Source organism: Lissotriton helveticus, chromosome 5_1, assembly GCF_964261635.1.
Source record: "Lissotriton helveticus chromosome 5_1, aLisHel1.1, whole genome shotgun sequence".
NCBI lineage: Eukaryota > Metazoa > Chordata > Amphibia > Caudata > Salamandridae > Lissotriton > Lissotriton helveticus.
Genome location: NC_136065.1, coordinates 1,830,185,994 through 1,830,330,172, shown reverse-complemented (window position 1 = coordinate 1,830,330,172; position 144,179 = coordinate 1,830,185,994). Strand labels below are relative to the sequence as shown.

Below are 144,179 nucleotides of genomic sequence, written 5' to 3'. Positions count from 1 at the left end.
CGGACAGGGACAGAGAAACACCAGTCATTTACCTATTGCGGGCAGACCCCTCCGGCGTCAGCTACCAGCCCCCTTAGGGCCTCACATAGGGTCCGTGCCTCAAGTGCCCACCGCGACATCCGTTACTAGGGCCACAGAGGCGACCGCAGCCCCTCTTTCCTGCAAGCTCGCTGACAGGTCGGGCCTCACAACTGAAGCAGGCTTGCCAACTCTCTGCCATTCCGCGGAACACCGTCATCGCCTGCGAGGAGAACCGCCGTCGCAGACGAGGAGGTGGGCCTCTCGTCTGCCTCTCCAACCCCAGGATGTCCATGGCCGCTTCCAAGGATCGGGTTTGAATCAGTTTATTCTTCCACTTGAAGACAAGCCTGAATGGGTGTCCCCAGGAATAGGGTACACCTTGCTCCTGCAGGTAGTTGGTGACGGGTTTAAATTCCCTCAGTTTCACCAGGGTAGAGGCTGCAAGGTCCTGAAAGAGCAAAGGGCGATAGTCACAGAACGGAAGGGGATTGAAGTCGCGTGCCTTCTGCAAGATCCTTTCTTTAAGCTGAAAGTCATGCACACAAACTAATATATCAGGAGTATATCAGGAGGAGGGGCCCTAGGGCCCCGCGGCAGCCCAACTTGATGCCCTCAATCCATTTGTATGTCCTGCAGGTCTTCCTCATTCAGGATATGTTTGAAGAGAGCTGCCACATAGTCCCGTAGGCCCGACCCCTCCCCCTTCCACGGCACTGCCTGAATCCTAATGTTGTTGCAGCGGGACCTATTCTACAAATACTCGGTATGGGCCCGCAGGTCTAGTTTCTGCTCTGTCAGGTGAATCACGTCTTGCTGGAGCCGATGTATGTCCGATGTATGTCCTCCGCTGTACCCAGGTCATGCTCCTCCAGTGTCTCAACTCGCTCTCCCACTCCATCCACGTCCCGTCGCACCTCGCAGAGATCTGACGCCAGCTGAGAGCTCAATTCCGCAATGTCCTCTTTGAAAGCAGTGAACAGCTCTATCATGAAGGCCTTGGTGGCGGGCTCCGCGTTCTCGTCCCGCCACGGGAACTTATCTGGCACTGGCGAGGAAGGCTGCGCCGCTATTTTCGGTGTTCCATCTTTCGCAGGTTTGTCTTTCTTTAGCCTGGCCGACGCCATTGCGTCCTCTGCGTAGGCCTGCCGGCGAGCTACAAGGACGAGGAAGGGAGCGCCCGCAAGGGTACAGCTCCCCCTCACACGCCCCGCGTCACCGAAGGCTCACCTCCGCCGCAACCACCAGGGATCACAATCTCCTCCTCTCAGCTACCACCAAACGACCCCGCAGTCTCAAAGCAGTCTCAGCCCCTCAGGCCCCGCTCACTATGCTCTCCCGCGCACGCTTTCAAGGCTGAAGAGGACACTCGTTGGGGAGAAAGCGGCAGAAATCCTCAAGCACCTCTGCCTCGGGCCAAGTCGCTTGTGGCCGTGCCGCCAAGGGCGTGGTAGAAGGGCGCAACTGCCCGCACTAGGTCTCTCTCAAGCTGCCCGCCAATACCGGGCCCCCTAGCAGTAGCACTGTCGGGGCATCCACAGGCACATGGCGCCGTCGCTGCTACTCCGGGCGCCTCAGCCCTCCTGTTCCGGGCTCAGCTCCGATGCGGGCCAACGTCACCGCCCCGAGGGATCCAGGCCGCCCCCCGGACTCCGCTCGCCTCTGGGCCTCGCACCCTGGTACCTCCACTCCTCTGGGCGGGCTGCCGGGCAAAGCTAGTAGAACGGGGGTGCTCCCAGAGGCACGGGACACAGTCGATCAGGCCGCCGGGTGCGCTCACTGCACCATGGCCCCGCCTTCGCTCGTCCCGGTAGAGGAACCCAGGCCGCTCCCCAGGCTCCGCATGGGCCTAGGCCGCATCACTTGTTTCCGCCTTTCTTTGGGTCTGACCCGTGAAATGGGGCCCGGACCCCTGCAGGGCAACACCGGGGCACCGGGCACTGAGATTCCGTGCTCGGGTGGGCACCTAAGAGGGCGCTAAACAACGCGTTGAAACTTGCAGCGCCGGAGGGACTGGAAAGCACGTCTTACTCCGCCGCCATCTTGGCCACGCCCTAAAGTTACTTCTTTTTAGAACAATAAACATTACTGCAATTATGAATAGATCTGCCTTAACAATATCTTTATATAGCCAACTCTATGTACTGCAATAGAAAACTAGTAACTCCTGAAAACAAAACTCGTATAAACATAAGCATCTCAAAAATACATTATGGAAAGGGGCAAGGCTTTAAGTGGGCCGAGTCCTGCCAGTGCTCAGCACCGGCATTTCTTAAAAGCAGGTGCCAATACGGGTCCTTATCGGGCTTTCCATATTCGTCCTCACTCTCAGAATGGAAAAGAAATCATAACTCTTCAGCATTTCACTGTTTTTGATGTAACTTTTATTTTTTGGCAGTTCTATTTTGCAAAACTCCAAGTGCTTTGCATGAGCACCAACAAGGACATATTAATTTATTTTTTAGTAGGCATGGGCTATTAAGTGATTTGCAGAAAAACACAGGATGTTGAGCCAACAGTGAGACTCGAACCTGCTTCCTCAGCTCCAAAGTTGGCAGCTCTAGCTATTATGCCACAACCTTTCTCTCGCGAAAGAACTAAAGCTTCTTCAATATTATATACAACGAAGCCATAGTAGCATGTATGTATGTAGTATATTTATCTTATCCAACTAACAACCTTTGACAAAGCCAATAGTCATGGATCTTTGTAGGTGTAATGTTACTTGTTGTACTATATATGTGTAGACAATAACAGAGCAAAACCAAAGGGGATGATGGATGAAGTGTTGAACATAGCAAGCACTCACTCCCAGTCAACTGATCTGGGTTTAATTCATCATCATTCTTTAGCTCACTCGCCACCCCAGTTCAGACATGGCCATATGCAAATCAGTCTGACCCAGTGCAACATGGGAACAGTCCAGCCCAAACTGCCAAGCCATTTCTCCCCTGGACCGGAAACAAGCATCCTGGGACCGGTTTTGGGTTCATAACCCTCACCAGCCAGGCTATCTTGAATGCAGTGGCAAAGTGAGCAAGGGATCCACGTCTGGGCATACCTGCCAAATTAGGACGTACTTAGCAAAACCAAAGGGGATGATGGACAGAGTGTTGAACATAGCAAGCACTCACCCCCAGTCAACTGATCTGGGTTTAATCCATCATCATTCTTTAGCTCACTCCGCCACCCAAGTTCAGACATGGCCATATGCAAATCAGTCCGACCCTGTGCCACATGGGAACAGTCCAGCTCGAACTGCCAAGCCATGTCTTCCCTGGACTGGAAACAAGCATCCTGTGACTGGTTTCGGGTTCATAACCCTCATCAGTCAGGCTAACTTGAATCCAGTGGCAAAGTGAACTAGGGACCCACGTCTGGGCATACCCTGCCAACTTAGGGTGAACTTAGCAAAACCAAAGGGGATGATGGACTAAGTGTTGAACATAGCAAGCACTCACCCCCAGTCAACTGATCTGGGTTTAATCCATCATCATTCTTTAGCCCACTCTGCCACCCCAGTTCAAACATGGCCATATGCAAATCAGGCTGACCATGTGCCACATGGGAACAGTCCAGCCCAAACTGCCAAGCCATGTCTTCCCTGGACCGGAAACAAGCATCCTGGCACCGGTTTTGTGTTCATAACCCTCATCAGACAATAACCGAAGCAGCAAAATACCAGTTGGCGGCAAAATATGCTGAGCCCATATTTTTGCATAAATATTTTAAGACACAACCTTAATTATATCGGTGAAGCATTCCTAGTAAATAAAATCAAGGACTCAGGAAGGCTGGTTCAATGAAGTTTATTTCAGGAGAAAGATGCCATCCATCTGCAAGCCAGCATCAGTCTAAACTTTACATTCTCCACCTCAGAACCCCATGACATACATACAATTCTGAACATCATAACAAAGACATGTCATGAAGGATGGAATACCACAATCGGCCATTCCCCTTTCAGAGGCCCCCGCCCCAGTTTTTTCATCCCATTTAAAGCCCTGGAAAGGGGAAAAGGAGACAGTGAAGCAGAAAGGTCACTGACTGGAAGAGGAAAAGCAAAGGGATAAGAGGAACCCCCAGATGCCTGGAACCATGGCAAGCAGCTGGAAGATTTGCCTTAAGTAACTGTGTGCACAACATGTACTCTTGGGGAGGGGTGAAGTGTGCAGGTTTGCTGCAGTGGTTTGTGATTTGTTATTATCTGTCAACTTAAAAGTCAAATAAAATATTTCACAAAAAATTAATTATGACTAACAACCTTAAGTTTCGTCTCTCTACACTAGTTTTTGGAAGATGAGATTAGTTTAAACTTAACTTCTTAACTTCTGTAGAACTGCAAAGTACGTTGTATCACTAACACCCTGCTGTTCTCTGCTTTTAACAATATCTATCTATCTATAAGTATATATATATATACTTATATACTTATATTTTTGTGCATATAGATATATATATATATATATATATTCAATGAAAAAACCATAGGTTATAGACCATATATAGTTAGGAATTAGCATTTACAAAACCTTGAAAATTCACTGAAAAAACCATAGGTTATAGACCATATATAGTTAGGAATTAGCATTTAAAAAACCTTATTTTACTCACACAAAACCATTGAAATTCCATATATAGTTAGTTGCACTAACTATATATCGCGCACCCGCAATCCACTGCTGATCATGTCACATATTACATCATTCATGACATGGTCAGTGACATCACTGATGACATCACTGATGACATCTCAAATGACATCACTGATGACATCACTGATGACAACATCCAGTGACTGTATGTTTCTGTAAAGTTAAAATATGTCTTACATATTGAAGAATGAGTGGATGTATAAGTGTCTGGATGAAGGATTTAGTAGGTGCGTGACTGACTGTATGAGTGAGTGATTAAATGTGTCTCACTGAATGCATGGGTTAGTGACTAAACTGTCTTAATTTGTGCATCATTATGTCTGTTGTTCTGTAAACTGCTGCATGTGTTGATCATTAGCTATACGAGAGGCTATATGTGTTATTAATTGGTTGCCCACGTATTTCTATGGGAGATTGAGTTTGTGTGGGGGTGGCTGGAAGGTGTGTGACTCTATGCATAGATGTGTGAGCAGTTTATTCACTAGGTGTATGAGTTCAAGAGTGCATGTGGAAACAGCTACATGGGCAGTTGACTGTGTGCATGAGTGTATTGATGAGTGAATGGATATCTCAATGCTACATGTCATAGTAAGTACATATGTAAAACACAGTACATGTGAGAGTTGGCATATATAAATAACTGTGCATGAGAGCCACTGAATGAGTGAGTGGTTGTATCGATCATTGTGAACTTGTATCAGGGATTGTATAAGAGAGTAAATATGTGTTAGTATATGTTTCAATAAGTAAGGTGTGTTTAACTGTATAGTTGAAGAAATGGAGGTGAGATTGTTTCTTTGCATGACTGACTGGGTGTGTGAGTAACTCCATGGATGAGTGGCAGTGTGTGAGTGTCTGTATACACTGAGTGTATCTAAGGTTATATTAGAGTCTGAAGAGGTTTATCGTATTAGCACAAGAATGATGTCAAATGAGATGTCATCAGTGATGTCATCAGTGATGTCATTTGAGATGTCATCAGTGATGTCATCAGTGATGTCACTGACCATGTCATGAATGATGTAATATGTGACATGATCAGCAGTGGATTGCGGGTGCGCGATATATAGTTAGTGCAACTAACTATATATGGAATTTCAATGGTTTTGTGTGAGTAAAATAAGGTTTTTTAAATGCTAATTCCTAACTATATATGGTCTATAACCTATGGTTTTTTCAGTGAATTTTCAAGGTTTTGTAAATGCTAATTCCTAACTATATATGGTCTATAACCTATGGTTTTTTCAGTGAATTTCAATGGTTTTTTAATAGCAAATATCATAAGCTGTCGAATGTCAAGTACGTGGTAAGTGAAAACATTTTCGTGTTTATGCACACTGATCTGCTTTGAATGGTGCCCCCCCCCTCATTTCTATTAGGAGTACTCTCTCTTTGCAGATAGTGAAAGGTAGTTAACGCAGGCCTTTGCCCCCGTTGTAATCCGTCGTGCCTGCTTCTCTCTCCATTTGATTGATTGTTATCCAAGTATTTACTGTTTTAGAATTAGTTCTCTTTGGTTCATTCTCTATTTACAAACAAACACAGAGTCGCAATACTCTGTTTAGTCTTTGCAGATAACGAAAAATCGTGTAAAAAAAAAGAAAAGGAATCGAGCAAAATCAGTAGGCCACTAATGGGATCTCTTTTTGACCTCGCTAAAATAGAAACATTAGGAACAACCCCTCATGACAAATACAAAACTAGTGAGATGAACTGAACTCCACACAATGATGGCTGCAAAACAGCTCGGCTCCGCCACCCACCCCGCCCAAAATAACGATAAAGAACGGCTGCCATGATTGGTTGCGGAATGACCACGACGGAGCTACGAAATGGTGCTGCTCTCATGCTAACCCCAGCTTCAGTCTGAAACATCCAGAAACACTGTAGACTACCAATTCGATCAGTTCCGGTAGCGCCCCAATGTAACCCGGTAGAGAAGAACTAGCCCTCCCCTCTTTGACTGATGGTTCTTGTTGCCTGTCCCTTCTGTTGTCATTTAACAGAACTATTTAGCCTGCTGAAAGGGGTTGTGTTCCGACCGCTGGTTGGTGGAGACATTTTGACTATATTCTGTACCTGCGTTGTCGCGTAATGCGTCATATGACGCGCCGCGTTAGCGCATCCGGAAGTCATCCGGGGCGCGCAGCGCGTAACGTAAGCATAACAAGTCATGTGACTTGTTAATAAAACTTTTCATTGGTTCATTTTACTTTTCTTATTGTAATGATGAAAGGCTTGGTCATATGACCTAAAAATTACGCTTTTCATTACTTCCGAACATTATTTTTTCTTAAATATATGTCATAATGTTCCAGGCTAATGTACTTTCCCGGAAATTTTACAACTGTCCTGCAAGTAAAATATATTCTTTTTTCGAGAAAAAGAGCGTTTCTTCGTCCCATGACGGAGCCGTTGAGCAAAAGAGGGTCGACCTGCTGTCTTAGTCGCCGATACGCCTGAATATGAGATTCTTATCGATCACTTTATGTTGCAGGAATAGAAAACACAACAGCCCTTGACCATTTATCTTTACTGCGTTCCTTCGTATTATACCTTTTACCCTTCATGTAATTGGTCTGCTTTATTTCACTTGCCTTTTAATGATTCTAAAACAGTCACTATTATAAAAACTTTACCAATGTATATACTACTACCATGTTTTCTTTTAAAAACCTTTATTGTGAAAATTTCATTATACAAATACGAGCCTATAACCACGTGGGCCTGCCACAGAGCAAACTGTAATCGTATATGATGAATAGACATTTACACTGTAGAGGAACGTAACGGGCGGGCCATTAGGTTGCAAGAACTAAGGTGTCTAACAGTTAGGGAATCGGTGGACGTACATTTTATAATTAAAATACGACAGGGCCAGTTACAATAAAATTATCTAGATATACATTTGCGGGCAAGTACCATGGGTGACGTTAATTCGAACTTTCAACAGTACAGTAATCAATAACACATCAGAACTTAATATCAATAGGGATGTCGAAATAGTCAATCAATTCTCGTCCCCGCCCGCCATGTGCTTCAAAACTGCATACGTATCTCGTGATTTCAAGGTTCTGCAACCAGTACACAACAAGGAGTTACGAGTCCCATTTATTCCGGCGCCATTTTGGGCGAGGACGGGCAGGTCCAGGATATAGTCAAAATGTCTCTACCAACCATCGACTATGATGATGTTCATATGCTGTATTTATTAGAGTAACACTCATCTGTCCACATGAAATTAATTTGCCACAATCTAAACATGTCATTTTAATCTTTCCAAAGTTCTTCTAAATATTTGGGACCGTTTCCCTTGCCTCTGAAGCTCTCAGTGCCACTTCTTTGATGAATGTACTAGCAGGTCAGGGGTTCTCCTCCAAATCTCTCTTTTATGCAGCACTATAATTAATTGGTGCCACCTCTCCATATGACGATGCATGGTATAGTTACCACAACTATATTTTTTTTCGGTTCCTCTGGAGAGTTCATCGTGGCAGATGAAGCGTGTAACGTACCGGGCATTTACCTTTTTTTGCATGTACAGGAAAGGAAAAAAAAATCGAGCGTCCGAGTTCTAAGGTGTCCCAGGGCCATTTTAGTGGACCAGGCCCAAATCCAAAGAACAGGCCGCCATTTTGAGAGTCCTCTTGCAGCCGCCTGTCGCTGTAGCATCAAGAGCAGCCGAAACTCAGCTGAATGGCAACTGAAACGGTAAAGGGGCGCCCCACTACAGCAGACGAGCCTCCACCTAGGAAGGCCCATTCACGCCGGCTCCCCCCCCCTTCGGGCACCCCACGCCGTTATTCGGAGCAGTATTGTAGGATGGCCACACCAGTGCGGCAACTTGCTAGACATCACCTCGGTGGTAACCGAATCTCAACGCCTTGTGGTGTCTTCTATTCAAAAAACATTGTTATGCTGCCTTCGACCTATTCGCCGCAAGTGCGCACACAACTCAACTGCATAGCTTGCTAGACACCACCTCGGTGCCATCCGGATCTTGGAATCTCAGCGCCTTTTGGTGTCTTCTCTTCAGAAAATATTGTTGCGCTGCCTTTGGCCCCATTCGCACATCAGTCCGCTACTGACGCCATCTCACAGGCTAATGGGGCGCCCCACGCCGACTTTCAGCATTGTAGAATGACCACACCAGTACAGCAACTTGCTAGACATCACCTCGGTGCCATCCGGATCTCGGCGCCCCACTGCAGATGAAGTGCCTCTCAACTATGAAACCACCACGGTGACATCCGGATCTTGGCGCGTTGTGCTGCCTTCGGCCTATTCGCACATCGGTCCGCTACTGACGCCATCTCACAGGCTAATGGGGCGACCCACGCCGAGTTTCAGCATTGTAGGATGACCACACCAGTACAGCAACTTGCTAGACATCACCTCGGTGCCATCCGAATCTTGGCATCTCAACGCCTAGTGGTATCTTCCATACAAAAAATATTGTTACGCTGCCTTTGGCCCCATTCGCACATCAGTCCGCAACTTAGACATCACCTCGGTGCCATCCGGATCTTGGCATCTCAGCGCCTTGTGGTGTCAGTCGGAAAATATTGTTGCGCTGCCTTTGGCCCCATTCGCACATCGGTCCGCTACTGACGCCATCTCACAGGCCAACGGGGCGCCCCACGCCGACTTTCAACATTGTAGGATGGCCACAGAAGTGCGACAACTTACTAGACACCACCTCGGTGCCATCCGGATCTTGGCGCGTTGTGCTGCCTTCGGCCTATTCGCACATCGGTCCGCTACTGACGCCATCTCACAGGCCAACGGGGCGCCCCACGCCGACTTTCAGCATTGTTGGATGGCCACACCAGTGCGGCAACTTACTAGACACCACCTCGGTGCCATCCGGATCTTGGCGCGGTGTGCTGCCTTCGGCCTATTCGCACATCGGTCCGCTACTGACGCAAACTCACAGGCCAACGGGGCGCCCCACGCCGACTTTCAGCATTGTAGGATGGCCACACCAGTGCTGCAACTTGCTGGACACCACCTCGGTGCCATCCGGATCTTGGCGCGTTGTATTGCCTTCGGCCTATTCGCACATCGGTCCGCTACTGACGCCGCCTCACGTGCCAACGTATTTTCTCCGCATTTTATACCCTATGCCGCATAACAGGTCATGTGACTTGTTTATAAAACTTTTCATTGGTTCATTTTACTTTTGGTTTCCTAATGATGGAAGGCTTGATCATATGACCTAAAAACAACACTTTTTTTTTTTTCCCAAACGATGAAAGCCCCACCTTGTTTCTGGATGTTTCAGACTAAACTGGCGTCAGCATGAGAGCACCACCATCGCGTAGCTCCGTCGTGGTCATTCCGCGAGCAATCATGGCAGCCGCTCCCCACCAGAAGCCTGCAGGAGTCGGGGCCCCCAAAACTTTTGATGAATTCTCAAGGCGGAGGGGACGCTTTCGAGAATGGGGTCCAAGACCTAGCAGACAAGCGTCCGATTTCCAAGGTGTCCCAGGGCCATTTCAGTGGACCAGGCCCAAAAAGGAAAGAGCCTGCCGCCATTTTGAGAGTCCTGTGACAGCCGCCTATCGCTGCACCGCAAGAGTGGGCGCAACTCAGCTGAATTGCGGCTTTTGACACAGTGGACCAAAAACGGACAGAATGGCAACTGAAACGGTAAAGGGGCGCCCCACTACAACAGATGACACTCCACCTGGAGAGGCCCGTTCATGCCGCCTCCCCCGGGGCGCCCCACGCCGTTATTCGGAGCAGCATTGTACGATACCAAAACCAGTGCGGCAACTTACTGGACATCACCTTGGTGCCATCGTTCTGCTGCCTTGGAACTATTAGCACAACAGTTTGCTACTGATGACCCACCCCCCGCGACGCCCCACGCCGTTATTTGCTGGGTGGCAACTTACTAGACATCACTTTCGTGTCATCTAGATTTCGGCGCGTTCTGCTGCCTTGGAACTATTCGCACAACAGTTTGCTACTGATGACCCACCCCCCGCGACGCCCCACGCCGGAAATCTGGACGTTGTGCTGCGTTGGGACTATTCGCACAGCCGACCGCTACTTCGTTGTTTTTCCCTAAAAATGTTTATATGTTATTACTATTTTTGTTTTCTTGTATATATTTATAAATTATTAAAGTTTTATAATCTTACTACTTTGTCGGAGTGCTATATATTTTTAATGTGACACATAATTGTAAAAACTTTGATGTACAAAGAGTCATCCCTGGAATCTTCCGCTTCACGCTCGGTCCCCTCCCCAATCACAATACAGGATGGTTTTCAGATAATAGCAACGCTTCTGCTGTGACGGATCTCATCGAGTGTGGGCCTTGATCTACTATAACTCCTTTGAAGAGGGGTGATTCTTTACAGCTGTGGCCATAAACTACATCTGCAGGGCTAGCTGATAGCCTAGGACCGGCCTGGACAATCGGACACAGAGGAAAAGGAGTGTCAGAGGGTGCGGTAGTGAATAGGGCGAAAGGGAGGTGTCGGGCGGGCACAGGGTGTGATTCTCAGGGAAGAGCAGCGCAGATGGGGGGAGGTTTATTACCCATGCATAAGACAGAGAGCGGGGGTGACCACTGCCTGGGTGAGATGCTTGCGAGGGTGGGGAGCCATGCTAAGGATCGACAGCGTGCACAGAGTGGGTCTGGTCAAGGCATCTAAAATGGCTGCCGTGCACGACAAAAGTGTGGCATTTGAAAAAAGACAAGATGGCGCAGACAATGTTTTTCAACACTTCCTGATTTCCTTCGAATCGAACGTTAACAGACGTTGGGGCATATTACCAAAGTTAAGCGATATTTATCCCTAACGATGCATTGCAAAGATTTTTTTACCGTCAGAAATTATCGCAGATAAACCTTGCTATTATCAAGGTTTATCGCAAATACGATAAAAAACTACCGCAATGCATTAATATCGCTGAAAACTCAGCGATATTCATGCATTACCGAGCTAATGCTCTTAGCCATGTTATCCACCTCCCATTGGATAACATGGCTAAGAACTGCTCAGGGCAGCTGTTACTTTTTGGAGATATTCGCGCTTATCTCGAATATTTCCAAAAGTTGATAATAGGAGATAGCGATGTTAGCGACTGTTTCCAGTCGCTAACATCTTGGCATGCCCACTTTGCATGTCATTAGTGATAAATATCACTCACATGCAAAGTGGGGCCCAAGATGGTCGCTATCTCCTACTAGCCGTCGCTAACTGGTGTTAGCAACAGCTAGGTAATAGAGATATAATTTTATCTCCGCGAAGCGGAGCGCTGTTACAGATATATATCTTGTTTTTGAACGTTAATTTCTCAAAATGCACTGAAGCACATATATTGAGACCTAGCAAAGGCACATCGGGCTACCAGTCCCTAATATTTTACCAAGTTTCGTGCAAATCCATTCAGCCGTTCGATTATTATTATTATTTTTTTTTTTTTGCCCCGCGGGGCCCTTTTAAAACCTCCACATCAAACCTAGGGGGTCAGCGAGGATCTACTATGCCCCCTTATGGTCATTTGCCCCTTCGCTTTGGCCTCCTCTTGTCTCTCGATCCTACCGAGAGACAAGATGGCAGCCGCTACGTACTGTTTGGAATGTTTACAGACACCGGAGAGCCAATCAGCTTCGCTTCGCAAAGCTCCGTAACGCGAAAAGTACGCGAAGCGGTGCGCTGTTACAGATATATATCTTTTTTTGAACGTTAATTTCTCAAAATCCACTGAAGCACATATATTGAGACCTAGCAAAGGCACATCGGGCTACCAGTCCCTACAATTTTGCCAAGTTTCGTGCAAATCCATTCAGCCGTTCGATTATTATTATTATTTTTTTTTTTTGCCCCGCGGGGCCCTTTTAAAACCTCCACATCAAACCTAGGGGGTCAGCGAGGATCTACTATTCCCCCTTATGGTCATTTGCCCCTTCGCTTTGGCCTCCTCTTGTCTCTCGATCCTACCGAGAGACAAGATGGCGGCCGCTACGGACTGTTTGGAATGTTGACAGACGCCGGAGAACCAATCAGCTTCGCTTCACAAAGCTCCGTTGCGCGAAAAGTACGCGTCCTGGAGCGCTGCCCGGTCGGCTGTTACAGATATATATCTTTTTTTAAATGTTAATTTCTCAAAATCCACTGTAGCACATATATTGAGACCTACAAAAGGCACATCGGGCTACCAGTCCCTACAATTTTGCCAAGTTTCGTGCAAATCCATTCAGCCGTTTGGGCTAAAAGTGAGGCCAACCGCCCTATGGAAAACTCAATGTTAAAAACACGTTTTGGGACCCCCCTTTTTTCTCGACCCCCCCTGGACGAACCCCCCCCCAATTTTCAGGGGCTGCTCAGAAACAAAATGTGCCATTTTCCTGAAAATTTCAGCCAATTCCGTCCACAAACGCCAAGGTTATTAGACATAGAATTTTCAAAAAACCCATAGAGAAAAAATCCTAACTATATATACCTACTGGCGACCGCCAGTAGGTAATATATATATATATATATATATATATATATATATATATTACACAAATCGCCTCCAGGCGTTTCCCTGCAAACGGAGCTCATGGCCCTTCAGGGCGGCCTTATGAGAGGGCACAGGGAAGCCCCCAATACCGTCTTGGCAAGCAAACAAAGTGAGGCCCTGTGCAGTGGTAACAGGCTTTATTTCCAGGGTAGAGAAAAGAGCGCCTGCTTCAGAAAAGTCCCTAGAGTCAACGTTTCGGCGTCATGCCTTGTTCACGACTGGACTAGCAAGCGCCCAGGTGATTTTCGAGCTGAATTTGAATGGGTGCACAAAAATATATATGACCTACTGGCGGTCGCCAGTAGGTAGTTATAGGGAAGACCTAGTTTCCATAGGAAAAGCGTTTTTTGTTTTGCTAATATGTTATGTTAGTTTATATTTGTAGAGCTCCAAATCACCAGAATGTCTCTAGGCACTAGCAGCATAGACCTAGAACCCGGGGATCCCTTAATCCCGCTGACACACAGCACACAAAATGGATTATCCGAAAGCCTCAGTAAACAGGATGGTCTTAAGTTTCCTCCTGAACGGGAGTAAGGTGGCTTCCCTGCGCATACTGTCTGGAAGCGTGTTCCAGATCTGGGGAATCACCACTGAGAAAGCCCGCACCCCCCCACCAGTGTAGCTCTATGAAAGTGCGGGCAGGCCAACAGGCTAGCCTCGGATGACCGGAGGCACCATCCGGGCACGGAGGGCTGCAAACAATCTTTGATGTAATAAGGTGCCGCTCCATACAGTGCTTTATGGCCAATGCACAGGCCCTTGAACCTGACCCTCTGCTTGATAGGGAGCCAGTGTAACTGTTGTAGCAGGGAGCTAGCGTGCTTTTCTCTTGGCAGTTTAAAAATCAGCCTTGCCGCATCATTTAAGAACATCCAAAGTTTCCCAGGAGTTTGTCAGGGAGCCCTGTTTAAACCGCGCTGCCGTAGTCCAAGCGTGACAAGATAAGTGCCGTCATGACGGTGCGCATGGTGGAAAATGTCAACAGAGTCCAGAGCATTCAGAATTGCCGCATCAGGCCCGTACAGCTCCCCACTACTGCAGACACCCGACTATTTAGAGTTAACTGAGTGTCCACCTTGATACCCAGGCTCTTTAAGGCTGGCACTGGAGTGGTGGTGTCCAGCTCCTGGGGCCAGAAGAGGCTGGACAAAGTTGAGGCATCTGTAGTGAGAGCAAGCACCTCAGTCTTATCTGGGTTTACCTTGAGTGAGTTAGCAGTCATCCAGTTCATAGTGAGCCAGAGGATATTCCGAACATTGAGCTGTACCTGAGGAGAATTATCAATTTGTACAATTAACTGGGTGTCATTGGCGTAATTAAACACTTGACAATCCAATTTTGCCAGTGCTTCCATCACTGGAGGTAGATATTAAATAGCAGGGGGGACAATACAGAACCCTGCAGAACCCCCAACGTAAGACACCCCGCCTGGAGCTACATTCTCCTAGTTGGGCCTTTTGAGACCGATCCTCCAGGAAGGAGGTAATCTATTGGAGGGCCATCCCGGTGATTCACAGTCGCTGGACACAGCCAAACAGCTGCCCGTGGTTCACCGTGGTTCACCGTGTCAAATGCGGCTGAGAGATCTCTTAATATCTAATATCTAATAATATCAGTGCTATTTGAAGAATCTTCACAAAATGTATAAAACTAGTTTGCCAATCTCTTTAGCTGCTGTCTGTAAAGGAATGGGGTGATCTGTCAATTGGAGGCTGAGATAAAAGGGGGCGGGGGACCAAAATGTGCTTTTGCATTGCAATTTCCCATAGTGATTTTCAACACGACTACAGCCGAACCAATGATTGGATTTACACCAAATTTAGCAGAAAGCTAGATCTTAGTCCAGAAAGTGGGCTTTTTGTAATTTGGTGTAAATCTGTCGAGTAGTTTTGGAAATATTGAAGAAAAATAAAAGAAAAAAAGATGCATAGATATCGAGGGATGCTTAGCTTCCGCAGATATGACAGATCTCATGGGGAGATCTGATTGACTGCCATCACTTCAACCAGGAAGGGGTGGCAGCCATCTTGGGACTAAAGCCTCAGCTTGAGTCCCCCAAAAACTTAACAACAAAAAAGAAGGGGGCAGGGTAGGAATACTCTGTACGTGGTGGTGGAGTCCTACAGGGACCCCGTGGGTGAGCAACATATCTCTTTTTTTTACATATTTCATGTAAATTCACGCAGGAAAAAAAACAAACTAGTGTGGTATCCCACGCTTGTTGTCACTAGCCCTGCGGGTGGGCCAGGTCCTGTGGGGAATTGATTATAATTTGAAATATGCCCAGGGAGGGGGCTGGCGCAGCACTCCTCACAATTATTCATTACATCGACGCTAGGTGGGGGGTCCCTGGGGCCAATATTGGCCTGTGAAGGGGAACTGCGTGCCCCCCCTTTTAATATGCAGTGGGTGCCTTGGGTAGGATCCAGAACACCCACCATATACTGGGTGGGCCTCAGGATGGGGTAAACGGGGCCAATATTGTCCCGGGAAGAGGTGTTGCGTGTCCCCCTCACCCTTCATAATTGGGCTGGGTCCTGCAAGACTGGCCAGTCCCCATGGATGGGGTTCCTGAGGCCAATATGGCCCAGGGAGGGGGACTATGAGCCCCTCTCCCACTTCATAATGTGGCCCGGCCTCAGAATATGAGGTCCCTGGGGCCAGAATTGGCCCAGAGAGGGTGATGCGTGCTCCCCCTCTCCATTCACAATATGTCTGGACCCAGGGCGATGGGGCCCCGGACGAAATTGACCTGAGGAGGGGGCTTCATGCTCCCCTCCTGGGCTGTCTGTCTTTGGAGGATTCAGAAAGGGGGTGGTGATGGACAGAGCATTTGAGTTAAACAGAACACTCATACCCAGTCAAAAGATCAGGGCTTGATCCATCACCGTTTTTTAGCTCACTGCACCATCCCAGTTCAGAACCTGGCTATATGCAAATTAGTCTGACCCTGGCCCAGTGCATCATGGGAACAGGGCAGACCAAACTACCAAGCCAATTCTTTACTGGAAGGGAAACAAGCTTCCGGGGACCGGTTTCTGGCATTACAGCCGTCTTCGGCCCGGCTTGCTTGAATCCTGATGGTGCAGTGAGCAAGGGACTCACATCTGAGCATACCCTGCCACTCCTATAGTGGCCAAAACGATTCAGAAAGGGGGTGGTGATGGACAGAGCATCTGAGTTAAACAGAACACTCATACCCAGTCAAAAGATCAGGGCTTGATCCATCACCGTTTTTTAGCTCACTGCACCATCCCAGTTCAGAACCTGGCTATATGCAAATTAGTCTGACCCTGGCCCAGTGCATCATGGGAACAGGGCAGACCAAACTACCAAGCCAATTCTTTACTGGAAGGGAAACAAGCTTCCGGGGACCGGTTTCTGGCATTACAGCCGTCTTCGGCCCGGCTTGCTTGAATCCTGATGGTGCAGTGAGCAAGGGACTCACATCTGAGCATACCCTGCCACTCCTATAGTGGCCAAAACGATTCAGAAAGGGGGTGGTGATGGACAGAGCATCTGAGTTAAACAGAACACTCATACCCAGTCAAAAGATCAGGGCTTGATCCATCACCGTTTTTTAGCTCACTGCACCATCCCAGTTCAGAACCTGGCTATATGCAAATTAGTCTGACCCTGGCCCAGTGCATCATGGGAACAGGGCAGACCAAACTACCAAGCCAATTCTTTACTGGAAGGGAAACAAGCTTCCGGGGACCGGTTTCTGGCATTACAGCCGTCTTCGGCCCTGCTTGCTTGAATCCTGATGGTGCAGTGAGCAAGGGACTCACATCTGAGCATACCCTGCCACTCCTATAGTGGCCAAAACGATTCAGAAAGGGGGTGGTGATGGACAGAGCATCTGAGTTAAACAGAACACTCATACCCAGTCAAAAGATCAGGGCTTGATCCATCACCGTTTTTTAGCTCACTGCACCATCCCAGTTCAGAACCTGGCTATATGCAAATTAGTCTGACCCTGGCCCAGTGCATCATGGGAACAGGGCAGACCAAACTACCAAGCCAATTCTTTACTGGAAGGGAAACAAGCTTCCGGGGACCGGTTTCTGGCATTACAGCCGTCTTCGGCCCGGCTTGCTTGAATCCTGATGGTGCAGTGAGCAAGGGACTCACATCTGAGCATACCCTGCCACTCCTATAGTGGCCAAAATGATTCAGAAAGGGGGTGGTGATGGACAGAGCATCTGAGTTAAACAGAACACTCATACCCAGTCAAAAGATCAGGGCTTGATCCATCACCGTTTTTTAGCTCACTGCACCATCCCAGTTCAGAACCTGGCTATATGCAAATTAGTCTGACCCTGGCCCAGTGCATCATGGGAACAGGGCAGACCAAACTACCAAGCCAATTCTTTACTGGAAGGGAAACAAGCTTCCGGGGACCGGTTTCTGGCATTACAGCCGTCTTCGGCCCGGCTTGCTTGAATCCTGATGGTGCAGTGAGCAAGGGACTCACATCTGAGCATACCCTGCCACTCCTATAGTGGCCAAAACGATTCAGAAAGGGGGTGGTGATGGACAGAGCATCTGAGTTAAACAGAACACTCATACCCAGTCAAAAGATCAGGGCTTGATCCATCACCGTTTTTTAGCTCACTGCACCATCCCAGTTCAGAACCTGGCTATATGCAAATTAGTCTGACCCTGGCCCAGTGCATCATGGGAACAGGGCAGACCAAACTACCAAGCCAATTCTTTACTGGAAGGGAAACAAGCTTCCGGGGACCGGTTTCTGGCATTACAGCCGTCTTCGGCCCGGCTTGCTTGAATCCTGATGGTGCAGTGAGCAAGGGACTCACATCTGAGCATACCCTGCCACTCCTATAGTGGCCAAAACGATTCAGAAAGGGGGTGGTGATGGACAGAGCATCTGAGTTAAACAGAACACTCATACCCAGTCAAAAGATCAGGGCTTGATCCATCACCGTTTTTTAGCTCACTGCACCATCCCAGTTCAGAACCTGGCTATATGCAAATTAGTCTGACCCTGGCCCAGTGCATCATGGGAACAGGGCAGACCAAACTACCAAGCCAATTCTTTACTGGAAGGGAAACAAGCTTCCGGGGACCGGTTTCTGGCATTACAGCCGTCTTCGGCCCGGCTTGCTTGAATCCTGATGGTGCAGTGAGCAAGGGACTCACATCTGAGCATACCCTGCCACTCCTATAGTGGCCAAAACGATTCAGAAAGGGGGTGGTGATGGACAGAGCATCTGAGTTAAACAGAACACTCATACCCAGTCAAAAGATCAGGGCTTGATCCATCACCGTTTTTTAGCTCACTGCACCATCCCAGTTCAGAACCTGGCTATATGCAAATTAGTCTGACCCTGGCCCAGTGCATCATGGGAACAGGGCAGACCAAACTACCAAGCCAATTCTTTACTGGAAGGGAAACAAGCTTCCGGGGACCGGTTTCTGGCATTACAGCCGTCTTCGGCCCGGCTTGCTTGAATCCTGATGGTGCAGTGAGCAAGGGACTCACATCTGAGCATACCCTGCCACTCCTATAGTGGCCAAAACGATTCAGAAAGGGGGTGGTGATGGACAGAGCATCTGAGTTAAACAGAACACTCATACCCAGTCAAAAGATCAGGGCTTGATCCATCACCGTTTTTTAGCTCACTGCACCATCCCAGTTCAGAACCTGGCTATATGCAAATTAGTCTGACCCTGGCCCAGTGCATCATGGGAACAGGGCAGACCAAACTACCAAGCCAATTCTTTACTGGAAGGGAAACAAGCTTCCGGGGACCGGTTTCTGGCATTACAGCCGTCTTCGGCCCGGCTTGCTTGAATCCTGATGGTGCAGTGAGCAAGGGACTCACATCTGAGCATACCCTGCCACTCCTATAGTGGCCAAAACGATTCAGAAAGGGGGTGGTGATGGACAGAGCATCTGAGTTAAACAGAACACTCATACCCAGTCAAAAGATCAGGGCTTGATCCATCACCGCTAAAAAACGGTGATGGATCAAGCCCTGATCTTTGGACTGGGTAAGAGTGGTCTGCTTAATTCAGACACTCTGTTCATCACCACCCCCTTTTCTGAATCGTTTTTGGCCACTATAGGTGTGGCAGGGTATACTCAGACATGAGTCCCTTTCTCACTGCTCCATCAGGATTCAAGCAAGCCGGGCCGAAGAGGCTGAAATGCCAGAAACCGGTCCCCGGTAGCTTGTCTCCTTTCTGGTGAAGAATTGGCTTGGTAGTTTGGTCTGCCCTGTTCCCATGATGCACTGGGCCAGGGACAGACTAATTTGCATATAGCCAGGTTCTGAGCTGGGATGGGTCAGTGAGATAAATAACGGTGATGGATCAAGCCCTGATCTTTGGACTGGGTAAGAGTGGTCTGCTTAATTCAGACACTCTGTTCATCACCACCCCCTTTTCTGAATCGTTGTCTTTGGAGGATTAGCCTTAGATCCTGGTTCCAGGCCAGGCCTTGTGGCTAACCACTCCGCTGCGCATGGCTGAATTAACATATAGTAATTAAATATTATTTTACGCTAAAAAACACAGAAATTCACTAAAAAAACACAAAGGTTACAGAGACGTTATAATTAGGAAATAGTATTAAAAAATTCTTAGAAATTCATTGAAAAAAACAAAGGTTACAAAGACAGTATAGTTAGGTTCACATTTGACACACACAAAACAATAGAAATTCAGCAGTTATCATTATACTTATCTCAAGAAACTATTACTCGTGCCGTAAAGTAACTCTAGGCCACAATTAGAGTTTCTTAATATAAGTATAATTATAAATTCTGAATTTCTATGGTTTTGTGTGTATAAAACGTTAACCTAACTATAATATCTCTGTAACCTTTGGTTTTTGTCAGTGAATGTGTGTGTGTGTGTGTGTGTGTGTGTGTGTGTGTGTGTGTGTGTGTGTGTGTGTGTGTGTGTGTGCGCGTTGTGTGTGTTCCGTAGACTGGAAATATATTAAATTGTACACAACATTCATAATCGTATATACATGGGCAAGCTGACCTAAGAATCCTTCCTGTTGTTTCTCAGGCAAGTGAAGTGGAACACAGAACCCCAGCCTTAAAAGTTCATATAACCCAGTTATTGGGGTTAATATAAATGTTCAAGAAATACTTTAAATGTTTGTTTACGTCATTACATGACCACAGGATAATTATCTGTAATCCAAAATGTCCATAGAACAATCCTTTAGTAAGCAATAGGTGTTGGCACTCCCAATCTGAGATCCAATTAGCGAGATCTTGGATGCAGCAACGTTGCATCACTTTTGCCTAACAAACAATATCATGATCCACTTGGAAATATATATATATATATATATATATATATATATATATATATATATATATATATATATATATATATATATATATATATATATATATATATATATATTTGTATAAAGATCCAAGATGGCTGCCATCTTTCTTGACACAAGAGGATTTATGGTCTGCCTGGAATTGTAGTTCACTGCCAGATCACTGCCTCACAGCAGGTGAAAGGACGCACACAGCCTGAATCCAGACAGTACCAGCACTCCTTGACTGCCCGCGTAATCTTTTTTGAAAGGTACTCAGTGGGAGCAGCTTCAGATACTACTTCCCCAATACACAGAAGTACCTCAGGCCCTTCTTCCTGACAGTCCTACACATCTGTAATATAATAGTACACTGACGTCATATTACTTTCAGACACTCATTAAAACGACCCACTCCTGGTAATGGGGCCAAACATGGAGGAATTAGCTTGTTGAGTATGTAACAGGCAGTCCCTCTCTTGTCTCCTCAAAGCCATTGTACCATGCAGTTATAATGGAAGATGAGTCCATGGCAGAGGTGTCCTTAGTATGGGAGGACTTTGCCAAAGTTCGTCGACCTGCCTGGAACTGAGCATGTATCACAACCTATGACACCATCTAGCATGGGTTTGGAAGGGTACCACACCCCTACACACAACAGCCCAGCAGTGAGCCCACATACAACACTTACACAATATTTTGACATTGAAAAGCAGATGTGCATACACCTCTGTGCTTTAAATAGTCTACGGTTAGATTCTGGTAGTCATACCGCTATCTTGAAGGCGCCGTGACATCAAAGTCTAGCTGCAGGGCAGGGATCTGATAAGACCTCCAACCACCCACATTCTACCATTCAAAGAAAAGGGATTTGCATTATTTGGTCAGTGCTGCCACTGTACTCAGCTGTGTGCCTGTGAGGACCTTCTTAGAAATGCTGACCTCACAAGGGGGTTGTTGTAACAAGTGGCCACAGCCACAGAGCACAGCACTAACACCAGTGTCGACCGAAATCCTTGAAGTGATAGTGTGGTCGCCTCAAGTCATCCTAACACCTGCAGTCAGAGCAGAGGAGGTGGAACCTCCCATAACTCCAGTGTAAGGGCTACTAAACGCCACCTCAGGAGGCATTGCTGACTTTGAACACTCATTCATATGCAGGTGTTTGCTATCTTTATTTTGTTTCATATGCTTTGAGTTCACATTTTTGTGATTCTATTGACTAATTCTGGCGCACATGTCCAATTGAACTTAATTTCATTTGTTTTGTCTCTGCACCTGTTGATTTAAATGCATACAGGTATAACCTGTATAGCTAACATACATTACCTGTGATCTGCATCATTGCACTGTGAGCTGATAGTTTTGTGTCACTTCATTCCTCCTGGCACATCTTTCTGTCATGCACATATGGAGCCTATGGGTATTCATCTTCTTAACCATCCTCCTCTGTCTCCCACTGAACGCCCCTACACCTTTCTACATTGTGTGACATGGTACATATTAGAAGCAATTTGAAGCATGTCACTGGGTCATATCCCAATAACAAAACCTGTTATTTACCCCACGTAGAAATGGCAGACGTGGGGTATGAAGTGCTATAAAAGAAAACACATTCTCATTATCACTTAGATAAGTAACATAAGATTTCAAGTGGTAAAGATTAAAGGGCTTCTTGTGAAAGTCAAGAAGACCCTCCTTTCCAGTACTTCAGTTTGGTTGTCTTCATGTTACCTAAGTTGTGATTTCAGGTGGTTGATGCAAAGAGATAGAGGAATTGTTTTGTCCTTATCTGAACTTCATACAGTCTTCTTCACTTGAAATATTACTCATACAATATTTCTGAAAAAAATGTAGTGAACATCACCCTTGCTGTTGGTAGCCATGTTTTCCATACTGGTTTCACCCCTCCATCTCTGTTCCAGTTTGGTGTTAGATGGTGGGACTGGCTCTTGGCTTTAAACAAACTATTGCCCAGGCATTATGAGGCAAGTGTGGCTGGGTGGTGGTTAGAGGGTGAAGTTCAGACAAGGAATCATGCTTGGGGATCTGCCTGACAGAAGCACTTCCGCCAGGCAGAACGCCATCTGATGCTGGTGACACTGGGGGCCGTATTTACAAGGCGGTGTTAAGCCACTCAAAGTGGATTTGTAAATTTGGAGCAGGGGATAGTTCTACAAGAGCGTCTGTAAAAGTGACGATCCTGTGGCGATATGCCCTTGTAAATATGCCCCCTGGGTGTGTGACAACTGAAACTAGCATCTCACTAATATTAGCAGAAATCTGCTTTTTTCTAGTACTGAGTTGGGAGTGTTCATGCACTCTAGAGCAACAGAGCCTTTAAAGATATAAAACAGGCAGAAACCGGTCTACCCTACAAGGGGAGACCGTTTTAAAAGCTCTCAAGAAATAGACTTGAAGATAATGAAAAGGAATTGTCAATTTGTTTGTACTTTTATCAGTATCTCCACTCTCCGTTGCAATACGCACAGTAATATATACTTTTGTGGTGTGCTGATAATTAACAGAATCTACAAGGTCGCTACAACATATTTATTTTTAATATTGTCTTTTCAACAGTACATTTTGACAGAATTTTACCTTCTATGACAAAATAAATAGACTAATGTCTTTAAGCGCTGCCTTCTAAAACTTTCTTCTTATGTTGACCAGGTCCTTTAATAATGGTGAATTAATTATCAGCATTTTTTCTGAATTAAGGGTAAGAGAAGTAGCTACACCTTGTGCTAGATATATATATATATACGATTACCACTCCGGTGCTTGAACCCACAAAAAGGAGAGAAACGGACTCTTGGATGCCTTCATACACTGTTGGCAACAGTGACTTTATTTAATCCATGAAAACGCAATGCATGCGGACAAGATGACGCGTTTCGGCCAACGGCGTGGCCTTGCTCACATAATCGCGTTGCTTGAAAAGTGAAGTGAAGTTTAAATATACAGGTGACACAATCACATGATTAAACAGACTACCGTCATGATGAACATGGAAGAAATACTTTTTTCAGGTACAAATTACATCTTTGCAACTCATGTTACTATACAATTTGTTTCTATGTTTTTTAGTGTTAAATGCAATGGTATATATTACATATTACAGCGAAATGCAGTAAAACGGACATGGCTTAGTTACGCTGAAATGACAAACATGGTGATGAAGTTTCGCTCTAAATCAACCAGTCTCATCTGTGTCACATAGCGTAAGGAAAAATTAGCAGTGGAACACGGGACCGTGTTTACAGAATAAACGCTCATTGCATTAACAACAAATATTGCCTGATTAGACAGTAATTAAGATATTGTTGTTGGGTATACTGGGAGCACCCACAGGTATAAAGTTATAAAAGGTCGACTACTGCATATCTAGTTTCAATAAATTGAAAAATATAAAATAACGGCACAAATTCAAACCTCATACAAAAGAAAAGAAAAGGGAAACCTGTGGACATATAATAGGCATGTAATTACCTGTTTTAATATGACCATCCAGATGTTATTCTAGCTTATATGCCTGCATTATGATTTCATAAAAAGATTTCTATAATGACCGATTTTGTTACGGCAATGTTGTTACTTGCACAAGACTTTTGACATTATTATCTGTCAGCTTGAGACATTCATTGTTCCCTATGTCAAGTGTACAAAGTCATGTTGGCAACAAAAAAACAAATAGAACTTAATTCTCAATTAAACGTGAGTACATCACAAACCTGTTCAGCATGACGTGAAAGTGAAAAAGTGCTAAAAAAGTTACTTGTGTTCTAGTTAAAATATGTACAACTGTATGCTGTACTGAATACATTTACGGGAAAAGGACAAGATGACAAACTGAACCCGAATAATACGATTAGCTCGAAACACTCCCCTTAGATGATAATACGGTGGAGGGGGGACCTGGTTTGGAGAGTAATGACCAAATATCTGAGTCCCTAATGGCAACCGGATTAAGGAATATGTAACTAATGTTGGCAAGAGATGGCAAAGTGTACTGAAGTAGTAAATATCCATAGACATAAAAGTAATTGCCCCAATGTTGCAGGTGAAACTGGTTTAAAGGTAATGATGTAAATCTTCGCAAATATTTCATCCTTTCGGGACCTTGGTGTCAAACTCTATAATGTACTTTGTCTCTAGCTGTCTTAGCTGTTTTTCTCTGTTGCCCCCTCTTTTGCTCAGGGGAACACTATCGATGACGAAGTACTTGAGCACATTAAGGTTATTTGCATGCTCCAATTTTACGTGCCGGGCTACTGGATATGTGGGATCTGAATTAATGGTTGCACGTAGATGTTGTAAGATCCGCTGGTAAGCTGGCAGCTATATATATATATATTCACTGAAAAACCATAGGTTTCAGGCCTGATATAGTTAGGAATTAGCATTTAAAAAACATTAGAAATTCACTGAAAAAAACCATAGGTTTTAGGGGTGTCATGAATGATGTAATATGTGACATTATCAGCAGTGGATTGCGGGCGCGCGAGATATAGTGAGTACAACTAACTATATCGGAGGAATTCAAGGGGACTTAATCCCCCAATTTAAAACGCGCCACGGGGCGCGTTTGCACAATGGTGAAGGAAGGGGGTAGGGCCTGAGGTGACATGTGTGCAGACACGCCCTGTGGCGTGTTTTAAGATGCGTGATTAAGTGACCTTGAATCCTGAGGTCCCCTGGGGGCCAACTAGCCCACCAGGTACCTCCAGTATGCGCCAGGAGGCTGCGTTGCAGAGAGGTGTTCAGAGGCCACGTCCCTCTTTACAACACTCTGCAACGCAGCACCGTGGCACTTACTGGAGGTAGCTGGTGGGCTAGATGGCCCCCAGGGACCCTCAGTATGGACAAGGGATTAATTCCCCAACTTAAACTGCGCCACAGGGCGTGTTTGCAAACATGTGAACTCAGGGCTCTCCCTCTCCCTTCACCACTGTGCAAACGCGCCTGTGGCCCGTTTTAAGTTGGGGGATTAACTCCCCTTGAATACTGAGGGTACCTGGAGTGCAACTAGCCCACCAGCCCTGGTGGGCTGGTTGGCCCCTAGGGGACCTCTGGATTGAAGAGGAATTAATTCCCCACCTTAAAATGCCCCACAGGGCGTGTTTGCACACATATCACCTTAGGCCTGCCCCCTACCTTCACCACTGTGCAAACGCGCCCCGTGGCGTGTTTTAAGTTGGGGGATTAAGTCCCGTTGAATCCTGCAGTCCCCTGACAGCCAACTAGCGCACCAGGTCCCTCCACTAAGCGCCAGGGAGCTGCGTTGCAGAGAGGTGTAAAAAGGGGCATGGCCTCAGAACACCTCTCTCCAATGCAGGCCCCTGGCACATACTGGAGGTTCCTGGTGGGCTAGTTGGCCCCCAGGAACCCCCAGTATTCAAGGGGAATTCGTTGTCCCTCTGTAAACGCAACCAGGGGGGCGCGTTTGCAGAGTGATGCTGGTAGGGTGCGTGGCATCTGGCCGATCCTGTTAAAAAAATATATATAAAAAATTAAGAAGGTGTAGCCCCCTTCTTTTTCTAATTTATTGGCCCTGCGGACCCCATCCCCCAGGGCCTGCCCCCAGTTTTTAATTAAAAAAAAAAATCGGGAAGGGGGCCACGTGGCCCCCCCCTGCCGAAGCCATATTTTGCCCCGGGGACCCCATCCCCCGGGGCATGGCCCTTTTTTAGAAAAAAAAATATTTTTGAGGGGGGCTGCCTTGCCCCCCTCATATGGCCAGTTCTGGCCCGGGGACCCCATCCCCTGGGCCACTACGAGCCCCGGGGACCCATCCCCCGGGGCTGGCCCTCTTCGTTGGGGACTGTGGGGGGGGGGTCCCTAATTCCCCCAAGGTCCCGCCAGCTCCCCCCTCCAGCGGGAGCCGGCATTGCTTTTCCACATGGGGAGCAGCTAACATGCTGCTCCCCATATGGAAAAGCAATTTGCTTTGCTTCATTGAAGCGAGAGCAGGTTTCCCTGCTCTCGCTTCCAGATAAGCGAAAGGTACAAGTCCGAACTGAGGACTACCTCTCTGCCAAATTTGGTGTAATTCCATTTAGCCGTTCGGACTGTAGCCGTGGCTAAAGGTCCTATGGGAAATTGCATGGGGAAAACACGTTTTGGGACCCCCCTTTTTTCTCGGCCCCTGCTTGACCAATCACCCCATTTTCAGGGAAGGAGCGGAACAGAGCTAGCCAAAAGTTTGGAAAATTTCACGCAGATTCATCAATTGGTGCCAAAGTTATTGTCAATAGAATGTTGCGGATTTCCTATGGATAATAGGTCCTAACTATTATGTCAATGGTTACTGCCCAGTATCTGTGATGTCACCTGTATGCCAACAAAACTCAGATCCTATTAGGGCAGCGTGAGAATTCGATAGGTAGACATAGTACTTCTATATGTTTAATTGATATAAACACTCAATATCTGCGAATTACCTCTGTCTTAATATGTAGATACTCTGCTTCAAACGGGCCCCTGCCTGTATGACACTGGAGTTTGATTGGCCAGATCGTCCAGGTCCTCCTCATAAACCAGAAACTGTTTGCAGAGTTAGGAGCTCATTTGTGATGCAGATCGTTCATTTCCAGCAGAGTTTCAGTTACAAAAGCAGTTATTTTGTAAATGTATAACTTATTTAAGATCAGACTTTTGCTGAATATGAAACACAGAAATGTTTTCGTTAAGGCAGCTTTATTCTCAAGGTTTAATTATTAGCTACTCTACACATAACAAAATATGGTCTGCTTTGGAGTCAGTTTTAATCACGCCACTTACATTCTTTTTGTTTGCGCCACAGAACTTTTTTCACTCTGCTGGCCTCACCACCTGATTGACTCCATCTGCATCATAAAGCATGTAGAAGTGGTGGCTGGGAAAAACGGTGCACACACCACAGTAATCACAATTATTCACAGTTTGTTCGTTTGTAAATGTCCATAAATGTCTAGTGCTCTAAGAGGAGGAAGAGCCTCAAAGTCTTCCTCTGCTGGAAAGGGTCCAAAGGTCAAAAAAAGTGTTTTCCGAGCACTCAAAAAGTCGGAGTTGAGGTCGTGATTTCAGTATATGTTCTTTATTAGACATCCATTAATCCATTTTGCCCTCACCAACATGTGTTTCGACTATTGTTGACAATGTTGCAGCAGACTTCATCAGGGCTAGTCTTCTGGTGATGTATAAAAATAAAAAATGAGGTAGGATTGTCCTTGAGTATCGTGTCTCATGTGGCCCCACTGTTGTGTGTAGAGTCTGGGGCACTGTGAGATTGTTATTCCAATCTGTGTGGGGTACGGTGCTCCCGTGTAAGCACTTGCGTGCTGTGGCATTCAGCTGTACATCAAGGACAATCCTACTTCTTCCACGACCTCAACTCTGACTTCTTGAGTGCTTGGACAACCACTTTTTTGTCCCTAGACAATGTCACAACATATTAAAACTTCCGAAGAGTGCCTTCCGATTAGAGCGGAAGTTGTTGCCCGCACCGTGACTTGCTGTTACAGTGTGAGGAGAATCCCTATGATGAGGCATGCCACCTGTGGTGGGTGAGGGATTTCATCCTATGAAAAGAAACCTTCACTGACAGTTTAGGTTTCAAATTATTGCTCCTCGTAGATTTAGGTATTTTTGTTGTGTGTATGGTGTTTATGATTTGGGAGTGAAGACTGCTGGGGCCTCATTTATGAAGCCTTGCGTCAGTTTTGCGCTTCCGATGCGTCACTTTTTGTGACGCATCGGCGGCGTAAAACATGCCTCCTGATGCGCACTATTTACAAAGTGACGCATCTAAGCAGATGCGTCACTTTGTAAACCCCTGCGCTACATTATACCTGCGTCAGGTATAATGTATGCAGAGGGGGCGTTCACCCGCAAAAAGCCTCGTAATAGTGACGCAGTGAAATCTATGAGATTTCACTGCGTCACTTTTAGGACGCTATTGCGTCAAAATCTTGCGCCTGCCTCACAGCAGGCGTAAGACTGACGCAAGCCCTTTCACATTGGGCTTTCCCCATGTGAAAGGTAGCATTGCTGGAGTTGCGTCACTTTTGTGACACACTCCAGCAATGCGTCACTTTTGCGCCTACAGATACGTCAGAAATACTGACGTATCTGTAACTCCTTGCGACATGATGCGTCATATTATAAATATGACGCATCAATCATGTCGCAGGGAGAGCGCAGTGAAAAGTGACGCATCGCTGTTTTCACGCAGCGATGCGTCACTTTTCATAAATGAGGCCCCTAGTCTTAATATCGCTCTATGCTCGCCTTTTTTGTGTTTCTTTAGTTATTATCTAGCCATTCACTTCAATTCCTCACAGTCTCATAAAAGACAGTGCAAGCAGTTCAAAATAGGACTATTGGGTTAACTTTGCAGCACATCAATAATGAAACCGGGGGCCTGATTCAGAAGGCTAAGTTGCACTTTTGAGTACGTTTACACTTTTGAGTAAATGTACTACTTTTTGGTATTCACAAACTGCACTTTTGTATTCGCTTACACTTTTGTAGTAATCTACACGTTTCCAGTAAGTTCAACAGTACACATGGCCATCCACTGGTACTGTAACACCCTCCCACAGAAACTAATGGAGGAAGGGACATATTACGAAAGTATTACTTACTACAAAAGTGCTGAATGTTAATACCAAAAAGTAGTAAATGACTTCAAATGTAAGTTACTACAAAAGTGCAGTTTGTGAATCAGGCCCGAAGTCCTTAAATAACTAAGCTATCTTACCAGTCACATTACACAGCACTGCTATTTCACTACTGGCTCTGCACTACGTCCACATGCTCCCCTGTGTTGTATGACATCCAGGGCTATACTGGTGTCATTAGACAGATGGCTCTATACATTCTGCATGGTGGTCCCCAGCACACCATCCATGGCTCTATTCCAAGCTGGGAACTGTAATTTATTTAAGGATTAGCAAACAAGAGTCCAAGAGTAACCAGGCTTCTAGGAACCTCACAAATGTGTAGATACTTATTTACAGCACTACATATCCGCAATGTCTAAAACAATGAACACCCGTAGTAATACATGCGTAACAATAATAGAAAAACAAGAGTCCAGGTTTATCTCATTATGAGCTCTCGTTAAAATGCTTTAGTTCAAGTTTAGTCTTATAAAAGTCCAAGAGGGCTAAAAGAGATGTGGGAACTAACTTTTGAAAGCTGAACCCATCTAGATATATACTTTGGTAATAAGCCAGTTAAGGTTTTCAAACAATTCACAATGGGTTTAATCTTAAAGGCTATAGTAAGCCTATCTAAACCTTTTTGTTGTTTTGATACATGATCAAATGTAGTAAATTCAAAAATAACCATAACAGCCCTATTTGAACTGTTTGGCCTTGCAGCCAATCCCCACTCTGTGCATGGCCTAAGGTAGTGAGCAGTGGGAAGGTTGGGTGCCCATGAATGGTTCCTGACTATCCCACGCTTCTCAGTCGAATGCTGTTGCCAGTAGGGGAGTTAGATGAATATGATGTAAAAAAACAATTGAAACTCAGTGAAAAAAAACAAAGATTAAGGTGAAATTATAGTTAGGTATGGTAATAAAATCTAAACTTAGATTTTTTTTTAAACTGAAAATTACTGAAAAAACAAAGGTTAAATTGATGTTATAGTTAGGTGTAGGAAATACAATCTTATCTTACATTTTAAAACCCTCAGAAATTCACTGAACAATATCAAGGTTAGAGTTACGTTATAGTTATGTGTTCAAATAACACAAAATCTAATGTTTGAAAACCAAAACAACCACTGAAATTCCCCAGTTAAAATGTACTAAGCTAGCTATAAGTTGCACACAGCTATCCACTGCTTATGTTATGATCTCACATATTACATCACTCATGACATCTCAAATAACATCATGACATTACTGATACTATCTTCAAATGATTGTGACAGTTTGCTATACAGTTCTCATACTAGAAGGTATTCCGTAAGTTACATCTTAGACCCAATTTTTATTACCTCTGTAGTGCTAATGGTCATAACCTTTCACAACATACAGGACATGAAACATTTATGTGAAATCACCCACATTTAGTAGATGTTATACTTTCATTGTTGCTATTGAGGTGCCTAAGAAACGTAATGTGTCTATGATATAATTGTGATGAGCAGTTTACTAAACTATGAATAACGCTCAAAAGAGTGTTTGGTTGTTATTTATCTTAATGATATGTGCGTGTTAAATGTGTCATCTGGCATAGAATTTAGAGTTTAAAGTTTGATATATAAGCATTAGTCACTGATTATGCATCTTCAACCAGGCCCTATAGACAATCCTTTAAAGTTTGGAAAAATACACTACATATATATACCTGAAATTAGCAGATTGACCCACTGCATTAGAATGAGGGTTTCAATCAAACTACAACTTAAACCAACTGTAAGTGTGTCATACAATTTTCAACAATATATAATGTATTAAAATGTTCACTGAACTTGTAAGCATAAATCTGTACACTGTAGAAATCTCTAGTTTTTATTAAAATTGTTGTTAGCACTACATGACAACTAATCTCGAGGAAGCAAAAGACACACAATTGTTGGATGGAATGCAGAACAAAGCAAAACATTCACAACCAGTCAAGAGATCTGGGTTAATTCCATCATTCTTTTGCTCACCAGGCCACCCCAGTTTAGACCTGGCCATATGCAAATCAGGCTTGACCCAGTCCCTTATGGGAACAGTCCAGGCCGAACTGCCAAGCCAGGTCCTCCCTGGACCAGAAACAAGCATCCTCATCAGCCAGGATTGCTTGCCTCCAGTGGCTTGGAAAGCACGGGACACACGTCTGGGCATACCCGTCCCACTCGGGGTGACTAATGCAAAAAGAACAATTGATGGATAGAATGCCGAACAATGTCATACATTCACCCCAGTACAGAAATCTGAGCCTAAGTCCATTGTTTTTTTGCTCACCATGCCATTCCAGTTTGGACCCAGCCATATGCAAATCAGTCTTAACCCAACTTCTTGGCAGGGTGGACCCTGTGAAAATAGTGGGTGGACCACGTCCACATGCGTGTACCCCTTACCCGTACCTAAAATCAGTCTGACGTGGAAAGGTAGAAAGCGGCCCAAAGGACTGGACCGGGTGGCGTAGAAAGGGTGCCGTGCCCCCCCCCCCTTCCTGTATCAAAGAACTGCAATTCTCAAGAATGTAAAGGGCTCCTTAGACCTCTGGGGCCCGGTGCAGCAGCACCATTGACAGCTACGTCCCTAAATGAACTAAAAATGTCAGCGGGGGTTAATTCTTCCAGGAATAGGTAGAGTGGAGATGAAGTGGGTGAAAAAACAACAAAGCCTCGTTAACATGTAAATGGTCTTTTAAAGACCTGTGAAGTACTCTGGTGCGGCTGCGATAAGCTCACAGACTGTCTGTGTGTGCCCGGGAAGCTGTCTCAGCCCGGGCTGAAGCCCTTTCAGCCCAATGGTCGTTGCGCGCCTGCCCCGGGGTGCTTCAAGCGGGCTGCAGGACAGGATGGGGAGAGGTTAGAATAGAGGGAAGGGCTGGGTGTTGAGGGTGCTAAATAGGCGTCAGGAGAGGCGGATCCGGCCTCTTTTTGACACCAACCACCACGGACTAGGGAGACAGTTTTCTGGGTAATAGCAGTTAGCTCATTCAGTGAGCCTGGTAGGCCTACTTGGTTTTCTGGTAAGGTGGTCGGCGAGCAGGCATGGCGTCTCCGGAAAACAAGGAATTCGTGTAGCGTAGTTGATGTTGGGGGTGGCAAGTAGGGCCAACTTGCTCAGGCCTGGCATACTCGACCTGACCTGGGTCCGCATGCCACGGCTGGCACTTTCTGCGTTGGCGGTGTTGCTGTGGCAGGTAGCGGTTTGCCTGTCTGAGCCGCTACCTTGCCATGAAGCCCGGAGCGGGATGCGGCAAGAGCACGTGTGCCCTCTGGCAGTGAGCAAGCACAGGGACAGGTGGAAGAGCCTCCTGGCTCACCTTTCCTCCGCAGAGGAGGGAGAAGCTTTGATCGATAGTGGGGGGAGGGGGGAGCAGGGTCAGTTGATTTAGAGGCAGTGTAGATGCGCTCTTCTCCAGTAAATACAGGCACTATGAATTTGAGCAGAGGGGGGACTGGGCCTTCAGACCTCTTGGCCAGAACACTGCCCTTGGAATTCAGAGATGCAGGGGGCTGGGCCTTCTGGCCCAGCCCTTAAAAAAGGCAAGCTGGTTGGGATTGGGGGGGCTGTTGGAGGGGGTCTCTACTATCATGCCTGGGTATTCAGGGGCCTCTCTAGGACGTGAAGGGCCCTTGGGCCCCAGGGACCTGCAGCCCAGTAGGTGGCAAGGAGTTGATTCGGAGGCACGCATTCGGGTGCTAGAATGTGAGAGGCCATGGAGAGAGCAGTGGCCAAGAAATCATTGATAGTAGATGCGCAGGTTGGGGTCTACAGTCTTATGGGCTCTAGACAAAAAGGGTAGCAGGTTTTGGTGTCTGAGGATAATAAACAGCTGACAGGTAAGGTGGGAGCATATGCAGCTTCTGAGCCTGGTGGTGCATGGGACCCCCCAGGGTTGGAGCAGCCTGGTGGAGGAAGGGGGTGCAAGCCTGGTGTTTGAGGCCGGGAGACAGTTGGAGATGCCAGCGGGATGCAATACAGACCCTGGACATTGGCCCGAAGCAGCAGGGGGTCTGCAGCAGCCTGCCCTCCATTGAGGGTTCATGCACAAGGAGTTGGGCTTGAGCCCCGTGTGTCTCAGCATAGTGTGTTAGTGCAGCGTTAGAAAAGAGTGGTGCAGGACCCTGAATGTGACGCAACAGTTGGAGATGATGAATTGGTCCTTGACTATGGTGATGACAGTGATGAATGGAAGGAGGGAGAGTTGTGTGACGAGGAGGATATGCCTGTGGGGAGGTCCCCAGGAGGAAAGAGAAGACAACGGGTAAATTTGGTGTTTTGCAGGTGTCAAGTAAGGACAAAGGGAGTGCCAAGCCTAAAGGGCCCCAGAGCAGCGGCGCACGGATAAGGCCACGGGCGGAGCCGTATCGACAGGTAAAGGAGAGTGGTGGGCAGCATGGGACATTGAGGACTCTAGAGTTGGGGGTAGGTTTTGCAGATCTGTTGGTGTGGGGGATGGAGTGGTGAATGATTCACAAGCCACGCTGATGGACTCAGCTGTGACCATGGGGGCTTTATCTCAAGTGGGTGGCGGAAAACAGGTAGTGGGTACCGGGGTGCAAACGGGCGGTATGGTTGAGCATGGGGGCAATGAAAGCAAGGAAGGAACCAAGTAGGGCAAACATAAGAAGAGATTACCTTACATGGGGTTGGCAATGCCTTTGGTGTCCAATTTGTGGAGAAAAACTAAGAATAGAATTTGGAAGCATGAATGTGTTGATGTCTTAAAGCTCCTTCACAAGGAAATTCAGGCAAAGGAAGGGTCCAAAGAGGAGGATTGGAGTTCCCATAAATATGCGGAACTGGACCTCAGCCTTTTTGATTTATACTAGTATATACTGTGAGTGACATTTAGATAGGGCAATTGTGCTGCTGAAATACAGGGACATTATTTGCAAGATGCAGGTGTATTTTGGGGGATAAGGGCAAGGGTCAGCCTCAACCCAGGTAAGCCATGGGGAAAGGTGGATTCTGAACTGTGGATGTATTGGATGTCGTCTACTGAATCCTCTGCTTCAACACATATGGCCAACGTTTTAGCTCGTCTGACTCCACAGGGAGCGAGAAATGCACTGAAGCCAACAGGCCATACCACTTGGGCATGTTGGAACTTCAACAAAGGTTTCTGCTCCCAGCATACCTGTAAGTTTAAGCATGAATGTTACAAGTGTGGGGGATGCTACCCCATCACGCAGTGGTTTACATTTGTCAGCCCTGCGGAATAATGGAAGGCCTCTGAAGGTTAAAGGCAGTCTCGACCTAAGGACCCCTACCCCACTTATGGTGGAGGCCTTGGTACCATGGCTCGCCGTGTATCCTGACAGGCAGGCGGCTCTGCGATTGGAATGGGGATTCACTGAAGGTTTTCGGGTGGTGTATCAAGGTCCCAGGTGACGCCAGTGGGTGGACAATATGAAGTCAGCTAAGGACCTCCCTCAGGTGGTAGCTGCAAAACTAGACAAAAAGGAGGCTGAGGGCAGAGTAGCAGGTCCAGACTTGATTATTTCACAGCTGCAGGCAGTGTCCAGGAGACGCCAGTGGGTGGACAATATGAAGTCAGCTAAGGACCTCCCTCAGGTGGTAGCTGCAAAACTAGACAAAAAGGAGGCTGAGGGCAGAGTAGCAGGTCCAGACTTGATTATTTCACAGCTGCAGGCAGTGTCCAGGAAATGGATGGGGGAATATAAGATGATTCACCATTTATCTTGGCCTGAGGGCGGGTCTGTCAATGCCAAATGTCATTGCCGAAGAAGATTCCCGAGTGCTGTACGCTTCTGTGGACAATGCTATTCCCTTGGTGCTGAAGTGTGGGCAGGGACTGAAATGGCAAAGTGTGATGTTAAAGCCACCTTTCGCTGCTGCCCATTCATACTACTGATTTCTCTTTACTTGGCATGCAATTTGGGGGCGCCATCTATGTGGATAAAGTGCTGCCAATGGGCTGATCCATTTTTCGTGAACTTTTCAACATGTTTTTGCAGTGGGTTTTCAGCAAGAGAAGTGGCCACCGGGAAGTGTCTCACTACCTAGATGATTTTCTGTTTGTTAGAACACAGGCTTCTGGGAACTGTGTCCGGGCGTTGCAGCATTTTGAGTCTTTAGCACAGGATTTTGTGGTGCTGCTGTCTCCTGAGGAGACGGAAGGCCTGGCGTGGGTTGACGATCCTGCGTATGGAGCTGTACAATGGGTGGCTTATTTGCCAAAGGAGGAAGTGGTGGATGTACAAGGTTTTATGACACGTTATTGAGGAGAGGAAGATTGAATTGAGGGCGGTGCAGAAGCTGCTCAGTATTCTGAACGTTGCATGCCGGGTGATGAAAGTGGGGAGGACTTTTTGCAGACTTCACAGCATGGCCATGTCAGGGGCAGTTCTGCCGCACCACAGGATGCGGATTTCATCAGCAGTACTTGCTGACCTGTGTGTTTGACCGACATTCCTGGTTGACTTCAATGATGTGTCCTTGAGTGTTTTGGAGGAGAGTAGATTGTGGCAGGTCCAAATATACTCGGATGTGGCTGGGGCCCTGGGTTTTGGTCTTTTTTGGGATGGGAGATTGTGTGAGGAAGAGTGGCTGGAGCATTGCTTTTTTTGAGTTTTTCCCATTGTTAGTGGCATTGGCAGTCTGGCACAGTGAATTGAGGAACAGGACGGTCCTTTTTCATGTGGACAACGTGACTGTGGTGGGGCTGGTGAACTTAATGTGGTGTTCAGGGTGAAGCATGTGCAAGGGCCAGCAATGATCTAGTTGATTCCTTGTCTTGTTCGCAGTGGCAACATTTCTGCTAGCATGGCGCCAGGAGCATGGGAGTTGAAGACACAATTGCCAGCAGGCCTCTGGACCTGGGGTGAGTAAGAGTTGTGGGACTGGTTAAGAGGTCGTTGAGCAAGTCAATCAGGAGCAGTTACAGACTCGCATGGCATGAATTTGAGGAGTTTTCAGGCTTTGTTTGGGAGAGGTTGCGACAGGACACTGAGCAGTGTTTTGTTCTATTTTGTATTGACAAAGGTTTGTCACCCACGACTATTGCGGGCAAGTGGGCTGGAATCTCTTTCTATGGCAAGCTGTATTTGGATTTTTGAGCCTGCTAAGGATGAGTTTCCGGGCTGGGTTCTGAAAGGGTGGGAAAGGAAGATGGGTGTGAGGAGGGTGGCATTGCGGGAAGCTATTACGTTTGAGCTGTTGCAGGATTTGTTGGCAGTTTTGCATCTTTGTTGCTACAACCAGTTTGAGGTGGCGATTTTTTAGCTATGTATGATCTGGATGTTTTTTGGGGAGTTCTGAGATTTGGAACTGTTGGTTACCGCTAGCCAGGGGGGAGTGTTCTACGAGGAGGTTCGGTTGGAGCAGGGGAGGTTGGGTATTTGACTGAGACATTCTAAGACAGATCAGACTGGCAGGGAAAATGGGTGTGGCTGTGTGAAGCTGGCAGCAGTCAGGTGTGCCCTGTCCGGGAATTACGTGGTTTCCAGTTATTGCCTAACAGGTGTTTCTCAGGAATTTATTGTAACGCTAATGGAAACAGGGTCACTGCCTTTCAGTTGTTGGCAGTGTTGTGCATGGCTTTCTGTAGGCTTGGTAAAGAGAGACCTGATCAGGTTTGGTAGGCATTCCTTCCGAATTGAGGCGGTGATGGCTGCAGCACGCTTGCGATTGTCCTGGGGAGGGATTTGTCAGATTGGCAGGTGGAGGTCGAGGTGCTGTGAGCGTTATGTATGAAAGTAGTGGGCATTTTTTCCCAGTGGGAGGGGGAGGCCGAAAGAGTTTTTAAAAAACTAATAGGGTGCACGAGTGGTCCTGGGACCAAGACGGTTGCCTGGATTGTTGGACGTTCCTTTGTGCACTGGGCAGCCAAGTATGTGGACTAACAAGTTTATGGACGGAACCTGGGCTTGCCGAACAGCTTCCATGAGGTGCTTTGGTGGGGTAAAGGGGGAATGCATTGGTGTGCCTTGTTACCATGGCTGACAAAATTGGTTCTGCAGAGGGGCTGCCCCGACATGCTCCTCATTCATCTAGGGGAAAATGACTTGGTTTGACTGTCAGGACTGTCCTTGCTCTAACATATGAAGAGGTATTTGGAAATGATCAAAATACATTTTTCAGGAACATGTGTGGTCTGGCCTGAGCTTGTGCTGCGCAGGATTTGGCGGGGGCCTTGAAACATGCTGCAAATGATAAGGCCCAGAGGAAGCTGAACAGGGCGATGAGGGTTTTCTGCCTGGCTCATGATATCAAGGTCATTGCACATAATGGGTTCAGGGTAAAGGAGCTGGGTCTGTTGAGAGATGATGGGGTGCACCATTCACAATTGGGAAATACTTTTTACATGATGGAAGTGAGGGATGTGGAGAGCACTTTATGGAATGAGTCGATTTAGTGCCATACATCATAATGCTGAGACGCGAAAGGTGCACGTGATTTACGGTGGGGCAGGAAAAAGCCCGACTGATTTTTTCTGGTTGGCAGTATTTTGGGTAGTGATGATTCACATGCGGGCATATCCACCACTCGGGGGGGGTGGGAAGGGAGCATAGGATCTTCAAGGGAGGATGTTTGTAGGGCAAGTAAAGGAGTGCCTTGGTATATGGAATGAAGTCAGTGAGTGAAAGCGGGCAGAATGAAGCAATGGATTTGGACTATCTGGGGATTTGAAAGTGGGTGAGTGTGAATGGTGTGGGGAGAATGGAACTGTCCAGTTCTATATCAAGATTCATAATGTTGAGATATTGATAATGTTAAGAAAGTTTAAGAGAATATTAGCAACCCTGTCCGAATAAATGGCCTTTTACGCTAATACAACAACTTGGCGTGTGGGGTTTCGACCCTGAAGGGAAGTGAAGGTTGCAAACTAGTCTTTCGCTGGGGTACTTTGCGCAGGCTGCAGGACAGGTGGGGATAGGTTAGAGTTGGGGGTTGGGGCAGGTGTTGAGGGTGCTAAATAGGTGTAAGGAGAAGCATATCTGGCCTCTTTCTGATGCCAAGCACCACCGGGATAGGGCAGCAGTTTTCTGGGTCCTCCCATTCACCCTGCAAGTTGTAGAAGGCTACTGGTGGTGATTGAGTGACAGTGTTTTGCCAGTTTGGGACAGGTTGAAGTGTGTAGCCTGGATGTTGGGGGTTGGTGAGTCACATACAGGCATACCCACCCCTCTGGGACGGGAAGGAAGCACATATGACTGATGGTGCGCGGTATGCGATGAGCAAGAGAAGGATCTTCAAGGGAGGATGTTTGTGGGGCAAGCGAAGGAGTGACTGGGTATATTGAATGAAGTCAGTGAGTGATGGGGGGAAGAATGAAGTAAAGGATATGGGTTATCTGGGGAATTGAAAGCGGGTGAATGTGAACGGTGCAGGAAGAATGGAACTGTCCGGTTCTATGTCAAGATTCATAATGTTGAGATATGGTTAATGTTAATAAAGTTTAATAGAATGTTAACAGCCCTGTCCTAAATAATGGCCTTTTACGCTAATTCAACAATGTGGAGTGTGCTTATTGCACGAATTCGCACCATATTTTTGGCCCCATTCAGCCAATATTTTTGTTTCTTTAAAACAAACTCCTAAAGCAAAAGTTTGTTTTTGAAAAATAAAAATACAATCGCCTCAATGCCCTCGAAGGATCTGTAGTTTTGTTGATCTCTTTTCGATTGGCCTCACTGTGTTGGTTGTACATGAAGAAGTCTGGATGGGAGGAGGATTGGTTCAGTCCAGGCTTGTGGATGAATTGCTTGGGGATGGGTGGTGATTTCAGCAAGACAAGTTTAAGGCTGATGCCTCTGAAATGGTTCAGTTGGATGACCTGTTGAGCATGTTGAAGAGACGAAGGTGGGTGTTTTTTGTTTACTTTGTGCTGGAGTCATCTAGAATGTTGAAATCATCTTGTATGATGGTGTGGATGTATTCGGTAGGTGAGGTGTTAAGGAGATCCAAGAATTTATCTATAAATTATTTGCTCTGTCCAGAATGCTTGTAGATAAGAAAGAATTTAAATGACTGGGTTTCTGAAATTGGGGAATAACAAGTGAGAATTTCTATGGAGTTCAGTGTTTGTCAAGGCTGCAGGACCAGGAGGAATAATGGATGACATCAAGGCCTCCCCTTTCTTGTGCACATGGTCTGTATGTTGAATGCTCCAGCCTGTGGTAACAAGGATGCTAGCTGTAGAGGATGCATGGGTGATCTATATTTCTGCGTAGAAGAGTGATTCAAAGTTATAATATATCTGCAATGTATGTACTGTAGAGTTTGCATTAATGCCCAACAGTTGGTGTGTGTGTTTTGCAGTGTGTGGCTGCTTGGTGGTTACTGAGATCTGAATGAAGCTGAATCTATGTATTGAATGGCTGCTGTGTGAGTATGTGTCCGGTCTGGATGTGATTGTGAGGAAGTGTAGCATAGGGTGGTGGATAAGACATGATGCCAGATTACCTTGCAGGTGGTATGACTGTTTAACTCTTCCTAGGCCAAACAGGATCCAAATAGTTGATACCCTTACCTTCAGCTCTCCTTTGCAAAGACACCTCATCCTGACCATGGGTTGCTCACTGGTGAGGATTTTAAAGTAGTTCTCAGTGGCTGGAAGTGAGAAAATTGTAGCTGACTGGAGAGCACATATGGAAGGTCACATGACCGTACTGTGTTGCAGGAGGGGTAATTTTCCTAGTTTAGTGGCTGGAATTGGCGATTTTTAAGTGTTCCATCATATCATAAAGAGAGAAACCCGCAGCTGATTTAAAGTCATGTGGGGGATGTCACATGACCTTTCTATGCTGCGGGCCTGGCCTTGTTTGAGAAGGTCCCACCACCCGTAAGCTCCCGTTCCTTGTTCCAGCGTACTGCCCTTGCTCTTAGACTCATCCGTTGGATCCAGCCTTAAAAAGTCACTTTAATACCTACTTTTTCTTCTCTGTGACCCTGAACCAATCAAGCACTGTTTTTGTCCCACAAACTACCCATTCGTGTATAGGGGTCAGGCGTAAAAGAGAAAACAAAAAACACAAGTAGTTCAAGTTTCTCTCCTTCCCGACTTTATTCCCAGGGTTTTCTCACATGATACACATACATTTCTTGTTATCATTTCACACAAAGAAGACAGTTTGTGGGACCTTCCCAGAGCCGGGCACGTGGGAGAATTAGTGGCGAATCACAGGGGAGAATCTCCAACTTCCGCTCTGTTGCTTCCTGAAATTTGAGCCGGGACGGAGAGTTCAACTTCCTGTGGCAGAAAGATGACAAGCAGGTTAGCAGAGGGATATGTGGTCAACCGCATGTTACATGGCTGCGATTATTTAATCCAAGTCATATGATAAATTTATTGACATTTTGTAATGCATGGCCTATATGTCCCATAGAGCTGTGCGCATGCTTTTAAAAATACATTCATAGTCCTATATGGAAAATACACTACTTCTGGGAAGAATGCTGTCGGAGAAAATAGACCGCAACATTCCAGTTTCTGAAAATGCAATACGTTTGTTAGTGCTTTTCACAACCTTTTGTGTCCCCTTTTACAGTGCCGATAATCCAAACACTTCCAAAAAGGTCATTTAGAAAGGTCAGTGATAAAATGGGGATGAGTAGAATTCCCACTTGCCCCCATTATCACTGAGTGCTAATTGCATTAAATTACATTAAACTTGGGTAGGGTTTAGGGCAACTGTTCGGTGTTTGGGTTCAGGGATGGATAATTTTTACATGATGAGGAGTTTTTAGGGGTCAGGAATAATTGGAGTTTGGGCATAGAAGGGTTTTTTAGAGGTCAGAGATGGGTGGAATGTATGGGTGGTAAGGCTTTTTTAGGGTTCATGCATAAGTGGTGTTTAGGTGTGTGAGGTGTTTTAGATTTCCAGGATGGGTGGAGTGTAAGGGTGTTGAGGGCTTTCAGGGTTCATGGATAGCGGACTTTAGGGCTGGGGAGGATTTTTAAGGTTCAATTATGGGTAGTGGCATGGGTGGTGAAGAGTTTTAATGATTCAGGATGGGGTGGAATTTTGTGTGGTGAGGGGTTTTAAGGATTCAGCAATGGGTGGAGTTTAGATGTAGATAGGGGCTTCTAGGGTTCAAAGATGAGTAGTTTAGGGTGATGAGGAGTTTTTATGGGTCATCGAAGGCTGGTTTTTGAGGATGATGAGGGTTTATAGGGTTCAGGGATGGGTGTACTTTGGATGTGCTGAGGTGTTTTAAGGTGTATTGGATGTGTGGGGTTTGGCATATAAAGAGGTTGAGTTAGGGGTAGAGAGTGATTTTGGGGTTCAGGAATGGTGGATTTTTGGTGTAGAAAGGGCTTTTAGTCTTTAGGGATTAGTGTAGTTTAGTGCACTGAGTATTAGGGGGCATGGACTGATGGTGTTTAAGGGTTGTAAGGGGTAGTGAGGATGAAGGGTAGTGAGGGGTCAGCAAATTAAATGGATCCAAAGTAATTGTTTGACAACGTAAAAGATGTCAATAGGAAATAATGTCCCCTGAATAAAGCACATAAATGAATATCTGTTTCTGATAGTAAGACCTGCAACTGTTGCATATGCACTTACAAAATAAGCATTCAAAAGCCAATTTCTACCAAAAAGGTATTCTAAGAATTGCTTTCTACAAAAATATAAATGCCATTCATTCTGAAAATGTCCATTACACAGTTTAGATTAAATGGTTTCTTACTAATGGTATTCGGTTTCTTACTAATGGTATTCCATGAAATTGTTTTTCTATGAAATCACATACAGTCCTGATGGGTCATAGTCACATGTACATAAACCGTATTTATAGAAACAGATCACATCTCAGTGAAAGACACCAAAGAGTCACAATCGTTGACCCAGAGAGCTGGGTGATAGAAGCAGAAGAGTCAAGGTCATGAACACTGAGGTCTCAATGATAATCGCTGAAGAGTCCGAGTCATAGACACATCGATCTCTGCAAAATACAGAGATGAGTTACAGTGAGAGACACAGAGCTCTCAGTGATAGGCACAGTAGAGTCCCAATAGTAGACATAGAGATCTGGGCGATAGAAGTAGTAAAGTAAACTCATGAACATCGAATACTCAATGATAGACGCAGAAGAGTCAGTGTCATAGACACATAGATCTCTGTGATACACACAGATGAGTCACAGTCATATACACAAAGATATATTTGATAGTCACAAAGGATTCTATATACTCACTTTGTGTGCAGCTAAATTTGCACCTTTGGCGCTATATAGTTAATACGATTAGCCACTTTCGTTGATTTGCATTGTTTCATGCCAATGCAAACATTAGTAAATCTGGGTCAAAGAGTCCCTGTCATTCACAGAGTGATCTCTTTGACAGACGTGTGCAAGTCACAGCCATAGATATTTCAGTGATGGAAAACGAAGACATACCCTCATGGGTGATACGCCGGGCTCTACAAATCCACTAACATAACAGACACACATATCTCAGTGATAGACATAGAAGAGTGTCAATGTTAGCCAAAGTGACTGGCACAGAAATCCGAAGATAGGCCTGTAGGAGATGTCAATTGAACAGTATTTTACAGGCACTGATGGCATCTTAAATTTCAATAAAAATTAAAATAATGAATATTTATTTTGTATTTTTTTGGATCAATTTCTATGGTGCCAAGTGATACTGGGCGGTATGGAACAGGAGGTTTTCTGACTAGCTGATGGCCCTAAATATTGGGAGGCTGGGGCACAGTGAGTTGCATCTCATGAAAGCATCACTTGTAAATGACTCTGATGCATCCATAGCAACATTATCTGTCACTTTCCCAACATCATTGTAAACCAGGGCATCTGTTCTCCTGTACCGTAAAATGACTGGAATGCAAGAGTAAGGCAGTAATACTCCAAGACTAAGACACAACAAAGTATTTGTGACTCAGACTCTTTATGTTTGTCATTTTATGCACATATATATGTTATTGCATATCGCAAATGTTCAGATTCTTTCTATCATTTTTAATATTTGTTTCTAACCATTTTTGTGTATTCAGAAATTTCTGAATGCCTGAAGAAAAAAAGGAATTTGACAAGTAACACACTATTTGGTCAAAGGGAAACCTAAATCTAGTGTCTCGAAAGGAGACAAATTAATAACTATGTGGAGGGTGGATTTAGGCAGCTGACCTTATGTGATGGATACCAAAGCAGCTTCTCAGTCACTGAGCCCCTAGATGCAGCTTAATTAGTGTATTTTGTGAGTACACAGGCATGTAGAAATATAGACAGGTTTAACCATCATTGAGGAGAATCATTGTTTCCAGAGCACTCAACTCTTCCACACTCACCCTGATACTTCTCAGTAGGCAATCTCCCCAGCTTGGATCCATGGTTCCTTGTCTGATCTTTTCCCATATCTAAAAAAAGAAGACAGTGACATTATTCCTCGAATACTGGCCCTCCTGCATTTTAAGAAGCTCTTTCACACACCACCAACTACTTTCTCAAAGACCCTGGATGCTGATTCATCCGGATGCTAGGGATAGCAGATGTGACGTTAAACCTCCATTGATCGTCCAATGGAATTTCTTCTTCTTCAACCATTAGCCCCTCAGCAGCCTCTTATTTGTTGCTGAAGGACTGTGAGAGGTCAAGGAGTGAAAACTACAGAAAATGCACAAGGCCATCTTTATTTTCTTTTCCTGCCCTGATACCAGGGACCGCACGGACTGTACCAAAGGGCAAACCAGGGGTATCAACTGATACTGATAGCCAACCTCATTGACATCTAGACACAACACTCCATTAGATTTGTTTTTCCGGTTATCTGCACTCTAATCCTTGTAAACTCCATGTTCATTTTAAGATTGAGATCTCTTGGACATATATTGCATATACCTCAACAGGGGTTACATTAGTGCAAGCCATTGACTGCTGCAGTTCACCATATGTGAAAACTGAAGCAACCATTAAAGAAAATGGTGACTTGAACTTTACATTTTCTGCTTAGGTTTCTCTGGTTGCATTTCATGTATTAATAAATTTGAGGGCACATTTTTCATTTATAAACGTACTTCATTAGTACTGACGACACATGCAAAACATATTATGTTTGCTATATTATAGATTGGTACTGCATCAATTATTCATCTGTATGTATTAATCCGCTCTGGCGGTTACAGAGCACCTGTGCTTGTCAGTTGAAGGGGCAGATCTTGTGATCTGATTATGCTTGATTTAAGCGCAGCGTTTGATTCTGTTTCCCATGAGATCCTCTCCAACGTCTTCAAGAAATCGGAATTGGTGGTGAGGCTCTTACCTGGCTCACCTCCTTTCTATCTGACAGATCCTTCCAAGTCATCTCACCTCCCTACCAATACCAGGCTCAAACTTTACGTTATGGGGTCTCTCAGGTCTCCGCACTGAGCCCTACTTTGTTGAACATTTACATTCTCCCATTAGCTCTGATGGCGAAATCACGCAACATTACTTTGATATCCTATGCTGATGATACGCAACTTTAGTATTTCCATCTCCAATAATTCTACACAGAACATAGCCAAATTTAAAGATGACTTGGTGGTCATTGCCTCCAGTTAAACTTGAATAAATCCGTAATCCTTTTATTAGGAAGAGATACCCATTTATGGGGCAACCACAAGGGGACCTCCCTTCATTAGGATCACCCCTGCAGCTCAAAACAACAGTTAAGAATCTGGGAGTTTGGGTCAACAATGCTCTGTCCTTTGAAGCCCAGGCGAAATCGGTAGTGGGGGTAGGTTTTGGACTCCGATGAGGTCTAAAACCCATTCTGGGATTCTTTGACTCCCACACGCCTCAGATGATTATTCAGTCCACCATACTCTCTAGGCTGGATTACTACAACGCTCTGTTTTTGGTTCCAATAAGACATTGATCAAAAGGCTTCAGTTTGCCCAAAATGCTACAGCGTGGCTCATTTTCAACCTTTCAAAGTTCTGTTCAGTGTCTGGTTCTATCCACAGGCTGCACCGGCTCCCAGTGGATCAGAGAATTCTTTTTAAGGCCCTATGTATCTCACAAAATTCTCACCTGTCAAGGTCCCCCCATGCTTGCTAATTGGCTCTGCCCCTATGCCCCTTCTTGTGCTCTGCACTTGGCTAAGCTCCATTTAGCCTATGTTCCTCAGGCGAGAAGAGCAAGAGCTGGAGGGCGTTCCTTCTCTGCGACAGCTCCCACCCTTTGGAACACTTTGCCTTTATCTATTAGATGCATCTAGAATCACTGGGCTTTCAGAAGGGCCGTGAAGACTTGGCTATTTTTTGTCTAAACCTCTGTTTCATCTGTTGATCCTGGCTTCTCCAAAACGAGTGCTGGGACACCCCATTGCTGGGACTGCCATGCTCTTTACAAATTCTCTAACATAACATATTGGTAATGTGATTTATAATGTGTGACAGAATTTAGTGAATGTGTAGGAGAAGTTATACGCTAATATTTGCAATTTACATCATTCCTCTCAAGGTATTTTCATAACAATCACAAAAGTACATTGAAGCCTGGTATAGGCATATATTATTCAGAGCAGCGTCTTCAGCGTTTCCTGGGCACTCCATGTAAACTTTGCTGCAAACATCCCTGGTGAAGGCCATCGGCTCCAAGGAGCCTGGCACTTATCAACTTGGGAACACCATAACTGAGTCAGAGTGACCTTGCTCATGGCACAGAAGCTAATTTACAACCATTCTATTGTTCAGCTAAGGTATGCTGGCTAAAGGCCATCCAATCACCTAAGCTCTCAAGAGTCTCCAATCCATCATGAGTCGCTCAACCAGTTTGTGCTGTTCATCCAGCTACGGACTAGAAGTAGCAGGCTTTTGCAGGAACGAAATTGAACTGGATGAGCTAATGAATAAATGAATGAATGAAATAAATTTCTAAAGCGAGCGGCTATGGAGTGTCATGAGTGAACCTGTGAAACATGAGCGATCAGTCTACCTATTACCTCAACCCTCCAGCGTGATCTTTCAAATGCTTCAGCGTTCTGTAGTGGCAGGAAGGCATCATCACAGCACTTTATAAAACTCCAAAATAAAGTATAAAACCCCAAAATAAAGAAAGAAATAACTCTAGGTACAGCTTTGCTTTGGTTACGTGCTCCAAGTTTCGCTTCAGCATTCTACTACCAAACCTTATGGTAGTCACTCAAAACCCACAGCACTCAAACATCAACTTTTTCTCATTCCTTAGGGCAAGGGGGCATCAGTTACAGCTGCACTGTGCAGCAGTCACCATCTTTCCACTGTGCTTGGGCAGTTGTAGGGCACATGCTTGGGCCACTGTGTTACATGGTGTCAGGAAAACCCTATGACGCCCCGCACACATAAATGCAAGTGTTCAACTTAAACAACTTGAGAGAAAATAATTAGACTCAGAAAACTGGTGCCGCTTTGTTTACTTTTTTTCCACCAGTAAATGCTACTTGGCACTTTGGTAGGGGCGGCAATTGATTAGATTTCATTCCATTTTAATTGGTAAGTTTAAAAAACGTAATCTGCACATTACTAGTCCGGCCATGGTAATACCCTCCACAGTGGACTAGACAAGAATAAGGAGAAAGGACGCCCCCCACCTCGATCACACTCAGGTCTACATGGAAAGGCCTGGCCATCTACTATCATGACCTCAATCTCGTAAAGCCGCTACCTAGGACAAGTGCTTGACTTGTAAAAAAAAAAAACATAAGTGCCGGCCTCTCGTTAGAAGATCACTGCAGCGTGCATTACCCTTTGCCGCTGCCAACGTTGCCAATGACAATACCAAAACAACTACTAACCATCACCACTCCTACAAGCGTGACAATTCAGACTATTCCAGGCTCCTAGAGGCAAAAGAATGGCTTTGACGACAGGTATTAGTCATTTCTAATGCAGGCAGAATTAATTTACAGCTGTTGTTGTACTCAACACTAAATTAGAAAAATATCGCCACCATGTGACAGACTGTTATAACTGCTGGTGTTGACAATTAAGTGTCGGTGCCCAGCACCGGAAACCACCGGCTCATATTAAGCTTTTCTACGACACGGTTCCACCTCTAGCAGTGCACATTTGCGAGTCTGCGACAGGAAGTCTGCAAAATATTTTTAAACTTTACAAGTTGCAGAGCTTGTAATTTTACCAAAGAAGCGGAGCAGTTTCAGCATCCTTTGCAGCCAGCCATAACCGCTGTACAAAGGGCCTTGCTGGGTCACTGATTCATTGCTGCCCCTCGTTAGCACTCTTCCGTACCTGCTCAAGACCCTACCCTCAGGCAATCCCACAGTCCCATCCCAGTACTGCTCATTGCCTGTTCCCGGGTGCTTATGTATATACCATGCCCATATCATTCGCAGCCCGGAATTCCAGCTGCCATCTTTTTTTATGTGGATGAGTGGAGTGTGGCCATTGTGTGCCAAACTCTCCTTGATTTTACAAACCATTCCATCGTTTGGTGCCTACTTCTCTGGGAACATTGTCACAGTCTGAGGCAGTCCAGCTCAAAAGGTGCCACTGTATGTCACTTGGTTTTGGCACTATTCACACAGCCACCTGATGAACAGCTGTAGTAAACACACAGTGAGCTGACCTCTACATAGTACAGGTTTTCAGCTCAAGCGAGTGAGGATCTCATTTGGAAATCCATTTCCATGTTTTTCAACACTTTTAGGTAGGCCTAACTCATTTCTCTACGCAGAGGCGGAAAATGCAGACATGGTGTTAGACAGCAAGATAAAGTGCTACAGATTGAGGGCCTCATTTATGAAAAGTCTGCGTGAGAACAGCGATGCGTCACTTTTCATTGCTCCCTCTTGCGACATGATGGATGCGTCATATTTACTGTATGACGCATCATGTCGCAAGGAATGGCAGATCTGTCAGCGCAAAAATGAGCCATTGCTGGAGTTGTGTCGTAAACGTGACGCAACTCCAGCAATACAGTGGGGATGGCTATGGATATAACACTGCGTCACCCTTATGCCTGACATGAGGCAGGCTTAAGGTTATGACGCATTTGCATGCTAGAAGTGGCGCAGTGAAACCGTATAGATTTCACTGCGTCACTTCTACAAGGCTTACTTGTGTGGGAATGCCCCCCCTTCATACATTATACCTGATGCAGGTATAATGTAGCGCAGTAGTTTCAAACTTGACGCATCTGATTTGATGCGTCACTTTGGTAATAGGTCGCAACAGGGGGAATGTTTTACGCCGGCGATGCATCACAAAAAGTGATGCAACGGAAGTGCACAACTGTCTCAAGGCCTCATAAATAAGGCCCTATGGTTTGAAGAGCATCTACATCACGGGAGCTGAAAGTCTCCATTTTCCTGAAGTGCTGAAATGGTATTAGTTGACGGAATATTAGCATCTCCTCCTGCCCTGTGTGCTTTTGCTACTAGTGGCGTAGGAAGGGGTGCGGACCGCCCCGGGTGTCATCACTGAGGGGAGTGACAAAATGGCGAAAATATGTGTTTTTAACACATATTTTTGTCATTTTGTCAAGCTGGGATTGACAAGACATTTTCCCCACCGGGTACCACCTGACCTTGCTACGCCACTGGTTGCTACCACTGAAGCCCGGACGACACTCTAGGGTGGTGCAAAGTTGTTTGTACGTTGCTTGCTGGGGTTTTGCACCAGCACTTCTTTCTTAAGGCCCTGACATTTTTATGACAATCTGCCAGTTGGTGGCACTGTCTATCCAGTTTTAAACTGCGAACTATAATAGCAAGTTTAAAAATCTAATATATATTCGCAGGCGTGGACACTGTTTTTGTCTGTTTGCTCGGTCCAAGAGAGGCTGATTTGGAGCTCGTGTGTATCGAGGGTCAGAGACCTTGAAGGAAACCAGCAGCAACAGGACTGCGAGGTTAGGCGGGCCTCACGCACCATCATCGGCCACAGCTGGGGCCTCTTCCCGTTCCCGCCCCCGCCCAGTATTTAACGCCTCACGGCCCCCGCTTCGCGGGAGCCGCTCACAGGTGTGGACACTGTTTTTGTCTGTTTGCTCGGTCCAAGAGAGGCTGATTTGGAGATCGTGTGTATCGAGGGGCAGAGACCATGAAGGAAACCAGCAGCAACGGGACTGGGAGGTCCAGCGGGCCTCACGCACCATCATCGGCCACAGCTGGGGCCTCTTCCCGTTCCCGCCCCCGCCCCCGCCCAGTATTTAACGCCTCGCGGCCCCCACTTCGTGGGAGCCGCTCGCAGACGTGGACACTGTTTTTGTCTGTTTGCTCGGTCCAAGAGAGGCTGATTTGGAGCTCGTGTGTATCGAGGGGCAGAGACCTTGAAGGAAACCAGCGGCAACGGGACTGCGAGGTCCAGTGGGCCTCACGCGCCATCATCGGCCACAGCTGGGGTCTCTTCCCGCTCCCTCCCCCTTACTATTTAACCACACCTACCCCCGCGTATGCGGGAAGCGCGTGGGACCAGCCGGGCTAAGCCCGAGCAAAGGGCGGGCCGTCTGAGGCCGTCCGAGGACGTTTGAGGTCAGGCTGGGCCCTTCCTCTTTCTGGGTACGTTTTGTGGTTTTGTAGATATTAGCCCTTTTTAATTATACCCAGAACATTATGGCTCTCCGCTCGGGGAAGGGGAGAAATATAACTCTCTCCACTACTGGTGGAGTAGTTACTGGAAGTATGGATCAGTTTCTCAAACGGGCTACGGTAATTTTAGAGAAAGAAATAGCCCTAACCGAAAAAAGATTGTCCATAGATTTATTGACAGGAAAGCGCTCATCCTTGGGCCCTATTGGGGCAATTTCCTCCCCCGTAACCCGACTGCACGATCCAATAGTTGTACAGAGCCCCACATTGAGTCCAATGTTGGTAGGGCCAAGCACAGTAGAGGTTTGCGCCATTTTAAATTCCACCATTCTTAGTACGGCTTCTAGCGAATCCCTTAAGTCTTCCTCTACAAACAGACCTCCTGTAAAAACATCACGTGGGGGGCAATTGAAAAGTAATAAACCCGCTGCTACACAAAAAAACAGTAAAAGGAAAAGAGAGGGAGCTATTCAGAAGGGGAGCTCAGCTAAGATAGCAAAGATTAACTGTCAAACTCAGAGTTCCCAGTCTCTGAGTCCACCCCCGGGGCTCTTGGCCCTTACTAACCCTGCTCCTGACTGTAGTGTAAATAACGAGTTCATGGGGAAAATTGAAATACTTATAAAATCCTTGATGTTACCCCTACCGGAGAGAACACGAATGATCAATGAAAAATTAGATCAGTTAGAAATGTTAGTGGTAGGCAATATGAGCACACTGGATAAGCTATCTAAAGCAAGGGAGAATACCATGGCCCCAGTGACCGCTATTCCGAACCAAGGTACTGGTAGTGAACTAGGGGTTGCGCAAACCATTCCTACTAATAAACCTTTAAGCAAATCCCCAGCCGCTATTAGTGCTGTCCCCCAGTACTGTCCTGGTTCATCTGATCATTCTTCCGCGACAGTCCTAGTATCTCAGCCAGTTTTATCATCTAAACATATGGCACCTGCAGCCAGTGGTATGGAGAAAAGACTATTACTACCGACCTACCTCCTGAAGCTAACCCCCTAGTGGTTGTTTTAGCCGGTGTCCCGGTTCTAGAAGAGCCGGCCAAGGAATCCTTTGCCTCACTTAAAAATAAGGTTGTTAACTGGCTAAATTTATATAGACCGTTACCCCCCCCAAATTTCAAGTGAGATTATCATGGTAAGAAGGACTCCATGGTTAGGCAGAACGGTGAAAACGATTGAAGGTGACTGTGTAATGGTGACCTTTAGAGACCCTAGATCTGTCTCTCATATATGCGCCTGGATTAACCAAGCGTCGAATACCACTATCCAGTCACTCCCGTTATCCTATTTTTATCCACCTTATTGCTTGGGGGAACAAAAGGGGAGGTCTGATGAATGGACTAGAATAGAAAGTAGGAGAAGGAATAGGGGGAACTGGGGCAGGCTAGGTCCTATCCACTTCCCGGATACATTTTACAGCTATAATCGCTATAGCTGTCTTGAGGCAGTAGACTGACTGCACTTTACAATTCTAGAACCAGGGAACTGTTTAGATCTAGTTGAGGGCATAGGAGCATTTTTAGAACCTCGAGAGATGCTAATTCAAGATCACTATAAAACCCCGGAGACTCCCTGCCTTGTGGAGAATAAAGGTGTGGGGCCACAAAATATTATGGACAATGATGGAACAAATTGCTGGTGCGACCCTATTATAACAGGGAATGGTAAATTAACCTTCAACACAATGCCTAAAGAATCAGTAGAGGTTATACCCCGGATAACTAATGTAGCCTCTGAATCTGGACTAGAAACTTGCAGTAGCTGGTACAATTTAGCCAGCTGGAATATCGCCAGGTGGAACAGCAAAGTTGACTCTCTTGGGTGGGGAAACTTTGTAAATAAATATGACATATTATGTCTACAAGAGACATGGAGTGTGGAAGACATTAATTATGAGGGTTTTGCTTCCTTCAACCTACCAGCACAGGGATCAACTAAGGGTAGAGCCAAAGGCGGACTTCTTATTCTGCTTTCTGTTAATTTTCCTGTGCAAGTTATTAAACATGTAACGGTTGGCTGTCACTCCCAAGTGATATGGTTAAGACATAAAAATGGCCGTAATGTCCTGTTGATTAACCATTACAACAACCTGTTTGACTCCCTTCGCTCATCTGCAGTAGTCAATGAACTAGAGCTGGTCCTCGATAAGATTTGTCTTGAAGCACGGGTGAACTTTGCATTTATTTGGGGGGGGGGGGGTTAATATTTCAATGTGCCCTTTATCGCTAACTAAGGCTTGTGGGGTCAATGAAGACAGAGGTGAGGGTTGTATTCACTTTATCCATAGTATTTATGGGGATTCACTGAATTCGGTTTTGGCTAAATATGATCTTGCTGTATTGCAGACTGCTAAAGACAGGGAAGGAAATCCTGTCCCTACATTTACTGGCAGAAATGCCGCCACTGTTATCGACCATCTGTTGATCTCAGAGGATATTAGTCTATACTGTGACACCCCGGTCATACTGGACCTCGCGCTCAGCGACCATAATTGTATTACGTTGGCATTATCTATCTGGGGTAATAAGGTACTGGCACCCAAATCTACTGTCAATGATATTGTCCCGTGTAGACCAAATGGCCCTAGGATTAAATGGAGTGGAGTTAACTCGGAAAAACTATTGGTTAAAATTGTGGTGGCTTGTTTGCCCGAATTATCCAATTGCTTGGATGAGAATATAGATCCCGCGGGCATTCTAACGAGCTTTAATAAGATTAACATCTTAATTGATAACATTCTGACCATTTCAAACCGCAATAAAAAGAAAGCTATGATAGGATGGTTTGACTCCGCATGTACGGAATCTCTGCGGAAGCTGAAGAAGGCTTTATCTTGTAGACCAAGGGACAGGTCGCCAATCATAAATCTCAGGGTCGAATACCGAGTGCAGTTAAAGCGCAGGAAGCACAAACTGCAGGAGGAAGCTTGAAGTAACTTGACAATGGCTGTAGAACTTTCAAACAGTAAACTCTTCTGGGACACGGTTAACTGTCCCTTCCTCAAGAGCGACGATACCCCAGTTCTAACTGCCCAAGTTAGTGAGGAATGTTGGGTCTCCCATTTTACTAGTATTTTTAACCCGAAGGGAGTGGTCTATCCACCCATCAGGGATGATGACCAAAGGCCAGTTATTCCCCTAAACTTCACAATACCAGAGGTAGAGAATGCCATTAGGAACAGCAAGGGAGGGAAAGCCCCTGGCCCAGACGGGGTTCCAATCGACCTGTTCAAAGCCGATATGGTTTTATGGGCCCCTGTCTTGACCAGAGTCTTCAATGCGGCAGTAATGGAAACCAACCCGTGCACTTGGGGGGAATCCATAATTATTCCGATCTTTAAAAAGGGAGATAGGTCCGATGCAAAAAACTATCGACCTATCTCCCTTTTAGACTCCTCCCTTAAGACCATGAGTAGGGTGTTGTTGTCCAGACTAGAGGAGTGGGCAGATGATAATGGAATTCTTGCGCTCTCTCAATATGGGTTCCGAAAGGGTCTTGGGACCATCGAGCAGTGCATAAACCTAGATCTCCTAATAGGGAAGTATACACGTGCTAAACAGGGTTTGCTTTTTCTTTGTTTTGCGGACCTAAGTAGCACGTTTGATCTGGTCGATCACGCCCTATTATGGTCAACGCTACTAAATCTAGGTGCCCCTGCCGGGATTATTCATTTCCTGGCAAGATTATACTCCAAATTATCTGCTCGCATAAGATACGGCCAGGCGGGAGAATGTACCGATAGTATTAGTGTTAAACTAGGTATAAGACAGGGCTGTGTCCCTGTGCCCCTCCTCTTTTCCCTTTTTATTAACGCAATTGATGCAGAGCTTAAGCAGGTTAACTCTGATGCCCCACAAGTAGATGGCCAGCCTATCCCGGTTCTGCTTTATGCAGATGATTCTGTGCTTTTATCGAGAACTCCTGGTGGCCTGCAGAGATTAATGGACAGGTTTACATGTTTTATCAAGGGAAGGAAATTAAAGATTAACAATACGAAAACATTTATTATGTTATGTGGCAAAAAAATGAGGAAGTCAAGTGCCTTTCATATTGAGGGCCCAAAAATTCAAATTGTAATTTTTTTTTGTTATTTGGGACTAACTTTTATAGCAATGGTATGTGGTCACAGGAGATTACAAACGTCAAAGCCAAGATGTCCAAGAGTACCTTTGGTATATTTAAATTTGCTAAAAAACTGGGGGATCGCCGCATATACAATATGTTGCATATATATCGTCATAGATGTGTTTCAATTGCACTGTATGGATCTGGTGTCTGGGGGTACTGCCGTGATGGGGTTTTACAAGCTGAGGAAAATTGCTTTTTTTTAAAACTGCTTTGCCTACCCTTGTCAGCCTCCAATGAGATAATACACCAGGAAGTGGGGCTGGAATATTTGTCGGACTTAATAAGCCTAAGACCCTTAAAGGTTTGGAGAGCAATCTGGCAGAAGAAGGAAACTAGTTTTACAAGAAGCATCATTAAAGACTGTCTCCGTTTAGATAAAAGCCACTTGATACCTTGGATTAACTATGTTATAACAACTGTTAGGGATTTACTCAATGTGAATATCATGGATAACCCAGATAGTCTAAATGATATCCCTAAGAAAGAGCTTAAGAGTATGTATATGAGGAAGAAAGCCCAAGCACATAGGAACGCTAATATGTTGTTAACAACCCCTCAGTACTATTACTCTAACATGGTTACTACAGGTTTTCAAAATTATCTAACGGCAGTTACCTGGCCATCCCATCGGTTTGTCCTCACCAGATTAAGACTTGGAATAGTACACAATTTGGTGTCGTTCCCCCATATAAAAAATTATCCGTCAATACCATGCCCCTGTGACGGGATAACGAAACAGAGTACTATGAACTATTTATTTGTGATTTATATTTGCACCTTCGTATTGTTTACCTTAAACCCTTGTTTAAAAAATATGCAATAACAACTGTAAAATCTGCCATGAGGTTGCTTTTTTCCTTAATAGAGCCAGATATTTGTTTCTTCACAGCTATGTATATCCTGAAATCAATGGCTGCTAGGAAAAGCATGTTCTTCTAATAATCCTGTTATCCAGTGAATAAAAGGAATTGCCCTGTCTGAACTTTTATCAATGTTTTTAGGCAACTATTGCATTAGAGTTTAATTTCAATGGACTGTATTCTGTATATCATTTTATGTGCTTTTATGATTATTTTTTAATGATCGAATAAAGTTTTGAACTGAACTATTGGAAAAATAATACCGATTATATTTTAGAATAATAATGCCAGTTCGCCCAGGCCCTTTTTATAGTTTTGGGTGACCTGACATATACCACAGTGTCACATTAGTCAGAGGGTGATGGACAGCCGGAGCTGTCGGTATTGGCCTTTGGGAGCGCTGGCAGGGTCAGCGGATGGTGCCAGCTGCAGTGCCATACTGAGGTATGCATTGGGCCCGGGTGATTTTTTGAATTCCTGGCTCGCGCCCGGTTCGCTCTATCACACTATGCCAGAACTTGTAGCAACACGCGCACTTAGCTCAATTAAGACGAACTCAGCACAGAGAAAAAACAGTCACAAACTCAGAAAATGTTTATAACCTGTTGTAAATGGACATGTGTTTCCTAGCACTTCAAACATGTCACTACCGTACTTGTAGTTCAGGAGCGTAGCTGTGAGCTGTGCAGCAGGTGCAGTGGCTCCGATGCTGCTGCAGAGTTTGACGGACCCACTCCGGCCCAAGTGATGGCTTTTGTTCTACTACCAACGAACAGGATGGGTGGCTGGCTCATTTTCCTCTCTTGCGTTAAGGCTACCCACTGGTACAGTTCATTTTCTCTGTAGCGGGCTGTAGTCCTAGCCGTTCTTGCTTAACATCCTGTGTGAACCACTAGGTGACACTGTTGTACAAGTTTTCGTTACCAATAATTTCGGCCGTTATGGTGCATTGTTTATTAATTGGCCAGCCTCCTGCATCGAACCTTTCTCAATCTTGGCCGCGGCCGGTGTTTAGCGATGTTGGCTCTGGGTACTACAATCATTTTGACTCCCTCCCTCCCGCGGGATCTCCTCCTCGGACTCGCCATAGCCGCTCTCTCGCATACATTTCAATTGTTTTAAAGAGCTGATAAAGGCTGGATTTACTAATAAGAATGTACATCTACCCAAACAAATAGATCATGGAAGGCTGGACAGAAAACAGACCGTCCTAACCCATTTTGGTCCTACGCTGCCCGTGAAGAGACCGCACGTGGAATACTTCCCCTCATTACCCGGTGAGTCTCGTCCCCTGCCCACTGCCCAACCGCTCCCAAATCAGCTGGGCCCTGCGTCCACCAGTGGGGCCCCTGGGTGAGGCTACTGTGAAACTGTGTGATTAAAGCGTGAGCCCAATCCTCCGGTCACATGTGTACCTTAGCGGAAACTGTTGCACGCAGCTCCTTTTCTAGACTTGATGCTTAACCAATTGGATGGCCGTCCTTAACAACACCAGAGACTCTGCCGGCTGGGCGCTTAAGCATGGGCCCAACCCTCTGGTTCCTTATGTGCCTTGGCTGAAACTGTGCCACGCTGCTCCCGCTATGCTTGTTGCTCAGCCTGCTCGATGACTGTTCGTGACAGCACCAGAGACATCTGAGGCACCTTAGCTGTAACTGTGACACGCAGCTACGTTGCTAGTCTTGCTACTTAGCCATCCTGATGACCGCCTCAACAACACCAGAGACATCTTAGACACTTTCCCCGCGCGGACACCTGATTTTGGGTGCTTCTCTGGAGCTTTTCCACCTCACCCCCTGCCACTTACTGACCCTTCCTCGACCAGATACGGCCCCACCCTTGCCAGCATGGCAGGATCTGACCTGACTGCCACTGGAAACAACTATTATTCCCAGGTGTATCCTCCCAACCTCACCAAAACTGCTGCGAAATCTCTCAAGCACTCCATCCTGAAATCTCATCCTGAAACCTTGATCTCAGATCAACGATTCCACTCTGACAAGGGCACAATCATAAATGACCTAATTTTCTATTCCAGAAGAACAGCCTCTTGGCGCAAAACCATTGCGCATCTCCTCAATGTGCATGGTACCAGGTCCATACCGTACTGGACCAGGCTTACAATAATGCCCTCTACAATCCTGCGAGCTGACCTCACTATCACTGTCTATAAAAATGGCATCATCCTGATCCAAGCTTCCAACAGAAACCTCAATAAATTTGCCGACCTTTTCTCCCTCCTCAAAAACCACATGCACGACACTTGCAGGCTAACATACACTCGTCCCGATGGCCCCCGACTAGCATGCCCAGCCACCCACAAACCACCCCTCTAAGGGCTCGTAATTCAACCTAACCCCTCTATCACCCCACTTGGGTCTAGAACAGGAGTCTTCAAACTGTGGGGCGCGACCCCCAGGGGGGCCGTGGAGTGATGTGAAGGGGTTTGCGCCTTCACAGACACACTTCTGCCCTGGCCTCCAGGGCTTCAGCCCCCCTCCTCCCCCATCCTGTGTCTCAGTCCGGGCTGCTGCAGTGCAGCTCGTGCTCCTGTCTGGAGTCTTATCTCCGGCCCGAGTTTTCACAGGTCTTTAAAGACCATTAGCATATTTACATGCCTTTGTTAACTGGTTACCAAAGCTTAGTTTTTTTATGGTTCCAGTACCCCATGGGGCCCCACTCTGCCTATTTCTTACGTTTGTATTTTTACACTTACTGCTGTAGTGTGAGAATGCATTTAATGAAAAGAAATTTAAAGTTGGGTTGCCAAAAGAAACATGCCTGCTGTGTGTTTAAAGATCCTGCAGAGACCTGCTCTTGACACTAAATAGTGTTATAAATAAAAAAGTATGTATTAATTAGTTATGTGAATTTTCTGTCTTTATTCTCTTTAATTATTAATCATGGATCATTGAGGCATCCCTAGAACACAATTAAAAGTGATTTCTATTTATATTTGCTGTTCTAAGTATTCACAGATAAGTGCAAAAAATACAGCTAGGTGGCTGCTTATTTCTGGGCCATCAAAATAATGAGCTGGTAACCCTAATCATTAGACTGGAAATTTGTTGCAGGATCAGCACATTATTTATTTCCTCCACCCTCGATCCCTGATTAATGCCATTATAGCAATGGTTTAACTTATATCTGAAACCCTACACTTGAAGTTTCTGGGAATGCACCCTGCTTTCAGACTACTCACTTCTCATTCTTGCCTTCACTTTCACGTTCACCCTGCACTCCCAGCGATCACAATGCACTCACACGGAACACCATGCACTCATAGCGATCACAATGCCCTCACACTGATCGCCATGCACTCACAGTGATCGCCATGCACTCACAGTGATCACAATGCACTCACAGCAATCACAATGCACTCACAGCGATCACAATGCACTCACACTGATCACAATGCACTCACACTGATCACAAAGCACTCACACTGATCACAATGCACTCATACTGATCACAATCCACTCACACTGATCACAATGCACTCACACTGATCACAATGCACTCACTCTGATCACCATGCACTCACAGCAATCACAATGCACTCACACTGATCACCATGCACTCACACCAATCACCATGCACTCACACCAATCACCATGCACTCACACCAATCACCATGCACTCACACCATTCACCCGCTCACCCTGCACTCACAGTGATCACAATGCACTCACACTGATCACAATGCACTCACACTGATCACCATGCACTCACAACATTCACCCGCTCACCCTGCTCTCAGTGATCACACTGGTACTGATGCGGTGAAATCTTTCCTCAGTGTTACTGTGTTAAAACCAATTCTAAATAATAAAGCAATGCTACCCCAAAATACGCAGCATCACAGAACATTATTTAAATTTTCTACTCACACAATTTAGTCAAGGAATTGACAGCCTGCTCCTTCCTGAGGCGGAAGCCGGGAAAGCTAGTGGCTGCATTTTTAATCTTTTGATCTTAAAACTTGTGTTTTTAAAACTGTAATACTTTGTTGTGACTCCTGCACGAGCCTACTTACCTCAACACTGCATTTGGCCCCTCGCAGCCGATTAGGCTCTGCCGCGGGGTACATCGAGTGTTAGCCGCCATCTTGGGGGTAGTTTCCGGGTTGCGGTCCAGTAGCTTGGCCCCTCTCGCCCTCATCTGCACATAAGCTGCGACAGGACCCTTACGCACTGAATTAACAGCCTGCTCTTTCCTGAGGCGGAAGCCGGGAAAGCTAGTGGCCGCATTTTTAATCTTTTGATCTTAAAACTTGTGTTTTTAAAACTGTAATACTTTGTTGTGACTCCTGTACGAGCCTACTTACCTCAACACTGCATTTGGCCCCTCGAAGCCGATTAGGCGCTGCCACGGGGTACATCGAGTGTTAGCCGCCATCTTGTGGGTAGTTTCTGGTTTGCGGTCCAGTAGCTTGGCCCCTCCCGCCCTCATCTGCATGAAATGGCCATCGCCACCGGCCGCGCAGCGGACGCGCTGGCGGCGCGCCAAAGGCAAGCCTGTCTGCGCCCGTCCGCTCCCGTCCGGGCCCAGGGGCCACGTCCCCTGGTCAAAATTCAGTGATGTGTCTCACCTACTCCTCATCTCAACTTCATGCTTTGAGACCCCAGGAGAATCATGACTGCAGCTTTCTACATATGGATCTTAAGGGCCCCAGTCTTTGTACTAACTGCACTCTTTCTCTGGACACTCCCCAGTCATGTTGTCGCTATGCTCTTAGTAGTAAGTCTTCTCCCTTTTTCAAGTTTCTCAGTTTAAACTGTCGGTCATTACTGAAGCACAAAAGGGATATTTATGACCTCCTAAATGATGAACTACCCGACGCATTGTTTATTACTGAGACGTGGCTCCATGATAGCTCGGGTCCGGACATTGCCGAAGCCCTGCCTTCCAATTATGCCATTGTCAGGGTTGACAGACCTAACAAAATTGGGGGGGGCATCGCTATAATTTTCAAATGTAATTTGCAGTGCATGCTTGAACCCATAACTTTGAAAAACTGTGAGGCTGCCCTTTTTAAACTAGCTCTTCACCCGAACTTCACCCTCACTGGTCTTTTAGTCTACCGACCTCCCGGTCCTGCTAACGCATGGGCAACCCAATTCTCGGACATTATAGCCTCGTTACTTGTGAATTCCAGTAACTTTCTGATTCTGGGTGACCTCAATATACATTTCGACGATTCTCATAACACTGCAGGCAAAAACCCTATTGCCGATCTCGCGGCTATGAACATCATACTACACAACAGTGGTCCCACGCATAGAGGCGGCCACCTTCTGGACCCCATATTTTCTAACCTTTCCTACATTCACTGCTTTCCTGCACTGCCCCTTCTTTGGTCAGATCATTTGCTATCCAAATTGAACCTTATCTACCCTGTTGCCCTGATCCCTGCAAGCCTGACATCAAATATTTGCAAAAGAGAATGGAAAAAACTAGACGTTGACTCCCTTAACCCTTTAGGTGCTGCCGTCGGCCAACGGTCGTCACGGGCACTACCTCCCCAGTGCTGCGTGCGACCGCTGGACGTCCAGTTCAGCACTGGATAATGGACAGCGCAGCACTGGGGAGGTTTGTTTACGAGCTCCTAAGGTGTTAAGCATGTCCTAGATACCCATCTTCCCTCAGATTTTATTGACATAGACGATGTGGAAGTTGCATCCACTAAGATTAATACTTGGCTCACTGAGGCCATTGATACTTGTCTTCCCCTGTCCTACAAAAAATTGAATGCGCACAAATCTGCAGCACTCTGGTTCAACGAATCGCTAAAATCAGAGAAATCCAAATGCAAAAGGTTGGAACGCACCTGGAGAAAGAATTATTCCCCCGAAGCTTGTGCTGCTTACAGGAAAGAATTAAAGCTCTACCACAAGTCTTGCACCCTGACGAGGGCCAGCTATGTTGCAAGTACTATTGCTGAAGCAACCAACAAATCCAAAAGACTCTTTGGCCTAGTGAAAGACTTAGCAGGCTCTCAGACCATAGCCAAACCTCTCCCCCTGAATAACAACCAATGTGAAGAACTAGCGCAGTTCTTCACAAGGAAAATAGAAAATATCTACCAGGACATAGCGAAACAGAATTGCAATAATCCCCTGCTGCCGCAAGCTATTAGCCCGGAAAGCATACATCACTGTACTGCCAACCATTTACTTCTTACTTACGATCCTTTAATTTCCTGGCTAGACATCAACCCAGAAGTACTTGCGGAGATTCTAGGTAAAGTGAAATCGGGCTCACCAGCAGACCCACTTCCCATCTCAATACTCAAATTCCTGGACACTCCGCAGCTTTCTACAATCTGTAAAGCCCTTAATCTCTCAATAAGAAGTGCTTCTGTCCCGGCAAGCTGGAAACATGCCATGGTGACTCCCCTTTTGAAAAAGGCCACTGCTGATCCTAAAGTTCTTTCAAATTTCCGTCCCATTTCTCTGCTGCCGGCCTTCTCCAAATGTTTGGAGAGGCATATTCATTTCCATCTTGCCCAATTCGTCGCGGCCAATGATTTACTTCACTTTTCTCAATCTGGTTTCCGCCCGGGGTTTTCCACTGAAACAACTCTGCTGGGTGTTACAGAAAACCTCCGGCATCTTTTGGATAGAGGAGATACAGCTGCGCTGATTCTACTCGATCTCAGCGCAGCTTTTTACTCTATTTCTCACACCATACTCATAAAATCCCTTGCTGCTGTGGGCATCGGAGGCCTGGCCCTGGGTTGGCTGACATCTTTTCTTGCTCACCGGACCTTCCAAATGTTTTCCAATACTGCCACTTCTAATATCCATGCGTCCCCTTATGATGTTCCCCAGGGCTCGATTCTTAGTCCCCTTCTATTGAATCTATATGTCACGCCCCTAGCCCACATGACTCTCAGATTGTCTTTTCCCTATCTCATTCGGATCAAGCCTCCACCTCCCTCCTCCAGTCAGGCCTAAAGAAAATATCTAACTGGATGAATCAAAACCTGCTTAAATTGAATGGAGAAAAAACTGAAGTCCTAGTTCTCGGTCTAAAACATGACCTTTGGAGTTCTAAGCATTGGCCTTTAGAGATGGGTGTCCTCCCTCTTCCATCTGAACACGTGCGTAACCTGGGGGTCACCATCGACAATGGCCTAACTATGCAGTATCAAGTAAATAATGTGGCAGCCACCTGTTTTACCATTTTGCACTGGTTAAAAAAAATAATCTGGATGCTGCTGCCTGACATCCAAAAGTCCCTCGTCAATGCCCTGATAACCTCTCGGTTGGATTACGGCAATGTCCTTTACCTAGGGGCTACTAAGGCAGTCACTAGACGCCTCCAACTTGTTCAAAATGCCGCTGCGAGACTGTTATGCAAAAGCCGCAGAAATGACCACATCACGGGGCACCTCCGTGATCTACACAGGCTGAGAGTGGAGAGCCGGGTTAAATTCAAAACTTTGAGTTACATGCATAAAATAAAGTGGGGGACTGCTCCCCGGTACCTTCAATCCCTGGTCCACACCTATACTCCTGCACGCTGCCTCCGATCTTCATCTCAAGGCTTTTCTAACGTGCCCAAGTATAGACTTGCCAGAATGGGAGGTAGGTCTTTTTCTGTTTTAGGTCCAAAACTTTGGAATTCTCTCCTCTGCAACATCCGTACAGAGAGCAGTTATTCCCGTTTTCGCAGAGCTATCAAGACCTGGCTGTTTTATCAATAATCTCTAGTACGTAGGAACTTCTCGAGTCATTTGCTCACTGTCTTTTCAGCACCGGGAAACCCACTGGGTAGCTGTCGTGCTCTATAAGCGTAATAAATAAATAAATAAATAAATAAGCCTGTCGCATAATTTGGCCTTCACCTTCCTCATAATTCCAGCAGCCCTGCCTAGAGGTTTAGAAATTTTTGTCAGGAGGGGGTCCTTACGCTTGAAAATGTTGACATGGGGGTCTCGGCATCCAAAAGTTTGAAGACCTCTGGTCTAGAACCAGAACTGCTCCCCGACTTTTAGCCTCCTCCCCGCCAGACCCCCCTTCTGGCCTTGAGCCTGAAACCCTTAGTTTAGCCTGCAACACATATCGACATGGGCCTACCAGCAGAAGTGTCCCCAGACCCTCGTTCCCCTCCCTGTCACCTTCTCTCTCTATCTCTGAGTCTGAAACTCACCCTTTGGCCTACTTCAACTCAACTCAACCTAACCCTTCTACAGCCCTTCCTGGGCTCATTACTAGTACTGTTCCCAGACCCTCGGTCTCCTCCCTGCAAGCTCCTTCCCTTGCTTTTGAGTCTGATACTCACCCTCTGTCCTACGGCAACTCGAATCAACTTAACCCTTTTATCACCCCATCTAGGCCCACAATTAAAACCGCTCCCAGACCTTTAGTCTCCCCCTCGACAGCCCCTCACTCCCAAACTGAAACTCTTCCTTTGGCCCACAACACAAGTCTACCTAGACCGACCTACAGTATCGCTCCCAGTCCCTTGGTCTCCTCCCCACTAGCTCCTCCCCCGTCACTGAGACTGAAACTCCACGATTGGCCTACGGCACATGTCCACCCAGCCCCTCTACCCTGCCCCCAAAGCTTGTCAATAGAACCGCTACTAAACCGCTGCTACCCGGCCCTCAAGCACCTCCCACCTATCTGGATATTGAAGCCCTTCACCTCAGAGCAGCCAAAGTAACGCAGAGCATTCATAACTCCATTCTAGATCTAATGAACCTCCTTCACTGCACTGAACTTGCCTTCTCCAAGCTCAAGCTCACGTGGAACCCCACAGCTCCTTCCTACCACAGAGCCCATTACTCACCCCCTAGCGCTGTCTTCAAGACACCTTCGCCCTCGCATGCAACCATGCCACATCTCCAAGGAGGATACTCTAGCCCTCCTCCTTTCCTACAACTCTAACCTTGCCACCCCGAGTCCGCCAGACCTTACTGTTGAGGAAATTCCCTTATATAACCTGGCCCCACCAGTCACTAACCCACCAGTCGTGGTGGTCAAACAGGCCATATGCCCAGTCGCAATCAACCCCAACAGGTCAGCTACTCGCCGAAGTGTGATTGATAGCAAACTCGTGCCTGTCCCCCTGTCCGCCCCATCTCACGGCGCTCTCCCCGAACCCCCATTATCTGGCCTCCTAATCAACTGCCGCTCTGCAGTGAAACATGCCGCCGATATTGCAGATCACATACTGAGCCAAAACCTGGATTTAGCAATCCTGACCGAATCGTGGCTCAACGAATCTTCATCTCCATGCCTGTACCTCCTAGTACCTCCCAATTACAAAATTGCAAGATTGGATAGGCAATCCAGCAAAAAAGGAGGAGACATTGCCTGCATTTATCGATCTTATCTCCATGTCACCGAACTCCTGACTGACTCCACAGAGTCCTGTGAATACCTAGCACTCTCTATACGCAACAACTCCGCTCAACTGTTCAATCTGCACACCCTTTACCACCACCCAGGCACTAATGACGCCCTTACTGACCACCTAATGAAACTTATCACAGCCAAAGTCTCCGCCAACTCCAATGGCATCTTCCTTGGTGACTTTAACCTGCACTGGAACGACCACACGGATCCACATGTCAATGCTATCAAAGATTTCCTAGCCACACAGGCCCTAACCCTAGTCTGCTCACTCCCCACACACTCAAAATGGATCATTGCTAAGGAACCAATAGTCAAACGTATTGCTATAGACCCTTGTGACTGGTCCGACCACCACGCTACCAACTTCCTACTACCCGAAACCCGGACGACCAGAGCACTGCAACAGGTGATTCCCTAACGCCAGGTTAGAGACACCAAGAACTTGGATCCAGCGAACTGATAGCTTGTTACAAGTCTGACTTGCCCCCGTCCCCACCCGTCCCCACATCACATCGGTCTGTGACCTTAATGATCATTACTCGGTAACTATAACTAACATTCTTGATCACCTTGCTCCGCTAAAACTAAAAAGAATCCAAACCAAAGAAAAAAAAACCAGGTTCAATGGGTCCCTTAACAGCGAGAGGAGATCCCTTCGGCAGTCAGAAAGAATCTGGAGACAGCACCCCTCCGCCGCACATCTAAAACTTCTCCACCAGGCCAGAAATACCTACAACAAAAACATTCTCAATTCAAAAAAATTATTCTTCAGATCGGAACTGGGGAACGCCAAGAACAGACCCCGCAAGCTATTTGAACTGGTCAAACACCAATCAAACAAGCTGGCCAAAACATCAAAAGAAACCCCCAAATCACTAATATCCTCTGAGGAGTTCTCCTTTTTCTCTGACAAAATCACAGCCTTAGGAATCGAACTCAGATCCGCCATTCACTCTCAACCCCCTCCAGATCTGCCTCCCCCTTCCGCGCCGCCTCCACAGTCTTCTTCCAAGAACCAAGCACACTGGGCTGACTTCAAAAGCTATAACAAACACGCTGTCTCAGAAATCCTTTCCACCTTAAACCCGAATAACCACTTCAATGACCCACTCCCCGCTAATTGCCTAGCTGCCGTCGCCCAGTCTATCATACCTAGCTGGATTGCAATAATAAATGCCTCCCTTCTACAGGATCTGTACCCGACTCACTGAAAGCCGGCCAAGTCCTCTCCATCCTAAAAAAAAGTTGCTGGATCCTGCCTCCCCTGACAACTTTAGACCCATCTCCAGCATCCCACTATTAGCCAGTGCTTAATTTGTGCCGGTGCTTTCCGGTGCTTAGCACGGGCACTTATTTGACAGGGCCGGGGCTATTGAAATATGCTCTGGTATGCGATGAACCTAGAAATGATTCTAAATAAATGTACCTACCTGTTCTGCTTAGGCTGCATGTCTGCCGTGGATGTCTAGAGTGGCCCACAACATCCAGGCACAATTTGCTAGCGCCTGCTCTGCCACACATGGTGAAATCAGCCGCTCAAGCGGAGATTGTTTATTGTCAGAGATTGCTCTTCTTTCCGGCTCAGAATATCTAGTGGGCCAGATCGTTGTCAGCCTGATGTCACCGGGCCCAGTCAGGCTGTGTTACACGTGGGCGCACGGGGGACGTCAAATCCTGCGTGGCGTGCTAGTGTGGGAGGCAGGAGGTTGAATTTACGCGCCCCCAAACCAAACTTAATTATGGCGCTCGCAGCGTCCCACTGCAGCTGCTGGCAGGACAATTTTAACAGACTATCACTGAGGAAATCACACAAATACAGGTTTGCCATTATCATTTTGCTCTTTCGCTCTCCTACACACTCGTTCATAACAACTATACACACCTCCAAAAACACACACGAAAGCTGCCAAACACACAGTTTTACTCACACGCTGTTAAAACGAACAAACTCACACAATGTATGTATGTATGTATGTATTTGTCTTGTAAAGCGCACTGCTGCCCGGAGGCGTCGTGGCACTGTAGACCGCTGGGGAACCCATCCTGGCTATCCCTGTGAGATAGTCCCTACTGGGTATCTCCAAGGTGAAACCAGGCATCCCCGGCGAATGTGGGGGGCCGTTGTTGAGATGAGGCAAGCTAATGCCCAGAGTTGCCGAGTGTGATCCCTGGTTAGAGTAGGCACCGAAGCGAGAATTATCAAGTCCGCTGACCCTGGTCCACGACCCTGCCGCGTCGGGAATTGAACCCTGGGCCTGGGCCGTTTTCTGCTTCCAGGTCTGCTGCCTCTAACCAGAGAGCCACACCACTCCACAATCACATTATCAGACGCACCGAAAGCATGAAACACGCCCAACAAACACACACACACTCACGGTCACATACGTACACCTATTACGAGAAACATATTCACTGCATTTTGCCTTCTACAGTTTCGTGTGTGGGCTATTTATGCGAGTGTGTGACAAGCCTAGGAGATAAAATGGCCAGTCTCCCACCAACCTGTTATACTTTCTTTTGAGACTTTCCTGCTGTAAATGAAGTCAAATTAATTCATGTTCGTAGGAACACTGTGTACAAGGCTATCTCATCTGCGCAGGTCTATTTAGGGCTGGCGGTCTGAGAAGTCGGTCGGGCTTATATTGCAAAGTCAGCTCTGCAGCCTTTTTTCGCGAGCTCCCGTGGGGCCTGCTATCTATTGTGCAGTCAGTTTCAGAGTTTTCTCTGACCACAGGGCGATGTTTATATTCTTCACTAAGCTAGCCCTGGGTGTTCGTCATTTATATCCTAACCCCAGAGCTTGTTTATATGGAGAGTGACATGCACTCAAAGCCTCAGAAAACGGACGAGACCAGAACGGTAAGGCATCTGGACACAGACCGCATAGCTGTCAAGATTTCAGATTGCTATGTGTGACATTTCCATAATTTTTGATATTATGTGTTTCCCTCATCTTCATTACTTTATTTCACTCGCAAAAAAGCATCACTCATATATGTGGAAATGTCACTCATAATTACACAGAAATTATGAAAATGTCACACATAGCAATCTGAAACCTTGGCAGCTATGTTTTATGCGGTTTGCATGCAGTTCTTTGATGACAGGTCGTAACAAGCACTGTTCTATATTTGGGTTTTATCTCATATTCTTTCCTCTGAGTGTAGGGTGACCAGATTTACAGAATAAAAAACAGGAAGACAGCCATAGAAATAGAAATATGACTGTGTTTTGGCCTGGACTGGACTGTGGTAACAAAAGGACTACCTACAGTATATATATATATATATATATATATATATATATATATATATATATATATATATATATATATATATATATATATATATATATATATATATATATATATATATATATATACATATATATATATATATATATATATATATATATATATATATATATATATACATATATATATATATATATATATATATATAGATATATATATATATATATATATATATATATATATATCTATATATATATATATATATATATATATGAGGAAACAAGTTGTCCTGTCGCAGCGGGAGCACAGTCCAGTGGGTGCCAGCGATGAGACCAGGACAGTGTCTCAGATTAATTCAATACAAAAAGAATGAGGTCGCTGCACACTTCTTGGAATTTCACGCAGTTGTTTTATTCAAAACGTGTCACAACACTCCTACGCGTTTCGAACCGAAGTTACTACCGTGAACAGGAACTTCGGTTCGAAACGCGTAGGAGTGGTGTGACACGTTTTGAATAAAACAACTGCGTGAAATTCCAAGAAGTGTGCAGCGACCTCATTCTTTTTGTATTGAATATATATATATATATATATATATGTATATATATATACCTATACTACTATTATAAAGAGAGAACGCACACCTTTGAGCCAGGTAAACTCGGGAACCACAGCGCCAATCCACACACCCGATACATTGTAGAAATTGTCAGGGTGTGCAGATGGACATAGGCTATAAAAAATAAAAAATAAACGTACATTTAAAAATATAACTTTTTTTAAAAAGTAGTGCCCTGAAAGTAGCACCGGCCGCGACGCTGCGCTGGCCGCGACGTGCGTGATGACGAGAGGAGCGGCGGACATTGAGCGGCGGTGAGAAGCGGCGGCTCAGGTGCGTCATGGCGAAGAGGAGCGGCTGTAAAGTGAGGAGCGGCAGCTCAGGTAAGGTATTGGAGTCAGGGCGGGAGGGAGTCAGGGCGGGAGGGAGTCGGGGCGGGAGGGGGGCGGGAGCGGGTATGCACAGAGGGACGGGCAGGAGGAGTCGGGAGGGGGTCGGGGCGGGAGCGGGTTATGCTAGCATCAAATGCTGCCCCCAGTCCCTCTCTGCCCCAGGCAACGCTGGGGTGGGCTGCTAGTAATATATATATATCTATATATATCTATATATATATATATATATATATATATATATATATATATATATATATATATATATATATATATGTATATGTATATATCTATCTATCTATCTATATATATATATATATATATATATATATATATACATTGCTCTCATTGCCATTGTATGCCTCAAAGGAATAATTCCAAGTTGTGCTGGCTTGTATACCCCTGCACTTTGAGAAGGAAAAGCGAATGAAGGTGGGCAGCCTCGCAGAGAGAAGTGTCCCAGCGATAACTAATGAATATAAGTGTCTACATGGATGGGGCTCTGTTGGAGCAGACCGACGTATTTACCTACTTGGGTGTGATATTTAGTAGTAAACTAAGCTGGAAGCCCCAAGTCGAGTTGCTGGCATTAAAACATGCGCAGCTAGCCTGCGCCCTGATTAAGGAACACAGGCTTTCCCAAACCAAGCCCATTGCCCCCATACTAAAAATCTACACAACCAAAATTAGCCGAGCTATATTATATGGAGCGGAATTATGGGGTATTGGCAATTTATCCCCACTTACTTCAGCCCAAACTAAGTTTGTAAGATCGATAGTCGGCCTTCCGTAATCTTTGCCCCTTTTACCGCTTTTTCTTGACTTGGGTTGTCCCACCGTTGAAGATGTAGCGCGCTATAGACCCTAGGTATTCTGGGGGCGTCTCTGGACCACACCGGAACTCTCCCTGTATGCCAAGGCATTACTGGAAGTGAGGAGTTTGAACCGATCACATAAGATCCCATGGCTGAATAACAAGAGGTCATCACTATCTGAAATGGGGATGAGTAATTTATGGGCCCATCCTGAGGTCATGGAATTTCTACCTAAAAAGACCTTTAGAGCAGCATATTGGGAAATGGTCAAAACCAAGAGATACTCTTCCCACATAAGGCAGTCACTGCCGAGGGAATTATCACTAAGCCTCAAGATCGGAAGCTCTACCACCAGTTCAGAATAGGCACGCTGCCATTAAGATGCTTTACATATAAATGGAACCCTGCTAGATGTGACAAGTGTATATTCTGTCAGGACCACATTGAGAACATAGATCACTTTCTATTTGCTTGTCCTGCTTACCACCTGCCTAGGTTAAAATGGCTTAAACCAGTATGCATGTCCATGAATACAAGGTCGGCGATGGTTGCGAGCAGAATCTTAAAATCAGACACCACCGCCCTCGTCGTGATTGGCGTGACAAAGTTTCTAAGCTGGGCATGGGCCATTCGCACCAAAAAGGTGGGTAAAGGAGTACATAGAGTCAAGATGGGCTCCACTTTCTAGGAGTCTGAGCTATGATCTGTATTGCCCTGTCACTGTAAGGCAGACAACCTGTTTCCTCTTTAGCACGTGTTGTTGAAACTAAGTCTGCACAAAGTTTTATTTATCCAAATCTCTTTTTAAGATGCCGTTTTATTATGCACATTTATCTATTTAATAATCTACTAGCAGCCCGTCCCGACGTTGTCCGGGTATGAATTGCTGCCAGCCAGGAGTATATTGTTTTGTAGGATTTCGTTTTGATAGCATTTCTTATCTGTGACAGGCCTGTGAAACGCTCCGATTCACAATGCACTGCTGATGCACTTAAGAGATCGCGCTCAGTAGTGTGTGAACTCGAGTTTCCCTACTTTATTTTTCCTTGCAATATTATATAGCGCGAACTCGACAACATGGCATGAGCACAATTTATATTACAGAAGAACACATTCATTTGTGGTAAGCACAGAGAGACAAAGCGATTTGCCTGGAATCACAGGATGTTGAGCTGATGCCAAGATTCAAACGTAGCTCCCCAGCTCTAAAGTTCGCAATTCTAGAACTTGTGGCGGGAGGTGTGTCTAAAAGTGTATGTCGGTGCTGGCCATCAATGAGAGAGACCTGTGCATTTTTCAAATGGGTGGTGAAAAAATATGAGTATGTTGCTGGAGATGTGGGCCGCCGTGCCACCAATTTACTTACCGGGGGAGGATAAACACCCATTATTCCGTAACTTTCTTTCCGCATACCATCACTCCGCATACTTTCATTACGAAAGTACCATGCCATTATAAAGCATGGCATTACATTTTAAATGCTTTTTCCACGCATACATTTACAACGAAATTCGTTGTAAATGCATGAATGGTAAAAGCATGTTTTTTTTAATGTTTGGATAAGGTAAGTATGGGTTTAGGGGTATATGTTTTGGGGTACTGAGGTATATGTTTTGGGGTGTTTGGGTATTTTAAGGGTTCAGATATAGTTTTGGGTTATGGGGTACAGTGGTAGTTTTAGGGTTTAGGGATATGTATGGGTTTTGGGGTACAGGGGTATTTTTAGGGTTCAGGGCTATGTTTGGGTTTTGGGGTATTGGGGTATTTTTAGGGCTCAGGGGTAGGTTTGGGTTTTGGGGTACAGGAGTATTTTAAGGGTTCAGGGCTAGGTTTGGGTTTTGGGGTACAGGGGTATTTGTAGGGTTCAGGGCTAGGTTTGGGTTTTGGGGTACAGGGGTATTTTAGGGTTCAGGGGTAGGTTTGGGTTTTGGGGTACAGGATTATTTTTAGGGTTCAGGGCTAGGTTTGGGTTTTGGGGTACAGGGGTATTTTTAAGGTTCAGGGGTAAGTTTGGGTTTTGGGGTACAGGGGTATTTTAAGGGTTCAGGGCTAGGTTTGGGTTTTGGGGTACAGGGGTATTTTAGGGTTCAGGAATAGGTTTGGGGTTTGGGGTACAGTGGTATTTTTAGGGTTCAGGGCTAGGTTTGGGTTTTGGGGTACAGGGGTATTTTTAGGGTTCAGGGGCAGGTTTGGGTTTTGAGGTGCAGGGGTATTTATAGGGTTCAGGGCTAAGTTTGGGTTTTGGGGTACAGGGGTATTTTTAGGGTTTAGGGATAGGTTTGGGTTTTGGGGTACAGGGTATATTTATAGGGTTAAGATGGGATAGTATTTAAGGGTGTTGGGGTATTTTAAGGAGTAAGGGTGGGTTATGATTATGGGGTGCAGGGGTATTTAAAGGGAGCAGGGTGGGATTAGCACACGATATGAGACATGGCATGAAGGGCGGAACGTACCACACGCCCCCAGCGTTTTTTCACGCCCCCAGCACACGCCCATAGCACAACGCAGACACGCCCACAAGGGACTACTTTGCTGGCACGGTTCTTTAACCTTTTAAATGTATATGGTGGGCGTCTGCATAGCCTATGTGCTTCTGCTGCAACTGCCCTTTCCAACCCTGTATTGGGTGTTGTGATTGGTGCTGTGGTTCCTGAGATTACCCGCCTCAAAGGTTTGGGCTCTCTCTTTATTATATTAGTATGGATGATGATTGGAGTGGTAATTTTGTATAATATTTTTTATTTATATGATGTATTTTAAGTGTGGGAATACTTGTTTTATTAGTGGATGAACTTGTCTTTTATGATGAATAATCGAAATAAAGACTTTATTGAATTGAATTGAATATAAGTGCCGGCAGCTTGACATGGAATTATTCCTTCGAGGCATACAATGGTGGGCATCTATGTAAATTGTATTGACTGGTGCATAATATTAAGATCATTGTAAAGTAGAACGGTGCAATCATGTGTTTTGAAAATGGATACGCTAGGCATTATGGACACTGTAGTTAAATTATGAGTCCTATTGGGATCTGGGCTTTATGAACTCCGACAAAAGGTTATAAACTGCACTAAGCAAGGGATAAATGAGAGTAACAAGTAGAGAAGTGTTTTCAGATCCCAGTTTATAAGTATCAACAAAAGAATTAAGACTAGGGGGCATATCAAAAACACGCACCGATAATTATCGCTAAACGTGCTTAGCGCGTTTATTTTTATCGCTGGCTATCGCTGGATTTTGTCGCCATGATAGCGCTGTATTAACAACGCTTTGCGCATTGGCGATATAAAATCCAGCGATAGCGGCCAAAAACCCCTTCAACGCGAGAAATCCGGAGATAAATGATCAGAGATAATGGCAGAGCTCGCACTGAAGTGTGGATTTAACTTCACAATCCACCTCCCATAGGACATAATGCTAAGTATGCTTTTTAGCAGGCGTTAAAGTCAGGCGATAATGGGGGCTTAGAGCGAGTTCAGGCATCACTTCGCAGGTCCGCAGCCGGCTTGTTAACTTGGTGAAGCCGTGTCAGAGAGTATTGCAATGCTGTTTTCCTAAGGAACACCTACTTTGCATCTAATTAGCGCTGCAAGGGGAGGCGATAGGAAAACTGCTGCTACCATGCGTTAATGGTAGCGGCGCACTGTAAATATCGCGAAATTATGATCGCCAGAAAAGCAACGATATGTCCGTTGCTAATATGCCCCGCAGTTTTTTATTTTATAATGAGGGTTTGGACTTCATGTCCTTCTTCACTGTTCATCATTGGACTATATTTAAAGCCAAGAAACAGCTGATCCATCATATTGGACCACAAGTCCCAGCAGACTCTGTTCGTCGCTGCACTTAGCACACGCCCATTAGGGGGGCTTGTTTAAATAAACGGTCAGAAATGTTAATGGTGCATTATCGAGTGTCTTTCACAGGAGCCCATGAGGAAGGGGGTGGTTCCCTGAAACGCGTCGGCTTTTTAATGATTTGTGAAGCGGAAAGGCATGCTGAGCTGGAAGCCCGGATGGCAGGGGACTGTTGTGTGCCTCTTAAATGCTTTGGGCATTTTGTTGAATCATATATATGGGTGTTGTGATTGGTGCTGTGGTTCCTGAGATTACCCGCCTCAAAGGTTTGGGCTCTCTCTTTATTATATTAGTATAGATATATATATGTATATCATACACCTATACACCTTCCCTCTTGGATGAGACCCGGGAGAAGTCTGCTAATGATCCTTGGGGTGATGGGACACCTATTCACCCCTCATTAGATCCTGCTCTGCTGCCTGAGAGGCAAATGAACTTCTTTACTGGTGTGAAGCGGGAGAGCTCTTTAAATAGCTCAACTTCTGTTCCTGGTTGTAGGGGAGGGTCAGAGGAAACGTGAACCTGCACCACACTGTGATTCATGTGCGGACTCACCCGACTCTCTCTCAAAAACCGGGACATCTCTTTGTTTGGGACACCGGGTCAGACCTTGAAAAACCAGGACTATCTGGGCAAATGCGGGACATCTGGTCACCCTATCGGAGTGGCCCTTCTCAGAGGGGGGACCCCAGCCACTCTTTGGACCCAGCTGCCGTATTTTCAGGAAGACGCAGTGGTAGAAAGTCCATTTGGGATCAGTGTGCTTGGTTTTCCCAATAAGGGTTTCTTGTGTGTGATAATTATCACTGCAGCTTTATCTATTACTGCAGCTTTAATAGAATCTTAAGATGTCACTAGATATGTCATCTTATGTTAACATAGGAATGTTCTAATGTGATCGGTTGATGTCTGCGGGCATTAGATGTGGATAGGATCTTTATTCCTGGATTAAATTTCTTAATTCATGTTCCTGTATCCTGGATTTATTTATGGGAATACTTCACTGGCGTAGTCGACTTGGAACCCACTCAGGAACAGATCTCAACACAAATTTTCGTGAGAAGAAAAATTAACTCTGATGATAACCTTGCCAACTCTCACTTAACTGCCTAGCAGCTTTATCATTACATCAAAGAAGAACAAGACCTCCTGTTAATATTTTCAAACAACTTGTGAGTAATATTATTATTTTACTTCTGCACTTTCAGCGTGCTTTGCGATCTTATTTAAACTTTTCATGATCGTTATCTACTCACATACCATCGTAGTGGCTTACGCGCAAGGCTTTAATTATTCTCTGTCAACCTCACGCTTTTACAATTCCTCCTGCGCTGCAACTTTCAAATACTCTCATGCGCGAGCAGTCAAGCGTGAAACAACCTTAATTAAGCCTAAACAAAGCGCGAGCAGCTGAGCGTGAAGCACTGAATTGAAAAATAAACATTGCCATGCGCGAAGAGAGGGAAATGTGCTCTCTAAGGCCTGTTTGAGGCACTATTTTCCTTTTTATGTGGCGCATCTGCTTGAAGGCCAATTTTGCCACTTCTACAGGTTTTGGGGTCAAGGACAACAATTCCTAGCACAGGTCTGCACTAAACGACATTACCAAAGTACTTTAGTAGCACACTGCTTGATAAAAGTAATGGAAACGTTCACGGCTATTTACACTAGCAAAATGTTGTCATAAAAACATCCCTATCGCTAAATTAGAAAGGGAGAGGTGAGGCAACACTAGACGAAATACATGGGGCCCGATTCACAGAATGAACTTAAGACTCAATCCTAAACTTACTACTATTTTGGTATTCACAGAATGCACTTACTACTTTTGGTATTCACAGAAGTTAGGATTTTGTCTTAAGCCTGTCAGACAAACTTAAGACAAAATCCTAACTTCTGTGAATACCAAAAGTAGTAAATTCATTCTGTGAATACCAAAATAGTAGTCAGTTTAGGATTGAGTCTCAAGTTCAATCTGTGAATCGGGCCCTAAGTATGGTATGGTCATGGTATTTATACAGTGCTTACTGCGATGGGGTTGTTCTCCATGGCTGTCAAATGGAAAATCAGAGGAGCCGATGAGCGTCAATTCACCAAAACGACAGGGGGAGCAGTAGTGACATCACATAACCACCCTTTGACCCAATGACATCACAGGTAGTGTCAACATATGATCTTTGACACTGAATCCTCTGAGGAAGGGGAATAATAACACAGTTCTCACACATTCAAAGCACAGAGAGGAGATTTTCATTCAAATACATTAATTTCCAGATGGTGAAAATAATGCAAATGTACAACATATTGTTAAAAAAAATGTGTATCTTATAGTATTTCATTTTTCAATTTTATTCTGTAGAGTATACAGTCCACTCCTGCTCCTTTAGAGAGCTAAGAGTTTAATGGCTCAGGTCACAGTATAAGCTGCAGAACAGAACATTAACAGTGAACATCACAACACTTTTTACCTTCTGCTCTTAGTATAGCCTATGCCGCCCCTGAGGCCAGGGGTCGCAAAAGCAGTGTCAGGGGTCGCAACAGTGACCCCCTGGCATTCCCTAAATTAAGGCCGTGAGAAGTCCTGTATAAAGTTTGTGCTACAGCCGGCACAGAAGCTTTCTACAACCCTGCCAACTATCAACCTGACAGCCTCTTGAGACCACAAAGGGAAAAAAGCATGTATTATGATTCTTGTACGCTTGCCTAAAAGATGAACATAAACAAGAGAAAAGCAATGCCACTTGTTCACCTTTCAAACAAATATAACTATTTGTTCAGGGAGTGAGGTTGTACAATGGACAGTGGTATTTTTGATACCATCTGTGACACCACTGAGTATACCATCCAAAAAGAGTAACAATTTAACTTATTTGTCAGTTGGTGCCCAAAGTTTGGATTTCAAGCAAGGGCCTGATAAAGTAATTGCAGGCTAGGTTAGGAAAACAAGTCTCTAACCCTATCTCTCAACTCCTTGAAGGTTCTCTGCCTTATAAAGAAGTAAATGCAAGTAGCCCCCATGAGCCAGACCATGATCAGGCATATCCTTTTCAACAACTAATATACAATGGTACCCTGAATACAAAATAAGGGGCAATCTGGATGCGCTAAACTGCACCAACATTGTAATGGCCTGTTCATTAATCTCAGGTCTAAATGCCTGCCGAAACTTGAGATCGTACAAAATTCTGCTGCCCGGCTTTTGTTAAATATCCCGAAGCATAAATCAGCTGCCTCTGCCTTAAAGGAATTGCACTGGCTACCAGTGAAGCGACGCATTGAGTTTAAAGCCTTGTGCATCATAGCATTTAAGGCAACACATGTTGTAGGGCCACTCTTTTTCAAGCAACATTTTCGCCTGTATGTCCCTGCATGTCAGCTACGCTCAGCTCAATCTCACAATATGATTATTCCTAGGTTTAAGAAAAGTCTTGGGGAGGTAGAAGCTATCTGGTTGGAACAACTAGACTCAGGAATTCTCTCCCCCAAATATTGAAGGACGCAACACACCTGATGGCTTCAGGAAGAAGCTGAAGACATGGTTGTTTAACCTCTAGCCATGTGTTACGATATCCGTCTGTTCTGAGGGGCTAGCACCTTGACACCTTCGGGTAACTGGTTTGCGCTTTAGAAATCTCTTTTTCATTTCATTTCATTTCAACATTGTCAGGCTGCTGGCTGATATTCCTGAGTTAGCAGACATCAAATCTGAAGATATAGCAGCCATAGAGTTTATTTCACCCTGCGGTCTGCAACAAACTGCAATGTAATATTGGTTTATAAAGCGCTCTGTTACTCCAAGGAGTGTCCTGGCGCTATGCATCCAAGGTGACCAACAACTAAGGGATCTACCTATTGATCTGGATTAAAAAGCCAAGTTTTCAGTTTCTTCTGGAACTGGGAGGTGACTGGGATGCTCCATAGATCCTGAGGGAGTCTGTTCCATGCTCAGGGTACTAAAAATTAAAAGAACCTGCCTCCTATCATGGACCGCTGCATCCTTAGAGTTTTGGTCAGAAAAAGATTGGCAGAGAGCAAACGTCTGAGTGGAACATGAAAGTCTATCCTTGCTCCAAGATAGACAGCCCCAGACCTATGGAGAGCCCTATGTACCAGCAGCAAGGTCTTAAAGAAGATCTTCTTCCTTATAGGAAGCCAGTGCAATTACCTTAGAAAAAGAGAGGCGTGTGTGCCAAAAGGCAGACTGAGAAGAGTCCGGGCTGCTGCGTTTTGGACCACCTGCAATTTCCAATCATGAAATCAAGCAGGCCCACATATAATGCATTATCATAGTCAAGCCCAGATGTTATTAAGGCTTGAACTACCAGTTTCCTTGCTGAAAGAGAGAGAGGTATCTTCTCAAAACACTCAGCTGACCAAAACAAGTCCCAACCACAGCATTGCCCTGAGGCAGAGGATAGTTCACGATCAAACCGAGCCCACTGTGGCAATGTTTTTTACTCACAATCATGCCAAGCTGGCCTACCAGTACAAAGCTATCTTTAGGAAGTGGGGCATACATATCAGCTGGTACGTCGGGAATGCATATCTTCCATAATTGGCAGCACATACGTTCTCTTGGCAGGGAAGTTCAAAAAGGGACTCCAGCCTGAAAAGTGCTGTGGGGCCGTCTGCATCAACAACACTTCTTCCGACACAAGATGACAACATCCCCAGTTTTCAAAAAGCAGCGTCTGGAATTAGGGCCATGAAATCAAGACAACAACGTTCTGACTGGTACTAGTTTGCAGCTGCATTATCTACAAATTCTTATGGTGATTGGATCATGTCATCAGCCCCTTAGCCACAAGAATTAAAGGATTTGAAGATCTGTTCATGGAAACTGGGGGTTTTGAGCAGTATAATTGATGATGATGAATTTATTACATATTTGGAACAATTCCATATCATTATATTTCAGGAAACTTAGATAGAAACTTCAGTGCCGCTTATAGGGTATATCGAATATACTTGCCCGACTACAAAAGTTGTGCAGTTAGATCGCTGTATGGGGGGCCTCTTGATCTATATCAGCTGTAGTCTAATGGTACAGGCCTCCTCCCTCACCCTTGCAAAGGATGGTTTCCTTACAGTACTTCTGGAAGGTTGGAAGGGGGGAAAGGAATTCAGCCCTGATCCTTTTGAATGTTTACTAAAACCCACGTACTAAAGAAAAAAGATTGGAAGTTGAAAAGTTATTCAAAGTTGTTATTGGCTGAAAGTGGCTCATACTAATGCAGACTTGTTGCTAACCGATGACTACAACCTCAATCTATTTTGCATTCAAGAAGAAGAGATTGACGTATATGAGACGGGCCTTCAGGTGGCCATTCCAAAGCAGGTGTCCCTGCTAAAGAAGTGCCCTGATCTCTTAGGAAAAAAATGAGTTGATTTCTCACTTCAGTAGGCCTTATGGTTCTAGACGGTCTGTTCTCTGGTGACGATGCGCCAGCATGGACGCAAATAAAGAACGACCATGTCTCATACCAGGACTATACCCTAGCAAATGTCACCTTTATTTAATCAGATTCAGCAGTTCAGTATCAATCAGCGTCCAGAGAGCGACCTTCTACCCAAGGTCATGTGCATTTCTTTGGTAGCACATACACAAGTTCTAACTGCATCAAAAACTATCCATGTCAGATGATTTTACAGTAAATTACATAAGGTTAGATGGGTTGAAGAAATTGCTGAAGGTATTGTTGATAGCCGCCTAGCTTTATTTGTGAAAATATAGTTCATAAAGATACCATAAAGTTGGCAAGATTTAATAAAGTATAGTACAATGAAATTCCCTAGAAAGTAGTTCAGCCATGGTTACGCCTTCAAGGCTTGGACCACACAGTAGCACCCATATGAACTGAAGTGCTCCAAGAACAACAGTTCCGAGCAAAACCCTTGTGTAAGGTTCTAAAAGCAGAAGTGATCCGCCAAGGGAGTAAAGTGAAAAAGGACCGCTGGGAGTATAGAAAAGCAGTTCGCGATGATTTTTGGGCTGGACTCTTTCACGCCAGCAAAAGTAAGGATGCAACGAATTTCAGGCAGACTGGTAATGGAAAGGAGTTTGGGCCAAGCAGAGCTAAACATCAACGAGCAGGCGTGGGTGAGTTGTCTCACAGCCTGTTTTTTCTGACCTCACAAACATCTGCTCACACTCCAGTCGGCTATCCTAATAGCATCCCTCACATGGCTGTTTCTGGTCACAGTCTGGGGGTCAGGCCTGCTGTGTTGCACCCTGCCACCCGGGGTGGTAACGTAAACAGTACAACTTGTAGCAGGCCTTCCAGTGTTAGAAACAGCCTGTCTCTATCATCATAAGGAAGGATGTGTTTGGTAACCCTCAATCAACATCCTGCCTGGCTGGCTACACTCCTGCTGATATTAAACGAATAGTCAATAGCTCATGGTCTGACTGCACCAGGTCCGAATGAGCTAGCACATGCTCTGTTTAAAAGGGGCCCTAATATGTGGAAGGATAGGCTCTCATTACTGTATAGTTCCATACTACAGACGGACGTTCTTACGGAAGCAGGGTGGGCTCCTTAATCCATCTAATACACAAAGGAGGGGGCCTTACAAAGCCCGATAACTTCCACCTGAATGCCTTAATTGACATTGAGGCCAAATACTTTGCATGACTGCTGCTAAAAGACGTGCAGGCGCGGGCTACTAAAAGACAATTTATTCCCATTAATTAGACTGGGTTTCATACAAGCAGGGCTGCCTTTCAAATCTGATGACCATCTCTATGTTAATAGATCATCAGTGGTGACTCTACAGGGTAATGCAGCGGGGCAGTTGGGTGGGGCGGAGCGGGGCAGTTGGGTGGGGCGGGGCGGGGCAGGGTGGGGGGTAGTGGAGTCCAACATACGACGGCAAGAAGTAAAGTAAGTAAATAAATAAATAAAACTACTTACCTTGCACTCGTTGCATCGCCGACTCGGCGAGCCGCCACTGTAGATCATACCACACAAATGCACTCAATGCTGTATGCATGCTGTATAGATTTTAAGGCAGCATTTGAACGCGTCTTAAGGAAGCTCCTCTGAGAAAAATTTCGAACCAGGGATATTCCAGGAGCAATAGAACTTCTGTATTCAGATACCTGACTACATATAAAAGTTGGTGATTAATGTCCTTTCGAGGAAAATCCAGAATGTCGAAGGTTTCATGGCAGATGGGTGGCACTAATATTGAGGAAGTCACAGACTATAGATATCTGGAGGTCTGGTTAGACTCTAAAGGGTCTTTCTGAAAACAAACAGATGTCATCAAAAACAAGGCCAGTGCCCTTCAGGTGGCTTTTTTGAGCTTAGCTGCATAGCTTTGGGACATAAGTATAGACCCAAGGCTGCAGGTTATGCAGGCACAATTACTCCCGACTATTTTACAGAGGGCAGATCACGCTGGAATCTGACGCACAGCTGGTAGAAGCCTTGATAATAAGAATCTATGAATGTATTTTCCAATTATCGAAATCTGCTTCGTCAGCTCAGGTGCGTCTAGAGTTGGATCTCCAGAAGCAATGTATGGCCAAGAAATCTGCATCAGTTAAGTTGTGCCGCAAGTTCAGAGTGGCAAGCTCCAACTTAATGGATGGAGTATTATGGAATGAGCTAAAGAAAGGTGGGGCAAGGCTCCCCATGCCCGGTACATGGGGATTTGTCTGGATGACCTACACATCCAAGAAACATGGTCTATGGGAATCAGGCAAAGTGAATATTAAAAAGTTGTCAGTACTAACACCTGGTTTGTCAGTAGACTTCTCAACAAGGAAACACTGGCTCAGCAGTCTCACGCGTCGATGCTGCATGCATTTTATAAGTCACCAGGAAGGAAGGTGAATTTGTAATTCAAATACTCACAGTAGACTATAAGCTATTTTAAGGCCTTTGTCATGAGGGCTTTACCAACGTTGGATTATTACCCTACCCAGGATGGCAAAGGCAACCACCTGACATTCTGTGCAGGTATGCCGGAAGGTCGCTGAAACAGTAGCTTATGTAATATGCCTGAGCCCTGTGCTATTTGAAGCACACAGGTGGCTTCTACAGCCAGAGTTTTACACTCTGAAAGTCCCAACATGTAGGCAGGCCATTATTGGGGCCCTGAACCTGAAAAATGTTGTATTGAATGTTAATTTGTAAAATTCATGTCTATATTATTGTCTGTATAGACATTTTCATGGACATTCGGCATTACCACCGGCACTTTATGACTTGAGTGGAATTTGTTAATCAAATGGACAATAACGATTATTGCATTCTTGTTATCGTATACCACCGAATATGGTAGAATGTTTTATAATAATGATTTTGTAACACAGTTTGTAACGCTTTAGCAAACTCGTATGTAAAGATTTTCATTAATCATGCATTGAATTTGAACTATAGAACAGTGGTATTTTTCAGGGAAAGCAATGAGCGTTGAGTGATGTTTGACTGGTTGGAGGTTTGGGGAATATCCAAGTGGAGCTTTGGATTTTAACATCTGACGTGACTTGCTCCATCATTATTACTTGCTGGGGATACTTCCTTCCTGCCATTATTAATGCCCCCTCTACAGGACTCCATGTCTTGTGACTTACCTTCAATTTCCAGCTTCATGCCAGAGCATCTTCTGTTCTACTTTGAAATCCAGAAACTCACCTGGGACGGGAGACGAAGGTGATGTATTGCCACAGGTCCGAGTAGTACTTGGCCAGCTCCTCCGGAGAAGCGTCATCGCCCGGGTGCTCAGGCTCACTTGGGGCGCCGTGAACACAGTGACTCAAAAACAGCGCCAAGCAGCAGGAGAGAGTGAAGAGGGATAGCCAGCGTGTCTGAAGGGCTGCCATCTACAAGAGAGAAGAAACAACAGGATGACTGGGGTGGTGAAGTTCCAGAGCTTCGATTCGCTGCTGTCCCACAGCGTATGGTTTACACGCCCCCTTACAGTTTTCTTCTTGTGACATATTCATGGATCCCTAAGACTAGGGATCACCAAGTGACTAGTTTCAATGCTCCACCAGCAGAACTCTACTCTGTTGTTTTAAGATGGAAAACCTCAAAGGTGTCCCCAATTGTACTTTATGGATTGACTTTGACTAATCATGGTGTGGCTTCTGATTGCTGACAAAATGTTGGATGTATCGGGGGTGAGACACAACCATGTTTGCTTGCTTCAGGGACAAGGACCTCTGCTCCCTCTTGTCAGCTCCATCAGGACCCTGCAAAAATGCCTTTCCCCAGGTTGACACTGGTCACTTTTTCAAACAGCTGCTATACAGCCGATGGATATTCTTCATTTAACACATACATTTGAACAAATAACATTTTAAAATATCCACAAAGGACATGAACATACTTTAGATAGCGCAGAAAAGATGTAATATGTTCATATCTGAGTTTGATTGTGTGCAGATGTTGAGAGTAATTACCTCTTAGAAACAGTGGCATAAATGGTGTCCACCTACAAACAATGAGAAACCACAGGTGCAAAGATGGCACCTCGGTCTGTAACCATATTTCTAGCAGGACTGGAAAACAAGTACATGACACCTGCTACACCAAACTTCTGATTTTCTTTCACAAAAATGCATGTTATGCTAATTATTTCCACAACCAATTAGCAAAACCTTTAAACAAATGCACTAGTTAAACACAATTATTTTTGGATTATACAATCAGCAGAAGGGACATAAAACTGCTTCAATTTGTTCACATCCCTTTGAAGTCTAAGTGGGGTAGGGAACACCTCGACCCCCATCCATGATGCCAGGATGGCCCATCCTGCCAATACATAGCCCCTCCTTGTCTAACTGACGGGGAGGAATACACAAAGCCCCACAGTAGAGCCATTCGCAGTCCTGTGACTAAGGACACTGGCAGCAGGCATCACATTGTTAGAACATGAAAGTGCCAGCTTTTCTAAAAGTGACATTTTGAGAATTTTTACTTAAAATCCGACTTTACCATTATAGAAGATTTAAAATTACAATTCATTTGAGTCCAACCATCCCATCTCTATCTATTCCCAATCAAAAGTTAGCACTAAATAAATGTAATAAGGTAGCCCAATGCAGTGCAGGCTCGTAGTGGTGTGGCGGGGGTGTTTGGCGCAGGGACGATGACAGACGACTACATGAAAAACAAAAAGAAATCCACTTACCTTGCACTCACCGCATCGCCAACTTGGTACTCTTCTGATGCACTGCACGAAGCCTGTGCAGTACAACAGAAGAGCAGCAAGTCTGCAAGCGCAAGGTAAGTGTTTTTATGGGATTTTTTTTCACGTAGTCGTCCATCGTCCCCCGCGCCCAATCTTATCCAATAGAACAGATAGTATTTACAATAGTGAAAAATGAAGTCAGGAGTTTTTCACTACCATGACATATAAAACGTAAAAACACATGTCCTACTTTTTAAATAGACTACACCCTGCCCTATGGGCGGTTTTGGACCTACCCTAGAGGTGACGTATGAATTAGAAAGGAAGGTATAGGCCTGGCAAAAGGTTTATTTTGCAAGGTTGAAATGGCAGTTTAAAACTGCACTACAGGCTGCATTGCAGGTCTTGAAGGGTTCTCTATATGGTGGTGAGCTCTGGGGGAATGTTAATGTCAATAAAATGGAGCTGACTGAAAATCCTCACCAATCTTCCACCTAGCACTCCATTAGTGCAACTATGTTTATATCTTGGCATTCATTCATTTACCCACAAAGTAAAGGTTAGACCCTTGATGTACTGGAGGAGGATCTGGTTCTCAACAGATCTGTTACCTTATCGGTGGGGCTTGGAAGAGATGTCAAAACTTCCCGGGGCCTCCAGGTTTCCATACTTGTGGTATATTAAGAATTTACTCGAGGAGATTGGGTGCGGCGAAATGTGGGCTCACCCAGAAATGTCTAGTGCCACTTTCCAGTCTATGCTCAAGGAGCGGTTTTGGAGAAACGTAGACGGTAGATTGCACCAGTCTAAGGGGGGCAGGCACTCTAACCTCTACCTTTTTGGAATTTAAAGACACTGATCTTTTGTAAATGTATTTGAACACAGTTGAGCCAACGGTTGCTAAGACACTTTACAAAAAGTTCAGAATTGTGACTCTACTACTTCGACCATTTACTGCGAAGTGACAGCGCACCCTCGCTGATGCTGAACCTGACTTAAGCTGTCCATTTTCCCCAGAGGTTAAGGAAACTGTAGATCATGCTCTGTACTTTTGCCTTCAGTACCATGTACAAAGGAGGAAATGGGTCCTGCTGTTATGCCACAATTTGGGCATTAGAGACTACAAAATTGCAACTAGGGTATTCAGGGCAGACACAACTCAATTAATTGTCTTTTCTGTCTACCGGTTTCTTGTATACATGAGGAGGCACAGACAGAAAAAGACTGACCCGTGGTTGCCTAGTTTTTAGCTCCTAAGACTTTTATGTGTCCAAATTGCATTTTTCTGTCATTTATAATATTATATAGGCTGTGTAATAGTTGATAACCAATATAGGAGTTGTTGGATGAAATCTAATTTTGTATCTCAAAATTGCTGTGATGTTCCCTCTATATGCTGTAGTCCGAACTGGATATTATAACTATTTTATATTTAATATGTTATGTTTTTAAGTGTTTCATTACTTCATGATTTTACAGTTTTAAGTTACTGTATTTGCTTTTATGGCAATTGGCGAAATAAAGCTGTATTACGGTATGGAAAAAAGAAACAAAGATGTTACTTTTCCTTTTTCTCCTGCCCACACCAAACATAATCATACCATTTAAAATGCAGATCTGTGCATATTAATACAACCTGCCTTTCTTTCATCTTATTTCAGAGGACATTAACCTAAAAGCAGAATAATTCTTATCTTAACCTATCTTGATATCTTATCTTTAACTAACTGTACCTGTTTTGTTTACATTTAAATATTGCTACCAGAGTTCCTTTGTGAATATTCTAAATTTAAATATAATCAGTTTTCAAACATGTGAAAACTCGATTCCTTAAGGTAGAAAAATTGCTGCAGTGGAATGAGTGCAGCCTGAAGAAAGGACATTTATACCAAATAATTCCATTAACCTGGGATCAAAAGGATGAAGATGGGGAAGACTGAGGGGCGTGGGAAGGAGCACAGGGAGGGAAGGAAAACGTGGATGGTTATTGCTGGGTGAGGATAGGGAGAAAGGATGGGAAGATCCAAAGAGGCAAGAAAAAGCAGGGGGAATGTATGGGCTGGTACAGACAGAGGTGGTTCTGTCTGAAAATGGCAACTGGATGGGAATTTGCATGGAGGAGAAACAGTCAGGGTGTGAGAGAAAAAGAGCTAGAGGCTGTGAAAGGGTATTTCAATGGGAAAAGAAAGGACAAGGTGGGAAGAAAATTGAGAAAGAGTTTGGCATAACATAACTTTACATGATGTGTATTTGTAAAGTGAACGTACACCTAGAAGGGTAATGTTGGAATTGGCCCTTTTTGCAGGGGCATCCCTGAACTTTTTTCTGACCTGATGCTGGTGGTTTTAGGACTCTGGGCACTTCAGCACTGCTGTCCAGTGTAAAGTGTGTGTGCCCTCTGTAGTAAACATGGTAAAGATTGGTCTACACCTGTTTGGCTATTTAATTTACCTGTCAGTCCCTTGTAAAGTGGTATCTCAGATGCCCAGGGCCAGTAAATTAAATGCTACTGGTGTGCTTGCAGCGCTGATTGCGCCACCCACCAACATAGCCTTTGAAACCTGTCTCAGGCCTCTGCCATTGCAGGGCCTGTGCGCGCAGTTTACTGTCGCTGTGACGTAGCACATAAAGTGGGTGCCACTTCTGTGACTCCCCTTTTACTGCATGTCAGTCACCCCTAAGATAGGCCCTAGCTAGCCCTTTGGGCAGGGTGCATTGCAGGTAAAAGTTAGGACATGTTTCTTAATTGTGTGACATGTCCTGGTAGTGAAAAACAGCCATTTTGGTTTCTCACTACTGTGAGGCTGCCCTCTCATAGGAATGCATTGGGGATTCACTGATAAGTGTTTCAGAGGTAATTTCTGATATGAGAGGAGCAGCATGGTTAAGTTTGGTATTTTTTGGAATAGTAATAATAAATGCTGCGTGATGGTGTACGCAGATTTATTATCACTATTTTAGAAATGCCACTTTTAGAAATTGGCATTTCTGTGTGCTTTGTGTCTCTGTGCATGCCTGATGTGTATTGCATGTCTGGCTCTGGAGTGACAGGGGCTGGTGAGATGTGTGGCTCCAGAGGGACTGGGTGAGTCAGCGCTAGGCTGAATAGGCAGATTTGCATATGGAGTAGTGGGAGGAGTATCCCCTGCCCCTGAATAGGTATGTGCCTGCCTTGTACAATGCTGGCTCCGCCCTCCTGTGGTGTGTATGGGGCCAGGACCTACTCTGACAATGAGGGTGGTTGTGCCCTGTAAACAAAGGTTGGAGTACTCCCCCCCAGAACTGGTTTGGACCAGGTCTAGGCCTGTGCAGGGGGAGGAAACAAAGACATATGGGGTATAAGTACTGGGGCTGTGACCCCATGTCTGTGTGCTGCTTGGGACCTGCGTTGAGATGAAGGACTGCTGGCAAAGGAGGAACCGCCGTGGGACCCAGCTGATGTCTCCTGGGGGTCCCTACATGCTGACCTGCCTGTGCCCAGATCTGCCCTGATGTGAGGGGTGAATTGAGCTACTGTAGGCTGCTGTAGGCTGCTCCTGTGTGGAGCCCAAGAAGGACTGGACTATCCTCCATCCTGGTTATTTAAAAAGAAGTCTGTGGAGTGCTTATGGGTGCTTCCTCGTCAGTTCTGCACGTGAGAAGCGCTTTCGTTTTCTATGCAGCCCGTGTTGCGTGCTTTTTATTTTCTACTGTGCCACCCTTGCCTGTGGCTTTTGAGGGACGGGAGAGGGGAGCTGAGCTAGGAGAAGTGCTCCCCCTCTCCCTCGCGGCCGGTCACTGTCTTCCCACGGTGTGCGCAGCCGGGGCTCTGCTGAGTGGCCCCGGGCTGCAGGAGGTGACGACGAAGCTAGAGGAAGCAGGCGCAAGGTTGTGAGTGGATCCTGCAGTGAAGAGAGGGCCGCAAAACGGAAGTAAGGCAAAGTCTGCCTGACTGTGGGTGGTGCTGAGCCAGGCCGGAGTTGTGCCGGTAGTGGGGGTGGCCACAGAAGGAGATCGCGCTGGAGCCTCGTGGGCTCCAAGGATCGTGGAGGAAGAATTCTCCCCCGCCAGTGAGGGAGCCGGTTGCCAGAAGGAAGTGAAGCCCCAGTGAGTGGGGTGGGGAAGGCACCCTGTTGGTGCGTGTCTTGATCTTCAGCTACACCGCCAAATCGTGGATAGCTGCATGCAACGAGCAGATAGAGGTCCCAGTGAGTGGAGCTGAGAAGGCACTGTTGGTGCTGAGTTATTTTTCACAGCTGCGCCCCCAGAGTGTGGGCAGCTACAACGACTGGGGCATTTCTTTATTTTGATTAAGAGGAAGGGGTGAGAAGCGCCCCCCACCATCTCCCAGTGCATCACACACATTGTCTTCGCTACAGAGGCAGCTAGAGGAGCACTAGAGGTGCCTATGACCATTTGGTCACACAGTCGCACCGCCTGATTGCGGGCATCTGCAATGGTTGAGAGGGAATTGTTTTGCGTCTCAAGAGAGATAGGGGTGAGTGGCACCCTCGCCCCCCCCCCCCCCCCATTTCTGGTGCCGGCCTGTTGGGCCTGCACACTGCTGCAATGGCAGTTTAGAGCCCTGACTATTTGGATATAGAGCATGGTGGGGAAATCCCAGATGGGCCCCCAAGGAAGGCCAGTTGGCCTGTGAGCACCTGATGTGCTGGTAGAGCGCAAGGCCCTAATGTGATGCATAATGTATTCATGCCAAGTGTTTATGCATAATGTGTTTCTGCCTAATGTGATGATGCTGAGTAGAGTATTTTACTAGTAGTTGCTGGTTGTTTTATATTTACTACTTGTGCTTTCTAATGGTTCTGACAGTGGCCCGATTGGCCTTGTCATGTATATAATCCCCTGTGATATGTTCATGATAATACAAAGGCTATTTTTTATATAATCTTGTGTGGAGTTTCTTTTCTGGTGTGCCTAGTGTGTCGCTGCTGTGTGTGTGTGTGTTGCGCAAACTCTTTGCACATTGCCTCTGGGATAAGTCTGACTGCTCGTGCCAAGCTATCAAAGGGGTGAGCCGGGGTTATCTTCAGCGTGTACCTCCCTTGCCCTGACTAGAGTGGTGGTTTCTGCATGGCTTAGGAGCACGTCCTACCCAACCAGAAATCCCATTTCTAACATTGGTTGTCAGCTGTGAGGATAGGACTTGCGTTTGCTCAGTACCACAGCGACAACTGGTTGCACTACAAACTCTACAATTTTAGCCTGTCAGAAATCCCATTTCTAACAGGTATCTTGGCGCTGAATAGCAGATGTTTATTGTTAAGGTCTCTACTCCAGCAGTTGAGTTTCTCCATTTAAACAGCAGCCTCAAGAGAAATACATACAATTTTATATCCGATAGTCTCTGCCAGACCTAAAACAAACTCTGTATGTCTCTACCACGTGTTCCATCTTGCAGTGGCTAGTTGAAGTCAACAAGCTACCTCCAACTTTCCCATTTTACAGGCGTTATGTCCTCTTCTGGGAGGCTTGGTGCGACCTTTTCGGCTTCAGACTAATTTGCATGTTGGTATTTTCCAACAGTGTTCCCCAAGACCAATTCCACAGCATCTTCTCCGAGTAGCCGCTAAACCTTCTCACCTTTGGCATCCACGTTTTTTCAATATTTCTTTTACCCTCCAAATCAGAAAACCAGCCAAGGTTGTCTGCTATGATGTGAAGGTTGTTGCATCCAGGGCACTTGACTATTACCACTCATTTACTGTAGGCCAGTTTAGAGATGGCTTTTATCAACCGTGTCCTGCAAACCTTGCAGGTGTACACCAGATGGTAGTGGGTGGCATTCACCTGCCCCACTGCGTCTGCATGATCAGGGCACAATGTCCGGGATGCTGGAGGCCGCATCCTAAGCTCCACGAGGCTCTGTGCCGCAAACCATGGAGGCTCGCTCACGCCGGTTGCTGACTCCAGGACCTGACCTGGGATAGAGCCGTTCTTTCAGGCACTACAGCCACATGCAAAGCTACCAAGTCCAGGATCCAGTTACTCGCCCCTTTCTCAAGGCAGTGCCAAGACGCCTTCAGGTATTCGAGCGCTATACAAAATTCAATAACATAACATACCATCCTGGCAGAATGGTTTTGATCCTTGGAGGAGACAATCTCATCTCGGAACACTAAACATATTTTGCAAGACTAGTCAAAAGCTGTGCAATTCTAAATCAATTATGGCCCTTTATTGCAGATAATTCCCGCACAGACACACAAATGTAGGTTTTCCCTTAAAAAAAAAATTATGACGATGACGAAGTAAAGGTGCATTCTCATTAAAATATTTTTATTTAAACTTTATACTTAACCTGGTTTAACCTCTATGGTTTGTGCCTGTCTCTCAGCCTCCTCCTCGTTTATCTTCTTCTTACTTTCTCTGTTTCTCTCAAATGTAGCTTTAACCTGTCTGAAACAATATAACTCAACCTGGGGTTTTTATATTTTGACAAACCTACACATTAGTAGATGGCTCTCTGGAAAAACTGGACCCTCATGTGAGTCCTTCCTGTAGAGAAAATAAAAGTTGTTTTCTGTTGTGTCCCTTTGAATTGTATTCCCTTCACAGTGCATTTTTAAAAACCTTCATGCTGGAGAACCATGTTTATTTGCAATAGGCAACCCTACACCTCTGAAAGGGTGATGAATATGTTAGAGAGAAGCTCCTAGTGAGCTTCCTCCAGCCTACATCCTCTTCACCTTCTGCACCAGATGTATTGGTGGGTGCCTGGTTATAGGAGTAGCTCCAGGGAGTCCCACGCCATGTGCGAGCCTCGGCGATACTCATGCGTGATCGCCAGGCACCACAAGGGAAACTCTCATAATTCTCCTTCACCTAGTGTGTTTGTCATAATGCCAGGTGAAAGACACAGACATAGGTGGTCAGCAATCCAGCTGACCAGATGACACCGCAATCAGGAAACATGCAGGGGACAAATTAGAATGTGGGGTGGTGCCAAGTGGAAACAAAGAGAAAGGGGGGTGAAGGGTGTAGTATCTTGAAGGTGATGGCATGGAATACACATTGAGTGCTGTAACACGAAAGGTCAATAAAGTATGATCCACATATTTGGTTTGGCTGATGTCCCCTTCATTGCGCTATCTTACCACAACTGGCGACAAAGGGAAAGGGCAGCCCCTCCACAACATGTTGCCGCCAACATCTGTAGCCACAATGAATACTCATCACAAGAGGCTAACATGTCACTGTGTGCATGTGCCGCAAGAAGTACCGAAGAGGGCAATCTGCAAGCACCCAAAACAGAGGGCCTCGAGGCCCTTGCACCACAAAAACATCACTTTCTAGACGTTTTGGTGGCGCAATGTGCCCCAGCATATTTACAAAGCCACGTAAAGACACTTTACGTGGCTTTTCATGGGCTTGTAAATATGTCCCCTTTTATGCAGAACACTGCGTGAAAGGCGTGTTTCATGGGTGCTGCTGTGGGTGTTCCCATACAACACCCATGGATTTTGAAGCATTCTCAGATTTACGAGAAATCGTAAACCTGCGATAGCACAACGAGGAGAAATGCTTTCACTTCTCCGTGTTTTTTTCTCTTTTTCTATGCGTGTAGCATTCTGCAGCACACATAGAAAGAGGATATCACCTGAATTTATTAATTTTGTGCAGGAAGCTGTCCCTTCCTGCACAATATCAATCAGCTCTGCAAGGTAGGTACCCTTGCAAAGGTGTCTGAATTGGCACCTGGCAGCCCATTGTGCACCGGCGCTGGGGGAAAGGACAGGAATTCATAGTACCAGATAGATACAGCGCATTCCTGCCCTTTTGGTTTGACTTACGGCGGCGCGGTAGGATTCCATGCAGCGCTGCCCTATGCCAAAACCTCATGAATAGGCACAGAATGTGCAGCATCACTAATCATCTCTGACCACCCGTGCAGGTGGAGGAAACAAACCCCAGAAGGCCCACTCCCAACAGCGGCAATGAGACCCTGCGCAGGACACCTGGGAGATAGCTGGTAGCCCAGGTGCAACCAGTACCAGTAAGGTGGTCGCCCAACTGCCCCGGCAAGAAGAGACCCAAACGGCAGCATGCACAAGTTCTGACCTTTGGGAGCATGACAAGAGAGCCAAGGCTCTCAAGGAAGAGAGGGTGGGTAGCCATTAAAGAAATTAGCATATAAAGAGGACAAATAAAGGTGTATCAAAATGATTATGGTGCCACAGGGCGGCAGCCATCTTAAAGTCAGGTATCGTACCAGTGAATACAAGCAAGCACAAGACACAGAAGTCAAGACATGTTTGATACACAAAGAAACACAAAAACATAAAACCTAGACCAGGATTACGGAAGGACCAAACTGAGTATTGAAAAAACAGGGAAAAAGATTACACACTCGAGTAAGAAAGAAAGGACCCAAAGAGAGAGAGAGAGAGATTTCTTGCTGCAAAGATATCCCTAGAGCTGGCACCAATATGATTCCCGCACTTCTGTACGCCGACGATGCGGTGTTGGTGGCCAGGACTGCAAGCGCTTTTAAATTGTTTCATAGATTTTATGGAGTCTTTGGACTTGATTACCAATTTAAAACAAGCATTGGTAATGCATTGGTTTCGCCTATGTAATGAGTAAGAGCTATTTTCATCAATCATCTTCCGGTAGAAGGAAAGAGCTCCCTGACAGATAACACGGGAGTGGAGAGGATGTGGCACAGTGGCCAGAGCTGCTGACTCGAGAGCTGGGGATACATGAAATCTCTCCGGGCAACACCACCGCCCTGCTGGAAAACCTCGCCAACCTCGGACTCAAGCAACTGGTAAACACCCCCACCCACTACGCCGGCCACACGCTTGATCCCGTCTTCTCTTCCAGCAAGTACATCACCTTCAGCCACGCCACCGGACTCCACTGGACCGACCACAGCTGCGTCCACTTCAGCTTCAAAAGATCCACGACCCACCACCACCCGCAACAGGTACCTCACAGGAATTGGAGCAAGATCACCGCAGACCAGCTCACCACCTCCCTCAGCCAGAGCCCACCCGCCAACACAACGGACCCCAACGAAGCAGCCCACAACTTCACACAGTGGCTGACCGCCTGCGCCGACGACCTCGCGCCACTAAAGAACCCTCCCAGCAGACCCAGAAGCAAGAAGGCATCCTGGTTCACCGACGACCTCAAGGACTCCAAGAAGACCTGCCGCACCCTCGAGAAAGCCTGACTCCTCGACCGGACCACCGACAACATGACCGCCCTCAAACACGCTACCCGCAAGCACCACCAGCTCATCCGCACCACCAAGAAGAAATCCCTGAAGGAACGACTGGACAACAATGCCCACGACAGCAAAGAGCTCTTCACTATCGTCAAGGAGTTCTCCAACCCCAGCACCGGCACCAACGACATCACTCCGTCACAAGACCTCTGCGACTCTCTCGCCTCGTTCTTCCACCGCAAGATCGCCGACATTCACAACAGCTTCGGCGCCCCACACACGCACCCAACCGTCGAACCAACGCCCCCCACCGCCACCCTTCGCACCTGGAGCACGGTGACCACCGAAGACACAGCCCGCACGATGAACACCATCCACTCCGGATCACCGACCGACCCCTGCCCACACCACGTCTTCAACAAGGCCGACTCCACCATCGCACCCCAACTCCGGAACATCATCAACGCCTCCTTCAACACCGCCACCTTCCCGGAGAGCTGGAAGCACGCCGAGATCAGCGCCCTCCTGAAGAAACCTACAGCGGACCCCACCGATCTCAAAAACTTCCGCCCCATCTCGCTCCTCCCTTTTCCTGCTAAAGTCATCGAGAAGATCGTCAACAGACAGCTGACCGCCTTCCTCGAGACGAACGGATCCCTCGACCCCTCGCCGTCCGGCTTCAGAGCCAACCACAGCACCGAGACCGCCCTCATCGCAGCCACCGACGACATCCGGACCCTGCTCGACAAGGGGGAAACAGTGGCCCTCATCCTCCTGGACCTCTCCGCTGCGTTCGACACGGTCTGCCACCGCACCCTAGTCCAGCGCCTCAGCAACATCGGTATCCAAGAGAAGGCACTGGAGTGGATCATCTCGTTCCTCGCCGGAAGAACACAAAGAGTCCGCCTCCCCCCGTTTTGCTCCGAGGCCACCGAAGTCATCTGCGGCGTCCCGCAAGGATCTTCACTCAGCCCCACCCTCTTCAACATCTACATGAAACCTCATGCAGCCATCGCACGCCAGCACAACCTCAACATCATCTCTTATGCCGACGACACCCAGCTGATCCTCTCCCTCACCAGAGACCCCGACACCGCCAGAACCTGCCTACACGAAGGGATGAAAGACGTCGCCGAGTGGATGAAGGACAGCCGCCTGAAACTGAACTCGGACAAGACGGAAGTCCTCATCCTGGGATCTTCACCCTCCGCCTGGGACGACTCCTGGTGGCCCCCAGCCCTGGGCACCGCACCCAAGCCAACCGACCACGCACGCAACCTGGGCTTCATCCTGGACCCCTCCCTCTCGATGACCAGACAAGTCAACGCCGTCTCCTCATCGTGCTTCAACATCCTGCGTATGCTTCGCAAGATCTTCCGCTGGATCCCGACCGAGACCAGGAAGACTGTCACCCAGGCACTCGTCACCAGCCGACTGGACTACGGAAACGCCCTCTACACCGGAACCACAGCCAAGCTACAGAAAAGACTCCAGCGCATCCAGAACGCCTCTGCCCGACTCATCCTGGATGTCCCCCGACGCAGCCACATCTCCAGCCACCTGAGGAACCTGCACTGGCTCCCCGTCGGCAAGAAGATCACGTTCCGGCTCCTCACCCACGCACACAAGTCTCTCCACGATCTGGGCCCCAAGTACCTCAACGACCGCCTGACCTTCTACACGCCCACCCGCCAGCTACGGTCCACCAGCCTCGCCCTCGCAGCCGTACCACGCATCCGAAGAGCCACCGCCGGAGGAAGATCCTTCTCTTACCTGGCTGCCAAGACTTGGAACTCCCTCCCCATCCAACTTCGGCTGACCCAGGACCATCTCGCCTTCAGGAAACAACTCAAGACCTGGCTGTTCGAGCAGTAGCATACCCCTCTCCCCAAGCGCCTTGAGACCCTCCCGGGTGAGTAGTGCGCTATACAAATGGCATGATTGATTGATTGATTGATTGATTGATTGTTGTATAAATATGCTGCAATAGTAAACGGCAAAATTTTAGGAAAATATAGTTCCACCATTGTGGATGTTAACAGTATTTCAGCAGCTGGAAACTGATAAGAGAAGCAGACGTGGTACAAGCATTGGTAAATTCAGAAAAAACCCGCTAAAGCCAATAGAGATGGTTGAAAGGTAAGTGGCACGCACAGGAACCAATGAGAAGCCAGGGAAGAGAGGAGGCGGGATGTAAGTCCCTTTTAAGTTTAAATTAAAACCAATAGATTTTAAGCACAGCACAAGTGCTGTCCAGGTAAATTCTAAAAACAGTCTCTTTCTAGCACTGCCTAATTTATAAATAAATAAGTGTCCGGGCCCAAAGGTATGCTAAGAAGCCCTTGGCTGCTGCTCTGAAATTTCAGTGGTGAGGCATACTCGTGCTGCACACTTCTGATTCCACCTCTTTCAAGTCACTTTCCATCGCTGCTTTCTGCCATTGTCTCTGTTGTTCCGTTTCTCTTCATCTTCAGTCCTTGTCTGTTTTTCTCCTTCTTGCTCTGGGTCAATATCTGAGAGGAAAAAAATAGGCGCTGGTCCCCAGATAGAAGAGCTGGTGAGCCCCACCTGCAACCAAGCTCAAATTAAGCACTGTCATCTAGCCACTACTGAGCTCACTTACTCCTTGATATGTGGAAACCTTGTATTTTGTATCAAAGAAACCAAAATGATGTCAACTCGTTATTTTGATAAAATAGGCCTGTTCATTTCAAATAAATATTTTAAGGGCTTAGCATTACTTATCGTGTCATCAATTATCGTGACGTCATTGTGAATTGCATATGCTAATTAGACCCTCACTACTTTTTATAGGACTTGCGCAAACACTTGACTTACACAGCTCTGTAGGTTTATAGCACCTGCAACTTATAAAGTAGTTCATTTAACAAACGAATCAATTTCATCAAGTTTACACTCATATCTTTTCTTTTTATATCTCACTGTAATCTGGTATTTTAATCCAGTTGACGTGAAAAGTCTCCACATTGCATTGGATACCACGTAAAGGGCCCGAATCTGAGGAAACTGAACCCGTTAACTTGGACTAATGTGGTAAACACGGGGGCCAGGCCACCAGCCAGTTGTAAAATAGGCGGATATTTTGGGATAAAGGAGCAGACTTGCATCCTAGTTTTTCAGATACAGGAAGTGCTACCAAGTACAGAGATTTCTGGGTCGACGGGTTATCCGATGAACTTGCCTTTGTTATCTTTATAAAAAATATATTTAAAAGGGCAGCTAGAGGGAGACGGCCTCATGACCGAGCAGCAGTTAAATAAACATTAAAACGAAAACGTTAACGGGCAGATTTATGAAGGCCTGCGCCGCCGGTGCGTTATTTTTAACATGGGAAAAAGTGACGCACCGGCGGCGCAAGGCCTTCATAAATCTGCCCCTATTTACAGACGCTCCAGGGCAACAGCTGCAAAGCATTTTTTTAAACAGTCACAGATTGACTACTCAAGGTTTCCAGAAGGCTCTACATTACGTCACTTAATGCGTGAGTCACTACTGAGCTCCATGTACAGGAAACCCCCTTTCAACGGAGAGAAAAAAAGCACTGGTAACGACAATAGGTTTGGCAAGGCTCCCGATCGTTTAGACTTGTCAAATATTGTTTGGATTGTGAATACTTTTTTAGGACTAAACACGACTCACAAGCGACCCGGTGTGGGGGAGCTGCTGGCCCCTTGCCTGGGAAAACCAGGAGTATCTAAAAGCGAAAATAATTTATTTTTAAATGTAAAAGCATGCATTGCATCAGAGATCTCTGCTAATGAAAGGGACGACTTATTGTGCGCTATCGAGAGAGAGAGAGATCGAGAGAGAGAGAGAGAGAGAAACGTGTTGCTTATTAGGTTTAAGACATCTTATCAACAGCTAACAAAAAGGCCCTTAACACAACAATTCTGCTTTTCTTGAGCAGTTTGTTCATTAGTGAGGAAATGCACCTTTTCTCCTTCCTGACAGCTCCGCCTCTCTGCTTAGAGTAAAACCAAAACAAAACTCTATAAGCCCCAATCAAAACGCAGGTGCTAGAAATCAGAGTGGAGGCTTGCTTATCTTGAGGTTTAAGAAAAGGGAGTACTTCAATTTGAAGAAAAAAAAATTGGCACTCGGGTTACTCTGTGCTTTCTCCTTGCATTTAGCTCCGGGACGCCTTGTTGGCAGCTGTGCGCTTTAGAATTCCGATTTTACTGTACTGTGCAAGGTGTGGGAATAACAGGCTGTGACGAGTGTGTTTTAATTGGGAAAGACCACATACAAAGGAGAGAGCAAGGGGAGGCTGGAGGATCATAGAACATGCGGGGGGGGGACTGGGGGGAAGCAACAGTAGGAAGAGAGCAGGAAAATAAATGTACGCTTGTTGGTTGTATAAAGAACAAGTCAGGTCCCGGGCCGGCAGCCAATCACAGCGCGGCCCGGGAAATGACGTCACGGGGGTGTCCCGGGCCGGCAGCCAATCACAGCGCGGCCCGGGCAATGACGTCACGGGGGTGTCCCGGGCCGGCAGCCAATCACAGTGCGGCCCGTGACACAAGGCAACAAGGTGCGGGACTTAAAAAAAGAGTCAGAAACGCCCACGATTCGCGTTCTGACCGGGAAAGAGTGATGGACAACCGTGTCTTCCAATGGCTAGCCTCCATTTATGGAGCTAGCCAATGGAAGAAGGGGCGGTTTCAAGTCCTCACTATTGAGCTAACATTAGATTTCGCCTTGGGCGGAGCAACTGCTACGCAGTTGCTACGGCTAAGGCGAAACCTAAAAATCACATGCTATGTTCATAGGTTCGAGGAGGGCAATGAAGGTCAAATTCTATCGCTTTTCCATACTTAGGAGTACTTTTTGGTGACCGGCGCTCATGGTGCACACAGCGTGCACACAAAAAGAATGTATTAGCCAGAGCTTCGGGGGCTATTTTAGACTTTGCAAAAGGAATTGGATCAAAACCACTCCCTGCGCTTATGAAGATCTACAATGCTAAGTTTCTCCCTATGGTGATCTATGAGAGCGATATCTAGGGATACACAGATGCCAGAGAAATCCAGGGGCCGAAAATATTTTTGGAGGTAGATTGCTGTTGGTGCCTGCTTCCACGCCAATTTTTAACATACGAGGAGTTAGGAGCAGGTTTTATTTCTGACCAGATTGCGGTTGCCCCTTTATTGTGTTGGTTGAGAATTTGGGCACAACCCACTCCAAATCTTAACCAATTGATTATCCAAGATTGTCTCTCCCTAGATAAGGTGTTAGACATCCCATGGATTAGATATATTAAGGACCAGATGGAAACCCTTGGCTGCTCTGATTTATTTATTAGCCCTATAGCACTGGGTAAACCAGCCATAAGAGACCTCAAGCAGCAGTTCTTAGATAGACAAAGGTTACTAAGGGAGGAGATTGAATTGAAAAAAACCACGGTGAGAAGATTTGCCACACTGAGCCTGGGTCAACAGATGCAACCATATTTATCCTATATAAACAAACCATACCATCTTTTTGTTTTAACAAGATGTAGGCTTAATATGGTTCCCTGGCTCCTTGCTTTTCCCAAAGGGTGTTTCAAAGAAGGAACATTAAAGCCTTGCCCCTGTGATAACCTTTTCGGACCAGAACACCCTTTATTTAATATTCTTCTGTGCATATTATAATTCACTGCGCAGAAGATTTGTGATTCCTTTGCTCAGCGGTTGTAATTTCAAACAAGTTAGGCTGGCGTTGGTATATTTGCAAATGCTAGCGTCTCCCATGGTCTGTTTTGGGGTAGCAAGCTTTCCAACTGGAGCAATCAGGCATAGGAATAGGCTTCCTATGAAATACCCTGTGGACTCGGTTTTGAACCATGTCATTTAAATACTCTATTTTTTTGTTTTTATTTGTAAAGTTGGACAAGAGCAAGATGGGCTAATTTTATCTTTTTATTTAACTCCCAGGCCTAATTATGTGTCAGAGGGCTGTATTTTTAATTTCCGTTGCTATTCCCCCCACCACGGACCTTTGTGGTGTCCTCATCTTTGTATGTCACCATACTCCTGAGGCGTGAGTCGGGAGCTTTGCTAGCGCTGCATTAATAATTTTCGCTGTTCTTACATATTTGTGTTTCTAACTGTGTGGGGACTTAACTGCTTTTATTCTTACCTCTTTTCGCCGTATTTTTAAAGCTGATTGCACTGTTGCTGCCTTCGGGGATCCACTGGTTGGGGCAAGGGAGGGAGTGCGTTTGCCATCTTGGGGGAGGAACCACGAGGTCGCAGACCAGTGTTTGCTGACTCGCCTGCCTGGCCACCTCCGGGGCTCCCATAAATGATGTCACCGCGCCGAAGGCGCGCCTAAAGCAAGCCCTCCTGCGCCGGGCCGTCGCCAGTCGCCAGGACCCCTGCCCTTTTTACTGCTGCTCGCATTGTGTATGCGGGTGATGAGCTATAGGCTTGGGAAGTTAAGTGTTCCTCTCCTGTCTGGGCTCCAAGTGAGGATGCTTTTCACTGCAACTACTATGCCTGCCATTTTCCATATAAGGATTAGTATTCCCGTCTGGGAGATGGTATTGATCTAAAGTTTTTGAGTCTGAACTGTAAATCTCTTGCCAAACATCACGGTGAGGTTTTCGATCTCCTAGCAGAGGAGGCCCCGGATGTTGTATTCCTGACCGAGACATGGCTTGCGCCTGACTCAGTGGCTGAATCCTGGTTGGCCCTTCCTTTGGGATATTGGTTATATAGTATTTGAAGAGAGGCCGGCAGAGGGGGGGCATTGCCATCATTGCAAAGGAAGTCTACAATTGTTCCCTGAGCAAAGAGAACACCGCTGGCTGTGAAAGCTCTCTGTTTAAAATCACACTGAATTACAATTTCACTATGACCGGCCTCCTCATTTACCGCCCGCCAGGTCCACCTTGTCCCTTTAGAGAAGATCTGCTCAACAAAGTCACGCAATATCCATGCAGGACAGCAAATTTCACTATTCTCGGGGACCTCAACCTCCATCTTGATAATTCGGGACGGCTGAGATCGCCAGCTTTTTAGCGGATCTGGAGGCCTATCAAATGATCCAACAGGTTCAAACAGGTACTCATGTGGCTGGTCACCTGCTGGACCCTATCTTTTCCAACTTAAGCCCTTTTACGATTCTACCGCCCGTTCCGCAGGCATGGACCGACCATTTCTTGGTCCCCTTTAACATGCGACTTCAGGTAAAAGGCGACTTGATCTGCCCCCCAAAGCAAGGACAGTAGTTTGAGTGGACGCTGGAGTGTGAATAAGCTTTCCATGCCATCAGGCGTGGGATCAGCAACACCACCATGTCAAATTTGTATCCCAAACTATACACGAACTCACAGTGGATGGAAGCCCAGTGTGACTAGATACGATACTTGCCCTACACAAGAATGCAACTGAGCACAGACACATCATTGCACAAGTCAGCCAGATCCTCACAGACATGGAATGGTGCATAATAACAACCCAAACGGGAGAGCATAAACATCTTAAGAACCTGTTACCACTAGCATGCGTTTGTTTATGGGAAAACGTCACCATATTAATGGACCACTGGGTGCTTACACGCATTAAAGGCAATAATACTCACACGCATCAAGAGATGGGGGATTCACCTGCAGGAATACACTAAAATCTACCAACTCGGAAAGGACAACAATCCAGCAGACTACATGTCTGAACATCTACTCCCAGCCCAGAGTACCAGAAGACCGTAGCTGAAGAATACATTCAATTGAAAAAAGAATACATTCAATTTGTGATCATCCACGCCCCACTGCCGTCAGTATCCATCAAAACCATAAGAGCACACACCTTCAACAAACCTACTTTACAGGAAGTGAAAACACAAATCAAACTAGAAAGATGACAACACTTAAAAGACACTGCCAAAGAAGCTGACAAAAAGAATTTAGCACATGCAAAGGACAAACACTCTGTCACGGAGTTTGGACACCTACTTAGAGACAAAAGAATATCCCAATTACGCTGCCCCAATAAGTGGCAGATCTGGCCCATGAGGGACATTGTGGAATTGGAGCAACCAAGCACACACCACAAGACAAAATATGGTTCACTGGCCTAGATACAATGGTGGAAGAAACACGAAGAACCTGTGCACCATGCCAGATAGCCAGCGGGAAGACACACCAATTCCAACTGTCATCACTTCTAGAACGGATATGGCAGAATGTTGCAGATTACTTATTTGGTCCAATGAAATCCGGCAAACACATACTTGTTATCATGGATGAGTCTTCTCATTTTGCACTGGCCAAAGCACAGTCGTCAACCAGTGCACGAGCAACCACCTATGCATTCCAATTCAAGAGGTCTTTATTCGATTTGCATCATAAAAGACAAGTACATATTAAAAAGCAGTTCATACACTTTTACATATAAGATAATAAATACATTGCATTTTAAAACCATGTTAAGAAGAGTATTACATTTTTAGACAATGATGTACAAAAAGACCCCTTACTACATAAAAACAATGCTACATTGGAGCTAAAAGTTGTAAAAACATATACAGTGGGAACTTCATTTGCCAAGGTTGCGAGTACGAATTGACCAAGCCCAACTCACAAATTTTGCTACACCAATGGCGATAGGGGGGGAAGTATCTGTTTTAAGAATCCTAGTCGCTGCCACTGCAGATCTAGTACCTAGTAGGCGGCAAACTGGCAAAAGCCAAACTTTTCTCGGTAACAAGTACTTAGGGCAGCAAAAGAAGAGATGTTCAATATTCTCTACTGCTGTTACACAGAAGGGACACTTGTCACTACCACCAATTGACCAGGAATGCGTAAGCCCCCTCACAGGTAACGAGCCTACTCGTTATTGGTGATACAGTTTGCGATCGTTTGGCTTAGTAATGATAGACGTCAATCCCAAGCCCCGCCCCCTGCATACATTATGCTTATGAAGTTAGCGGAATGTGTCTAACTAATTACTTACACTTACGCATTTACGTTCATGTTCTCATTATGCAGTTATTCACTTATGCGTGTGATATTGTTTGCAGTGTTCTTAGCTTAGCATGTGTGCCACCATTTTGGATTATTCTCTTTACGTGCAAAGTGTACTTGCTCATTCCCCCTCCCGTAGGAATAGGAGTAATTCCTCGTGTCAGCATATATGCATTTCTTGGTTTACTGTAACTGAAACTCCTGCTAGCGAAACTCCTTATCAGGCCGTTCTCATGCGCTGGGGATGTAGCGGCCTGGCTCTGTGTCCTTGGGAGATGATAACAAGTGTTGCTATTGCAGGTGCAGATGCCTCTTGTATGAGGCCATTGTCCACACCTCTGGTGGACCAGTACTTTTCCATTATGGGCGTGTTTTACTCTGCTTTCTCGTAATATAATGTATCACCATGATGATGTGAGTTAGTCCTTCTCGGCGCACTCTTAGGGGTGAGGTCGATATAGGGCCCTCTCATATGGGAGTTTGTGGCCTAATAAACTTGTATTGTTTATTCTTCTCCACTGTCCGGCTGACTTATTTTGGGTAACTATAGGTGAGTGAGGTAAGTCACTCAGGTGGATTTGGGCCACGCTTATCAGATGGCGCCCGAACAGGGACTCCGCGATTAGGATCTTTCTCACCCGTAAGTGGGTAGCAGAAGGCCAGAGACCCCCTGGTCGGCACGGTGGGTCCGGGTACCCACTTTGATGCCGAGCTTGGTTCTCGCAGCGCTGCCCCACCCTGCTGATTGGAGGAGGTCTTGGTCCGTGATCCTACGCCGGAGTCCGGAAGGCGGAACCTTGGAACTGACCGTGTTGGTCCAGCCAGCCGGAAGTGGAGAACGGTAGAAGTCGGGACCGCGCACGGAAGGTAAGTGGTCCGACTGGTGATTGAGGGGCCGGAGTGCTCCGTGAGACCGGTGTGTCTCTGGTGATTGGAGGAGCCGGTGTGCTTCTGGGGCTAGTGTGCTCCGGGAAACTCAGGGCATGGATAACGCTCTGACAGACTTGATGGAGATTGGGGAACGAGGGTTTGTGAAAAATCCGACTGGATAGTACTGCGGGTTGGTGAGTGGCTTGCTGCGCGAGGATTTTGGGCTCGCCCGAACACCTAATGTGGTGATTTACGGGAGAGCGCCGGGTCCCGCGTGGTGTGGCACCTGCCGATTTGTAGTGCTGCCCGGGAAACGGATTGGTTTCCCAGTCTCGGAACAGCGAGTGTAGGCTGTTCAGTCTGCGGTAGTGTCCAGGTTTCCCAGGACTTGGTCGACGGGCCTTGTCCCATTTGGTAACACGTGTTTTAGTACGGATTATGTTTGATTAATATATGCATATGATATTGTGAATTTTTCCTGTGTTATTGTGTGTTGTAGGATTACAAAATGCCGTGCTTTAGTAAATTGCGATGTTTCGGGTGTTGTGATGAGGTTTCAGATGTGAGATTGGCTAAGAGCCAACCTGCCCCTCAGGAAGGTTCTCCAAATTTCGACATGTACGTCAAACACGGCTTGCCTCCTATTTTGTTTTCCTCTTTATGGCATAAGTATACAATGGATAATGTGGATTTGCAGTGGCCCCTATTGGGTTCTTTCGATGCAGAAAAATTAGACTATTTACAAGACAAGTTATTTGCTAGACGCAGCCGCCAGAGTATGTTTGATTCTTTGCGAATGTGGCAGAAGGAGGTACGGGAACGGCAGATAAGGGAAGAGAAGGTTGCTCAGAAAAGATCGGCTCAGACTATGGCGCAAAAGGCGAGAGAACACACTAAGAAAGAGAATGAACTGCGGATTGAGCGCGCAGATAGGCGTTTTCGGTTGTTGGAAAATAAGTGCTATGTGGTAAAGGAAGAGGACGTAGACGAGATGGAAGATATTTTGAGCGCTCGACCTCCTCCCCCATATGCACCACAGTCACTGTACCCCGTGCTCGGGGATTTCGCCCCACAGGCGGTGGTTTCAGTTCCCCAAGTCGGTGCCCCTCCCTTGTCCGGTACACCTGCTTCCTCTGCAGGGGGACTTACTTCCCCTTCTACCACGGCACCCTTGCTCCCTTTCTCGGCGGCGAGCCCTGCGTCTGCTGCGCTATCCCCGGTGCTCTCTGCTGGCCCTGCTATCCCCACTGTTTCTGCCAGCGCCACCCCTCAGAGCGCGTTGCGAACACCTGCTAGAGGAGCGGAGGGAGGTCTACTCCATCAGGTACGAAAGTTACTCACACGCGCTACTGTACCCCTAGACGAGAAAACAATGGTAGCTAATCAAGCTTGTCAATGGGCCAGGAATAACATTTATTCATTAGAAGATATTTGGTCTACTATGAAGGATTTTGAGCCTTTAATGCAGCAGCACGCTTTGTGGCACATGTCAACGACCCTGATAACGTTATGGGAGCAGGGGTATGGCGGTGAGGCACCGGCGATTCTTCGCGATATTAAGGCTCATGCTTACAGGGCTAATACTGGTGCGGGGGAAGTGCTCCGTAGTCTGAGGTATTTGTTGGAATACAGGAATGAGCTAACGGTAACAGGTGAGACTCACTTCCCGGGGATACATCCAATGCGTGAGGTACACCCTATATTTCACCCTGAGGTATCTGAAATAATAGACCCGACCACCTTGGCAGTAACGAGACCACGTGTAGATGCTCATTTCCAAGAACAATGGGTGTATACGCCCTGGAAAAGGAGCGAGGTATTAGCTCTGAAGGCGCAGTTACCCGACTCTAGAAAAAACCCAACGGCTTATTACAAGGAATTAACAGAGGCAGCATCCTCAACGGTAATGACGTTAGCAGATATTGAACTGTTTTTCGGATTATTGGTCCCCGTGGATGTGTGGAGACAGGTGAAGGGTTCGGAACATAGAGAGGAGTTAGGCGGGACTTGGGCAGAATTTACTGATTGGGATAAGGAACGTAAGCCAGGCGAAAAACCGAAACCTGAGATACTAGCATTACCCGGGCGCATAATTAAATATATGCATTCACTCATTCCTCCTAAAAAGGTAGATTGGGATAAGTTAACAGCTTGCAAACAGAAAAAGGATGAGGCAGTTTCAGATTTCTTTACTCGCTTTGAGGACACGTTTATGGATTTTAGCGGGCAGGATATCTCTCAAGATGGCGGGTTGCGTCTCTTTGTCAATAGATTTGTTACGAATCTACTGCCAGAAATATCAGCCCGACTGCAAGCGTCTGAAAGTACATGGACAACATCTACCCCCTCAGGCATCTTAAGCATGGCCCAGTATTATGAGCATAGAGAGAATGAGAATAAAGACAGGCAGGAAAAGAAGGCGAAAGATTTGAAAACGAAGGTTTTGTTGCAGCAAGTAGCGAAGGGCAGAGGACGGGGAGCCCCGCCCGCGTCAGGTGGTCGAGGAAGTAGTTTCGGGAGGGGAGAGAGAAGAGAGCGTTTGGGACCCAACAAGTGCGCTAACTGCAAACAGGAAGGGCACTGGTGGAAGGATTGTCCACTACTGCGGTCCCAGGCTGGACCTGGTAGGGGACGAGGTCGGGGAGAAGCGCCTAGAGACAATAGGCAGTCTGAGGAGGGTAGGAGACCTGGAGGAAATTATTTTGACGGAGGAAGGGATAGGCAGCATGTTGAAGGAAGGGATAGACAGTTTTACAACGATGCGTACGCCGAGGATGATTTCACTGGATTTTCTTATAACTAGGACAGCGTAGGGCAGAGTGAGGGACCTGTTTCTGTGGATGTTGATCAACGTGGGCCTTATGTAACGGCAGACTTGTCGGGATCTCATCAGAAATTTTTATTGGATACAGGCGCTACGAAAAGTTCTGTAGCACGTTCTCAGGTTCCAGGGGCAGCTCTGTCTGGCAAGACTAATGTTTCAGTGGGGTTTTCTGGTACCCCGGTGATTAGCCCCATCTCTAAGCCATTGACACTTACGATTGGCCCCTTTACTGTTGACTCCCCTTTTCTTTTGACTTCGAATTGTGGTGAGAATTTGCTGGGTTTGGATCTGTTAAAAAGATTGCATGCTACAATTTACTGCTCTCCGGATGGTGTGTACCTTACAATGGGTCCTTCGGTCGCGCATGCGCAGCAATGTTTTTCAAAGGATGAACCCCTCCCAGTTGAATTCAGGGATGTCCCTCCGAGCTTGTGGGCCTGTAGCGATACTGATGTGGGTAAGATGGACATTGCACCGGTGTCCATAAATGTTAAGGTGGGAGCGAAGCTGCCTCGCATACCTCAATATAAGATTTCTAGAGATGGAGAGAGGGCTCTGTTGCAGATTATACAGGATTTGATCGGATCAGGGGTGGTTGAGGAGACAGACTCTAACATTTGTAATAGCCCGATACTCCCGATACTGAAAAGGTCCTCAGGTGCCGAGGGTGAGAATACACCTGATGTCTATCGTTTTGTGATTGATTTACGCCATGTTAATAAAGTGGTTGAGCCTCAGTACCCAGTGGTTTCTGACATTACTACCATTTTGACTATGATACCTCCGTCAGCAAAATATTTTTCAGTATTGGACCTTAAGAATGCGTTCTTCAGTATACCCGTACACCCAGATAGCAGGTACCTCTTCGGATTCTCATTGGCCGGACGCAGTTTTAGATTTACGAGAATTCCTCAAGGTTATACAGAAAGCCCCAGTATTTACAGTCAAGCATTAAAAGCACAGTTAGATGATTTGGAGCTCCCACAGGGCAATGTCTTGTTGCAATATGTGGACGATATTCTCATCGCCTCCGACAATGAGGAGGGATGCCGAGAGTCGACAGTTAAATTGTTATACCATTTGGCTCAGAAGGGACACAAGGTGTCTCTCCCTAAATTCCAATATTGTCGACAGGAGGTTACTTATCTCGGTCACCTCCTATCGAAGGACGGGAGAAGGCTGACACCAGAACGCATCAGGGCAATAACTAACATGGCAGTACCTAACACGCAGCGGGAGGTGCGCGCATTCTTGGGAATAACATCGTACTGTCGTCAGTGGATACCTAATTATGCTTTACTAACGAAACCCCTGCTGTATCTGACCACGAAAGAAGTGTGTGAGCCCCTACCTTGGACACCTGCATGCCAGGAAGCGTTTGAGTTGTTGAAAACTGCTTTATGTTCTGCACCCGTTTTGGGAACACCCAATTACCAGAAGCCTTTTGTACTCTATGTGCACGAGGCGGAAGGTTGCGCGTTGTCTGTCTTAACACAAGATTTTGGAGGGAAGCAGAGACCATGTGCTTACTTCTCTGCAATGCTCGACAATGTGGCAAGAGCGCTTCCGAGCTGTCTAAGGGCTACAGCGGCTGCTGCAGTTTCGATAAGACAGTCGGCAGGGCTCGTACTGGGTTCAGCTCTTACGGTAATGGTACCACATGCAGTGGACATTTTACTAAACAGAACACAGACGCAGCATTTAACTAGCGCTCGTCTGACAGGATATGAGATGACATTATTTGCCCCACATGTGACGATAAAAAGATGTGCTACCCTGAACCCAGCAACACTGTTGCCCCTCCCTTCGGATGAGGAAACTGGTGAAGTACATGACTGCCTGTTCCGAACGGAGGAGGAAACAAAAGGGAGAGTAGATTCGACGGACAAACCCCTAGATAACCCTGACGGAGAGTTGTACGTTGATGGGTCCTGTTTTAAATTAACGGACGGCACCACAACAGCAGCATATGCAGTGACAACATTACACACAGTGGTGGAGACTTCTAGAGTCCCGTATAACTCAGCTCAGGCCGCAGAGACAATAGCGTTGATGCGTGCATGTGAACTGAGTGAAGGATTGGATGTGAACATTTATACTGACAGCCAATACGCCTTTGGCGTAGCTCATAGTTATGGAAGACTGTGGGCAGAGAGGGGATTTTTAACATCACACGGACAGCGCATCCAACACGGCCCATTGATATTGCGCTTGCTGACGGCTCTAACGCTTCCCAGAAGGCTGGCAGTCATAAAGTGTAGCGCACACAAAGCAGTGGTTGATGATGTGGGACAAGGAAATGCGTTTGCAGATCAGACGGCCAAAGAAACTGCCAGGAACAGACTCCCGCGAATGTTTGTGGCTGGACCGGCTAGATCTGTACCAGACATTAATATGTTTTCAGATACTGTACAGAGTGTGCGAAACATACAGGAGAAAGTGACTGAGGAGGAGCTGAGGGAATGGAAGAATGGAAAGGGACAGCTGGACTCGGATGAGTGTTGGACGGATGTGACTGACAAAAGACGATGGTTGCTCCCAAATGCATATGTCCTTCCAGTGGTGACGATGGCCCACGGACCAGCTCACATAAGCGCTAAAGGAATATGTAAATTATTAGACCCCGTATGGAGTAATAAGAACATTTCCAGGGTGGCCACACGCATGGTACAACAGTGCATGATTTGTCTAAGACACAATCCTGGGAAGGGAACACCTGTCCCTGTGGGTAACTTTGCACCTCCAACATACCCCTTTGAGGTAATACAAATGGATTACATTGAAATGGAAAGAGTGAATAATCTTAAATATGTACTTGTGGTGGTGTGCGCATTCAGTAGATGGGTGGAAGCCTTTCCAACAAAAGACTGTACAGCCATGTCGACAGCTAAAATGTTGATCAAGGAATACTTCAGCAGGTTCGGATTACCTAGGGTGATCTGGAGTGATAACGGTACCTCCTTCAATGCAGAACTGATGAAAAATATATGTAAGGGATTGCAAATCTCTCAAAAATTCCATGCAGCCTTACACCCACAGGCGGCGGGTTTAGTTGAAAGATTTAATGGTACATTGAAACTGAAAATGGCCAAGATACAGGAAAGTACTGGGTTACGTTGGCCAGACGCTCTTCCCCTTGCTCTACTCTCCACACGAGTTACAGTAAATTCCAAGACGGGTGTTTCTCCCCATGAAGTTGTATTCGGCAGGCCAGCAAATGTGTGGGGAGTTCCTAGACCTAAATGTTTCTCAGAGATAGAATATCCTATGTTGACAGACTACTTGTATGCCTTGACTAAAGATCTTCATTCTGTTCACCAGCAGGTAGCAGACACACTGAAGCCGCTGCCTGAGGGGCCCGGTCACGGCATCAACCCAGGGGACTGGGTTGTCGTCAAGAAGTACCAGCGGAAGTCCTGTTTGGAGCCCAGGTGGTCTGAGCCGAGGTTGGTGCTGCTCACCACCCGCACCGCACTTCGAGTGGACGGACGTAAGGCGTGGACGCATGCCTCTCATGTGAAAAAGGTTCCACTGCCTTTACCCTATGATGCCTGGGTAAGAGGTGGCATTGCAGATCACGAAACAGAATCGTTGCCTAAGTATCTCCCTTTCTCTGATGCTGTGTTGATTGGGGAGGAGCACGACGACAAAGCACGAAAGCCAGCCCTGAGTACGAGTAGCAAGGCTTCCATCGGTCACGGTACTCCGGTGACCGAAGCCACCTCTTGTCCGATTGATCCACCAATTCTGTTTTCAGATCACGAAGTGCGAGGGAGCACTCGCTATAACTTGCGGCCCAGGAAAGAGAGGCAAACGAATTGAGCACTGGAAGAAGGGCTGAGATAGGGGCAGGAGTGGACTGAAGTCGATAGGTTAGTGTAGCAATAGGGATGGACTGCTGAAAGGAGCCCTGGTGCACTTCTGAAGACATTGTTGGATGGAACATTAGAGTCAAACGTGGGCCCAAGTTTAGTGCTCCTGAGTCACTACAGTTGTGTGGCTCCGTCGAGGGAATAGGGTTCGCGAAGCTGAAAGCCTGCCTATGAGGCTTTAACGGACATAGGGAGAACAGCCCATCGAAGGGTGAAGAACCCCTCTGGCCGGTTTTGGAGTGTCTGAACTTTTAGTAGTGTCCTTAGTTTTCGGAACTTTTAGGATATCCCTTGCCCCGTTCTTTAGCAGAAATGTACCCTTTTGGTCGTCCAATACCCGATGAGGAACAGCCTTTTGCTGCTCCCCGCAGGCCGGAACCAGATTCACCATGGCGTGCTCTATCACGAAAAAGTAAAATTGTGGTTATTGTGGTGCTCATTATTGTCTTCCTGATCATGCTTGGAATACTGTTTTTCCTAGACAAAGCTTACCCAGTCCACAAGATGGTTCCTACCCCTTCTCCCTTACCAGAGCATAATATGATTACTGTTGATTATGGTGAACAATGTATGAGAAAAGGTTACCGTGATAATGTCTTCATAAAAACGTTACATCATGCACACGCGGTATACAATGTGACAGATTGTTGGGTATGTGGGTTGCTTCCTTCTGCAGCGTATAAGAAGGACAGGTTACTGGCACTGCAACTGACCCCTGTGAATAGCTGCGTGGGCTGGTACACTTTAATTGGTAGGGTAAAGTTTTTTCAGCAGCCGGACTCTCTTACCCCACGACTCCCTGACAGTAGGTCTACATTGACGATGCGGGTTCGCCCTTTGCCTCCCTCATCCCTTGGACGGTTATTTACTGATGGACGTTTTGATCAAACATTCCTAAAGACTTGCTCGAACAAGTTGGACAAGTTTCTGGTACCTAATGACACTGATAAAGTACGAGAGAGTTTTCTACAGTTAAACTCCTCTCTAGCATACCGACACCCTCCCACTACGAACAGTAGTGGTCATTCTTTAGTGCCCCTAGCAGTGGTGGGACCCTCACCTTATTTCTGTATACAGGGTAGAGGTCCGATAAAGGTGGGTGATAGTGTTTGTAATGTGACCACCTCGATTAGGTTGACCCTTAGCCCTTCGCTTGTCACTCCCCCTAATGTCTACTTTGTGTGCGGTGATAACGGGTACCTGTGGTTGCCTGAGGGTTGGGGTGGGACATGCTACCTGGCGTATTTACTTCCTCCTGTTTATGTAGCACCTTCAGATTATCACAAGACACATAGGAGGTTTGACGCGGAGCAAGGACAGCGAAAAAGGAGGGATCTTCAAGTTGATGACGTCGATCAGACAGACACCGCTGGGCAGCAGTTTAATGACTTTTCTAAAGGTCTGTTGCCATTCTGGGGCCCTATTTTTAATAGTAGATCCATTAGACGCCTTTCACGGGTTATGGAAAAGGTAGTGAACACTGAAGCTGATATCGCAGCTAATATGTCACTAGAGATGCAGGCTATGAGATTATTTACGATTCAGAATAGAATGGTTCTTGACGTCATCCTGGCAGATAGGGGTGGAGCTTGCCGCGTCATCGGGACGTCTTGTTGCGTATATATTCCTGACTCCGCCCCGACTGTTAACTTGGCTGTGCAGAAACTTCATAGGTTGGCTGCTGAACTCCATCAAGATAATGGTACCTGGTCCTTACAGACATGGTTGTGGGGTCTTTTCTCTTCCTGGGGTTGGAAAATATTCATGGTCATTATAGGTGTTGTAGGTTTTCTACTGTCATGCTGCCTCTGCGTTTATTGCCTTCCTCCCTGTTGCTCCATGTGTGCCAGCAATTTGAAGAAGTCTACGAAACGATTGAAACAATACCCTGCTGTTGAGCTTACTGATGCGAATTGGCTAATACTGATTCATGATGATGTTATGGTTTAAGTTCCCCTGCCCATAGATTTTGCTGTAAAGGCCCTCCTTTTGGTTAATAAATGGAAACAAACGTGTTAGCCACAGTCCGCTAAAAGGAGGGTCTGATAGACGTCAATCCCAAGCCCCGCCCCCTGCATACATTATGCTTATGAAGTTAGCGGAATGTGTCTAACTAATTACTTACACTTACGCATTTACGTTCATGTTCTCATTATGCAGTTATTCACTTATGCGTGTGATATTGTTTGCAGTGTTCTTAGCTTAGCATGTGTGCCACCATTTTGGATTATTCTCTTTACGTGCAAAGTGTACTTGCTCATTCCCCCTCCCGTAGGAATAGGAGTAATTCCTCGTGTCAGCATATATGCATTTCTTGGTTTACTGTAACTGAAACTCCTGCTAGCGAAACTCCTTATCAGGCCGTTCTCATGCGCTGGGGATGTAGCGGCCTGGCTCTGTGTCCTTGGGAGATGATAACAAGTGTTGCTATTGCAGGTGCAGATGCCTCTTGTATGAGGCCATTGTCCACACCTCTGGTGGACCAGTACTTTTCCATTATGGGCGTGTTTTACTCTGCTTTCTCGTAATATAATGTATCACCATGATGATGTGAGTTAGTCCTTCTCGGCGCACTCTTAGGGGTGAGGTCGATATAGGGCCCTCTCATATGGGAGTTTGTGGCCTAATAAACTTGTATTGTTTATTCTTCTCCACTGTCCGGCTGACTTATTTTGGGTAACTATAGGTGAGTGAGGTAAGTCACTCAGGTGGATTTGGGCCACGCTTATCAGAAATTAAGTCCCAGTAGGCTTCATATTTAGGGACATCCTTTACAACCAAGAATTCAAGTGACATGGTAGGACCAACAACCATAGCGGATCTCCTCTCAGCGATCCAGTGCCAATAAATATCTTTAAGTGCCTTTTTTGATGGAAAGGTCGCACGTGCAGGATCAACCCACAATGCCTCCAGGCTCAAGTTTTTTAAAAGCATCCAGAGATGAGAGAACCAGGGAACCCGATGGGACCCTTCAAGCCCCCTCACCTCAATGATAGCCTCAGCAAACAGGGTTAGTTCCGGTGTAGTCCACAGACGACGCCAGAACGCCAGTGGTCTATACCGTACCACGTCCTCGATGGATTTAACTCCTAAATCAAGCTGCAGAGGTAAGGAGGGTGTTGATTGTGGGAGACCAATTGCCATTCTGAGGATCCTATTCTGAGCCACCCTCAGAGTGGATAGGTCACTATACCCCCACAGTTCAGCACCATAGATAGTTGCAGGAATTATCTTGAAGCCATAGATTTTTACCAACGGTACCAGGGGTTTAGTGAGAGATTTTGCGAGCTCCTTCAGTAGGGCACCCCCAAGTTGAGCATGTTTCAAGGTCATAAGATCCAATTGGGGTTTCCAGCTCAAGTTCTCGCTTAATGTGACACCCAGGTATGTAAAAACCTCCGTTTGTTCCAAAATGGCTCCACTCATCAACACCTTAGCCTTCTCAGCCTTGGGACCTCGCAGGACCATAAATTTGGTCTTGTTGACGTTCACTTCTAACTCATGGTCGCTGCAGAAACACTCAAAACGGGCCAGTGCGGACTGAAGGCCCTGCCTCGTTTTTTAAATAATTAGAGTGTCGTCCGCGAACATAAGGAGGAGAATTTTCCTTCCAGCAAGGGAGGGCGCGTCCATAGGATAATTAGAAAAATACTTGGTCACCCCATTAATAAACAAGGAAAAAAGGGTGGGGGCCAACACACACCCTTGTCTAACCCCCTTAGCAACTTTAAAACTGCCAGTGACCTCCCCTGGACCTCCCCATTTTACTTTGGCATAAGTGTTTGAGTGCAGATTAATCAGCAGCGCCACCAGCTCTTTGGGCATGCCCAAATCCAACAGGACTTCCCAGAGCTTGGTCCTGGGCACTAGGTCGAACGCAGACCTAAGGTCCACAAATGCCGCAAACAACAAACCTCCCCCAAGATAGACCACCTTCCAATATAGTAGCATGAATCTAAAAACTTGCTCTAAAGTCCCCATATGTTGCCGAAAACCCGCCTGAAGAGGACTTAAAACATCATGATCAGAGATCCAAGTCTGGATCCTACCCAGAAGAAGGCGAGCCACAATCTTTTGTACAGCGTCAATCAGGCTAATAGGTCGATAATTAGCCGTTACTGAGCGATCACCCTTCTTGTGAATGGGGAGGATCTCCGCCCCCAGCCATGAATCAGGGACTTTCACGCCCCTTGCCAAGGCATTGGCCAAAAGATCAATGTATGGGACCCAGAGGTCCTGTTCCTGTTTAAACATATCAGCTGGTATGCAGTCAGGTCCTGGTGCTTTACCCCCCGGCGGGATAACCCTTAGCACTGCCCTCACTTCAGCAGGCGTAAAAACCAAGGCTTCGTTGGAAGTAATGGGCAACAAAATTGCAGAACTAGTGACATTTGCTTTGAATTGATTCCCATAGTATTCGACCCATTACCTTGGCTCAACACAATTTGAGGGGGATCTATCCTGTGGGCGATTGCCCCATTTAAGCTGCCGCCAGAATTTAATCATGTTATTACTCTGGCAAGCCTCCAACAATTCCTTCCAACGGGTCTCGTCCCAGTTCTTCTTAGCTGTGGCCTGCACTGCTTTGTAGGTGGCCCTGCAGCTGCGGATTAAGCTCTGATCTCTTGACTTTAAAGCCGCATGTAGAGCCTTTTGTGACTCCCTGCATGCACTATCAAACCAGGTTAAGGGCTTCAGCTTATTTCTTCTAGGGCCAATGGATTTAATAAAAAGAGTTTTGAGATTTAAAAAAAGATCCCTATGTAGTGTGGTGATGTTATCCAGAAAGGCCGACTCTTGGCTGAACCCGCTGATTTGAATCATTGTATCCCTCAGCATGGTTCTAATCCTTGACAGAACCTCCTCATCCAGGGCTATTTTAGGCCAGCTGACCCTTCTTTCGTTATTGGATAGTAAGACCTGCGGCAGGGACGCCTCTGCCACCGAGGGCTCTGCAAAGGAACCTTCTTTGAACGATAGAACCAGGGGGTTGTGATCGCTCTCGGCTCTATTTACTACCACCATATCCAGCAGACTGGGCCACATTTCCACATTCACCAGGATATAATCAATACGGGAACCAGATCTACCGTTATCGTAGGTCATTGCCCCCATCCTATCTGACTTCAGACGCCCATTGACTGCACGCATTCCCTGATTCAAGCATAGACCCTTTAAAAATATGGCTGATTGGGACCATTTCTTAATAGGTTGTAATTCCAAGCCCGGAATGCCCCATAAAGAATCCTCATCTTCGGTGAGCATACCATCATCCAGCCCCATAGGTTCAAAACAGGTATTGAAGTCCCCCAATACCACCCTATTAGTATTCACCGGCAATGAGCTTAAGAGACTCTCCAACACCAGGGCAACAGGAGAACATTTTCCCCCCTTGGATACCCCGCATATAGATATTTCCAATCACCATAGTCAGTCCCGAAGGCGATTTAACCCGTATGGCCAGCATATCGGGGTTATCCAGCGGGAGCTCCTCCACTGATACTCCCACATGCTGGCGTACCCAAGTTGCTAGACCACCCACTGGTCTGCCCCTTGCACCCTTCACAGCTGGTCTAGAAAAATTCAAAAAACCAGCGCGAAAAATAGGCCGGGTAGCCCAAGTTTCCTGGAATGTCCAAATATCAGAATGGTCTATGAAGGACCACCAGTCGGGCAGATCAAGCTTTGATTCAAGGCCAGCAATATTCCACAAGCATATCCGTAACATCGGTAAACACAAATCAGTTACCCCCTTCCCAACTCCTGCCAGGCTAGATATGGCTGGGCAGGGTGGACAAAGAGTTGGGCTAGCATAAATGCAAGAAGGTAGGGAACTTACAGGCAAGACTGAAAATAATGATTCACCAAGGGTAGCTTTATCAACCTTAGAACCAACAGATATCCCCTGTTCAGATCCCACTAAAAAAGAACAGTAGCCAACAGAAGGGAGTACAGTTTTAAGCTCTGCGATTTGTGCAGACAAAGGGCTCTCGTGTGCTGGATGTAATAAAGAGATTGATGTTGGAGTCACCGTACCCGGTGGACTATCGACAGAGTACCCCGGCTGTCAATCACACCCATCGAAGCAGGAGAAAATGTTAAATCTGTTAGATGTTTCTAACGGAGTAAATGGAATCAAGTGATCCATTCTCCTGTTCCCATGTAAGTGGTCCAACCTCCCTGGAGGCATACTATAGCTTCTAACAGGCACTGTACTCCACCCAAGATCGTTCCTTGTGGGCAAAGGTCTAGAACTTGCCCCGTGTAACTATTATTAGGTTGCATATACCTGTCAGGCTGCATGTCAGCTAATCCTCCCGTATAGAAGGAGGGGGTCACAAGGGATCTTGGGTAAAAGAAAGTTAAGTCATATGGGACTATGGCACTGCTCAGATTCCCCGTGGGCCCATTCAATATAAGTCTGACTGCCTCTGGGTCTCTAAAGTTTATTACAATAAGATCTCCCTTCAAATTTTTCTCCCTACTGCCCAACCAGGAGAGACGCCTGACATGAACAATCTCTCCATTAACATAATAAGGGAGTGGTCTGTTTAGTCCAAGCCAGTGCAGTGTTTTGTTTTTTAACTGGGAGTACCCCTCCCTTTTGCCTGCCTCCAGGGTTGGGACTCCTGTGAGCACAACCACAAAAGGCACAGCGTCGGGAGGCAGTTCAACAACATTAGGGCCCTGCAGTTTGTCATTGGTAGGTCGCCTCAACCTACCCCGACCCACTCGCTTATTCGGGGTAGTTGGATTTTCCCCACCCTTCTGGGATTCTCTAGCAACCAATGCAGTTGATTTGGCTGCTGACACCAAGGGGACCTGTTGGACAGATTGCTGAGTTGCTAATACTCCCGAATGGGAATTGACAGGGGGTTTATTAATTTTGGTAATGCCCTTAGTTGGGCCCTTGGGAGAAGCCGGAGTCGGGACAGGAGCAATTTGAGCATGTACTGTGACCATCGATGGAAGAACTGGCCTTTCAATAGACAAAGAAGGCCCTGCCCCGGCATTGTCGACAAACAATGACTCAAGGTTCCCCAGCCGTTGTTCCACCCTCTTCAGAATGTCTAGTATTGGGTGCATGAAGGACCTAAGTAGGTGCTCAATAGAATCACAGGGGGAGTCAGGCAATAAGACTTTCTCTAAGGGGGATAGGGCTGGCCTCATTTCACATGATGGGTTGGTAGCAGGCATTATATCGGCTGTGACTAATACCTCAGAAGCCGGTGGCACTACAACAGAAATGTCTGAGGCCTTAACCTTAGACACAGCCGATACATTAGATTTTAATGATTTGCCAAACTCAGAATGACTGAGCTTACTCCTCTGAGCTACCCCCCTTCTCCGTTTGGCTGGAGGAGGACCTTGAACTTTGGGAACATAGGGCAACTTGCCCTTCTTTTTAAGAAGCTCCCTGGCTGGAAGAGAAGGCACATTAATTACGTCTGGTCCTGTACTATAAATACTTGGGGTCGCCTCATTGGGTAGAGGGGCAGTGTTTACAACAACATGTTGTGGCGAGATGTCTCTAAGAAGTACAGGAAAATTATCCAAGGACAGTTGGTCCTCGCTGGATGAGACAGAAACAGAGTCCGACGAAACGGATACAACCATCAAGTCCAACAAGGGACTATTTTTCATGGCTTCAATGGAGCTGCGTCGTTCAGTCCTGCGCTCTGCCATCACAATATCCTTATCCAACTCCGTGGCAGCCCTCGTAAAGTAGTTCTCTAGTGTACCTTTACTGCCCACCGCAGACAGCGATTTATCACAGTTTGTAGACATGATATCTATGTACTACCTTACCAACTGCCTGGGGGTTTGTACAGGCGAAAGAGGGGTGGCCCGTCCCGTCCTCCTCCGTCCCCGGACGGCCACAGACGGCCCGCCCTTTGGCCGGGCTTCGCCCGGCGTCCCGCGAGGGAGGGAGTGCGCCAATTTTATGCGCCTCCTGGCGCTTGTGGATGGTGCTCGGAAGGCGCAGTGCCTGCTGGGGCTTGTGGTTCCCCTGGCCCGCCCTCCACACTGCGGCAGCTCTCCAGGTGACCAGGGAGGCGTGCGGCAGGAGGCGGGATGCAGGATAACGCCTGCGGCAGCAGGTAGGCGGCAGGTAGGCAGTGCAAGCAGCTTTGCTTCGGAAAGAAACGTTTTAGTATAAACAAACAACGGTCCGAGACCTATATATTTCAAAACATGCAAAAAATCAAAACTTTTTCAATTAAAAGGCGTATGTTATTTAAACAACCCTGCTCAATCAATGATGAACATATGGAAAATAGGCAACAGCAACAAACTCAAGATATATGCAATATTTTTAATCTATTGTCAAAATGTAGTAACGAATGCACTATTCACAGTATTATGTACTATTCCTTATATACATTGCCCCGTATTTAGAGCGTGCAGTAGAAAAAGAGGTGTCAAAAAGAGCGTGAACGTGGTAAGGGGAAAGGAAAAGAATCACACAGATTTGTGAACAATTATTCTAAATCATTCAACATGAACACCAGCCAATGAAGGCCGGAGCAGTATATATCCTGGCCACTCCAATTAGTCAGCACAATTTCCCTTATTTTATTCCAAAACATAAGATGTAAAAAATGTCTGCACTATATCATAGAGGGAGATATAGTTAGTGGTCCAGGTTTTTAGTAAATGTCGTCGACGTTTCGACTCGTCTTGCGGCCTTGCGGTGGGTTATGCCTGGGCCATGCGAGTCTTCTTCAGGACAGGTGGGACGGGACAATAAGGGATCTCATTGATGACCCTATGAGAGATAAAAACCCATTAGGGTTGGGGCTGTTGCCTAGTCACTTAAAACAAGGGCAGGATTACAAGAATGCTTACCCTTCTAGGGATATAGTGGTCTCGGTTCCCACTCCAATTGGCTCAGTCCTTTTGAATCCAAGAAATTAATCCAAATATTCTGGAAAATTAATGAGGAGCCCATATTTAAAGTCATGTACTTAACCTAATGTTCATATCAGGCAAGGAATTATTAAATAATTACCTCTACAATGTTGTTTAGGTTTCCTATCCAAGGTGGATTTACATGTGCCACTACATGTCTTTAGAAAACTGGTTCCAACCGTGGGTATTGGACACTTTCAATTTAAATTTGGTCGGGCAACTCCACACGATTTAGTTAGCCTAAGAAATGAAAGGAAGACCAAAGAGTAAGGGGAACACCCAAAATTGTGGCGCTTCACAAAAAGGACTGGTTAAAGACACAATGTCAATTACCTGAGATAGTTAATTGTGTGGCTTAAAGTTGGTCACTGTATCGATGAATGCAAAATCAGGCAGCTGAAAGAAGAACCCATAGTAAATGCCTATTATCGATCAAAGTCTAACACAAGCGATCCTATCGAGTGGGTAGGAATCACGTGGCGTGCTTACCGTGGATTAAGGCCGGAGGTCCTTAAAAAACCGCACGCGTCTATCGGAAACCACAAAAGAAATGCTCGGGAGTGAACCGGAACATTGCCTAGCAACCTACTTTTGTTGAATTCGGACCACTTCCTGCTCGCGGAAAGCGAGGAAGGACTAACCCGATGCATGTACAGGCTCCGTTGTTCGAATTGAAAACAAGGGTTACGGGCAAGGGGACGGATTACCCTCATCGTAATGCGCGTCAGGGTAGTGTTTAGGGAGCGCTAGAGGTATTTTGTTATTTACCGCCACCGATATTAGTGATATTACGGTGTATGAAATGAGCCTAAATATTGATGGATAATAAGCACACACCACTCCTGGCTGAGTGTATAGACAAATAATTGTCTATTGGCCAATTTATACCTACTTAACATGCATTGTTAACCAGCCTTGATAGAATATGTGGCGGCCATTTTAGTTTGGGAAGACCGATATGTCAACATAATTCCCAACAATATGCACACAATTTAAAAACCATATTTACAACAGCATTTCATATGGCAATATTTACAAAACAGCCACTATTCCATACTTTTTACAAAATACATTAACAGAACAAACAAAAAACCAAAATACAGTGTTTCATATAGTCATTATCTGCAATAGCTAAGGTGGGGAATTAGAGAATTGCCACCTGTCTGTTGATTTCCTCCAATTCGTTAAGTCCCTTATGTGCAGTGTCTAGAAGATATATCCAACAACATTCTCTTCTACTCAAAATGCTCTGAAGTTCACCTCCTCGTGGGTTAACATGTACCTTTTCCACCACCCACCATCTAATGCTTTCAGGTGGATGTGCGAATGTCGTAAAATGTTGCACGAGTGGGGCTCCCACTGTCTTACACCGTATCCGACTAACATGTTGAAGAATCCTGCATTTAACTCGCTGTATAGTTTGTCCCACGTACATAAATCCGCAGGGGCACAAGATGGCATAAATTACCCCTGCGGTGTTGCAGTTACTATGTGCTTTCAACGTGTGTGTCTGATCGTTGTGTGAGAAGGTTATGCATTCGATGGTGAGGGAACATGCTTTACAGTTTCCGCATTTTTTATGTCCCAATACTGGCGGTAAGCCCCATAGTGTGGTTTGGGAAGGAACCGATGTTGTAGGGAGGAGTGATTTTATTAGGTGGTCCCTAATACTCTTCCCTTTCCTAAAGGCATGTAAGGGTGTTGGAAGTCCACCCACTTTGTCTTGTACTAGATGCCAGTGTCGATTTATGGCTTTCTTAATCTGGTTGCTTTTGGTATTAAACGTTGTCACACAGACTAGCCTTTCTTCACCTTTGTCCTTTTCTTGTACCATAAGTAGTTGGTCCCTATGATTGTGCCAAGCTCGCTTGCGTGCCTTCTTAAGTAGGCGTAAGGGGTAACCCCTCTCGCTGAGTCTGGCTATCAAGAATGATGACTCGTCAAAGAAATCCTCCTTCTTAGTACAATTCCTTCGGAGCCTCAGGAATTGCCCGAACGGGAGGTTATCCCTGAGGTTCCGAGGATGGTGGCTCGAATACCTAAGGAGCGTGTTGCGCTCGCTACTCTTTCTAAATAGGGTAGTGTACAAATGTCCCTGTTCAGACCTTATTTGTATGTCCAAAAAGTTGATCATGTGGTTATCGCATTCCAAGGTAAACTGAATATCGGCCAGTTGTTGATTGAGCCAATTGTGGAATTCAATCAAGGATGGTTTATTCCCATTCCAGATAAGAAGGACATCATCGATGTACCTGGCCCAAAGTTGGATTTGGTCTCTGTATGGATTTTTTTGGCTCAGCACAAACAAGTGTTCGTATTCATTCATGAATATGATAGCTAGGTTGGGTGCAAAGCTCGCCCCCATAGCCACGCCCTTCGTCTGTATATAGAATTTACCTTGGAAAGTGAAGAAGTTCTGTGTCATTGCTATATTTAAGAGTTTCAGGATAAACTCAGTTGGAACCCTGTGTGGGGCCGGTCTTCGATTCAAAACCGTTTCAATGCAATCTAGTGCTGCCTGCTGCGGAATATTAGTATATAGGGCAGTAATGTCCATGGTGGCAAGCAGGTTGGTTTTCGGATCATATTGGAGCCCGTCTACCAGCTGTATAGTGGCCGTAGTGTCACGTAAGTATGTAGGGGTAGCAATTGCTATGGGTTTTAGGAATATGTCAATGTATTTACAAAGTGGTTCCAGGACAGAACCACACCCCGAAATGATGGGTCTCCCCGGTGGATCTTCTAAACGTTTATGCACCTTGGGGAGCGTGTAAATCGTTGGCATGCGTGGATACTTATTATTGAGAAAGTCAAACTCCTGTTTTGTAATGTACCCTTCCTGAAGTGCAAGACTGGTCACAGTGCTCACAGTTTGGCAGATCATCTTGGTCGGGTCTTTTTTAAGGGGCTTGTAATTACCCTCAACATGCAATTGAGATAGTATCTCACTTTTATATTTCTCGACATTTTGGATAACAATTGCACCCCCCTTGTCAGCGGGCTTCACTACAATGTTGGTGTTATTTTTTAGGGTATAGAGGGCCGTCTTTTCCTGTTTGCTCATGTTAAATGGTACATATTGTCTGGTATTTAAAATCTGTTCCACATCCCGTATGACCACTTGTTCATAAGCTAGAATCTTGCTATCCACCATGTGGGAAGGCGGATTGAACTTAGAGGGAGGTCTCAGTCCGCTAGCTGAGAAGATTGGATTATGGACTGAGACCTCCCTCTAAGTTCAATCCGCCTTCCCACATGGTGGATAGCAAGATTCTAGCTTATGAACAAGTGGTCATACGGGATGTGGAACAGATTTTAAATACCAGACAATATGTACCATTTAACATGAGCAAACAGGAAAAGACGGCCCTCTATACCCTAAAAAATAACACCAACATTGTAGTGAAGCCCGCTGACAAGGGGGGTGCAATTATTATCCAAAATGTCGAGAAATATAAAAGTGAGATACTATCTCAATTGCATGTTGAGGGTAATTACAAGCCCCTTAAAAAAGACCCGACCAAGATGATCTGCCAAACTGTGAGCACTGTGACCAGTCTTGCACTTCAGGAAGGGTACATTACAAAACAGGAGTTTGACTTTCTCAATAATAAGTATCCACGCATGCCAACGATTTACACGCTCCCCAAGGTGCATAAACGTTTAGAAGATCCACCGGGGAGACCCATCATTTCGGGGTGTGGTTCTGTCCTGGAACCACTTTGTAAATACATTGACATATTCCTAAAACCCATAGCAATTGCTACCCCTACATACTTACGTGACACTACGGCCACTATACAGCTGGTAGACGGGCTCCAATATGATCCGAAAACCAACCTGCTTGCCACCATGGACATTACTGCCCTATATACTAATATTCCGCAGCAGGCAGCACTAGATTGCATTGAAACGGTTTTGAATCGAAGACCGGCCCCACACAGGGTTCCAACTGAGTTTATCCTGAAACTCTTAAATATAGCAATGACACAGAACTTCTTCACTTTCCAAGGTAAATTCTATATACAGACAAAGGGCGTGGCTATGGGGGCGAGCTTTGCACCCAACCTAGCTATCATATTCATGAATGAATACGAACACTTGTTTGTGCTGAGCCAAAAAAATCCATACAGAGACCAAATCCAACTTTGGGCCAGGTACATCGATGATGTCCTTCTTATCTGGAATGGGAATAAACCATCCTTGATTGAATTCCACAATTGGCTCAATCAACAACTGGCCGATATTCAGTTTACCTTGGAATGCGATAACCACATGATCAACTTTTTGGACATACAAATAAGGTCTGAACAGGGACATTTGTACACTACCCTATTTAGAAAGAGTAGCGAGCGCAACACGCTCCTTAGGTATTCGAGCCACCATCCTCGGAACCTCAGGGATAACCTCCCGTTCGGGCAATTCCTGAGGCTCCGAAGGAATTGTACTAAGAAGGAGGATTTCTTTGACGAGTCATCACTCTTGATAGCCAGACTCAGCGAGAGGGGTTACCCCTTACGCCTACTTAAGAAGGCACGCAAGCGAGCTTGGCACAATCATAGGGACCAACTACTTATGGTACAAGAAAAGGACAAAGGTGAAGAAAGGCTAGTCTGTGTGACAACGTTTAATACCAAAAGCAACCAGATTAAGAAAGCCATAAATCGACACTGGCATCTAGTACAAGACGAAGTGGGTGGACTTCCAACACCCTTACATGCCTTTAGGAAAGGGAAGAGTATTAGGGACCACCTAATAAAATCACTCCTCCCTACAACATCGGTTCCTTCCCAAACCACACTATGGGGCTTACCGCCAGTATTGGGACATAAAAAATGCGGAAACTGTAAAGCATGTTCCCTCACCATCGAATGCATAACCTTCTCACACAACGATCAGACACACACGTTGAAAGCACATAGTAACTGCAACACCGCAGGGGTAATTTATGCCATCTTGTGCCCCTGCGGATTTATGTACGTGGGACAAACTATACAGCGAGTTAAATGCAGGATTCTTCAACATGTTAGTCGGATACGGTGTAAGACAGTGGGAGCCCCACTCGTGCAACATTTTACGACATTCGCACATCCACCTGAAAGCATTAGATGGTGGGTGGTGGAAAAGGTACATGTTAACCCACGAGGAGGTGAACTTCAGAGCATTTTGAGTAGAAGAGAATGTTGTTGGATATATCTTCTAGACACTGCACATAAGGGACTTAACGAATTGGAGGAAATCAACAGACAGGTGGCAATTCTCTAATTCCCCCCCTTAGCTATTGCAGATAATGACTATATGAAACACTGTATTTTGGTTTTTTGTTTGTTCTGTTAATGTATTTTGTAAAAAGTATGGAATAGTGGCTGTTTTGTAAATATTGCCATATGAAATGCTGTTGTAAATATGGTTTTTAAATTGTGTGCATATTGTTGGGAATTATGTTGACATATCGGTCTTCCCAAACTAAAATGGCCGCCACATATTCTATCAAGGCTGGTTAACAATGCATGTTAAGTAGGTATAAATTGGCCAATAGACAATTATTTGTCTATACACTCAGCCAGGAGTGGTGTGTGCTTATTATCCATCAATATTTAGGCTCATTTCATACACCGTAATATCACTAATATCGGTGGCGGTAAATAACAAAATACCTCTAGCGCTCCCTAAACACTACCCTGACGCGCATTACGATGAGGGTAATCCGTCCCCTTGCCCGTAACCCTTGTTTTCAATTCGAACAACGGAGCCTGTACATGCATCGGGTTAGTCCTTCCTCGCTTTCCGCGAGCAGGAAGTGGTCCGAATTCAACAAAAGTAGGTTGCTAGGCAATGTTCCGGTTCACTCCCGAGCATTTCTTTTGTGGTTTCCGATAGACGCGTGCGGTTTTTTAAGGACCTCCGGCCTTAATCCACGGTAAGCACGCCACGTGATTCCTACCCACTTGATAGGATCGCTTGTGTTAGACTTTGATCGATAATAGGCATTTACTATGGGTTCTTCTTTCAGCTGCCTGATTTTGCATTCATCGATACAGTGACCAACTTTAAGCCACACAATTAACTATCTCAGGTAATTGACATTGTGTCTTTAACCAGTCCTTTTCGTGAAGCGCCACAATTTTGGGTGTTCCCCTTACTCTTTGGTCTTCCTTTCATTTCTTAGGCTAACTAAATCGTGTGGAGTTGCCCGACCAAATTTAAATTGAAAGTGTCCAATACCCACGGTTGGAACCAGTTTTCTAAAGACATGTAGTGGCACATGTAAATCCACCTTGGATAGGAAACCTAAACAACATTGTAGAGGTAATTATTTAATAATTCCTTGCCTGATATGAACATTAGGTTAAGTACATGACTTTAAATATGGGCTCCTCATTAATTTTCCAGAATATTTGGATTAATTTCTTGGATTCAAAAGGACTGAGCCAATTGGAGTGGGAACCGAGACCACTATATCCCTAGAAGGGTAAGCATTCTTGTAATCCTGCCCTTGTTTTAAGTGACTAGGCAACAGCCCCAACCCTAATGGGTTTTTATCTCTCATAGGGTCATCAATGAGATCCCTTATTGTCCCGTCCCACCTGTCCTGAAGAAGACTCGCATGGCCCAGGCATAACCCACCGCAAGGCCGCAAGACGAGTCGAAACGTCGACGACATTTACTAAAAACCTGGACCACTAACTATATCTCCCTCTATGATATAGTGCAGACATTTTTTACATCTTATGTTTTGGAATAAAATAAGGGAAATTGTGCTGACTAATTGGAGTGGCCAGGATATATACTGCTCCGGCCTTCATTGGCTGGTGTTCATGTTGAATGATTTAGAATAATTGTTTACAAATCTGTGTGATTCTTTTCCTTTCCCCTTACCACGTTCACGCTCTTTTTTACACCTCTTTTTCTACTGCACGCTCTAAATACGGGGCAATGTATATAAGGAATAGTACATAATACTGTGAATAGTGCTTTCGTTACTACATTTTGACAATAGATTAAAAATATTGCATATATCTTGAGTTTGTTGCTGTTGCCTATTTTCCATATGTTCATCATTGATTGAGCAGGGTTGTTTAAATAACATACGCCTTTTAATTGAAAAAGTTTTGATTTTTTGCATGTTTTGAAATATATAGGTCTCGGACCGTTGTTTGTTTATACTAATACATTACCCAGGTCCAGTACCTTCGGGTCACCCCATTTCTTTAATGGTCGGAAAGAAACGTGGCACGGCAAGTCCAAACAAAAGGAAAGTTATGCATTAGATGAGATGCCTGCAGCCTGGGGAATTCCTGAGACCACCAAAACAGATAATGGACCCCGTTTAACAGTTAAGAATTTGCCCAGTTTGCAATGTACCTAAACTTCAAACATCACTAGATCACACTTTTGTGGTCACAAGCAAATCGGTTGGTTAAGCGCATCATGGTGACAATCATAAAAGGGCAACAGCATTGTCCTAAGTATGTCCCCAACACAGCTCCACTAGACAACGCCTGTTGATACTCATTCTAGGGTGAGAAATGAGAATTGGTATTTGCAGCTGGGTTCCTTCCATGGCTCAGCTGGTAATCAGAACTGAGCTGGCAATCACTGACAAAGAAGTATGCCAGAGGACTGAAAGACAAAAAAGAAAATGAAATATTACGTTGATGCGAAGAAATGTGCCCATTCGGGAGGCCTCAACGTGGGTGACTGGATGGTGACAAAACAAAGACAAACCACGAAGAAGGACCCGAAGTACAACCTGAGACAATGCAAATAATGACCCAAAAGCGATCAATTGTAACGGCATCAGCCAAGAAATAAATCAAAACACCTCCCACTTTAAATCAGATAAGGCAGCTCCCTAACAAACCATATCTGAAACCGAATTTGAGGACGCAGAAGACAACAAGCAGAGTGCCAAGCATCCAATCACAGAGTACAGCACAAATCCACCACAGCGAACAGGGAGGACCCCCAAAAATCAAACGAGACTAATTGCAAAAATATGATGCACCGGAAAGAAATCTCACTTCCCAGGGAAAGTAGAGATGTAAAAGAGCCAAAAAATAACGCTATTTTTAGTTCTCCCCTCTGACAGCGCTTACGTTGCATGTGCTCTCGTTTGTGGGGATATAGTAAGTAGCTTGCAGCCCGTCCATTACATATCTATGTCTCATACACACTTCAATAAAGCCTCCTTTGAAAGGGAGGTTTATTGTGACAACAGATGTTATCTGCGTTTATTGTGAAAAAAGAATCACTGGGGTGATATGCCGAGACCTAGCAAACACCTGCAAAGCCAATAGGTCTCGTCTTTAGAAATATTGGCTCTGACATTGCCTTTTGTTCATGGCTGAAAATGACACAAAAAATAACTTAAATCTTCCAGCGCTAATGCACTTGAAAAAAGTGCATTAGACTTGGCTGCGTCATAGCACTTTTGTACATTAGTTTTAGCCACCTTTCAAAGCATTCCCACTCCTGTACAGCATGGCTACAAAACAATGCCAGGACCATTAACTCTCATAGGCTAGACCTATTGGCTTTGCCAATTGTGGATATACAGCTAGATACATCGAACAAAAATCCGCTCGCAAAGGGGCAGATTCTCAGAATCTGCCCCTTTGCGAGCGGTATTTTTGCATTTGGGATGCATCATCCCAAATGCAAAAATCGCAAATTGAGAAATCGCTAAATTGCGATTATTTGCATTTAAGGAATCTCAAATTGAGATTCATTAAATGCAATGCATGAAAGTTTTAAAAATAGAAAATTCGCTAATAGGGCACGCAAATTACCATGAAGTACAACTTCATGGTAATTTGCAAAAACTTTGAAAAATGCACTAAAGTGCATTTTTTAAAGTTTCATGTTGCGCGCACACATGCCCTAAGGGCATGTGTGAGTGCAACATATGTGCACAGATCAATTTCAGGGGTGCAACAGGGTGTCCTTTGGACACCCCTGCACCCTTGAAATCGCAATCTCAATTTGCAATTCGCTAATTGAAATTCGCAAATTGAGATTGTCGTTCTATTCATTCCTATGGGCCTCTAGGCCCATAGGAATGAATGGGGAGGTATTCCTTTATTGCGACTCGCAATTTGCGAGTCACAATTAAGGAATTCCAAGAAATCGCTATTTTTTTAGTGGTTTCTTGATGCATTCCATTTTGCTATTCCTTAATAGCGAATCGGTATTTTTCGCTATTAAGGAATCGCAAAATGGGTTGTTGATGCATCTGGGGGATAATCATCTAACTTGTTTTGTCTGAGATTCTCGATAACCAGTAATCGTCCTCATTCAGGGGAGTGGAATGCTGAAACGACTGTTGTGCAAATCGCTTAAGTAAATTTCTTTATGGGTCAATAAATTCAATGTTGAAGATAAATTAAATACATGTGATTGTTTTAGTGATTTGGCAAGACTGAGTACCGTTTATTGATGTCATAATAATTTAAAATACTTAAATCACTACTGTCTAGTAATCTACAACAGGTAAACCATTGCTTATTTTCCCTGGTGTTAGCTGTTGTAACTAATATGCAAATAGGCAAGACACTGTGAATGTCACATAGTAAGGGGCAGGTCACAAATAGTGAGTTCAAAGTGCACACCAACTTTTTGCAATCACCCCTGATGTGGCTGATATGCGAAGCGCTGATATACTAATACTACTAATATTCTTAGGTCATGCAACCTGCAGTCCCATAATACTAATTTGCGACCCTCTACTATTGGCTGCAAATTCCGGAATAGACACTTGCAAGGAAGAGCAAATCTCCATTCCTGTATTTCCTTTCCTAACAGGGGCAGGGTTGCTTATAGGAATGGGTGCTGAAAAAAGGAGAAACATGCTGAACCTTAAACTATAAGAAAAACAGGTGTTGGAGGGAGGGATGAAGTAAAGACAGAATTAAAGTAGTGAGAAACAGAAGAACGAATGTGAAAATACGAGAAGAGGAACTAAGGCATTGAAAGGAGGGGAAATAAAGATTATAATAAAGAAGGATGAATGTTAACATATTAAAAGAAGGTGCATGGAAAGGACTCTTGGTGTAAAGATGAGATTAAGAGAGTAAGGAGCAGAAACGACATTTTTTTTAACAAAAAAAACCCTAGATGTGGTATTAAAGGCAATATTGAAGGAGAGAGAAAAAGGAAAACTTTGAAAATATGAGAAGAATGACCATTGAACTGAGAGGAGAATAAAAAAAAGATATTAAGGAACCAACACGACAGCTCCTGCTCCTGCCTTAGAGAACGGTTTTCTCAACAGACCTCTGCCATGCTCCTCTGTTCAAGCTCATGTTTACTGCTTCATGTGCCTTGGGTCAGACTTTATTGTACGCGTGGGGGCTAGGAGGGTTGGGGCATGAGCAGATGCATCAGACGTCTCTGTAATAAACCATGGAAGGGCCTATTCAGCTGCACAGGATACAGAACCGTCAAAAGCTCTGGCGACCTTGAGCTTCTGTTAATGTTCAACCCAGCAGAAGGGCTTTTCAGCTGACTGTGACCTGTTGGCTCTGTGTCTCCAGAAACAAAATGTTCCCTGGAGTGAAACTGCACTTTAAAAGTAATACATTAAATAATAAGCTTTGGTGAAGCTGATAGGTCTGGCAGTAATGTGCCAACACATGTAAACACAGGCATTCACAATACTGGTACATGTGAGGCATGAACACACGCAACTAATCACATTAAGCCTGTCCCATTACTAATGAGGGGGAAGGTAGCACAACATAATTCCTATCTTTATAGACTGCATAACAGAGATGAAGAATTGAAGGTGAGAAAAGCATAATGATTGAGTGTACTTTTAAGATTTTTTAAAAAGTTTTTATTGGCATTTTACATGTTAATTCAACATAGTTTCTCATACAGGAGACATAATAATAGCAGTTCTTTCTTCCTCATAAGGATCCAGACCTCATTTAACACATTCATAGTAAATTCTATGCCGGTTACAACAGAATGTAACTTCCCCTTCACCCACCCACCCCCTTCGTGTCTTGGAGTCATATATCTGTTCTCCCTTCTCAAGTTCAATAACCATCGAGTGTACTTTTAAGTTGCAAAACAGCCGCTCATGCCTTCCAATGGCAACTCTTTCTGGAAGGCAGAATTATACACCAAATACTCAATAGCATGATGTGAAAGATCAATACTCCTCAGGGTGGAGCCACTCTATGTATCAAAAGGAGAATAAGACAAGCTGAGATAGGAGATAAGGAGACAAACTTGTGAAAAAAGAACCATTAAGATAAGAAAAGCACACAAATGGGGAAGGACTAAAAAAGGATAACAGGAGGTCAGGGATGAAAGAAGACAATAAAGGAAGAAGAAACAAGGAATGAAAGTTAGGACACAGAAATGCAGATTGGAGAAGGCAAGAATAAATTAAATTAAAGAGAGAGAAGACTTATGAAGCACAGGAGAGAAACCACAACCTGGGTAAGAATGAGAGGGAAAAGCACACTGCTTAGTGCAAAAAAATAAAAGATAGGAAAAAAGAAGAAGGAGAAAATGAACATCAGGGATGAGAAAGGAACTGGGGTGGTGTGGCATTTGATTAAGAAAGAAAAATATGAAACATTAAAAGAGGGGGCATAAAAGCCCACTAAGCGACTTAGAAAGAAATAGATGACGACAAACCAAGCGAAAAAAGGAGCTTTCAAATAGAGAGAAGCAACATAAGTAGAGAGGGACAAAAAGTAGAGTAATGAGAGAAAGGAACGAGAGATAGTGATAAAGAGAGAGGAATGAGGAGAGAGAGGAAGGTGAGTGAAAAAAGAGAAAGATACAGGCAAGATAACAGGTAGAAAGATAGAAAGAGGTAAAGGTTTAGAGAGAAGATAGGAAAGAGGGAAAAAGCTAGAGAATGAGCAAGATGGGAGAAAGACTTAAGAAAGGAATGGAGTTTAGGGCGAAAGAAAGGACTCCCTTTCTAGGTCTCCCCCACAGACAGCTTTAGCTATCTATTATCAAAGACCTTTTGTGAACAATATCATACATAGAGTCAGCTGTGGGTCAGCCCCTCACTCTTGATTGGATGATTGTCTTGCCTATCACACTTCCTTGCTTCTTATTGAGAGATAGGTTTTACGCCTTATTCTTGTGCTCTCCCAGCCAAGTTTAGATTGGTCAGATTGTGTTCTCAATTAGATTCCGTGTATCTTTCCAATAGCTGAGGCTATATCTTGCACTGAATCTAGCTGAGGCTAGATGTGGCATTGTTGTGCATATGAGATCTATGGGGCATATTATTATCAGATATTATTAGCAGATAATTATCGCTATTGCTTGATTAGAGACAAAAATTTACCGCTGAGCTGCGGCGATTTTTATCGCAGATAAACCTTGGTATTACCAAGGTTTATCGCAAATGCGATAAAAAACGGCCGCAATGCATGAATATCGCTGAAAAGTCAGCGATATTCATGCATTACCGAGCTAATGCTCTTAGCCATGTTATCCACCTCCCATTGGATAACATGGCTAAGAACTGCTCAGGGCAGGTGTTAGCTTTTGGAGATATTCGCGCTTAGCGCGAATATCTCCAAAAGTTGGTAATAGGAGATAGCGATGTTAGCGACTGTTTCCAGTCGCTAACATCTTGGCGCGCCCACTTTGCATGTCATTAGTGATAAATATCACTGACATGCAAAGTGGGGTCCAAGATGGTCGCTATCTCCTCCTAGCTGTCGCTAACTGGTGTTAGCGACAGCTAGGTAATAGGGAGATAATTTTATCTCCGCTTTCTTGGCTTTTAAAGCCAAAAAAGCGGAGATAAACCCCCTTGATAATATGCCCCTATTTTCTCTACCTCCTCCCTTCTACGCCTTCTATCACCTCTCTTTATTGGAAAATATCCAGACAAGTCCTATGGCTCTGCCAATGCTTGTTTCTCTCCCAATTCAGTTGCCAGCCTAGTTCTCATGCCAAGCCAAGGCTGGTGATCTTCTTTACAAACCTTCTGTGCCAACACTTACTAGAATATCTTCTAGAGTCAAAGAGGACCCCCTCTACGGTAATGAATGTATGCGTTTACACAAAAAGTCTATTAGATGTGTGTGGCATGGCTTTCATCTCTTCTCTCACTTTTGTGAGGTGCAACGGCCTTTATCCATTCCTACAACACCTTTTCTGTCTCTGGCAGTCAATGAAACAGGATTTTTAGATCTATCTTGACAGCACAGTTGTCTGCTCTGTTCTTTGTTACTAGTTCTTTAAAATATACAAACGGGGTCATTGCTCTTTCACCTCATGCTATTAGCTACTTGTGTTATTATTCCGCCTCTTTGGAATCTTTGCTTTGCAATGTAAATTCTTTATGTAATAGAAGCTTTCTAAACAGAAAGCCAGCTTTTTCACTTTTTTCAGTTCAGCAGGCTTTTTAACGTTGTAATAAGGACTCAAAATGAAGGACAGGCCTACTGACTTTGCCAATGCTTGTAAGCAAGGCTTCAATAACCTGCAGCAACAGTCTCTTTGTCTACTTCAACACCAAGGTGTGCATTTTTATTTTATTCGTTTTTTTCTTTTACGCATGCATTATTCAAATGGATGTCAGATCCCTGCACATTGAAAGGGGTGCAGGAAGGCAACTGTGTATTGAAATAGTTTACATGACGATTATTTAATAATTTTGCCTACGGCGCTATTAGCAATAATGAATTTCAGAGAACGTGGGGGATTCTGCAGGAGTAGGACAACTAAAGAGAATTAAATAGATGACCTTAATGTAATCTGGTGTGCAAGCTGAGATTGCAATATTTGTTCCTGAGAGATGGAAAATTTATAGTTAGGCTTTCCTGTTTTCAGTTTCTATTTTTGGTAAATTCTGGTGTTTTTTTCCAGTTTTTTCAATGCCTTAAGAAAAAGTGGTTATCAGTGGTTACACATTTTTGCGCCATTAAAAACAACAGAAACCATGGGGCATATTATCAAGCCTGGGCGATAAAATTATCGCCGCTTTATCGAAAACGGCCGATAAAGCGGCGATAATGGGCTTGATAATATGCTCTATGGAATTCCAATCGAAGCCCATGTTAGATGTTTTCGGCCGATAAAGCGGCGATAATTTTATCGCCCAGGCTTGATAATATGCCCCCATGTTTTTCCAGTGTTTATGGAAAGTTTTGCTTTTAATTATTGCTTGCTTTCTGCACTGTCAGTGCATGTGTATAGATAGAGTGTCCACAGGGTAGAGGAGGTCCAAATAAATGTTTACCAACAAACTTTTTGTAGTACACCAAACAATACTTCTTTAGTGAGTCTTTGGTCATGCGTGCTCGCTCTTTCCTTTCTATCTAAACGTTTATCTGTGAAAAGGCCCTCTCAACATTGGCACTTGAGATGGGCAATGCCAAAACAGCTAGTATACAATTTGCTAACTCTGGCCAATGACATAGCTTTCCATGCCAATGCTGGTATACCTGAAGATTGTGATTCTCAAGGACATGTTCTGCAACATATGCGTTGATTTGGGCACATATGCCCTCAGTTATTGAAGCAGTCAAAAATGAAGCAGTACTTTTCAAAGTCTGGAGGGAAAAAAAGAAGGAATCTAAAACTTGTGCAGAGTACCTCAGTGAGGCTTCATTAACTTCAAATGCCATGGTTGGTGGAGGGACATTTCTATGCATCATTGCAAGCCATTTTCCATAGACTGTAAACAACATTTCTTGAATTGCTCCTCAACATTTCTTTGCTCACCAAGAGGCAAGACTACTGACATGGAGTATGTTGCAGTGGCAAAGTCACTAAAAGTGTCACCCAGCCTACTCTCAAGCAGATTTTTGACATATACACCAATTACGCTGAACACTTGGTAGACAAGGGTGTTTTCAGACTCTAGTATTTTGATTATGTCCACTACAGCAGTCAGGTTTTCCTGTAAAAACCTAAGCATGCAGTAGACTGTACTTTTTCACATCACAATCAATATGTGACCAAAGATCAACACATTTCTTGCCTTTGGCATCATCACCAAGCAAACATTCTGTAAACTGTTGCCACAGGGATAATATGGCATTCACAGCCTCTAGGACTGAGAATCCACCAGCTAAATGACACAGTTAGGATGAGACTTTCTTTGATGCCACACAAAGCACAAAGTGAGAAATATTGGCATTTTAGTTCCTGGGCATAATGAAACAGTGCACCAGAATGGAATCACTACCATTCTTCATTAACTCTGAAGATTGTAAAGATGCTTTCAGCATACCATCTAGCAAGTGACATGGATCTCTTATAGGGAAGCACTTTTGCTCAGGTATCGACTTTTACATCATACAACTTTTTCATATATATATATAGCTGTATTACTACAAATACAAATAATATCACTCCAATCTTTATTGAACTTGGTAGGAACATTTTCAGCCGCATTGCAAGTAGCACTGCGTTCCATGTTTACCAACGTCTGGCGTCATGTTTTTACCACGATCTTAGATGTTTGGTGACAACATTCTTTTCACATATACCTGTCACTACACCTTGCATTGAATGTTTAAAGCCTAGGATATTTGGCAATCAATACTGACTCACTATAAAAGAGGGCTGATGTATCAAAGGATTTCACCCTTTCTCTGTCTGTGGGTAAATGTGATGGTACATATTGGGAAAGATTCTTATCAAACTAGCCATTTTACCTATCAGTGAAATCAAATGTAGCAAACATATCAAAAAGAATTTTTACATTTCCTGATTCTCCACAGTTTATAAAATAACTTAATATGACCTAAAACATGCTTCTAAACACTGCATCTTTAGACCAATAACCACAAACTGAAAAAAGCAGAAGGAAGAAGAGACACTATTTTAGTGACATTCCTAAACAACAAAACTCAAGCAGAATAATGTTAGACCAGTCTTTCTTGCTGTTGACTTGTATAACAAAATTACATTGTATTGGCCCCTTCAGGAAGAAATAAAAATGACTCTTTCACCCCTCTTTTCCTTTCTTTGAATTGCACTTAGTTTGTGGCCACGAAGGTGTTTTTTTCAGTGTTTAAATGTATATAGCGGTGATGGCTATTTTCCTTTCGGTGGGGTTTTATCAGTTATTATAGGTTTAAACCTAAAACCAGATAGCCTAGTTATAGTTTAAAGACACCAGAGCTGGTCTGTCAGGACTCATGTGATCACATGAAATGCCCATTCTAATACACATACATCTAAGCATAATGGTTGATTCCCTTATAACCTTCGACCAAAAAAAGGAGATCAATAAAGCAGTAAGGGAGCTAAATTAAAAAACAGTATTAATCATAATTACTTCTGTGTTCTTAAGGCCCTGAAATCAAATGTGAAAAGGGCGACTGGGCAGACTAAGTGAGAAACAGCAGAGAATACATGGATTGAGCTGATTGACATTTGTAAATCTAATGAGTCGCGTAGATTTTGATCATAAGTCAATCACTGTGACACAAACAATAGATACTTAGATGCAATGATTGTGTCCCCCCAGAGATGTGGCATGCCTGTATTACATCATTGTATATTCCTTACAGTGCCACTTTTGTGGTTGATAGTGGTACACTTGGGAATAGAACAAGAGAGATACCTTTTCAAAGGCTGGTTAAAATGATAAACTCCTTTAAAGCTGACAGTGCCCCTGAATGGAACCATCTTTAGAAATTATCATGAACACTGCATACTATGTACCAGGCGCTCTGTTTCATCTTGCACTGTTGTTTCATAGAGTATTACTGTTCCACATATGGCACCTTATGTTCCACATCCCCCCTTCCTCTATACACTGCTTTGCTTTAAACTTACAATAAAGAATTGTGAAGCAAAAAAGAAAAAAAAAACGAAAAAAGAAATAAGCATGGGTTTTGGGTCCAATAGCTTACTTTGCTGTTTAGCTCCTGTACAACTCTTTGAAGAATTAAAGATAGTTGCTGGAGGCCATTTTATTCATGATATATCAAATGGCACCCATTAATTACCATCTAACTGTTGTTCAGTTACGCTCCTTGATATTGATGATAAATGATTCATCAAAGAATTGCTGAAGAATTACAGAAGCGGGCAAACCATAACAACATCATTCCATTTTATCAAACCGGGTTTCAACAATTTTAAGGCATTAAAGGGACCCTAATAGTGTTCTTGACGTTAATCTGCCATTCTGCTCTGAACAAGAGGAGTTATTTTATGGTTCTTTTATGGATTGTTCTAACAGAAATCTACTGTGTACAATGTTAGCAGGGTGGCTACCCTTCGAAGCAAGAATTCACTTCACTTAATGCATTGCACCATAAAATGCCAGTTTACCTTGCACAGAAAATCACGCTGTCAGGAGGAAACCGAAGCACCAGCCAAAAAGACGATCTACTTCTGAAACCAGCTCGTTTTCGCAAGATAAGAACTTATGACCTAGCATTCTTTGGGGCAGCACCACGAATTTGGAACGCACTCCCCCCTAGCATTAGAAGAATTCCATCCATCGCAGCATTCAAAAAAGAAGCAAAATCGTTCTATATGAGAACATTTCTACAATAAGACCTTGCAGCAGTACCTATAGATACAATCTTTCCATGTTTGCTTCCAGTCATGCGCCAGCCTCTCACTTCCCACACATGAGCGGGTATATATGTAGCACATGTGGTGGTGTGATTTAATGTTTAATGAGCTTTGATACTAACTCAATTGTTGATCGTTATATATGTTTATACGCTTCCCTGTAGTGTACTGTTGTAAAGAGTTTGTGATTTGCAATTTATGGTTCTAAATGGTTCTAATGTTGAAATACTGCTGTGAAGCACTCTGATACCACTTGCAGGGTCATGTTCGCACTATAGAAAACACTAAATAAATAAATAAATAAGGACCATTATTTGACTTTATCCGGACACCTAAGTTAAAATAATACTCAGGGGCATATTATCAAGGGGGGCGATAGGCATTTTTTACCGCTTTAGCTGCCGTTTTCGGCCACTAAGCGGCGAAAATTCTGTCGCCCTATTAGCAAGCTGTCGCTAACAGCAGTTAGCGACAGCTTGTAGGCGATAGCGAGCGGTTTGGGGCCCGCTTTGCATGTTGGCGATAATTATCGCTAATGACATGCAAAGTGGGCGTTCCCAACCCATTAGCGACTGAAAGCAGTCGGTAACATCGCTAACGCCTATTAGCAAGGCAGGCTTAGCGATGGCAATATTCGCGCTAAGCGCGAATATCGCGAAAAACTAACACCTGCCCAGACCAGTTCTTAGCCATGTTATCCAATGGGAGGTGGATAACATGGCTAAGAACATTTAGTCGCTAATGCATGAATATCGCTGTATTCTCAGCGATATTCACGCTATCGCCGGAAAGATTATCGCTTTGGAGATAAACGTAGCAAATAGCACGTTATCTCAGCGATAATTTCCGGCGATGCTTGGCGATAAAAAAATCGTTGCTAAGCCTAGTTAGCGATAAATATCGCTAATCGTTGGTAATATGCCCCTCAGTGCCTCACTGTTTTTTCTGCGAGAGTTATACACCAATAGAAACCGCAAGATGGGGGCGTACTCGCCCCTTCTTATTTAAGTTAGATATAGCAGACCTTGGTGCTTGATTGGGAAATTTAGAGCATGTTCTCCAAAATGCGTGGGTTAAAATGTTTCAATATGACAGCATACTGAGTATACCATCTTTTCTTAGATAAAACTGCCATTCATTTGAAATCTGTAACAGGAGGTGAAACTGGAAAAGTTACACTGAATATACATTTAGGTAAATGCTTATACAGTCAGATTTGAAGTTTCAACATCTTGCAGCCACACTAAAAGTTCGAGCTACAGCCCTCAACTGAGCTTTTTTCAGGTCTGAAAAATGTCTTCTTCAATGGTAATACTATGTGTAATATCTGCTAATTTGGTACCTATCTTGAGCTACATCTCGGCTGCTTTCGATGGTAGTTTGAGGTGATGGAGTCATATAGCGAAGTGTTGCACTTTTAGATTGCTTTAGGGCCTCCCTAACTCACCATCCAGGCTCAAACTAGGGCTGGGATTTTCCCTGGTAAAACAGGAGTGTGTGCTTGAGGTTAAATATTTTAACCAGTTTTTTAACATTAAAAAGGCCTTTGAAGAAATATTAAAAAGCCTACTGTGTAGGAGGTGAACATAGATTAATGTAAAAACTCCTTGGGTAGAATATCTAGCTAAATTGTAGACTAATCTTGGAGCTAGTGGGACATTGGATATGATTCAAATCCAGTTCATAAAATTAATCAAAGCCGCAAATCTATTGTAATGTGGACACTCCTATGTTAAAAGGGAAAACATGAATGGCAGATCCATTCCTACATTTAAAAAAAGCATTGCTTTATTGAAAAGCAATCACAGACATAGTGATCTGCTGAACCCAACAGACCACCATCTCTCCGACAGTACCTATTTTAGCGGGTCTCAATTTGTGACCTACTTCATGCATACTACTGTGGTAGGTCGGATTGTGACTCACTATGATGATTTTGCAAATCAACTTATGAGTACATAGATGGGTTAATAATATCAGAATTGATTCAGTAAAAGTCGCTGTACAATGTAAGATCACTTTTACTGAATTGATTCTTAATACATCTGGCCTATAATACAGCATACACTCAGTGCAGCAGTCACAGGTGATGACCTACACAATTCCACAGAGACAGCATGCAGTGTACTTTTAGCATCATGGATACAGTTGTTAATAAGTTAATTTACTCAGCATCACACAGCTATTAGGAGGAGTATATTAGTTCCATAGATACATGAGGTGATGTAATTAGTGCCACAAAGGTACAATGTGGATTACTCTCTGTTCCACTGATGCATGATGCAATCTACTCAGTGCCGTAAAGATACATGGTGGTGCACATTTAGTACAACAGATATGTGAGACAAACTGCTCAGTGCCGCAAAGATACATGGTGGTGTGCTCTTAGAACTGTGAATAAATGAGACGATCTACGCACTGCCACAAGGATACAAGGTGATCTCTTAGCCCATGCATTCATGATGCAATCCTCTCATTGCCACTCATGGTGTACTCTTAGCACCATGAATACATAGGCTAAATCTACTCAATGCCACAGGCGGTGTACTCTTAGTACCATGGATACATGAGGAAATTTATTCAGTCCCATAGAGATGAAAGGGCATGTAGTCTTGGACCCATGGATACATGATATGACCTACTCAGAGCCACAAAGATACAGGGCAGTGAACTCTTAGTGCAACAAACACGAGATGATCCACTCAGCACCACAGAAATAAAAGATGGTGTACTCTTACTCCAGGGCATACCCGAGACAATCTGTCCAGTGCCACAAGTGGAGTACTCTTGGTACCAGGCATACATGGGACAATCTGTTCAATGACATAGGTGGTGTGCTATTAGTGCCACAGATACATGAGACAATCTATTCAGTGCCACAGGCGGTGTATTCTTACTCCAGGACATACATGAGACAATCTGTTCAATGCCACAGGCGGTGTACTCTTAGTACCACGGATACATGAGACAATCTTTTTAATGTCACAGGCGGTGTGCAATTAGAGCCACGGATACATGAGACAATCTATTTAGTGCTACAGGTGTGTACTCTTACTCCAGGACATACACGAGACAATCTGTTCAATGCCACAGGCGGTGTACTCTTACTCCAGGACATACATGAGATAATCTGTCTAATGCCACAGGCGATGTACTCTTAGTACAACAGATACATGAGACATTCTGTTCAATGCCACAGGCGGTGTGATAATAATGCCATGGATACATGAGACTATATATTCAGTGCCACAGGTGTGTACTCTTATTCCAGGGCATACATGAGACAATCTGTTCAGTGCCACAGATGGAGTACTTTTAGTACCACGGATTCATGAGATAATCTGTTCAATGCCACAGGTGGTGTGCTGTTAGTATGACGGATACATGAGACAATCTGTTCAGTGCCACAGGCGGTGTACTCTTACTCCAGGACATACATGAGACAATCTGTTCAGTGCCACAGGTGGAGTACTCTTAGTACCACGGATACATGAGTCAATCTGTTCAATGTCACATGCGGTGTGCTATTAGTGCCACGGATACATGAGAGAAGCTATTCAGTGCCTCGGTGGTGTATTCTTACTCCAGGGCATACATGAGGCAATCTGTTCAATACCACAGGCGGTGTGCTTTAGTGCCACGGATACATGGGACAATCTATTCAGTGCCACAGGTGGTGTACTCTTAGTGCAATGGATACATGAGACAATTTGTTCAATGCCACAGGTGGAGTACTCTTAGTACCATGGATAGGAGACATTCTGTTCACTGCCACAGGCGCTGTGCTAATAGTGCCACGGATACATGCAACAATCACTTCAGTGCCACAGCCGGTGTGCTCTTTAGTGGATACATGAGACAATCTATTCAATGCCACAGGCGGTGTGCTATTAGTGCCATGGATACATGAGACAATCTATTCAGTGCCACAGGTGTGTACTCTTAGTACCACAGATACATGAGACAATCTGTTCACTGCCACAGACACTGTGCTATTAGTGCCACGGATACATGCGACAATCACTTCAGTGCCACAGGCGGTGTGCTCTTTAGTGGATACATGAGACAATCTATTCAATGCCACAGGCGGTGTACTCTTAGTACCACGGATACATGAGACAATCTATTCAATGCAACAGGCGGTGTGCTATTAGTGCCATGGATACATGAGACAATCTATTCAGTGCCACAGGTGTGTACTCTTAGTACCACAGATACATGAGACAATCTGTTCACTGCCACAGACACTGTGCTATTAGTGCCACGGATACATGCGACAATCACTTCAGTGCCACAGGCGGTGTGCTCTTTAGTGGATACATGAGACAATCTATTCAATGCCACAGGCGGTGTACTATTAGTGCCACGGATACATGAGACAATCTATTCAATGCCACAGGCGGTGTGCTATTGGTGCCATGGATACATGAGACAATCTATTCAATGCCACAGGCGATGTACTCTTAGGATCACGGATACATGAGACAATCTATTCAATACCACAGGCGGTGTGCTATTAGTGCCATGGATACATGAGACAATCTATTCAGTGCCACAGGTGGTGTACTCTTAAGTGGATTAATGAGACAATTTATTCAGTGCCACAGGCGGTGTGCTCTTTAGTGGAATATTGAGACAATTCATTCAATGCCACAGGTGGTGTGCTCTTAGTGCCACAGATCCATGAGTCAATCTATTTAGTGCCACAGATACATAAGACAATCTATTCTGTGCCACATGTAGTGTGGTCTTTCGTGAATACATTAGACAATCTCTTCAGTGCCACAGGCAGCGTACTCTTACGGCCCAGGCATACATGAGACAATCTATTCAGTGCCACAGGCAATGTACTTTAAGTGCTATGGATACATAAGACAATCTATTCAGTGCCACAGGCAGTTTACTTTAAGTGTAATGGATATACATTAAGTGCTATGGATACATGAGAAAATCTATACAGTGCCACAAGCGGTGTACCCTTAGTGCCACGGATAGATTAAACAATCTATGGAGCGTCATAGAGACACAAGACAGTGTAGTCCTAATCTCACTGTTACACACGATGATCTGCTCCTAGTGTGACATCCTACTTTTAGGGCGCAAAGAACCTCTAGGACAGTCAGGTCGGTGAAATGTGGGACTGTGGCCTCGTGAGGCCGAGGGCTAAATGATTTTTAGGGGAAAGTGTCAATGGCATGTTTCTGACATACCCGCTTGCAATATAAACTGCATTTTCGTATTGTAGAACACATTTTTTCTTCTCTCCTGCACTCTCACTCAACTCGTCGTGTTTCTCCTCTGCAACCTCACACCTCCTCCACAATAAGCAGTCTTTCCTGACTGGTGGTACTCTTTGCCTGTGTTTTACCTCCATGGCAGTCTGTCACTTGTCCCACAGTCAACCTTGCAATGTAGATAAATCCTCTCAAGCGAGGTCTCTCCACAGAGTCTGTCTCCCTTACCCTCCCCGCTCACACAATGCCTCCCTTGTCTTTGGATGCATGCTCGCACCCCCTGCCTCACATGGCAGAAGTGGTCCCTCCCTTGCCACCTCACCGCACAGGGTTTCGCCAACTGCAATCTCACCTCAGACAAAGACCCTTCATTGTGCCTCCTTATCAGTTTAGTAAAGAAATGGACCTCTTTCTGGTGGTCTCCCAGATTACATTAGCCATTATCTCTCAGGTTAACTTTCAACATATTACTCTCTCAGCGGCCTTCAGCAAAACCAGTTCTCTTTACCATGGCAAGATACAATGGCATAGTTGTAGGTGATAAGTCTGGTCTAAATGCTGCCTTCCCTCCCACCCACCAGGCCTTTCCTCCACGTATCCCTTCCCATTGCCAGTCAACCTGAGAAGCAAATGACCCTTGTCAGCACTGCGGGCTACAGCGCAGACCTAGATAAACCAGTGGCGCCCCAGCCGCTGCGCACTCACCGTCGAGTCCAAGCGACAGGAATAAGGAGGTCTACCGGAGTCTTCTTGGTGAGTATCGAGTGGGGATAGTGTGGGACAGTCGCCACCGGTGTGGGTTTATATACCCTGTCATCTGCACTGATGAAGTAGAGTCTGACCCCCCACGTAGAGCCCACCTCCAGCAGTATACTTACATCTCTGCTAGCCTGCCCTAATTGGCGAAAATCATTCTGAAGCCCAACCCTCTATCATGCACTACCTCCATGGCCATCTGTCTCCATGACGCAACCCGCCCAAGCGGTGACCAATATCCATCAGGGACGCATTTCCGTTCATCATATCCCACCTTCCACCAAAGCTCACCACCCTCATGGCCCAGCTACCTCGAGGCCCATCCCCCCCCCCCCCCACCCCACCCCATTTACATCCTCCTCCCTCTGTGAGAACCCTCACGTCCCTCCATGGCCTACCTACTTCATTGTCCATCTGACTCCGTAGACCCCCTCCCTCCAACTAAAGCCCCCCCCCTCCCCCCAACCCCCCCCCCCCCCGTCACAGGTCCGCCGCCACCCTCCTTCCATATCTCGGCGAGGTACATTTGTCACCTGTCACCCTTCCCCGACCCCTCACTCCCGTGTTTCCGGGCTGCGGGCTCTAGGTCCACACAATGGCGCTCGGTTTCCTCGTGGTTTTAATCTGAGCGCCATCTCTGCAGCAGATGCGGGCTTTGGCGCCAAAGACCCCACTCAGCAGTCCATTAACGCTGGGCGGGAAGGGGAGGGGAGGGAGGGGGTACAGCCAGGTGGGGCTGACATCAGAAGAGAGAGAGAGAGCAGAGGGGACCACGGGGCACAGAAGAAGATGGCGGAAGAACGAGATGAGCCATCGGGACAGAGGTGAGCAGACGGGGGACAAGGGCAGCCACTAAGCTCACATGAAGAACAACGACAGAGTAAAGGGAGCCATTTCACACAGAAAAGAAGAGGTGCAGAACGAGTTCAGCCTCGTGGCTTAAAGAGAGTATAGACACAGAGCAGTGCTAAGGAACACAGGGGAGAAGAACCACAGAGCCAACAGTACAACGAAGAGAGAGTAAAGGAGGGCCTTAAAAACAACAGAATAAGAAGAAAGGAAGCGAAGCCGTGAGCTGCACTAAAGAACATACATATAACTCGAGGCCCCAGGAGGCTCAGAACACAAGGCACACCGATCTAGGGGGCCCACCGCAGCTCTGGGGGATGACAGAGGAAGAGCATACATGCCAATAGACCCGATTCAGGCGGGAGTCTACCGATTTTTCAAGCCAAAAATTGCTCTATTTGAGCTGTCTCCCGCCTGAAATTGCATTATTTATAATAGAAGTCAATGGGGACCCAATGCATTGACTAGTGATAACCCAAACACCTCAGGGCACCCCTCAGTTCCTTTTCATGAGACCAGTCTTGTCCAGTCTATTATCTCTTCTCTCTGAGATGTGTTACATATGGTTGCTATGCAGATCACAGCTCTTGTGGTGCACCAGGATTGCCTTTTACAGCTAGACCCTGCTGGTTAGATACAGATGTGTTCCTCTGAGGACTGTCTAGATGAAGCGAGAGTGTGTGAGGCTACACAACAAGGTGTGATTACAGTGGAACATGAAAACTACAATAAATAAAATGCAATGGATAAAGAGTTTTGCTTGATGATCGAGTTATGATCAAGGCAATCTATTTCAAGACAGGAAAAATTTTCTTCTTTGTATGTGGCTTAAACTGCGCCAGCTTCTCCGTTAAGGCGGAGGAGTGTCGATCCAGTGCAAACAGGAAAAATAAAATAATAATGAAACAATGTTATTATCATTTTATTTTTCAGCACTGAGGCAGCCTACGGTGCGGCTGGGTTAGGCTATCCCGACGGAGCAGGGAGGAGACGAGGAGTGCTGTACACCATAGTGCGCTTGCCGGTTTAGCCAGCCATTTTAGGACTGCCAAAACAACATGCAATCTTAGCATTTCTGCAACCCAGGCTGTGTTGCATAGCCGGGTGGAGACCAGACACAGGCTCCCAGGCCCTGTCAGAGCACCAAACCAGGCCACTCAGACCAATCCTGGTGCTTCTCTCATGCTGGTAGTAGCATTACCAGCATGACAGCAGCATCGTGATTGGCTTAGGGGAGTCAGGGAGCCTGTGCACTGTCAGGAGTCAACAGGAACAGAAGAGGACGGAGATGGTGGATGGCTGGTAAGTAATCTTTTCCTTTTCTTCTCCCCTGTGCTGCCTCATCACTTCTGCTCCGCAGCAGCTGCCACTAGGCTCAAACATTGTATAATTAAGAAACTTGGCTTTAGATTGCATTAAGGGTTATGCTAACTGAAGTGTTTGGGGTTAGGTTTGTGGTTATGTTGGATTTGAAGTTAGTTAAAAGTCAAGGCTTTATTTGTGGTGATTGCTGTGGTTAGAGTTATACCTAAGGTTTATGGTTAATAAAACAAACTAGAGATGGAAGGATTGCTTAAATTAATTTTAGCCAAAGGAAATTATTGAGTGTTGGATTCCAGTCCATTTTTTGCCCCAGTCATACACTAGTCAGAAGAAACTCTGCCTTAAACTGCTCCAATAAGAACAGCAGACTCTGAACTGAGTGGTCAGGTGAACTCTAGACAGGAACACAAACAATCCCAGAATTGACAGGACAAAGACTGATTTTCATGCGACGCGTCTTGGCTGGAGTGACTTAGTGTGCAAAGACCGGTGCCAGCAGACGAGATTAATTCAAGCATTACTTCCATGTTGTTGTTGTATGTCGCTGAATGGTTATGGTTAAGGCAATGGCTAGGCTTACGGTTTAGATGAGAGATAGCATTAGAGTAATGACTAGGTTAAGTGCTTGGGTTCTGGGGATTCTAAGGGCGGGGATGAACCTTACAGTTGTAGCTGTTCTTCTGTGTTTTCCTCAGTCTGTGATTTGCTATAATGATTTCTTCAATAACGTGTAAAATGGAATTTTTACACTATTGCATCCTCGCGATTGATTCTTTATGAAGAAATACCATTCTTTTTGCA

The 144,179-nt window shown here is 45.4% G+C and overlaps 1 protein-coding gene across 1 annotated transcript; it reads right to left on the bottom strand.

Moving 5' to 3' along the window:
* Positions 1 to 40,183: 40,183 nt before the first annotated feature.
* LOC144755870 (peptide YY-A-like) lies at positions 40,184 to 141,247 on the bottom strand. The gene is made up of 4 exons (XM_078645235.1): positions 141,156 to 141,247; positions 81,568 to 81,755; positions 43,453 to 43,521; positions 40,184 to 40,394 (listed from the first exon to the last, which is right to left on the bottom strand). Exons 2-3 carry the CDS (start codon positions 81,753 to 81,755, stop codon positions 43,464 to 43,466), a joined length of 246 nt encoding a protein of 81 aa, XP_078501361.1. The 5' UTR covers positions 141,156 to 141,247; the 3' UTR covers positions 40,184 to 40,394; positions 43,453 to 43,463.
* Between the last annotated feature and the right edge of the window lie 2,932 nt (positions 141,248 to 144,179).

Excerpts from the sequence above, each read along its gene's own strand:
- LOC144755870 (XM_078645235.1), bottom strand. The coding sequence starts at position 81,755 with ATGGCAGCCCTTCAGACACGCTGGCTATCCCTCTTCACTCTCTCCTGC. Across the intron at positions 43,522-81,567 it reads ACCTTCGTCTCCCGTCCCAG|ATATGGGAAAAGATCAGACA; the intron begins GTGAGTTTCTGG and ends TTCTTTTTTTAG.